General features: G+C 49.9%; 2 protein-coding genes and 1 non-coding gene across 3 annotated transcripts; 2 read left to right on the top strand and 1 right to left on the bottom strand.

Moving 5' to 3' along the window:
* The first annotated feature begins 23738 nt into the window (after positions 1-23738).
* DRD2 (dopamine receptor D2) lies at positions 23739-94415 on the top strand. The gene is made up of 8 exons (XM_045162998.1): positions 23739-24084; positions 81393-81708; positions 86773-86882; positions 87895-88031; positions 89206-89396; positions 90300-90386; positions 91939-92266; positions 93160-94415. The coding sequence occupies exons 2-8, from the start codon at positions 81424-81426 to the stop codon at positions 93351-93353; spliced, it is 1332 nt and encodes a 443-aa protein (XP_045018933.1). The 5' UTR covers positions 23739-24084; positions 81393-81423; the 3' UTR covers positions 93354-94415.
* Positions 94416-100714: 6299 nt separating this feature from the next.
* On the top strand, positions 100715-100788 carry TRNAR-CCU. The gene has a single exon. It is a non-coding gene; the product is annotated as a tRNA-Arg (tRNA).
* A 5046-nt stretch (positions 100789-105834) lies between these two features.
* On the bottom strand, positions 105835-119166 carry ANKK1 (ankyrin repeat and kinase domain containing 1). The gene is given in 14 exon segments (XM_006072497.3): positions 105835-106777; positions 106780-107037; positions 107040-107141; positions 108410-108438; positions 109086-109209; positions 110345-110365; positions 110368-110504; positions 111078-111122; positions 111366-111424; positions 111426-111518; positions 112948-113263; positions 118987-119017; positions 119020-119070; positions 119073-119166. Coding segments are annotated over 14 exon segments (2301 nt in total). The 3' UTR covers positions 105835-105836.
* Positions 119167-126876: the final 7710 nt, after the last annotated feature.

Consider the following 126876-nt stretch of genomic DNA (forward strand, 5'->3'; position numbering starts at 1 on the left):
TCATGTATCATATTTTAGATTCCACATATAAGTGATAACAATGATATTTGTCTTTCTCTGTCTGATTTACTTTACTTAATATGATAAACTCTAGGCGCATCCATGTTGCTGCAATTGGCATTATTTCATTCTTTTTTTATGGCTAATATTATATTCTATATATCTACTACATCTTCTTTACCCATTCTTCTGTCAATGGACATTTGGGTTGCTTCAAATACAAAAGTTGCTTGACTATTGTAAACAGTGCTTCCATGAACATTATTGGTCTGAAATCAACACCAAGACAGCTAAAAATGTTCATACTTTGTGACCCAGTAATTCCTTTCATAAGTATTTATCTTATAAAAATGTTTACAATGTAAAGGCAAGTAAACTTGCAAAATACTTGTATAAATGGGTGTGTGTATCTTTTTGAATTATAGTTTTACCTGAATATAAATATGAAACTAATTTTAATTTGTAGTAAACGTGAATCACTTATTTTTTCTCCAAGAAGAGTCAATAAACTGCAAGTACCTATTAAAACTCTTAAATAATAATAGTAATAATAAAAAGAAAACACCTTATTTCTATTCAGCTGAAGGATCTTGTTTAAAATTATAAATGAATGTCACATTTTATCAAAAGACATTCCCACAACTATTGGGATAGTCATATAGTTTTTCTCCTTATCCTATCAATAAGGTAAATGACCTTGGTTGATTTTTCTAATGCTGAACCAGCTTTGCATTTCAGCATTAAATCCAACTTACTCATGCTACATATCTTTCTACAAATCATTGGATTTGCCTTCTAAAATTTTTTTGAAAATTATTGCATCTATGTGCAAGAGTGAGATTTGCTTATAAGTTTCATTTCTTTTAATATTTCTGCCAGGTTTTGGTATCCAGGTTATGCTTATGTTGGAATGTATTTACTTTTTATTTCTCATGATCGCATAAAAATTCAGTTTTCAAGGTACACTTAAAACTTCCTGGACACTAGTTCCTTCAAAAGGTGGACCTATTCCACAAATTTCTGATAGACTCAGAAACTTGGAGTTTTATATTCAGAAATGTATATTTACTAATTCAATTTCTTTATTGCTTACCCAGAATTTTTCAGTACTCCTCCATAATTTAATTGACCTTTATTAATGGAAATGCTAATCACTTTGAGTTTTCACTATCACAAAGGATACTACAATGAACACACTTGTACAAGTATTTTGCAAGTTTCTGTGTTTTTACAGTGTACACATTTTAATAAGATAAATTCTTATAAGAGGAATTTCTGGGTCACAAAGTCTGAACACTTTTAGCTGTCTTGGTGTTGAGTTCAGACCGTTTCTTTCCTGGAGGAGCAGCGCTGGAGACAGCAACACCCTCTGTATTAGTTATTTATTGTGGATAACAAACGACTGCAAAACCTGATGGTTTAAAACAATTATAGACAATGATTATCCTCACAGTTTCTATGATCCAGAGGTTGGGAGTGGGTTAGCTGAGTGGTTCTGACATGAGATGGTCATCAAGATGTCAGCCAGGATTGCAACATATGAGGGCTTGTTGGAGGCTGGAGCACTACTTTCCAGACGGCTCCCTCATGTAGCTGAAGGTTGGTGCCAGTCCTCACCGGGTGGCCTCAGTTTCTTCCCCAGTATGGCCTCATCACACGGTTCTTGAGTATCACCATATGGCAGTCGAGTTCCCCAGAAGAAGCTGTCCCAGAGGGAGAGGCAGAGATACACACACACACACACGCAGAAGGAGAGGTGGGGTGGGAGCAGCAATAGCTTTTGAGCAAACTTTGCAAATCACACATCATCACTTCTGCTCTAGTCCTTAGAAACGCATCATGGACTGTAGCCCACATTGAAAGGATGGGGAATTAGACTCCACCTTTTGAAGGAATAAGTGTCAAAGAAGCTGTAAGTGTGTTTTGAAACCATCACAGCCTCTCTTACGCCTAGTTGAAGTAGATCGATCTCCTTGCATGAACCTTCAGAAATGTGTTTCGTTTCAATGCGACTTCAGCCATTGAAGTCTCCAAGGCAAATGGCATCAGCTGGTGAGAGTGTAAAATTGGAGCTGTAAGCTGTCAAGCACCTGCTGCCCTTAGTGTCCAGTGTCTTTAGTGTCCTGGCTACTATCCAGCCTCAAGATTTATGTCTTAATTATGTAAATAGAGCAATTATCCCATCAGGGGCTCTGGTAAGCTAATTTCTAAACAAGAAATCAATGCCACTGAAGTCAGGCTTAATGAATCCCAAGGCACCCAACACTCTGACTGTAACCACAATATTGGGGATCTTATTTCAATAGATGATGCAAGAGAGCTTGGAGGGATGAGGGCCCTTCTCGCCATGACCAATGCACTGAGACCCTATCCAAGCTTCCTTTTCTCATGGATATTGGGACCTGGAACCAACCCCTGGTCTTCCTCTCCCATCCCATGGCCACCTCTGCACATACCCAATCAGAGCTGAGGCTCTGGGAAGTGACCATGTAGATGATTAAACAGTGCCAGTGTGCAGGGAGAGGCTCCAAGCAGAGCATTAGCTCAGCTGGATGTGACATTTACGTTGAATCAGAGAGAGAGGGTTTCGATGGGACCCGTTTCTCCCCAACTCTCTGCCTTGCATGAGATATTTGATTGCCCCTGACAATGGACAAGACCAGACAGAGAGGCCTCCTGACCCTAAAGATCCCTGGAAGCACAAGAGTACCTACTCTCCTTTTCCAACCCTTTGTCCTCCCCTACTTCCAAATCACAGGGCTCTGGGCTCTGTCTCTCTTGCTTTAAGTAGCAACTTTCCAAACTGCCTTGTCTCACCCTCAGCTTTTATCCAGTGCTGCTACAAGGAATAGCCACGTGCAATCTGGTTCTGCAATTATTAAAAAAATACTGTTGAGGACCCTGACTTGAACATCTGTAACAGATGATGGGGGGAGGGTGTTGTCTTCTGTCTCAGAATTGTGAACAATGTCCAAGCCAAAGCAGCTGACAAGAAGCATGGAAGAACTCCTCATTCTATACAATGCTGCCCAGGGACTTCCCAGTTGGCCCGGTGGCTAAGACCTTCCCATGCAGGGAATGCGGGTTCGATCCCAAATGTGGATCAGGGAGCTAAGATGCCACATACCTCGCAGCCAAAAAAAAAAAAAAAAACAAAACAAAACAGAAAGAAGCAAATTGTAACAAATTCCATAAAGAGTTTAAAAATGGTCCACATCAAAAAACAATCTTAAAGAGCACTGCCCAAGAGCAGAACCCGTGCATCCTGACAATAACAATGTAGTTTAAATACAGGCTGCAGAATCAGCCTGCCCCCTTCCAGCCACTCTCCATCCTGACCCTTGTCCCTCCACTCTTGTTTATATGAAAAGAGGGTCAGGGAATGTGGGGAGATGGCATCAGAGCTACCAGACTTAAGGTGCTCCTGGTGAGAGGCGATTCCGTTTTCTCCCCATGGGAAGACACAGGTGATAACAGAGACCGCTGGCTACTTCTGGTCCAGAAGTTTCTGTAAGGTTTCTGTGGAGGTGGCCCATGCCAGCAGAGGGAGAAGGGACTGCAGAGGACCTGGGAAGGAAGAACTAGAGGAATCCACATCCCAGTTCCCCTTGCCCTTGGAGAGTATAAAGGAAGTCCACAGTCTTCGCTGCGGTTCCACCTACAGGAGCATGAAATGAGGGGAGTCAGGAGCTATGACAAGTGAGGAGAGCCTGCATCCAGAGGAGGCTGGGGACCATAACCCAGGTTGAAGGAGGACTCTGCCATCTCCACTGCGAGTGAGTCCTCCTATGAGAAGAAACGCAGGTCGAGTTGAGCATTTCTCCAAAACACGCGCCCCTCAGGCTTTCCACGTAGAATCCGCCAGCCTCACAGGGATCAGACTGAACCAGGCCAAGGTTGAAGACGCCTCCTCCCCAGCACTGGCCCTCAACTGTGCTGAGACATCTCCTGCCTCCCCATCCCTTCTTCCTGCCTCTAAACCTAGAAAGCAAGACCCAGGAGCAGGAGGAACAGCAGAGAGGAAAGAAGACACAACACTGCTCATTCCTCTGGGTCCTTGGAGCCATGATCTTCCTGGGCTTTGAGGGGGAGGAAGAGCTTTGAATCAGATGCAAATGAGCAGTTTTAATCTGGACTGAGTTTTTAATAACTGAAAGTGACAGGAACATCCACTTTCTGCCCAAAATTTCATTAAGTGATGAGGAAAAGGGATTTGACAGAACACACAGAAGACAGTGACTGGAAAAAATTAACTTTTGTGTTTACACCTTACTGAGTTGAGACCCTTCAATAACCCACGGCACATCATTCCAGTCAGTGCTCCTTAAATAAAGCCCTGTGGAGGGAAATTATTTTCAGAATTTTTTGCAAGGCTCTCCAGCCCATGAGGAAATGAACACACGTGCACGCTATGGGAGTTAAGGTAACCTTGGAAGGTCTTTGAGGAGGACAGTTTGGAAATGTATATCATAAGCCTTGGAAAGTGCATACCTTTGACCCAGCAGCTTTATTCTTAGGAATATAGTTATTTATTCAACAGAGTTTCACAGAGTCCCAATTATGTGCCAAGCACTGTTCAGGTACATTGAACAAGACAAGGCATGGTCCCTATTCTACGGACCTTACAATTTACTGAAGGGGAGACAGAGAAACAGGATATTACAGTATAGCCTGAATGATGCTCTAGCAGAATGAAGGGCAGGTGACGGTGGCCACGATGGGAGGGATGTCTGATCCTGGTGATAATGGAGACGGCAGGGTGACAGGGGAGGTTCATCTGAGGAAGTGATGTCCGAACAATGAGGAGGGTGAGCCAGGCATGGGATCACATGTGACGAGAGAATGCTCTAGCCCGGAAGAGTACATACAAGGTCACAAAGGCAGAGAGAGCATGGCATGCTTCAGGAACCTAAGGAAGTTTGGTTTGGCCAGAAAGAGAAGCAGAGCGAGAATATGAAAGTGAGGAAGGATGCAAAGGGAGGCAAGGGATCCTAAGGAAATAATTGAGGGTGCAAACGAAAACTCAACACAGCATCAGTGATGGTTATACAGCTGAAGCCCGAAGACACCTTAGATGTCAAATAATAGGTTCTCAGTAATACCAGAACTACAGAACACTTTGTAGCAGAGCTACAAAGGATGCTGTGGAAGAATAATTGACACAGAAAGTGTTCAGTGCTATATTGGCAAATAAAAATTAAGGATATACAATTGTATGTATAGTATGGTCTTATTTTTATGTTTAAAATTATACAAAGATTCTCGGGGAGGGGGGCGGGGAAGAAACGTAAGTTTTTAACACTAATCTGGGTGCTCGGGTCATACGTAAATTTCATTCCTTCCTTTTTGCTCAGCTGTAGCTGTTACCGTAGTTTATCTGTGTGCAGGTACTGCCGTGGTAACGAAGCACTGAAAGTTACAAGACACAAAATCACTGAAATGTAAGCTGAAACAATCAGGTGCCAGGAAAATCTTGGTCTTCCTGTTAAGCATGAATAAATTATTCAAAATTGAGAAGGGGAAGTTGGTGTAAGAGCAATTGACATGGGATATTAATTTTAACATTTATGGGCTTCAATCGACTCTGCAGGCACATTCAGACTGCCTACCCCCATGCATGTTGCCATGTCCAGCCTCACGCAGGAGTGGCAGGGCCTCCAGGCAGCAACCACCAATTCTGGCTTCTTGGTCCTTGAATAACAAAACTACGTTCTCTAGTTTCATTCAGATGCTTCCTTTAATTTTTTTTGAGGCAGCTTTGTTGAGGCATAATTTATATACCAAAAAACCCCACACTTATTCAATGGATGCAATTTGATGAGTTTGGACTTATGCATACACTTCAATCAAAGTAATAGACATGTATCACCTCCAAAAGTTTCCTGGTGCCTCTTTGTGATTTGTTTGTGTGCCTGTGTGTTAATAACACTTAACATGGATTCCACCTTCTTAAAATTTTAAGTGCACAAGACATCATTGTTCACTATATGCTCTATGTTGTGTAATGAATCTCTGGAATGAATTCATCTTGTATACTTGAAACTCTAACCCCCCTGAAAGATTTGCAAGCATGCAAATAGTGAATTCAAATTCACTATGAATTCCCGTGAACGCAATTGGATCATGTAGCTTTGTCTAAGGAATAAGCATCTTTTGCTGCTCTTACCAGGGTGGCCCACTTTGGTACCCGCATACACACACACATCTAGCAATTATGAATAAATATGGAGATTTGTACAGTCCAGGGTAGAGGAGCTTGTGGCGTGCTTTCTCCCATTGAAGAACAATTCTTTGTTAGTCATCATGATTCCTTTTTTCCGTGGATGCTTGTAGTCAGAGACCATGTGCTGCTTGGTTATTAGGTGAAAAGGAGCTACTGAGAGTCAGCACTTTGAGTCCAGTCTGGCCCTTGTATGTGGCGTTGCTCCAGCTCTGTGGTCCCTCTGGCTCAAGCGACCAGTCTCCTCTCCGTCCATTGAAAGAAGCATGCTTTCCCCTTCCCCATTCCTGTGTTCACATTGGTCCTTTCACCAAAGATTCCTTCTCTCTACCACTTACAGCCTAGCCAAATGCCACCTGAGCGGTCACAAGCAACTTGAGTCTCACCTGTGGGTCAGCCTCCCGGATGCCACACTTTACGTGTACCTGGAGTCTACATTCTTCGTGGAAAGAGCATAGATTTTACCACTAGAAGCCCTAAGATCCAATTGTGACTTCACTACATACTAGTTCAGTGATCTTGGGAGGTTTACTTAACCTTTGAGAAATTCAATTTTTCACAGAAATGTCACAAAGATTACAAGATAATTTAAGTCCCTTAAATTACCAAACGCTACATGTGTTCAACAAGCATTTATTGAGCACCAATTATGCGACCAAAATTAAACTAGACATTACACAAATGCCCGTTTTGTTATAAGACTCAATAATCAATAATAGTCTCCCAGGGAATCTAGAAAATAATATTGTGCTTTGTGCTTTTTGTGTTTCACCTGTGAATATCTTATTAACTGTTTTGTATTTTTTAAGTTAACTATTTGGTGTTATGAAATAGTTATCAAATTCCTACTGTGAGCCCAGTGGGAATAAGATGGTGAACAAGAACCCGTCCTGCTGCAGTGACTTGAGTACAAAGATGAACTTTGGAAGGCTCTAAGGAAGGAGGTACTTTGGCTACCTGATGCGAGGAGTTGACTCATTGGAAAAGACTCTGATGCTGGGAGGGATTGGGGGCAGGAGGAGACGGGGATGACAGAGGATGAGATGGCTGGATGGCATCACTGACTCGATGGACGTGAGTCTGAGTGAACTCCGGGAGTTGGTGATGGAGAGGGAGGCCTGGCGTGCTGCGATTCATGGGGTTGCAAAGAGTCGGACACGACTGAGTGACTGAACTGAACCGAACTGAAGGAAGGCAGTGATTTGATGCGACTGAAGCGACTTAGCAGCAGCAGCATATCTTCAAAAACATAGTTTTATCCACTTTAGTTGGAATTTTCTTCTCTTCATTGCCTGGCTAAGTCTTAATGTTCGTTGTTTCTCAAATTTGATGTCACCTACTCTAAGGATGACTTCCCTGGTGGCTTAGACGGTAAAGCGTCTGTCTACAATGGGGGAGATCCGGGTTCGATCGCTGGGTTGGGAAGAGCCCCTGGAGAAGGAAATGGCAACCCATTCCAGTACTACTGCCTGGAAAATCCTGTGGACAGAGGAGCCTGGTAGGCTACAGTCCATGGGGTCACAAAGACTCGGACATGACTGAGCGACTTCACTTCACTTCACTTCACTTCACTTTGCTCTAAGGATGGGCCTCCTAGGTGGCGCTAGTGATAAAGAACCTGCCTGCCAGTGCAGGAGACATAAGAGACTGGGGTTCTATTCCTGGATGGGGAAGATCCCCTGGAGGAGGGCATGGCAACCCACTCCAGGATTCTTGCCTGGAGAATCCCACTGACAGAGGAGCCTGGTGGGCTACAGTCCGTGGAATCACACAGAGTCGGACACGACTGAGTGACTTAGCACATACACTCCAAGAATACTTCTCTGATCTCCCATCCTGGGTTTGTGCCCTCCCACGTGTACTTTTTGTTTAAATGTAAGTATAGTTGATGAACACTGATATGTTAATTTCTGAGGTAGAGCAAAGTGGCATATATATATATATATATATATATATACACACACATTCTTTTTTAAAATATTCTTTTCCATTATGGTTTATCATAGGATATTGAATATAGTTCTCTATGCTATACAGTAGGACTTTGTTGTTTATCCATTCTAGACATAAAAACTTACATCTAACCCTGATCTCCCAGTCCATCCCTCCCCCAACCCCTTCCCCTTGGCCAGCACTAATCTGTTCTCTATGTTTCTGATTCTGTTTCATAGGTAGGTTCATGTGTGTCATATTTTAGAGTCCACATATAAGTGATATCACATGGTGTTTGTCTTTCTCACTTTCTTCACTTAGTATGATAATTGATAATCTCTAGTTGCATCCATGATTCTACAAGTGGCATTATTTCATTCTTTTTTTTATGGCTGAGTAATATTCTATTGTATATATGTGTCACATCTTCTTTATCAATTCATCTCTTGATGGACATTTAGGCTGCTTCCCTGTCTTGGCTATTGTAAATAGTGCTGCTATGAACATAGGGGTACATGTATTTTTTAAATTTTGGTTTTGTCTGGATGTATGTCCAGGATTGGGATTGCTGGATCACATGATAAGCCTATTTTTAGTTTTCTGAGGAAACTCCATACTGTTTTCCACAGTGGTTGCATCAACTTACATTCCTACTAAAAGTGTAGGAGGGTTCCCTTTTCTTCACACCCTCTCCAGCATTTGTTATTTGTAGACTTTTTCATGATGGCCATTCTGACTAGTGTGAGGTGACATTCATTGTAGTTTTGATTTGCCATGTGCACTCTTTATGTCTCCATACAGCTCTCAGCACACTGTCTAGTAATTATTTGGTTACCTGTCTAGGTAGGCCTAGACCATGAGCTCCATAGGCCGACAGAGGTCCTGTGTGTCTTTTAATATTTGCATTTTCAATATCCAGCCAGAGCACAGAATACATGTTTGGTAAACACTGCTGAAAAAATAGTGATCCTGGTGAGAGCAGTTTCAGGGAAGTAGTGGAGCAAAGTCAGACAGCAGCAAGATGAAGCAAGAATGAGGGTCGATGAGAAGAGATACTTCTTTTGAAAATCTTACTTGAGAAGAATATGAGTGAGCAAGGCAATAGCTAGAAAAACACACGGGGAGATGGAGGGCATGTTTTGCAAAATGGAAGAGACTTAGACACATTTAAATACAGATGGAGACTGTTTGAAAGGAGATTCAGATACCAGAGGCTGTATTAGTCAATACTACTAATGCAATAATGCTGAGTAACAAGCGAGCCCCAGTCCCAGCCATTCATGGTGAGAATGAACATTTAATTGACTCGCCTGTGTGGCTGCAGGCTCTGCACTTTGTTGCAGGTCTGACAGAGGATGAGATGGTTGGATGGCGTCACCAATGCAATGGACATGAGTTTGAGTAGGTTCCAGGAGTTGGTGATGGACAGGGAAGCCTGGCGTGCTGCAGTCCTTGGGGTCACAAAGAGTCAGACACAACTGAGTGACTGAATTGAACTGAACTGAGTTGGAGGAGAGGTTGTGAGGCAGGTTGTCTCCAGGGAACCTGGAGAAGATACAGGTGGAGCGGGGAGGGACACGGGAAGGCAGGGTCTGACACGGAAGCAAAGGCACAGTTTGCGAAAGCTGCATCAGGGAGCTCGAAGGATGTCATTCCCGGCTCCTGACAGAGACATCTATGGGTGGTGGAAGAAAGAGCAATTCCTCATTGAGAAGCCTGCAGGGGAAACAGCATTTCAAAGAGGTTCCAGTTAAGCTAGAATGAGAAGAACCATTCAGTTGAAGAGTCTGAGGGAATGGGAAAGTCTTTACTGAAAAGTTGGTTCTACGGGAGACCATGGGATCTGGCATTGTGGTGGAGGAAGCCCAAGGCAGTGGGAGAGGACAGAGACATCAGAGGAAAGAGCATGGATGTGAGGCATGGTGGGGTCAGTGTGGGAAAGAAGGTCCCGGGTATTTCTGGAAAGAAGGAATCCAAAGCCAGGGAGTTAGTTCCTGGTACTCTCTCTCATCATGTGGGGCAAACAACAGGTGTCCTCGGGGATGATGCAGCCCTAACCCACTAGAAAAGTACCAGGTGCTTGAGAGACACTTAATAGAATGAATACACATCCAGAGAAAATACTGGATCCATGAGCCACCTTCTCCTCTGCCGGAAAGGGCGAGGGCTCTCACTTTGTCACAAACAGGGAAAAGTCAGCAGCCTGCTGTGCTGAAGGAACCTGACCCCTGCAGCTCCCAAACTTGGGAATTTCCTGTCCAGAAATTTCAAAACCTTTGATTATGGGTTTTGATTTCTCATTCACTTTATGGGGTTTACCTTAGCAATTAAATTGCATGTGTTATTTACCAGGTCATCTTCTCCAGTTGAGATGATAATGAGCTTCTGTGTTCTGCCAGATATGTATCAGCCTCTCTATGAAAAAGAGCTTAATGAAACACTCAGGACAGGTAATCACATTAATAAGGGGGAGCCCCTGGGGAGGATTTGAGATGTCTAACAATAAAGTGGAGGGTAACGGGACTTCATGGTAAACAGTACAGACAGTCACAGACCCAGTGGCCCTGGAGGAGAGTCTGGGCCAGCTGGGAAGACTGGATGCGTCTTCTCTTGGCAGATCATGCAAACAGGACGCTGGTACAACAATGTGGGCAGCAGGTCTGGACAGAATGAAGGCCAATGACAGCGTCTACTGCTGCTAAAGTCTGTCAAATGCCTACGGTGTATAAGGTATTGTGCCAGGGGCTCTAAAAGCATTATGCCAAGTCAGACTTGCTGAAAGCTTCTAAGTACTACACAAAGCTATATTTTCCTGACAAAGCAACTGAGGCCCAAGGGATGCAGTGACTTGCCTGAGGTCATATGGCAGATAAGTAGCAAAGCTGAGAGAAAAACAAATATGTATTAATGGATACATGTGGAGTCTAGAAAACTGGTACAGATGAACCTATTTCTAGGGCAGGAATAGAGACACAGACACAGAGACTAGACTTGTGGATAAGGGGTGGGGAAGGAGGGGCTGGATGAACGGGGAGGGTAGCACTGAAATATATATATACTCAGTCAGTTCAGCTCAGTCGCTCAGTTGTGTCAGACTCTTTGTGATCCCATGGACCGCAGCATGCCAGGCTTCCCTGTCCATCACCAACTCCCGGAGCTTGCTCAAACCCATGTCCATCGAGTCAGTGAAGCCATCCAACCATCTCATCCTCTGTCGTCCCCTTCTCCTCCCGCCTTCAATCTTTCCCAGCATCAGGGTCTTTTCTAATGAGTCAGTTCTTTGCATCAGGTGGCCAAAGTATTGGAGCTTCAGCTTCAGCATCAGTCCTTCCAATGAATATTCATTTGCTTTAGGATGGACTGATTGGATCTCCTTGCAGTCCAAGGGACTCTCAAGAGTCATATACTACCATGTGTAAAATAGATAACTAGCGGGATATAGCTGCTGTATAGCACAGGGAGCTCAATTTGGTGCTTTATGATGACCTAGATAAAGGGATGGGGGTAGAGGGGAGGTACAAGAGGGAGAGGATACATGTATACATACAGCTGATTCACTTCGCTGCACAGCAGACACTAACACAATATTATAAAGATACTATACCCTAATTTAATAAAGAAAAGAAAAAAAAAGTAATAAAGCTGAAATTTGAATTCTGGTTGAGAGTCCGCCATGAGGCAGGAGAGCAATGTAAAGCAGAGAGGTTCTGGTTCCGACAGTGCCTGCCCCTAAGCCCGAGTGGCTGCCACAAAAATGGCTTTGGCCAAAGGCGGCAAATATGTGACATATGTACTGCCTGTCACTCCCTCCGGTTCTCCCCGCGCCAGACATCTCTAATTTATCATGATACTCTCTCCCACGGAGCACAGATGTGGCCTTGTAATCCTTCTCACCACAGCACTCCAGGCAGTGACTAAGTCAATCAGAACTGACAGGTGAGATGAAATCTCTTTGCCATCCCTGGTGTAGATGCTCCATGAAAACACAAGGGACCAAGCACTGGGGCGTGGAGTTCGAGGGACCCAGCTTTGAATCCTGGTTCTCCCTCTTTGAATAGTCCCAGAGCCCACCTTGCCATCTGTGACATCCGAGGGCTGTGGGGATTCAACATCAATGTAGGAAGCACAGAGCCTGCAGCAGAGTAAGCCCCAGGGAGGTGTCGTTTCCTTTTTCTGTAAACAACGACCAATGCATTCAGATTTGGATAGGAGGCAAGGATATGTTTTCAGATCCATAGAAAATTCCCTGGAGGACACAGGCAGTGAGAGAATAGCCTGGATCCCAGGGAAGGCACGGAGACAGTCAAGGTCCCAGGGTGAGGACCCATAGTGATGAGAGTGACTGAGGTGCTCAAGAGCAGTCTCTCCAGGTTTGGAGAAAGGCTGCCAGGGATCAGAGAGGCAAGGAAGCTACCAACTGAGGACCGACTCGGACCTCATTCTCTTCTGATTTCTTTCCAAAGATCCCAGAGTACAGTGGGCCTTCATGCAGTCCATGCAGTTCAGCTCCAGGGCACACCACAGATGGAGAAGGCTAGAAGCAGGCTTTTAAGCTTTTCCCTTCTCCAGGAGATCTTCCCAACCTAGGGATCGAACCCAGGTCTCCCACATTGCAGGCAGATTCTTTACCAGCTGAGCCACAGGGGAAGCCTGAGAATACTGGATGGGTAGCCTATCTCTTCTCCAGCGGATCTTCCCAACCCAGTAATTGAACCAGGATCTCCTGCATTGTAGGTGGATTCTTTACCAACTGAGCTATCAGGGAAGCCAGAAAGCAGGCTAGGAAGGGCAAATTCTGACATCTCCAACATGGAGACTCTTTTTTTTTTTGTCTTTAAAAATGTTTTATGTGGACCATTTTTAAAGTCTTTATTGAAGTTGTTACAATATTGCCTCTGTTGTTTATGTTCTGCTTTTTTGGCCATGAGGCATGTGGGATCTTAGCATTCTGACCAGGGATGGAACCCTTACCCCCTGCACTGGAAAGTGAAGTCTTACCCACCGGACCACTAGGGAAATCCCTGGAGATGGTTTTAAATTGAGAACTTGATCACTGCTCTGTGGTTCCTTCATTTCCTGGTTTGAGTTTAGCCAATCTATTACCCTGTGGCTAGCAAAGAACCATCCGGTCAAAGGAGAAGGAAGCCAAGGTAGCAGTAAAGCCCACCTGCTGTTGAAAGAGCAGGCCCCAGAAAACAGAGCCCTGCAGGCCTAGAAGGCTGGCCAGTCTGGCAGGTGGGTGTCTGGAGGACTGGGGAACAAGCGGCAGGGCACAGGGGGTCCACGTGGAGGCTCACAGATGGTCCACGCAGCTGGTTAGGCACAGCTATGAGGATGCTCACGCTGGCTTGAGACCTCAGCAGATAAACTCAGCTCAACATTAACTGAGTCATTTTCTCTATTTCTGGCCCCATGGTAGGCACTGAGAAACTAAAGATGGGTGAAATAATGCTTCCTAGTAATTCCAATATAATGGGAAGTGTGATTAGGTAGCGGTACACACGGTGCTCTGGGGGCCCCACTGGGGACCTGCTGAAGAGAAGGATGCCTGGGGACAGAAAAGCATTCCACCAGAGGGAAGAGTCTGAGCAAACACCTGCAGACGTGAAAGCCTGCGGCACGGTTGGGCACTGCTGCAGAGGAAAGTGGGAGAGGAGGAGGGGCGAGAGGTGTGGCTGCAGGCTGCCGGGAGGCAGGAGAGGCTGTACAGCACGTTGGGAGCAGACGTGGAGGACCACGCTCCCTCGGACCCGACGGGCAGCCCTTGAAGGGCTAAGCAGAGGGGCAAGGTGGTTACATCTGCCATGGGAGGGCTCTCTCTGGACCGTGGGCCAAAGTTGGATCTAGGGGTAAGTTAGGAGGCAGAGAGAGCAGTGAGGAGGTAGTTACAATGGTCCAGATGGGAGGGGACCAAAGCCTGAGCTAGACAAGTGTGCCAGCGAGAACTGGTCCCGCAGACCCCATCAGAGTTCAGCTACCAGCCCTGCGCCCACCGTACCTGCTGTGGTGGTGGGAACCCTCCCTCAAAGGACTGAAAGTATCGCTGCTGCTGCCTTCTTCTTGCAGGTGGCTTTCCCCAGCTGTCTGAGGGAGCAGCAATCTCCCCTAAACCATCCTTAGGATTATCATGGTCCCCAACAAATTATATTGCCTATACATAATTTAGGGACTATTTATGAGGCTAAGGGAAACCTGAGCGGTTCTCAGGTTTCTAGCCTGAGTGGCAAAGAGGGAAGCCAATGCCCTCTAGGAAGGCTTGATGGATGCTACTGGGAGCTAGGCAGGGTGCGGAAAGATGAGGAAGGATCCCACCCACTCACTGGAGAAGATACTCCCCAGGAGAGTCACAAGAGAGAATGGCAAGCCTGTGAAAGCAGACAGGTTTCCTCCATAATTCCTACTAAGTCAGTGGCCATCACTAAAAAACAGCAAATCCCATGTAAAGAGCCCTTCCTATGGGTCAAACATTCTTTCTCAGGAAGCTCCCACATACAGGATCACATCTAATTTTCACAAAACTTTTAAAAATAAATTATTGTATCCATTTTACAGATAATAAACTATGACTCATTCAAAGCCGCAGAGCTAGGCAGAAGCATACAACTTTGGGGGCCCTTCATGGGTGTGGTCATCTCAGTGCAGACCCCTGTAGCGAGTGTGTGATGAGAACTGGGGGAGGGAGAATCAGACAGGAAAGCTGGTTGCTTGGCTCTGTGGGAAGGTCAGGACACGGGCAAGGGAGTTCTGCTCCTAGAACCCAAGCAGACCAGGGGCTCAGTCGGGCCTGGGAGACTGGTGCAGTGTCTTCTTTCTGTACTAGCTCTTTGCGGAGGAGAAGGGGCTACACCCCAAACAGGAATATGTCACACAACAAAAAGGGTCAGGTATGTCTTTGGTCTCATCATCCTCCTCACCTTTCTCCTTCTCTCTCTGCTACCTCTCACCTCTCCCTACAGTTCCCTCCCCCATTCTTCCCTTGTCTCCTTCGCTGGGACTTCAGAGTCAAGTCAACACCCAATGACCCTCTCGAAAGCCCTGATAATTAAACCCACTTGTCCAGCAACCATCTGTCCACACTCTGGGCATCTGGACCTCTCTCCTTAGCCCCCAGCTCTCCCCATTTCTACCCCCATCAAAGCTTCCACATCCCCAGAGACTCTCGGCTACAAAGTTAGGAAGCAATGAAATAAAACAACTCATAGTAAATTGGGTACAACAGACAACTCTCCTTTAAGCCCTCAGGGGTGTCTGTTCATTAAGCCAAATGGATGACTAATTGGGGAGATTTCTCTTGATAAATATTACTGAGAGTCTGCTCGGTGCTGGGGGATGGAGCGAGGGATGCAGGGGAGCCAGGGGATTTCACTGTTTAGTCAAGAAGTAAGACAAGAACACAAATAATCATGCCATGAATGTCACAAAAAGGTGCATGAGTTTATTAAAACTGGGGAGGGGCATTATGTCTGGGTAGGGTGAGGGAGACGAGGAAAGGCCTGTGGAGCACAGCTATTTGAGCTAGGCTTTGCAAGACCAGTGGGAATCAGACATATAGATTGTGGCGGGGTGGTGGGGAGTGGTGTCAATCATTTCAGACAAAGAGAGCACTGTGGACACAGCCCTGGAGATGGGCCTGGAACATGACTCAGTGGGCAATTCTAGTGTGTGAGAAAGAGGCTTCTTCTTGAAAGTAGGCAGAGAAAGGGATTTCTTTAAGTCCCATCCCCTGGCTTGTTACTGCAATGGAAGGAAAGACCCAAGATCTAGGATCCCTCTTCCTCTCTCTTCCCATGATGACCCACCCAGTCAGCTCCCTTCCTCATTGTGGGGGAGGGCCAGGGGTTGTTTTGTCTCTGTCTAGTCTTTTTTTAAAAATATTTTTTCATTTATTTGGCTGCTCTAGGTCTTACTTGTGGCATGTGGGATATAGTTCCCTGACCAGGGATCAAAAAAAGGCCCCCTGCATTGGGAGTGTGGAGTCTAAGCAACTGGACCCCCAGGGAAGTTCCCTCTCTCCAGTCTTATCTAAGGGCTTGCCTTGAATTACCTCCCATCAACTCAGCTCCCGAATGACTCCACATCTGTGGACAATCTCACCTGCCATCAGACCTGCTGGAGCCCAGATGATAAACCTGGGGTCCCAATATGGAGCCTTAGAGCTGCACCCCAAGCTTTCCCAGTGGCTCCTTTCGCTCTCCCCATCAAGCTGACCCTCCCCAAATCTTTGATTTCTATTCAGTTCAGTCACTCAGTAGTGTTCAATTCTTTGCAACCCCATGGACTGCAGCATGCCAGGCTTCCCTGACCATCACCAGCTCCCAGAGCCTACTCAAACTCATGTCCATTGAGTTGGTGATGCCATCCAACCATCTCATCCTCTGTCCTCCTCTTCTCCTCCTGCCTTCAATCTTTCCCAGCATCAGGGTCTTTTCTAATGAGTCAGCTCTTCACATCAGGTGGCCAAAGTATTGGAGTTTCAGATTCAGCATCAGTCCTTTCAATGAATATTCATTTCCTTTAGGATGGACTGGTTGGATCTTCTTGCAGCCCAAAGGACTCTCAAGAGTCTTCTTCCATACCACAGTTCAAAAGCATCAATTCTTCAGAGCTCAGCTTTCTTTATAGTCCAACTCTCACATCCATACATGACTACTGGAAAAACCATAGCCTTGACTAGACGGACCTTTGTTGGCAAAGTAATGTCTCTGCTTTTTAATATGCTGTCTAGGTTTGTCATAGCTTTTCTTCCAAGGAGCAAGCATTTTTTAATTTCATGACTGCAGTCACCATCTGCAGTGATTTTGGAGCCCCCCAAAATAAAGTCTGTCACTGTTTCCACTGTTTCCCCATCTATTTGCCAGGAAGTGATGGGACCAGATGTCATGATCTTCGTTTTCTGAATGTTGAGCTTTAAGCCAACTTTTTCACTCTCCTCTTTCACTTTCATCAAGAGGCTCTTTAGTTCTTTTTCACTTTCTGCCATAAGGGTGGTGTCATCTGCATATCTGAGGTTATTGTTATTTCTCACAGTGATCTTGATTTCAGCTTGTGCTTCATCCGGCCTGGCATTTCGCATGGTGTGCTCTGCATGTAAGTTTCTGTAACTGCAATTATAGTCCCCCTCCGAGGGAGGACTCACTCCTCTGTAAGTTTACCCACTTATTCTTTAGTCGCTGTGTCTGACTCTATGCAACCCTAGGGACTGTAGCCTGCCAGGCTCCTCTGTCCATGGAATTTCCCAGGCAAGAATACTGGAATGGTTTGCCATTTCCTCCTCCAAATTACCATGCTCTACATGCCCAATAATGACATGTACAGAACTAAATGGATCCAATCAACTTTGCTCAACGTTTTGCTTCATTGCAGCATGAAAACTGATTCATATACACTGAGTATTAAACCTGTCCAGGCCTTGGCTCACATGTCTATAAAGAGAGGGGGCTGGATTAGACAGTGTTTCTTCACCTGGCTGGTGCTCAGAACCACTGGTTGAATTTTTAGAAATATTGGAACCCCTGTCCCCTGAATTCTGATCTGGTAGGTCTGATATTGGGCTCCCATACCTGTATTTCTCTCTTAGTTTCCCCAGCATTTCTATTGCATCTAACCCAAGGACTGATGTTTGGGAAGCTCTGGGGTACCACATCTCTGTGACTCTTCCTGACACTCACTGATTCATTCTCTGCAGAGGGGGTACCAGCAGAGATAAGACTGGAGAGAGGCAACGGACAGATGTGGCAGATTTAATCCATTTTAACAAGATTAGAATTTATCTCAAAGGCAAGGGAAAGACTTTGCAGGGTTTTCAGCAGGGGTGACATGATCAAATTTATGTTTTAGAAACAGCCTTCTTATGCAGCGTGGAAGACGGGCTGGAGGTGGGGGACCTGAGAAAAGGCTTTGGTAATAACTGTCTGAGATGCTCGCTGGTGGCAGCAAGGGCATGTCCAGAAAGTACAGCGGACAGAACTGGGTTGTCTCTTGTTTCCTTTGGATCTGGGATGCGGTGGGTCATCGCTGTTCGGCTCTGCAGTCTCCTTCCAAAACTGGAGAGCCCCTCACCGTGTGGTTCTCGGTCAGCTCAACGAGAGATAAGTGCCCCAGATTTTGACTAGGTGCTGATGATTCACAGAGGCAGAGACCACAAAGCATCCAGTCCAGAGGCCCCCCCAAGCGGCCACAACTTTCAGTTTCCAGAAGCAGCATGACAGTGTTGGGGAAGGCCGGAGTTAGATGCCGTCTGGTGCCCTGGGTTTCCCTGCAATAACTGAATTCTTCCTGGACCACAAGGTGGGCTTGATTTTAGTTACAGATCTAACATCATCAGGCTGTTTTGTTGCTGCCTGTTTTATAAGGCTGATGTTCTCCTCTCCCTCGTGATTCTGTGAGCCTTACAATATTTTCAGTGACTTCCTTTTTCGCTTAAACTGCCCAAGTTGTTTGTTTCTTGCATCTACGTTCCCTGATTGATACCCTGACTGCTTTGGATGCAGAAGGGCATAAGCAGCTGGGTAGGTCCTCAGACAAGGCAAGCGTGTAAAGGCTCAGGGCGTGAGAGGGAATCCCGAATGCTGCTGGTTGGCTTACAGACTATAAACACCTCTGCTTATGATTTGTTCACTGTGGATGAGGAAAGCTCGAATTGAGCTTTTCTTCACTATTAGAACTTTCTCTGAACTGTACCACTCCATTCAAAACCTGAGTGCTTGATTATGAGTTTGGGATTAACATATATACACTACTATATATAAAACAGATAACCAGCAAGGACCTACTGTATAGCACAATGGATTATACTCAATATCTTGAAATAACCTATAATGGAAGAGAATGTAAAAAAAGAATACATATATATATATGTACACGCACACATATAATTGAATCACTTTGGTGTTCATCTGGAACTAACACAACATTGTAAATCAACTGTATTTGATAGAAATTAAACAAACAAAGCTGAGTGTTTAAATGTGCAGACTGTCCGAAAACTATCACTCTCGTCCGTTCCTATGTTCTAGCAGGGGAAGCCCCTTAACTTTTCCAGTGCTCACCCCAAATCGTAATATTTTTGACATCATAGAGCTCCTGAAAGGTAGATGAATCACAGAAAGGGCTGAGGAAATCTAAGGCAGTACTGAGTGAACTTCCCTAAATACAACTTCCCAAGTTAGATATAAATTGACCACTTTCTAAATTCAGTCACTTTTCTACCTATTTAATATCTGGTAACTTCCAAGATGTTTTATTTTGTTTTCACATATATGGTGACTTCAGTGGCTACTGAAACACAAGATTTATAGTATACACACTATATACAGTAAAATATAGATAACATATAATTTACCGTCCATGATTTTTAAGTGTACAGTTTCCTGACATCAAGTACATTCATATTGTCACCACCATCCATCTCTAGAATAGCTTCATCTTCTGAAGCAGAAACTCTATCTTTTAAACACTAACTCCCTATTCACCACTCCCTCCAGCCCCTGGCAACTCGAAGTTCCTCCTTCTCTAGGTGCCTCACGTAAGTGGGATCATACTATTTGTCCTCTGTGACTGGCTTATTTCACTTATCTTAAAGTCCTAAGTTTCATCCATCTTCGAGCGTGTGACAGGATTTCCTGCCTCTTAAGACTGGATTAATACCCCCATTGTAAGTACATACTTTGTTTCATTTATCTGTTCATCTGTTGATAGACACTTGGGTTGCTCCTACCTTCTGGCTGTTGTGAATAACACTACTATGAACATGGGTGTACAAATAAGGCATGTATTTTTATGACCTCTGCCCATCAAGCATTAAGTAAATTTTTCATGTGAATAATTGCATTTTAATTTATCTGTTTTGTAACTCTGAAGTGTTGTATAATAGATGTTCTTAAAGTGGGTCACACCTGTATTCTTTACTGTTCCACAACAGGAGGATGCAAAGAGCATCTATAAATGTCCATTTCACACTGATGTGGAAAATCCCTGTGAGGAAATGAGTCTCTAAATGTGAACTGCACATGCAGACGTCAAAACTCTCAGGTAACTCTCTCTGCTCTCCTGTCCTGGTCAAGGAGTGTGCCCTGAACCTCGCCTTTTATAAAATCCTCTCCTTCCCACCCACCCCTCTCCTTCTCCACCCCAGCCCCCCGACCCCCTGCCCTGCCCTTCAGTCCCTTCACTAGACTATTCTGACATGGGGCTGTGGATCTCTCAGCAACATTGGTGACCAAGAACTCTCTCTCTCTCTAAGGTTTTCTGCACTTTGATAGAAATAATGAAGTCTAAAAAGGACAAGTGCATTTTCTTTGTGCCCCACACCTCCTCTGATGCAGAAAGACTGCCACCTTAGCGTTCTAAGAGTCATCTGCAACTGGGATAAGCGCAAAATGACAAAAGGGAAGAGGGCCAGAAAAGAAGCATTCCTAGAGCTTGAAAGTAACGACTCCATTTTCATCTGCGAGGTAGGTTAAGAAATCTGAAAAGTAGGTTGGGACACCACAAAGAGTTGTGTGCATTTCCGTCAGCGTTTCTCTGGTTGAAGTTTTCAGCGAGAACAGAAAACAGGCAAAACGTATTGATTGAGCACCAATATGCTGGTAGTCATTCCCACTTAATTTCCATGATAACGCTGCGATAGGATCAGCATCCCTGCTTCACAAACGAGGAAGCGAAGCGGGGGCTGGGAGACATTCAGAACTTCCCCGAGAGCGTGGAATGTGGCCACGAACTTGTGTGACTCCAGCAATGCAGCTCCCCTGGTCCAGCTTTGCTTCCAACCCCTCCAGTGAGGGTACAGCCCTTGTCTCTTGTGGAATGGTTTCCAGAAGGGGTCCTGTGACAGTCTGTGTATGTCTCTCTCTGTGGGTGCAGGGTTTGACAGAGGCCAGCAAGGGACTCTCCCTTCCAAGCCCCAGCCATGCCTCCTCCTCTGGCTCAGAAGCCATTCCTGGAGCACAGAAGGAGTTCTGGATTTTCCTTCCTGTTTGTTGGATGCATCCTTTGCTTCCTCGTTACCATGGGCCAGCAAAATTTCTACCTGCCTCAACCCATCCTCTGCCCCTAATACTCATTGCTAGACATTGCTTTACCATTTTCAAGGATAAAGAGTAGAAATAAAGGTATAGGTAGCACACCAGGAACTACTTCCTGACTCTGAGGTTCTGGAACATACGGAAACTCAAGGAGGCTCCTGTGGCCCCCTTACCAGGAAAGCTATAAGGAAAAGGGCCACCCTGCCTACTTGGACTGGGGACAGTTCTGCCTGGAAGGGAGGGGAGGCACCCCATGACCTCCAGAGGGCCCTGCCAGTCCAGGAAGCCTGAGTCTCCAGTACAGCCTCCCGCTTGGCCACAGATGTTCCCTGTCATCAATCATTCAGGGCATCTGTTTGCTGTGCCGCTTGTTTAAAGAGCGAGGCGTTTGCTAATTGAAAACTAAAAGATCCATCCGTCTCACTCAGAGCCAGCATGAAATCCACTCAGCCATGCAAGATCAGGGTGGAAAAGGCAGCACGGAGCTACCGCTAACGTATCTTCAGGTTGGCGCACCCCACGGAGGTCATCTCCTATTTCCTGAGCAAGCCTGGCTCCCCTCCTCACCTCGAAGCAGTCAGGGGCTGCCCATGCTACCGTTTATCTAATACTTCCCCATCTATTATCCCCAGTGTAGTCTAGAGAGAAAGGTATTTTTAGCCCCAGTTTATAGATGGGGGATCTGAGGCTTAGAGAGATTAAACTATTTATCCAAGGTCACACAACTGGTAGGTGACAGAAGCAGGACATCAATCCAGGTCTTCTGACTGGTCAGGAGAGGGGTGGCCTGTCCACTGAGTGACTGTGTCCCTCAGTCGATGTACAGGTGTTGAGCTGGGAGGCACCAATTGCTTCCTTAAGTGGATTTTAAACCTTGAGAAGAGTGATGTGAGGCTATGCAAGGCAGAACCCTGAGATTTCAACTATGTCTGCAATGTGTTATTGCTTTAAAAGCAAATATGGCAAAACGTTAGGATTCCTGATTGTTATAATATCTCCCCATCAAGCCTGCAGGGAGACAGGAATGGTCCAGATCCACGTAGAGTGCCAAAGGCATAGAGTAGGGGAAGAGACGCGTCACGCCCACTGACATCTCCTTCCGTTCCTCCAGTTTGCCTCCAGAGACGGTAGATGTGCTGGTCTGAGCCCCCCAGAGATGGGGGACTGATCCAGAGCTGGATCTCCATGGCATCTAGAAGGGATTCCATTTCTCTGTACCTCTGTTCTTTCTTGCAGAATGATAAGAGTGGGATTTAGATGAATGCTAATTTGTTTTTCCAGCTCTAACTTTTGATAACTGTCTGTGTCATTGAAGGAAATGCTGAGTCAAATTTAACCTTTAGGGCCTAGAGCCTCAAAGTCCTGGAGCAGCTTGATTCCAGCCACAATGGACTGACTCCCTGATAGGTCTAACTCTGTCCTTGCTGCTCCCCTCTGCCTGGAACACCGCCTTTCCCCAGGGAACTGGTATTTGCTTCAATGCCTAGCTCCTGTCAGGCTTCCCTTTTTGTTTGTTCCATAGCACCGGTTTAAGCTGCAGGCATGTTGGTTTAAACTGGCATGAGGTGAGAGCAGGAGCCTGGTTTCATTTCTCTTTGTGACCCTTGAATCTGACACAGAGCCTGGCAAAGGAAGGACAGTCAGTAACTACAGCTAACCCTTGAACACAGTTGGGGCTACGGGTGCTAACCTTCAAAAATCAGCATTTAATATACAGTCCACCCTCCTTACCCATCTTCTACATGAGTGGTCTGAACCAAACCCAGATAATGTAGGTGGTTTAGTCTCTAAGTCGTGACTGACTCTTGTGACCCCATGGACTGTAGCCCATCAGGCTCCTCTGTCCATGAGGTAGTGTATTATTTACTGTTGAAAAATATCTCATTTTTGACCTGTGATATTCAAGGGCCAGTTTCTTAAAGTAAAGGGAAGGGGGAAAGGTGAGGGCAAGGCGGTTCCTCTGCAGGCAAAGACCAGGGGCCGAGGAGCAGCAGCAGGGCAGCCCTCCACCATCTCCCTTCCTCTCACTCCAACCCCTTACTGCTTCTGGAATGAAAGGTGAGCTGGAATCTCTGGGCCTCCTCTTGAATTTTCTCAAGTCAGCTCCAAGCAGGCTTTCCCCTGAAAATGAGTTAAGCAACGAAACTTAGCACAGCTCTGTCCAGAGCTTTGAAGAGGTCCTGGATTTCTCCTTCTTCGATTCCCTGGATGGGAGGTGCCTCCCCCAACCCTCGTCCTCTGACTCCTCAAAGGAGGGAAGAGACAGGCGACGACACCTGTCCCTGCCGCCGGTCATTTACAAATTGTTACTTTGGGGGTGTGGTGGGACGGCTCAGTTCCTGCCTGGGCTCCATCTGCCTCAAAAGTTCAAGGATGGCGGCAATCTCCATCTGCTAGCGCCTCGGGTGTTGCGGGCACTGGAGGCTCGCTTACCAACGCGCAGGGGGAGGGGCGGGAGGGGCGGGACCTGTCCCAGGGGCGGGGTCTGTCCCAGGGGCGGGGCTCGAGGCGCCCCGTGGTCCAGGCGGCCCCGCCCCGCCCACCCGCGCTCTCCGCGCTGGAGCGCCGCGGAGCTGTCCAGCTTTTCAGTGCCGAAGCCGGCCGCCTGCCCGGTGCACCGCGCCGCCTCCGCGCCAGGTCTCTGCGCCGCTCGCCCGCCCAGCGCCCGGCCGGCCCCGCCCCACCCCGCCCCGCCGCGGCCCGTCCACTGCTCCCCGCGGGCCGAAGCCGGCCAAGCGGCTGCCCGCCGGGGCTCTGAACGGCGCGGCGGGGCCGGGAGCCAGGGACCCGCCGAGGAGAGCGGCGGCCCCGGACGGCTGCCGGAGGGGCGGCCGCGCGTGGATGCGGCGGGAGCCGGAAGCCTCGAGCAGCCGGCGCCGTCTCTGCCCCCGGGCGCCCTATGGCTTGAAGGTAAGCGCCAATAGGGTTCAGGACAGGCGGCCCAGGCCCAGGCAGGGTCAGTGGGAGAGGAGGAGGGAGCTCGAAGGGCGGCACGGCTGGGACCAGAAGTTTGTCCTGCCACTCTGGCGCTCATCTGCCCGGGGACCGACCTGCCCTGATCTTCCCGAACTCTCCGTCCGGCCGCTTCCCCGGGGGCGAAGGGAACATCGGCGGCTATCCCCTCTCCCACACTCTGGGCATCCTTCGCGCCGCCCGGGTGCGAATCCTCGCTCCGGACACGGGCGGGCAGTGCCGTGCAGCCTCCGGCGGAGCGCCGAGAGCGAGCCCCGCGGCCCGCGGCTTCGCAGGGCGGCCGGCTCCCAGACCATCTCGGGAGGTCACTTTTCGCCCGGCACCAAAGCTAGGGGCCCCCCGTGCGCGCGGCCAGAGTTCCGATCGCCTTGGAGGGAAAAGGATTGTTCTTGGCAACTCTGCATTTGTGCGACCTGGAGACTTCATTTTCTAAGGACCGAAGCCAGGGGTGAGGGAGAGGCTGGTTCTAACTAATTGCTCTCATGGCTAATATGCCTCTGTCCTTGGTTCTGAATTTACGTTCTTGGCCGTCTCTCCGTTTGCGATTCAGTTGAGGAAGCAGGTTGGGGTTTCAGACCCATCTCAACCTGGGAATGGGGGTGACGATAGGCGCAGAGGCAAAGAGTGACTCTTCTACTTTGGAATGGACCAAAAGCCCCGGTAGGGTGGTGTACAGAAACAAGAGGCAGCTGTAAGCGCCAGACAGAGCGCGTGTCCATCCCTGGCTGCCGCCCTTAGCCTATGAGCCGTTCCTCTTGAAGAGCAGAGGTAAGAGGGTGCCTGTGCGTCTACACAACAGGCTTCGCCATGGACACAGGTCACAGCACTGCGGCTCCGTAGGGACAGGTCCTTTCTCTCAGCCACAGGGAAGCTATCTGAGTGAATGAGTCATACTGTTCGCCCCCCTAGCACCCCATACTTTTTGTCCTGGGGGATCTTGAGGCTGGTGAGGTGCAAGACACTTTGTGGATCCCTCTCTAGTTCCTTCTTCAGATCCAACTATTTCTGGATTTTGACCAGGCTACAAACCTTTCAGGCTAATTCTTTCTCCTCCCCAGGACGGCATGAACAGTGATTCTTACCCCATTGGATGCAAATACTCTGCTTACCCCTGATTCATCCTGTGGCATAAGGACCACTTGAAAAAGAAATCATTTTGTTGTTTCATTTTTCTCCCTGTTGTTGCTATTTAATGAGGGTGGACAGAAAGAGAGGTTTGTGGTGCATGTGACCAATTGCAAGAGAGTTAGTGAGCTGATTCATTGTGTCCCAGTCCCCTGCCTTTGACTTGTCTGCTTAGTATTCAGGATTCCTGATATATTTGACTTGGAGGGGGCTGCTGATGCCATCTCTGAAATTAGACATCTGGTGGGGAAGACATTTGACAGGGTTAGACTGAGAGCCAAGTGAGGGCCACCATGGTTCCAGCCTTGGTCTCTTGAAGAACATTCTGAGTTCCTTCCATCTTACCTATACATCCTGGGGGAGGAAGGTGCCTGAAACATGGGAGATTCTGAATTATTACAGAGGTCTGGGACAGCATTTCTCTAAGAGCTGAATTTTGTTTTAATAAACTCTGTATCTGAATCACCAGAGAAGCTAGTTTAAAATGCATGATTTTGTTTCTTATCTGAAGAACTGCCGAATGAGAGTCTCAAGCAGAGGCCCAGGAATGTATATTTTAACAATATTTCTGGGTGATTCATATGTACACTGGGTTAAGAAATCATCTCTCATACAAGTTATTACTTCCTTAACAGGAGAGAACATGATTAAGGTCTTGAGTCAACACCCTTGCCTTCTGCAGTTACACGTGTTAAATTCTTCGGATGTGGGACTGTGGATGAACCAACCTCCTGGTTCAGTCCCTTTGCTGTGATAGAGGATGCAGCCCAGTCTCCTCCCACAGAATCTGCCTGGGCTTCCCTTTTTTTCTAAAACAGATTTTTGGTCTCTCTAAGAATCACCAATATGGTTTTACGTTGACCTGTAAATACTGAGTCTCCTCTGGGGGCCAACCCAGTGTGTTTTCCCTCCCCTCCCCTTCTAGGGGAATCATCGTCTTTCAGTATGCTTATGCCGTGATCTGCTAACCCAACTGCTCCTGAAATGCCAAGGAGTGATTAGTTCAGCTTAGTAGCACATCATGTTCCCCAAGGCTGGTAGCCACGTGTGCCCTATTGGCAGTGACATATTGACTGCATCGATTTGGTTCTTGTGCTCTATAAAAGCTGGGAAGCTTGTAGGGGCGAATAAGGCCAGTGATAAGGCTTGTGGGCTAGTCACTTTTTTTTCTTCACCTGCAAGGTTGAATTATTTGTCTAGAATGTGCAGTGATGTAGGAGAATCTGAACTTGAGAGAAAGCCTGTTTTTTCCCTCCTACCAGTGGAAACAAAGGGAGCTCAGGATCTCATAAGAATTTGGCTTCACACGTACTTTGGGCTGCCCTGCTGAAGCTAGACTGGTCTAAGGCCCCTGTTCTCTGTATAAACATGTATCAGGGGAAAGGCCTGTGGACTCGGTCTGGAGGGAGCTGTCTCCATCTTCCCTGCACGTGGAAGTTGTGTTTCAGTGTTGAGGAAGAAGCTATGAAGATAGCACAGGTGATGTGTGTGGTGGGGGTGGGGGGCAGAGGGTGATGAGACTCTTGAGCCAACCCTTCCCCTTCCAGTGACTCACACGTTCTGACCTGCCACCCTTTATTTCTCCCTCCCATGTGGCGTAATATCCAGGAATCTCCAACAGTGAAGGTTGAGGAGGGGAGAGGAGAATCAAAGTTGATTTATAATGCTGGGACCCCAAGCCATATCTCCAGCATCTCCTAGAATCAGGTTGTGTATCACACGTCACAGCAGCCTAAGATATGAGGGCTTGAAAAGAACAGGATGACTGCCCAGTCGGTTCCATTTCCCCTCAGACATAGTTACCAGGACTTTAAAATCCTTAGATTATTTGGACTTCCTCAGAAGTCATTCTGGATGTTCCTGACTCCAAACACAGCAGCTTTTTCTTTAGTCTGGAAATATGGTTTCTGTCTTCTGTTAGGAAAGTTCTCCAAAAATTGAGTGGTGCAGACTTATAGAAAGAACTTACGGTTGCTGGGAGGAAGGGATAGTTATGGAATTTGGGATGGACATGTACACACTGCTGTATTTAAAATAGATAACCAACAAAGAGCTAATGTATAGCACAGGGAACTCTGCTCAATGTTATGTGGCAGCCTGGATGGGAGGGGAACTGGGGGGAGAATGGATGCATGTATATATGTGGCTGAGTCCCTTCAGCTGTCCACCTGAAACTGAAGCTATTGCAACATTGTTAATCAGCTACACCCCAATACAAAATTAAAAGTTAAAAAAAATAAAATAAAGTAGGAGACCAACTTTAAGCATATAGCCTGTAAATAAATTTCGTTAAAAAAAAAGAGTGGTGTAAACTTTGCAGTTCCAGTGTACCAGGATTGAGCTTGGCAATCAAAGCTTCTCTGTCTTATCAGGAGCTCTGCTAGCAGGAGAGCATCCTGCATCTAGGAAGTACTTGGAAACCACAGGCAGCAGGAAGGGCTCGACTTCCCAGTAGGCATCCTCCCCTGTGTGCGGCCTCTCACTTAGATGACACCCAGTGTCATATTCCTTCCTTTCACCCCCCATTAGGGCCTCTTATGGCCCTGGGAAGACTCCAGCATTTGCTTTGGAATTCTGTATGAGCTCTCCAGGTTACTAAATAGAGCCACTAAGCAAGTTGCTTATTTACCAGTTCTGGGTGGTAGACTGATATTATCTCCAGTCTATTTAATTATTGCAGCAGTGTTGGAATCTGATGTTAATATACCGCTGCCTCTAACCTGTCCCCATCACCAATGTAATGGAAGATTTCTTTCTTGTTGTTATTTTTTTAAACAATAGAATCATATTATCTAAATGCATAGGCTTGGAAAATAGCTTGATTATAGTGTCAGTACATGTGGGTGGAGGAGAAAAACTCCACGATTCAGCCACTTGGTTTGTTCGTGTTTGGGTCCAGAGAAAGGAGAGAAATTTGCCCTTCCGGTCTTGTACATTTCCCCTCTTCTTCTCCCTTTCAATCTGATGAATGAGGTAAATCAACCCCCTTGGCAGGTGTGAAGCCCCCTGGGAGGGTGCAGCCTCCTCTTTCCCTAGGAGACCTGGGAATGTGTCTCTAAGGGAGCAGAGGCCCCTGCTGGCTTCAGAGAACAGGAAGGAGCCAGAGATGATGCCCTTGGGCCTGGGGACTCCCCTATCCCAGGGATGGAAAAGGCTATGTCCACGCAGGGTCCCAAACTCAGAGCCCTGGAAGCCATGGGGGCCTCTGAGAGTGTGGGCCCAGTGTCATGGATGTGGGAGCTGAGGAGAAGTGAACTCCTGAGGGCCCTTGGAAGCAGTTGATGTTCAGTATGCGTGTGTAAGGCATCAGTGTGGCACAGATGGGTGATTTGACATAATCTGATGGCACCTGCGAGGATTTGCACGTTTTCTAGGAACAGACAGGGGAAATTCTTTACTGTCTCCAGTGATGGGGGAGGGAAAGAAGGGAGGACCCCTGGCTTTCCCTGGAGCCCTCTGAGTGATATCAGCGTGTTCCCAGACATAGGATGGTTAAGTGAAGTCAGATAGACTCGGCCCTAAGGGACCTTGTCGATAAGCCCGCAGTCAGCCCAGGCAGACCCAGCTTCCAGGGTGCTGAGGCTCAGCACACAGAATGGCAGCCACAGTCCCCAAGGACATTCCCCTGCAGATGTCTGGGAGCCAAAGTGAGTCGTGGGGCCCGTGCATTTGTCACTGGGCTCCTTCAGAACGTGCCTCATTTGCACCCCCACGTTGCTGTTATTGTTTAGAGTCTAAGTGGCCCAGCAGGGGAAAGGCATTAGAAATGAAATTATTTTTGTTACATGCTGTATAATTGCCTCCTCTCCTTTCTATTACCCCAGGCAGCAACATCACTAGCAATTCCCCGGGAACCTTTGGTCTGGGAAAGTGGCTTACTCACAGGCTTCCTTAGAAGGGCTGCTCTGAACAAGTGACCCCACTCACCAGTCCCTCTGTCGCTGACCTAATCATCATAACAGCCATCATTTGTCACGCATTTGCTCTGTGCAGGACCCTGTGCTGCACACGTGACATTTTTATTTCAACTCCCATTCTTATGACAACTCTAGGAAACAGGCACTATTATTATCCCCATTTTACAGAAGAAGTGTGGACTTAGAGAGGTAGATAGCTTGCACAAGGTCATGGCTAATAAGGGGATTCAAAGCCAGACCATCTGATGCTAAAACAGTGCTTCTCTCTGACCTATGTAAGTGGCATACAGAATGAGGGAAGAGAATATGGATAAGAAGGCATTTTCTTTGATAAACTGAAGTGACTGTGACCTTTGCATATGAAGGCAGGAAAGGAGGAGATAGCAGAGGGGAAAGAAAGGATGAAATAACTTCTTGGGATTCTGAAAGCCGAGGACCATCTAGGAAGTAGTTTGGCAACTGGATCTAGGAGTTTTTTGGATGAAATGCACTGGGAATGAACCTCAGCAAGTGCTGGGGGCAGAGGTGGGGGAGGTGGGAGCAGGAGGAGGCCTGGGAGTGGAGGAGCAGGAGTGTATGGACTGATACAAGCTTTCCTGAAAAACAATGATAATATCACCTCCTGTGTCACACCTCTCCAGGGCGAACTGAACTGTCCAAACGGTAAAACCCAGACTTCTTCCAACCTTTAGGCCTTTGGTGTTGCTTTCTTATTATCACGGGGTGAAAACTTGTTACATCTCCAAGACTAAACTCCTAGATTTTCCAGAGGCAGCGGGGGAGTGGGGTGGGGGAGTAGCATGGCCTGGGACCCTGCACAGATGCAGGAGTAACTCATGGGAGCTTGGTTGGCGGTCAGTGCTTTTCTGTTGGACAGAGGCAGTAGAGGCCCAGTAGCCCTGAGCAGGATGCTTGACCACATTGATTTCTTCAGGAATAAAATCAAGGGGTTGAAATTCAGCAGCACAGAAGGCTCCACTGAAGTGATGAGATCATGGTGTTCACTCTGTAATGAGCTGGAAGACTTCTAGACCATTGTGTTGAATCTCCCCATGAATTCTGTGAATGATACTCACCAGCATTTGTTCTCTTTTTTAAAGCCTTTAAAAACAGTATAGTGTGGTGGTTACAGCTGTGGGCTCTGGGGTAAGCCTGCCAGAATTCGAATCCTGACTCTAAATACTGAACTGAACTGATGTTACCTTAAACAAGTTGGTTAACCTCTATCATCTTGAGTTTCTCATCTGTAAGTGGGTATATTAATACTGACTTCATTGGGTTGTGGTGATTGATTAAGGCATTTAGATGTAAGACATTTGGGTGTCCCTGACAAAAAGAAACACTCTATAAATGTTAACTCCAATGACTGTTAGTTATTAAGAAACTTCAGGAGGAACATTTTCAGCTGTTTTTCTTCTGCACGAATTCAGCCTCTGATTTTACATGTCTGAAATTAAGCATGTTTTTAGAACTTTCACAGAATTCAAGCTTACATTTCTTTCTTCCATTCTATTTATCTGCACCACAATTCTTTGGCACTTGCCTGTCGAAAGCTCTTACTCATCTTGAGCGAGAGGGGTTCAAGTTGCTTGTCATCCCTTTGAATTAGGTTCCGCTGAGCTCCCATCTTACCACGCACAAGCCAGGAGGAGGCGTTGGTCTTCGTGGTGATGCTTTGGCACAGCCTCAGTTTTCTTCCTGGCTTCTCAGGCCCTTCATCTGCCTCCTCCTCCTCCTCTGATTGAAGTCTTCTTGATTGTCATTGTCATATGGTGTGGGGCACTCTGGCACAGACCACTTTTTATTAAACATGAAAAACAAAGAGAATATATTGTGCCCAAGGACAAGGAGATTTTTCTTTTTCTAAGATCTCCGAAGCTGGTGGAAATGCACACTGTCCATCTTTTGGAGTCATTAATGGCAGTGAAAGGAGAAGGCGATGGCACCCCACTCCAGTACTCTTGCCTGGAAAATCCCATGGACGGAGGAGCCTGGTGGGCCGCAGTCCATGGGGTCGCTAAGAGTCAGACACAGCTGAGCGACTTCACTTTCACTTTTCACTTTCATGCATTGGAGAAGGAAATGACAACCCATTCCATTTCTTGCCTAGAGAATCCCAGGGACGGGGGAGCCTGGTGGGCTGCCATCTATGGGGTCGCACAGAGTCGGACACGACTGACGCGACTTAGCAGCAGCAGCAATGGCAGTGAAAGGTTGTTGCTGAATCACACAAGACGGCGGGATTCTTGGCCTCCAGAGGAGAAGAATTCAATCCGAGGCCAGAGACGAGGCTTGATCGCTCAGAGCTTTTGTGTAATAAAGTTTTATTAAAGTATAAAGGAGATAGAGAAAGCTTCTGACATAGACATCAGAAGGGGGTAGAAAGAGTACCTGCTTGCTAGTGTTAGCAATGGAGGTATATACTCTCCAATGAATCCAAAGAATGTCTGGAGGTTGTAAAGACCTCACCAGACCTACTCCCATAATTTACATTTTAAGACAACAGGATTAGCCAGAAGGTTTAATCCAGAGACTGTCCTCAGGCAGGATACATTATTGTTATATAAATCTAAGGAATGTAGAGGAAAAAAAGTTTGTCCTTTCTTCCTCCTTGGAATTCCAGACCCCTCTCTCTTTGGGGACCCCTAGACTTCTTATCAACCTGCCTAGGAAATGACTCTCTCAGCAGGAGCAAATGCTACCCATTTTTTTTTAGATGAAGTATGGGACCTGCCTGAGAGAGGAGGATGGAACACGATAGCTGCGGCCTTAAGAGTCTCCAGTCATGAAAGAAACATCCTCTTTGGGGCTTTTTCTTTTCTCATGAAGCCTTCCTTGGGCAGGACTCTTTTCTTAATTGACACATATACTTCTGGCCAATTAGAAAGCCTTACTGTTTGTTTAACCACGGTAGGAGATTTCTGAGGCCACACTGATATTCTGTTCCCTGATCGTCTTCCTTAGGCCATGTGGTCGCTCCTTTCTTACACTCTGGGCTCCCTCTCCTCTTTCATTTATTAATGGCAGGATCAACAAGAGAAATGTGTTGGCAAGCATAAGCCAGCATCCAGGGTCCCAGATGGAAGAAGTCAGGCACCCTAAAATGGATCCATGTTTCCATACATTGCCTTGAGCACTGTGTACAGCGGAAGGCCTGGAGTTGCTGTTGATGACTCGTGGCACCAACTCTGCCCTCTGGCCAGTCATCTCTGGCGAGCCAAAGGCGGTGGGTGGAGATGATGACCACTTTCCATAGACCTATGCAGCTGCCACACATTCTGCATTCTTCCTGAGTTTCATTCTGTGGTAACCAGCCTCCAAGATGACCCTCAATACTCCCTGCTTTCTGGTATTCATGTTATTTTGTAATCTTCTCTAACATTAAGTAGGGCAGACCTGTGTAGCAATAGAATAATACATCAATGACAGATTGTGACTTCTGAGGATAGATCATAAAAGATATAATGATTTCCACCTTCTTCTGCTTTGGATCACTCATTCTAGGGAAAGTTGGCTGCCATGTCATCAGGATGTTCAAGCAGCTCTATGGAAGGGTCTGCATGGTAAGGGACTGAAGCCTCCTGCTAACAGCCACATGAATGAACCATCTTGGAAGCCCATCTTCCCTCCCCAGACAAGCCTTCAAATGACCATGGCCATTGCCAAGGTCTTAACCACAAGCTTTTGAAAGACCCTGAGCCAGAACCACCTGACTGAGCTGCCTGAATTCCTGACCCACAAGAGCTATGAGATAATAAATTTTTGTTGTTTTAAATTGTTATTATACCTAGTAGAAAACTAATACACGCTCTGAAATTATTCAGACTTTTCTTCTACAATGACACGGAGTCTCTTTGCTCAGTTGTGTCCAACTCTTTGTGACCCCATGAACTGTAGCCCGCCAGACTCCTCTGTCCATGGGGTTCTCCAGGCAAGAATACTGGAGTGGGTTGCCATTTCCTTCTTCAGGGGATCTACCCAACCCAGGGATCGAACCCAGGTCTCCCACATTGCAGGTGAATTCTTTACCTTCTGAGTCACCAGGAAAGCCCTTTAAATTGCTAGGATTTGGAATAATTTATTATTCGTAGTAGGAAACTATTGGAAATTATTCAAACTTGGAAATTATTCACACTTGGAAATTATTCAAACTTTTCTTATACAATGACATGGAGTCTCTTCATTTTCCATGTATAAAGATGGATTCCTCTTATTGGATTAAAACTGCCTCTGTGAGTTTTAAGGTGTGCTCTCTGGTTTGTTATTTTAGGATTCTAAATCACTCATGCTTCACACATTGTGGTCATGAACTTCTCAGCCACCATCTTCCCAAGACCAGGTTGCTGATTTCTGTATTCTGCCTTCCTGTACCCAGTCTTGCAAGAATGTCTTCTGATGTGGCAGCCATTCAACATACATTTCACTTTTCATTCTTTCATTGAGCAAAAATCATTGAGAAGCTACTATATACTAGGTACTCATTTTGGTTGCAAATACACCAATGAAGAAACAAAGATCCCTGCCCACATTTTGGTGGGAGGAGAAAAATGATAAACAATAAGTATAAAGAGTGAATTCATAAATGTGTTAGAAGGCAATAAGTACTTGGAAAAAGACAAAATTAATTAGGGTTAGGTGATGTGGAGTGCTGAAGGGTGGGAGGAAAGGAAGGTTTGCATTATTAAATAGGTGATCAGGATGGACGTCATTGAGAAAGTGACATGTGAAAAATGACAAAGGACGTAGGAAAGTGAACTACGTATATATCAGAAGGAAGAGCATTCAAGGCAGAGGGATTCTACAGTCTACATGAATTTTTAAGCATTTTAAGTAATTGTCTTATTCCCTAAAGAGCAACGGTAATGATAAGCTGCATTTGGAACTCCATTTTCATTTTTAAAACCCATGAGACAATAGTAATCTCTCTCATTTGTAACTCACTTTCACATATTGTTGTTATTCAGTCACTAAGTCACGTCTAGCTCTTTGTGACTGCATGGATTTCAGCATGCCAAGCTTTCCTGTCCTTCAGTACCTCCCAAAGCTTGCTCAAATTCATGTCCATTGAGCTGGTGATGCTATCTAATCATCTCATCCTCTGCCACCCTCTTCTCCTTTTGCCTTCAATCTTTCCTAGCATCAGGATCATTTCTAATCAGTTGGCTCTTCGTATCAGGTGGCCAAAGTATTGAAGCTTCAGCTTCAGCATCAGTCCTTCCAATGAATATTCAGGGTTGCTTTCCTTTATAATTGACTGGTTTAATCTCCTTGCAGTCCAAGAGATTCTCAAGAGTCTTCTCCAGCACCACTTTCACAGAAATTAACCTTATGGATCTTTGCAAACCACTGAGATAGCTATTATGACCTCCATTTTGCAGATATGAACACTGAAGCTCAGAGAGGTTAAGTGAAACTTGCTCAGACTTGCACAGCTAGCGGGTATTGGGGGTACTGCTTTCAGTTCAGTTCAGTCATCAGTTGTGTCCGACTCATTGCAACCCATGGACTGCAGCACACCAGGCTTTCCTGTCCTTCACCATCTCCTGGAGCTTGCTGAAACTCATGTCCACTGAGTTGGTGATGCCATCCAACCATCTCATCCTCTGTCCTCTCCTTCTCCTTCTGCCTTCAATCTTTCCCAGCATCAGGGTCTTTTCTAGTGACTCCACCCTTCGCATTAGGTGGCCAAAGTACTGGAGCTTCAGCTTTAGCATCAGTCTTTCCAATGCATGTTCAGCAGTGATTTCCTTTAAGATTGACTGGTTTGATCTCCTTGCAGTCCAAGGGACTCTCCAACACCCCAATTCAAAAGCATCCATTCTTTGGTGCTCAGCTTTCTGTCTGGTCCAACTCTCACATTCATGCATGACTACTGGAAAAACCATAGTTTTGACTAGATGGACCTTTGTTGGCAAAGTAGTGTCTCTATTTTTTGTAGAGCTTTTCTTCCAAGGACCAAGTGTCTTTTAATAGCTTTTCTTCCAAGGACCAAGTGTCTTTTAATTTCATGGCTGCAGTCACCATCTGTAGTGATTTTTGACCCAGGAAAATAAAGTCTGTCATTGTTTCCATTGTTTCCCCATCTATTTGCCATGAAGTGATGGGAATGGATGCCATGATCTTAGTTTTCTGAATGCTGAGTTTTAAGTCAGCTTTTTCATGCTCTTCTTTCACTTTCATCAAGAGACTCTTCAGTTCGTCTTCACTTTCTGCCATAAGGGTGGTATCATCTGCATATCTGAGGTTATTGATATTTCTCCCTGCAGTCTTGATTCCAGCTTGTGCTTCATCCAGCCTGGCATTTCACATGATGTGCTCTGCATGTAAGTTAAATAAGCATGGTAACAATACACAGCCTTGAAATACTCCCTTCCCAATTTGGAACCAGTCATTGTTCCATGTCTGGTTCTAAATGTTGCTTCTTGACCTGCATACAGATTTCTCAGGAGGCAGGTGTTCCCATCTCTTGAAGAATTTCCACAGTTTGTTGTGATCCACACAGTCAAAGGCTTTAGCATAGTCAGTGAAGCACAAGTAGATGTTTTTCTGGAATTCTCTTGCTTTTTTTAATGATCCAATGGATGTTGGCAATTTGATCTCTGGTTCCTCTGCCTTTTCTAAAACCAGCTTGAACAACTGAAAGTTCTTGGTTCATGTACTGTTGAAGCCTAGCTTGGAGAATTCTGAGCATTACTTTACTAGCGTGTGAGATGAGTGCAACTGTGCAGTAGTTTGAACATTCTTTGGCATTGCCTTTCTTTGGGATTGGAATGAAAACCGACCTTTTCCAGTCCTGTGGCCACTGCTGAGTTTTCCAAATTTGCTGGCATATTGAATGTAGCACTTTCACAGCATCATCTTTTAGGATTTTAAACAGCTCAACTGGAATTCTATCACCTCCACTAGCTTTGTTCATAGTGATGCTTTTAAGGCCCACCTGACTTCACATTCCAGGATGTCTGGCTCTAGGCGAGTGATCACACCATCATGGTTATCTGGTTCATGAAGATTTTTTCTGTATAGTTCTGTGTATTCTTGCCACCTCTTCTTAATATCTTCTGCTTCTGTTAGGTCCATACCATTTCTGTCCTTTATCGAGCCCATCTTTGCATGAAATGTTCCCTTGGTATCTCTAATTTTCTTGAAGAGATCTCTAGTCTTTCCCATTCTATTGTTTTCCTCTATTTCTTTGCTTTGATCACTTAGGAAGCCTTTCTTATCTCTCCTTGCTATTCTTTGGAAATTTTCATTCACATGAGTATATCTTTCCTTTTCTCTTTTGCCTTTAGCTTCTCTTCTTTTCTCAGCTCTTTGTAAGGCTTCCTCAGACAACCATTTTGCCTTTTTGCATTTCTTTTACTTGCGGATGGTATTGATCACAACTTCCCATACAACGCCATGAACCTCTGTCCATAGTCCTTCAGGCACTCTATCAGATCTAATCCCTTGAATCTATTTGTCACTTCCACTGTATAATCATCAAGGATTTGATTTAGGTCATACTTGAATGGTCTATAGTTTTCCCTACTTTCTGTAATTTAAGTCTGAATTTGGCAATAAGGAGTTCATGATCTGAGCCACAGTCAGCTCCCAGTCTTGTTTTTGCTGACTGTATACAGGTTCTCCATCTTTGGCTGCAAAGAATATAATCAGTCTGATTTCGGTATTGACCATCTGGTGATGTCCATGTGTAGAATTGTCTCTTGTGTTGTTGGAAGAGGGTGTTTGCTATGACCCGTGTGTTCTTTTGGCAAAACTCTGTTAGCCTTTGCCCTGCTTCATTTTGTACTCCAAGGCCAAGCTTGCCTGTTACTCCAGCTATCTCTTGACTTCCTACTTTTGCATTCCAGTCCCCTATCATGAAAAGGACATCTTTTTTTGGTGTTAGTTCTACAAGGTCTTGTAGGTCATCATAGAACCGTTCATCTTGAGCTTCTTCAGCATTAGTGGTTGGGGTATAGACTGGATTACTGTGATATTGAATGGTTTGCCTTGGAAGCAAACGGATCATCCTATCATTTTTGAGATTGCATCCAAGTACTGCATTTCATTTCGGACTCTTTTGTTGACTATGAGAGCTACTTCATTTCTTCTAAGGGATTTTTGCCCATAGTAGTAGATATAATGGTCATGTGAATTAAATTCACCCATTCCAGTCCATTTTAGTTCACTGATTCCTAAAATGTCAGTGTTCACTCTTGCCATCTCCTGTTTGACCACTTCCAATTTGCCTTGATTCATGGACCTAACATTCCAGGTTCCTATGCAATATTGTTCTTTACAGCATTGTACTTTACTTCCATCACCAGTCACATCCCCAACTGGCTGTTATTTTCGCTTTGGCTCCGTCTTTTCATTCCTTCTGGAGTTATTTCTCCACTCTTCTCCAGTAGCATATTGGTTACCTCCCAACCTGGGGAGTTCGTCTTCCAGTGTTGTATCTTTTTGCTTTTTCATACTGTTCATGGGGCTCTCAAGGCAAGACTACTGAAGTGGTTTGCCATTCCCTTCTCCAGCGGACCATGTCAGAACTCTCCACCATGACCTGTCAGTCTTGGGTGGCCCTACACGGCATGGCTCATAGTTTCACTGAGTTAGACAAGGCTGTGATCCATGGGATCAGTTTGGTTAGTTTTCTGTGATTGTGGTTTTCATTCTGTCTGCCCTCTGATGGATGAGAATAAGAGGCTTGTGGAGCTTCCTGATGGGAGGAACTAACTGTGGGGGAATCTGGGACTTGTTCTGATGGGCTAGGCCATGCTCAGTAAACCTTTAATCCAATTTTCTGTTGATGTGTTCCCTCCCTGTTGTTTGGCCTAAGGCCAAGCTATGACAGGGGTAATTGTGGTAAAGGCAACCTCCTTCAAAAGGACTTATGCCCGCACTGTCGTGTTCAGTGCCCCTGACCCACACCTCCTCCTCCGTCAGAGTGTCCTGGACACACACAGCCAAGTCTGGCTCAGTCCCTTGTGAGGACACTGTGCCTTTCTCCTGGGTCCTTGTGTGCAAAAGGTTTTGTTGTGTCCTCCAAGTCTGTTTCCCTAGTCCTGTGGCAGTTCTGTAATCAAATCCCACTGGCCTCCAAAGTCCAATTCCCTGGAGGTTCTCAGTCCCTTTGCCGGATCCCCAGGTTGGGAAATCTGTTGTGGGTCCTAGAACTTTCTTAACAGTGTGAGATTTCTTTGGCATAATTGTTCTGCAGTTTGTAGGTCATGTGCTTGGCGGCTCTATGTTGGGGCTGATGGCGACCTCCTCCAGGAGGGCTTATGCCACACACTGCGTGTCCCAGGTCTGCTGCAGGCAGAACCTCTGTCCCCGTGGCAGGCCGCTGCTGACCTGTGCCTCTGCAGGAGACACCCAAACACTTAAAGGCAGGTCTGGCTCAGTCTCTGTGGGGTCTCTGGATCCTGGTGCACACAAGGTTTTGTGTGAGCCGTCCGAGCGTCTCTGGCGGGTATGGGTTTCATTCTAAATGTGATTTTGCCCCTCCTACCATCTTGTTGGAGCTTCTCCTTTGCCCTTGGATGTGGGGTATCTTTTTTTGGTGGGATCCAACATATATCCTGTTGATGGTTGTTTAGCAGCAGGGTTGCAATTTTGGAATTCTCACAGGGGAAGATGAATGCACATCCTTCTACTCTGATGACAATTCTTGTGCTCCTTTCTTATATTGCCATCTTAATGTTCAATGCTGATCTCTCAGTGATGCATTTCTGGTCTTCCCCACCTGACTGAGATCTCCTTGAAACAGAGAGTCTGTCTCAAATTTCTCCTGAAGCTATGATAAACGAAAATGATGTTAAGCATTTGTTAGTCACTTAAATTTGTGAGTGAGGGAGTTGGGTGAGTGACAGTTTACCTCCCTATGGCCACACTTACTTGAAACCCAGCAAGGATGTCTGCTGTATCTGGGGAATCCGCTACAGGTGGAGGGGTTCAGCAAGATGCTTCATCCCTCTTTCATCATCAGCACTCTCTGGGTACCTTCATCAGGGAGCACCTTATAGTTTGGCTAGAAAATCTTCACAGTTGTGGGCATGGAAGTAGGGGTTATTGAATAGTTGGAGCCTGCTTCTATCAGTCACCTATGCAGAGGAGAAGGTATTGGGTGAACCGTCAAGGAAACACATACAGATGTGTTGGTCCAGATCAGCCTGGCAGCCTGAAAACAAACAGGATGGAACACTCCTTGGGAGTGATCTTTGGGGCTTTAGGTGGTTTGTTCTGAAGCCGGAATTTAGAGTACAGAGATGCATTACCTAAGACCCTTATTTATTAAGTAATAATAGTTTAAATCTATCTCCTAAAATCACTTCTAAAAAATGAGATACCTACTCCCTGCCCATCTAACTATTCAACAAAATGATTCAGAAGTTAAACTTGGAAGCCAGACTGATGCAGGCTCAGACTTGTGTTCTGCCAGAAACCTCAATCAAATTACTATAACCCCTTTGAGATCAGCATTTTTCTTTCATAGACTAGGGATGACCATGACACTCACTTCGTAAGGTTTTATAGGAAGTGAATGAATCATGCATATAAAGTACTTAGCCTAATGCCTGACATGTGGCAAATTTTTAGTAAACATTCACTATCATTATTCCATCATAATGAGTAGGAAGCATTTAAATGTCCACAGGATCCTTCCCCATCTCCTAGTTTTATCCTCTGTCTTCTGGAGGGAAGAAGGATGTCATTGCAGATGAGGAAATTAGACAAGTTGGGATTTGACTCATAGAGCATTAATCTGGGAAGGACCCACTGTCACACGGCAAGAGAGCAGAGCAGAGCAGGACTAGGATTCACCTCTGCCCCCCAGGGCATTTTCTGCCATATCCCGCTGTCACCAACCTCAGGTTAGAGCGTGGAGTATTCAAGGGACTCAAAGAAACTAAGGGCTGAAGAATGGAGTTTGAGCTGGGCACAGTAGATCCCCTGGAGGAGGGAATGGCTACCCACTACAGTATTCTTGCCTGGAGAATTCCATGGACCAGGCTACAGTCCATGGGGTCACAAAGAGAATGGACGTGACTTGGCAACCCACCCCAGTGTTCTTGCCTGGAGAATCCCAGGGACAGGGGAGCCTGGTGGGCTGCCATCTATAGGGTCGCAGAGAGTCGGACACAACTGAAGTGACTTAGCAGCAGCAGCAGCAGCAGAGGGACTAACACAACAGTCCCAGGTGAGGCCAGAGGCAGGGGCAGGGGCCAAACTAGGAACCCTGAGGCTTTTGTGAAGAAGACTGGACTCCATCCTGAGGGCAACAAGAAGTCATCTTATCCTGAGGGCATCAAGAAATTTTAGGCAGTAGAATAATTCAATTGATTTCATTTGCATTAAAATAAAAATCGCAGAGGCTGCCCAGTGGGAGACCTGATGGTAGAGAAGGAAGTTGGAAGCAGAGTGGTGAGGAGGGTTTCCAGTTGTCTGGGACAGTCGTGCTGGAGGCTGGTGGGCAGTGGAGATGGGAAGACGGGTGATTTGAAAAATTATTTAAAATTCAATAGAACTTGTGATGATTGATGGCCCAAGGAAGATGAAAGCAAGGGAGAAGGCAAGGATGATTTAAGGACAAAGAAGCAAGGAAATTAAGGATATTTGTAAAAGTGTCTGACAGAGAAGGCAATGGCACCCCACTCCAGTACTCTTGTCTGGAAAATCCCATGGACGGAAGAGCCTGATAGGCTGCAGTCCATGGGGTCGCTAAGAGTCGGATACGACTGAGCGACTTCACTTTCACTTTTCACTTGCATGCATTGGAGAAGGAAATGGCAACCCACTCCATTTCTTGCCTAGAGAATCCCAGGGACGGGGGAGCCTGGTGGGCTGCCGTCTATGGGGTCGCACAGAGTCGGACACGACTGAAGTGACTTAGCAGCAGCAGCAGCCATAAAAGTGTCTGAATGTTGGGCTAGAAATCTGATTCAGCTAGAAAGGAAAGTAAAGACAATCTATGGATATTAAAGAGGAATTAGAATCGGTGGACTGATGGTATGAATGAGGTCAAAGACCCGCTATACTTGGAGTAATTGATCGACTGAACTGGGATGCAGAGAGAGAGAACGAGATGTGGTCACAGAGGAAGAGAACAAAGTGTCTGACTTCAGAGAGGAGCAGTCCTGGCGGATGACAAGGTCCAGGACGCAATCATGAAAACAGGTGAACTGAAGTGGAGCGTGTACTGGAGATGGGGGGTCAAGGAGCTGAGAGGCCAAGGTACTTGGAGCCGACTCCACCCAGTCAGTGGCAGGACATGGGCTGGAGTGGAAGACGTTGAGCTACATGCCAGTCGTCAGTGAAGCAGGGGATGTGACTGGGAATCTGTGGGTGACCCTGACAGAGAGGGATGGAGGGGTCATAGAGAGGTGGCAGGTTCCTCAAGAGAACAGGGTCTTATGAGAGGGTGGGTGAGGTGGTCATGAGTCACAGGGAAGGAATGCGGGGGAAGAAGTGCCCTGGTGGAGGCTAGGAGGGGAGGAGCCCCCTCCTGGACCCACTACACACCTTTCCACACCTCAACACGCCAGATTTCTCCTTGCTCCCTCACTTGCTCATGAACTCATTAGGTTACATTCTTCTCTTTGTCTAAAGAGAGTGGAAGAGAAAGATGAGAAGAGGAAAAAAAAGGGTAGTGTGATGGTATAAAGCTTTGAATTAGAGAGGTGAAAGGGTTGGAGATTACAAGGAAGAGGAACAAAAAGGACCGGTGGACACTCGATCCTCTGCGCTCTCTGTCCCACACTCAGCCCCTGAGTATGTTGTTTTCTCTGCCTGAATGCTCCAGCCCCTGACCTGAAAGGCTAACTCCTAGTCCGCCTTTAAACTGAGCAGAGGCACCACCTCTTCCAGGCAGTCTTCAGTGATTTCCCCTATACTGTTCCAGCAGCCTGGGCTAGGACCCTCCTTTATATTACCATAGGAAGAAGTGTAAGATTTATCATGGTGTACTGTAATTGCCTGTTTACTTGTCCATTTCCCCACTAGATAATAAATTCCTCAAAGGCAAAAATGCAGTCCTTACTTTTCCAAGCTTAGGTACCAGCTTCACTGAATTCCACATGGCAAGACTGTGATCAGGGGAATTCCCCCGCACCCCATGTACATACAATAATAAGATAGGAGGACATGCTGTCTTCTGCTCATCCTTAAGTTCCCCCACATTATTAAGGCAGGCTAGAATGTTCCTCCAGCAAGAGATTTAGACAGGAGAGCCCCCAGCGTGTCAAGGCTGTAAATAACCTTAGGAACCTCAAATAACTCTTCACGCGTGGATGAAAAAATTGTGCCCAGAGAGGTACTGAGTGATGCATCCAGAGTGTTGTTGCAGGAAGGGGGACCCCCTTCCAAGGCCCGAAAGTGGGCTCTTGTCTAACACTTGGAAATGAATTGTCTGAGGAGAAACACATGCTGACAAAGCAAGAGACTATTGGGAAGGGACCCAGGAGAACTGCTCTGCCACGTGGCTCGCAGTCTCGGATTTTATGGTGATGGGATTAGTTTCCGGGTTTTCTTTGACCAATCATCTGACTCAGAATCCTTCCTGGTGGCACATGCATTGCTCAGCCAAGATGGATGCCAGCGAGAAGGATTCTGGGAGGTGGTCGGACACGTGGTGTCTCCTTTTGACCTTCCCTGAACTCTTCTGGTCGATGGTGACTTACTAGTTCCATGTTCCTTACTAGGATTTCCTGTTGTAAAATAAGTCACGCAAATGGTTTCTATGGTGCCTGGCCAGGGTGGATGGTTTCAGTCAGAGTGCTTCCCCTAAGTCTCAGGGCTGCTACGCCCAGACCAAACCCAGATCCCAGACCTGCCGGTGACCGACCCATTTCCCACTGCACCAAGCCTGTGTCCTGTACTGTGCTTGATAGACAGAGATGGTGTTTGCCACACAGTTTGGCCTCAGGTAGCCGCTGCAAAAGTTTCCTCAATGTAACCAAGCTCCAAAAATCATCCCTTTGTCCTTTCTTCCTGTTTCTAGGTCCAGAATTGTTGAGTCGATGACCCTTATTACTCAGATCTGCTCTGTTGCCTGGAAAATACAGATAAGTGAAACGAAGTAGGACAAGTGAGCACTTCACGTATTTTGAGGGGCTTACAGCTTTGAGTGATGGGCTTGCCTTAATGGCTATTAATGTTCCCCTTTTCTCATAAAGAAGAAGACTGCTGGCAAGCTGGTGCTCACTCTATATAGCGTATGACGTGCGAAGGCCTTTAAATGCTATGTTATTGTCATTCACAATAACATAATAAGGTACACTGGTCACTCCTTGGTCGTCAGTCAGATCTTAGGGCTGAGCAGCAGGGAAAGAACAGGAGAAGGAGGAGTTTCCAGGCCCTACCTTGAGCATATGCTTGGTGGTTGGTAGGATATCAGTAAACAATTGTTGTGTGAGTGAATGAAGACTGTTCTCATGCAGAGCAGACTGAGATTTGCTCAAAATTGATCTGATTCATCATATCTTGAAGAAGCTGGATAAAACCCAGGAAACCTTGGCTGGAAAAGTCAAACGTCTGCTGTCTTCATTTCTAATTACTTTTGCTTGGCTCCCAAGTGTGATAAGAAAAGAATGTGAAAAGAGATGGGTGCAAACCTCTGTGGATTCCCTGAGCTCCAAGGCATCAAGAAACCTGAAATCAAGGTGCCAGCAAGGCTGTGTTCCCTCTGAAGGCTCTAGGCTCTCTTTACCTCTTGCAGCTTCTCATGGCTCCTGGCTTCCTTGGCTTGTGGCAGCGTAACTCCAATCTCTGCCCCCATCTGCATATCGTCTTTGTCTCCCTGTGTCTGTCTGTCTGCTCTTCTCTTAGAAGGGTACCAGCTTTTGGATTTAGGACCCACCCTAATCCCATATGATCCTTTCTAGATCCTTAACTAATTATCTTTCCAAAGACTTATTTGCAAGTAAGGTCAGATGCTGAAGTTCTGGATGGACATGAATTTGGGGAACACTGTTCAACCCATTACCAGAAGCTTTCTGCCTCCCTCCTTCCTGGTCCCTAGAGACATCCTTTGCTTCCTCCCAGCAGGACCACTTCCCTTCCAGACACCTGTTCTTAGAACAGCTGCTTTCTTATCTGATTGAAACCTCATCTCCTGAGTTAGAAAGCAAATGAGGACAAGAAAGAAAGCAATTAGTAAGACTGGGACTTCAGGATTAAAAGGGATCCACTGACTTGCTGCCTAGGTGGTTAGTAAGGGGGAGGCTAGGGGAAAAGTTTAAGGGGTGAGAGGAGAAGGAAGGGGGGGTCCCTCAAATGTTTCAGAAAGGAGAAGGGTTGTGGGGACCTGAATTCCTGCAGCAATTTAGCTGAGGCCCCATGAGGGTGGTGGTGGTTGTTTAGTTGCTAAACTGTGTCCGATTCTGTGACCCCATGGACTACAGCACTCCAGGCTTCCCATCCTCCATTATCTCTCAGACTCTGCTCAAGTTCATGTCCATTGAGTCGGTGATGCCATCTAACCATTTTATCTTCTGCCGCTCTCTTCTCCTTTTGCCTTTTTCACCATGATGCTGGTGGCTGGGTGCAAATACTAAGTGCCTGATGTAGTTGGAAGGAGCACAGAGATGGGGAGTTGCTCACTCAACTTTGGTCTTACAGACATTTACTAAATGTCTCCTGTGTGCCCAGGTCCTCAGTCTAACACACTCATTTCAGTGAAAACACTGAGGTTACAGGGGGCCAAGGGAATCATCCAAGGTCTCTTAGGGGCAGAGTCAGGACCAAAAGCCAAGTCTTCTAACTCAGTACCTTGTACCTTATACAAAGCATTGTTCTTCTCTCATATGCTCCAGTCTGCCACAGAATCTCTGGACTCCACCAGGGAATAGTAATAATAGTAGCAACCTGAGTGTATGGACAGGGCTTGATCATGTGCAGGGTGTGTCTCTGGAGGTCATTTACTACTGCTTCTTGAGGCAGGGGGACTGGAGGCAACAGTGCGGAGAGCTGGGCTCCTGCCCCGGAGCTCAGCTTTACTGGGAGTAGAGGAAGGGAGGAATGAGATCCCCCTGGAGAGAAGAAGGGCTGGGACCACACTCAGAGGCTAGCAGACTCTGCATTATAAACCACAGACCCGAGGGAACCCCATTGTCAAGTTTATCCAGCTGGCCAGTCCTCCAGAACCTGGGAGATGCCGAAGGTGCTAGGGAGCCTTCTGGGCCCTTAGTGTGGATTACATGCCTGCAAATAAGGAACCCACAGCCTTGCAGATTCACCTCCTTGGAGTCCTGCCTTAGAAGCCAGCATGGCAGCTGCTTATAGTGCTTCCCAGTGGGCCTACTTCCCTCTGAACCTTCCCTCCTGGACTTTTCAGTCTGGATGCTGGTCTATAATGACCTGGTCCATAGTAGATGTTCAGTGATTCTGTGTTAAGTGAGTGAATCTCTTCACTGTGATAGGCATGTGTGCATGTGTGTGTGTGTGTGCATGTGTGTGTGTGTGTGTGTGTGTGGTGGGGGAGGGTGGGAGTGGAGGGTGGGGCTGGCTATAATCAGGGAAGGAGCTGCCCTGAGCCCCGCTTTGGGATTTGAAGTCTTAGAGGTTCAGCCTGAGGCCTGGCTTGGGACCTGTACCAGCATCCTGAGCACCAGAATGCCAGGGCCTCCCAGCTTCTCTGGTTTCCTGAGCAGTTACCTGCTCACCATAGTATCTCTCTACTCTGTCTCCATGGCAATGTCATCGCCCAGGGGTCCATGGTCCTGCTGGGGGGAGAGGTGGAAAAGGGCAAGGGCAGGAGGCCGTGTGTGTCCACGTGCCTCTTCTGAGCAGTGAGACTCCAACAGGCAAGGGAGGGGCCCCCATCCAGGCTGGCAGTGAGGAGGGCCTCATGGCAGTGCCCCTGGACAGTTCAGAAAAGGAGCCTGGAGCTCTGGAGCAGCAGGTGGAGGGGGCTTTTGGAGGCTCAAGGATCTCTTTGGATTCCTGCAGGGTCCTCAGCTACCAGCACTTGCTGCTTGGGCCCTGGGAGCAACTGGATAAACTTAGGGTAATGGTCAAAACGTGCAACTTGTCTGAAGACAGATCGGATGGTGCTTCTCAGCATATCCTCTGAGTTTCAGTCTACTGGAAAACCTAACAATATGGACACAAAAAGCAAAGACACACAAGGCCGAGTTGGACTCCAGCATGTTTCTGTCAGGTTATGGTGCTGCCCTTTGGAGCCCACTGCCCAGTTGCTCGGTGATCCCATATGGCAGTCTGCTCATTTGCTTTCTGTTTATGCAACCAAGAAGCACATGGGCCTTTTTAGGGGTATAGGGAGTCAGGAGTCTTCAGTTATAGTCGCAGAAAGCATTATTCTGACATTTGTGAAGACAGCAGGGGAGACTTGATTCAGGACTGTGGTCATAGGTGTCAAGATGATCACAAGACAGGCTGGAGGGCTGCCTCAACGCCAAATACACAAAGACAGCGGTTGGTGGTGGGGGGTGGATTACAATCAGTGGGTAGAATGGGACTAAGGGTGGGGAGTCGGGGGCAGTGGATGGAAAATTGCTAAGCAGAGACATCAGGGAGAGGGGAATTCTTGCTGAAGGCAAAGCCAATGTGATCAGGTGCCAGGGGTGAGGAATTCTCTCTAAACCGACAGCAGGATTCTTGCTAAAACTGGGCTGGGCCAAGACAGGTCCCAAGGACAAAGTCTAGTAGAAAAAATTCTCCGTGGAGCCTGAGTAAAGCTTGATCAACCCTAGCCTGTGGCCTAGGGATATTTAACCTCCTTTGTCCTCTGATTCCTATTTCTGAAGATGGGATTGGATTGGATGAGGTCTCTTCCAGTGCAAACAGACCATGGCCAGCTGCTCTAATCCTGTCTCCCTTCACCCAGAGCGGCATTTGAGAGCCACAAACATTGCTTTGAAACACATCTACTATTTAGGTGTTAATTTTATAATCAGATGCCTTCTTACCAATGGTAGTATTCAAATTACAAGTGAATAATATCCACCAGTTTAAAATCCTGACTTTGCTACATATGCTACGTATCTCATACACATCGTCTTTAATCCTCGTGACAGCCCTTGAAAGATAGGAACCATGATCCTCATTTTACAGATGAGAGAACTGCGTTTCAGAGATATTAAGTGAATTTTGTATTCAAGGCCTCACAGATGTTAGGCAATGAAGCTGTATTGAGCACAGTTCTGGCTGGTATGGCTGCCCCCATGCTGCCCCTGGGCCACCTTAAGTTCTCCCATGTGCTTGGTTTATTTCCTTCACTTATATTACAGTACCTGCCACAATGTATTATAATGACTCACCTCCCCAACTTCACCCCTGTAAATCAGGGCAACTTCCTGTCCTTGGTGTTTAGTGGACCCTCATGAATGATGCAGAGTGAATATATGAATGAAGGAGGATGTGTATTCCAAAAATTTGGAACTTGGGGAAATTGGAGAATGTATGTATATATATTCTATAGTGTTATGCACAATAATGGAAATTCAATGAATTCTAATTCATATGCACACACACACACACATGCACACAGACACATACCCATAAGTAATCAGTGTTTGCTTGTGGTGGTATTCACACGGCCTAAGTTGTGATGGACCAGCATATTTTTTTTTTCCAGATCACAAATGATACATGTCCTTTCAAATAAATTAGTTCATTAATCGTGGCTGACACACTTGGAGGAAGAGTAAGCCTGCCCGCCAGTGCAAGGGTGACCCCCGTGGCCTCTCCATCAAAATCCACCCAGAGCTGTCTCTCCACATGGCAAGAACATCGAGACGCAGTACACACAACCTTTTTCTCATTTTTTTTCCTAGTGATATTTGTAGGCCTACACCTGGCATTCTGTGTCACCCATGTGGGCCAGAGATTACAAATACAAGAGAGTCAAGTCATGAAATGAGGAAATTGAAGAGAGAAGCATTTATCAAAATATGAAGGAAGCCTGGAAAACAATCATATAATTTGAAAAATTACATTTGTGTGTTTATATATAAAAATTACTAAATACTCAGGTTAGTTACAATTAACCAGCTGAGCTATTGCCTCGGGCTGTTGTTTTTCTAATTACAGGTCTCCTCTGTGTCACCAGCAAGCTAGGAGCCCCAGGGGAGCTAAGAAAGTCTCATGCTGTCCTTTTAACCTCTTTTAGAAAGTCTTGCTCCCTTATTCCCAAACCCCCAGCCTGGCCGCATCTAGGAAAGTGCAGGTCTTCGGAGCCCCTCCCCAGATGATCCTGGCAGGGTCCTGCCCCATGTCCAGTGGGCAGCCCTGGGAACCAATGGTTCCTGGCAAGTCTAGCTTCCAGGGCCGAGCAGTAATTGGCCCAGGCTCTGTTGAGCAGGGCCAAGATGACAAAGCCCATCAGCTGCTTAGAAGTGCTACCTGCAGAGGGACCAGGCTGAGCATCAAACCAGCCGCCTGGAAAGTTGCCACTTGGATGGCGCACATAATTTCCAAATTAGATATTTCTGAAGCTTGGATTTTGTGGTGCAGACACGCTCAGAGGTGGCTCTGGCTGAAGCTGCAGAAAGCAAACAAATGGAAATCTTACACAGAAAGCGATTTCATTCACAGTCCACACGCTCAGGTTTCCCTCTCCCTCCACCTTTTTCATTAAGATGCAAATAGAGCTATTGTTGCCAGGAAGTCCCGCTGCTCTTGTCCTGGTCCTGGGGGCGGTGGTGACGGCGAGAGATTCCAGCTCTGGTTCCTGAGGACCCAGTTACCCAGTTACAGGGGCCTGGAGGAGGGAAAGGCTTCCCTGGTGGTTCAGGCAGTAAAGAATCCGCCTGCAATGCAGAAGGCTGAGGTTTGATCCTTGGGTCGGGAAGATCCCCTGGAGAAGGGAATGGCAACCCAATGCTATATTCTTGCCTGGGAAATCCCTTGGACGAGGAGGAGCCTGGCGGGCGCCAGTCCAGAAGAGGGAAAGGAGATGTTGGAGTTAGCGAAGCTGGAGCTGGCTAAGAGCCATTTCTACCGCACAACTTTGGTTTAGTGGAAGCAGAAGTACTATCAGCCCTATAGATTAATCCTCAAGTCCCCTGCCTAGAATGATACAGACACAGACCACCAAGAAGTCCTGTATGAGAGTGCAGGGTCACTGTTCCTGTTGCTGAGAGCTGTCCTTCTTGCTGTTTACATATAACTCTCTCTGATAGAAAGGATGGATATTCATTGAACAAAGCAACACACTGTACGAGGCTTATATCCTTTAATCCACTGAGGGAGGAGATACCATCTCCATTCTACAGATGTGTCTGCTGAGCCTCAGAGAGGTGGCGTGACTGATCCAAGGAACAGGCACAATCAGGATTCAAAAGCAGCTCCATGCGACCTTTCCCACAGCTCCCCTGCACTGGCCCGCCTCTCCTACACACACGTGAGCTTTGAGAAGGAGCATGCTGTCTCTTTATCACCCCCACAGGGCCTAGCAAAGTGCTTTGCATCCAGTAGGCTGCTGCTGCTGCTAAGTCACTTCAGTCGTGTCCGACTCTGTAAGACCCCACAGACGGCAGCCCACCAGGCTGCCCCGTCCCTGGGATTCTCCAGGCAACAACACTGGAGTGGGTTGCCATTTCCTTCTCCAATGCATGAAAGTGAAAAGTGAAAGTGAAGTCGCTCAGTCGTGTCTGACTCTAGCGACCCCATGGACTGCAGCCCACCAGGCTCCTCCATCCACGGGATTTTCTAGGCAAGAATACTGGAGTGGGGTGCCATCGCCTTCTCTATCCAGTAGGCACAGATGCATATTTCTTAAAATGAATGCATACCTTTTTAGAGTTCTTCTGAAACTACTGAAACTTGTAGAATTCTTCTAAAACCGCTGAAACTCAGTTAACTACTGAGACTTGGGCAAGTTACAGACATTTTGTGTCTCCGATTCCTCCCGGGAGTATCTTAGATGACAGTCACCTCCAGAGCTGGTGGATATTGGATTGTCTGAGGTCCGTCTCTCAGCACAGTGGCTCTGGAGATGAAGTCTGCCTCTCAGACGATGCACCGGAAGACTCATGGTAAGCCCCATGGTGCGTTCATACTTTTTCGGGGGAGGTGAATTCCATTCTGAATCACTATTAATTTCTTTTTTTTTTTTTAATTTATTTGACTGAGCTGGGTCTTGGTTGTGGCATGTGAACTCTCAGTGGTAGCATATGAGATCTAGTTCCCTGATGGAACTAAATCCAGCTGGGGCTCCCAGCATTAGGAGCATGGAGTCTTAGCCACTGGACCACCAGGGAAGTCCCTTAATTTCTTTTTCTTTTCTTTTCTTATAGTGGTAAAAATAAACCCATGTAACATAAAATTCACCATCTTAACTTTTTTAAATTGATTTTTATTGGATTGTAGTTGCTTTACAATATTGTGTAAGTTTCTAGTCTATAGCAAAGTGAATCAGCCATGCATATACACATGTGCCCTCTTTCTTTGGATTTCCTTCCCACTTAGGTCACCATAGAGCACCAAGTAGGGTTCCCTGAGCTGTACAGTAGGTTCTCATTAGTTATCTATTTTATACACTGTATCAATAGTGTATAGATGTCAATCCCAATCTCCCAATTCATCCCACCATCCCCCCTTGATCTCCATAGGTTTGCTCTCTGTGTCTATGACTCTATTTCTGTTTTGCAAATAAGATTAACTTCCCAGGTGGCACTAGTGGTAAAGGACCCATCTGCCAAAGCAGGAGACTTAAGAGATGCCAGTTCTATCCCACGCACAGAGGAGCCTGGTGGGCTACGGTCCATGGGGTTGCAAAAGAGCCAGACATGACTTAGTGACTAAAACAAAAACAACGACTAGTGAGGTTGAACATCTTTTCATAGGTTCATTCATTCTTGGTGGAACTGAACAAGAATCTTCACAGTGGATAATAAAAAGGCAGATATCACAGGGCTCCTTGGCCTGGGTCCAGGGAGCCCTACTTGTACAAGGAGACTGAAGAGAGGGTGAAGCTCTTCTGCTCTGTCCTTCAGCCAGGACAAGGTGCTAATCGGCTGTTGATCGAGCCCACAAGGGCCTGACAGGGGAGGAGAGCAGTTGTAATTTGCAAAGAGAAAAGCCAGGGCTTTAGAATGAGAGCAGTTCAAGTCCTAAGTCTGCTTTCTGTGGCCTGTGTGATCCGCAGCAAATTACTTAACCTCTCTGAACCTTAATGTCTTCATCTTAAAATAGATTATTGTGGGAGATCCATGTGGTTTTGTGTGGTTAATGTTTTGACAATGAGCTTTCCAAGAGAAAATAATGCTCTGATTTGTAGCATTTGCAGATTTTGTTATATAAGTACTCAGACTGTGGCTAATTTCAAGCCACCAACTTGGTGTCTTTGGACGCAGTGGGGAGGAGGGATCCGCAGACTGGCTCCAGCACATCACTGGTCCTCCCATGAGATGCCTCGCCCAGGATTTGGCAAGTGTCAGGGTCTCAACAAAGTTCCCTTCCTCACTGCCTTCCACTGTAGGGACTCTGTGTGACTTGAGAAAGAATTCTTGGGTTTATTTAACATGTTTATTCAACTATGTATCCGTATGTATTGAGCTCCTATTATGTACAAAACCCTGTCCTTGGAGCAGAGTATAAGCTCAGGAAGAACAGGCAGGAGGTCTGCTTTGAGCCTGTTATTGTCAGAGACTCCAGGGTGGCTAGGAGATCCTCCCATAGACCGTCATCTCTCTCATGTAGTATTTTAACCACCTTTGTGCTTATCTTTCCCGCCAAGCTGTGATCTCCTTGAAGACAATGACTGTGTGTTTGTTTGGTATCCACGCTGTCTGGCACCTTGAAGGTCTCCAACAAGTATTTGTCAGGTGATTTCTGAAACTTAAAAGCTGTCTAAGGAGGAGATGAAGCTAATGCATCTGAAACATTCAGAGAGTAACACAAGAGCCATATTTACAAAACTTTCAATTTGATAAGCATCCTTGTGCTTCAAAGCATTTTCAGTTCAAACAGTTAATACCCATTGAATGCTTGGGTATGTCAGGTATCAACAGTAATTCAGTGTTATCTCATTTAATGTTTGCAACAACCCAGTGGGATTGGCGCTGTTATTACTATTATCCCCATTTCATATGAGTAAACTGAATAACAGCCATTAAATATTTGTTTGGGAATGGACCTTTTGGCCAACCCAATGGATTTCCCAATGGTTTTGATTATATGTGTAGTGCCAGGATGTGCACCTCAAACTCGATCATGACTGCCCCAAGAAGTGGAGAAAGGGGTTATGTTGTTATTTCTATCAATACTGCAAAATCTCTCCTCCATAAAGGTGAGAAAACAGGCTTCAAGAGGAAGAGAGAGTTTAAGTGACTTGTCCAAAGTCACACAGCTCACAGGCTGTGGAACCAGGATTAAGGCCTAGGCTTTCTAACAGGATAATAAAGTACAATGTGAGGGGATGTACAGAACAAATGCTGTGTCAGAGAAACGTGGCACCACTGGATGTCAAGTGGTCAGGGAAGCTTCCAGAAGACACTGGGCTTGAGCTGGAGGTGGACCTGGATCCGCAGATGTCATCCTTCTGTCCTCAAACACGGACACACACACACACACACACAGCCCAGTGGCCCTGACCCCTGGCCTCCAATGTGGAAAGCGAGGAGATAGCGTTCAGACAAGCTCACCCCATCTCATGGAGACTGCACAGGAGATGTGCCCAGCAGCAGCTGCTGTTTCTCCCATGTGGATGTTAGTTATTTGTATAAAGGATCCACCAGCCCCTAGGTTGCTTAGACGGCATTGACCTTTCTCATGGCCTTCATCTCTGACTCCAGGAGAGGCTGTCATGCTTCCAATCACTTAGAAAGTGCCTGTCTCCTACACATAACCTAGAGTCAGCCCCTCTGACTTTGAGGGCAGCGGTGCAGCCACAAGGGCAGAGCCTGAAGCCATGAATCACTGCTTAAGGGGGCAGTGTGGACGGCATCCTCCAGGCAGGCAGAGTGTGAACCGCGCTCTGGGCTTCTGGGCAGGAAGCCAGATGAGGGAGAGAGAAATGAGACAGTGAAGTTCACTGCTCCATCCCCAGATGCTGGAATCCCTGTCAGTGCTTAATTTGTGAGTCATGCTGCTGCTGCTGCTAAGTCACTTCAGTCGTGTCCAACTCTGTGCAACCCCATAGACGGCAGCCCACCAGGCTCCCCCGTCCCTGGGATTCTCCAGGCAAGAATGCTGGAGTGGGTTGCCATTTCCTTCCCCAATGCATGAAAGTGAAAAGTGAAAGTGGAGTCACTCAGTCTGACTCTTAGCTACCCCATGGACTGCAGCCTATCACGCTCCTCCGTTCATGGGATTTTCTAGGCAAGAGTACTGGAGTGGGGTGCCATTGCCTTCTCCATTGTGAGTCATATGAACTGTTAAATAATTTTCAAAAGGTTAAAAACATATTAATCAAACAATTACATGTCAACAATTTATTTACCTTATTAATGAAGCAACCAGTGAAATGACAAAGCTAGGTTCAAAAGAGGATAAAGGAAGAAAAAAAATCAGTGAAAGAAAGGAAGCAAGCTGGAATAAGATTGCTAAATTTGATAAAGAACATGAATGTCTTATAGGGCAATAAAATCATAGAATCTGGGACTATCTTCTCTACTGGATGGAAGACATTTGTATATTACCAGTTTCTCTGTTAATATCTATCTTACAGGGTTGGCCCCTAATGGATAGTGAACAGCAAATAAACAAAGGACATGCCCCTCCAGTGGCCTTGTTGCCTTATTTCCACGTTTTCTTAACAGCTCAAAGGAACCCAGCTGGTCCTGTGCTCCTCGGGATTCTGCCAGTTGCTGAATATGTTTAGTTCACATATGCATTCCCAGACTGGGGACAGAAGCACAGCACGGGTTCGGGGACCCATCGGACCTATTGGGAGAAGCATTGAGCTCAAAGACCCACTGATCACCTGTCCTCCCTAAGCTCCTATGAGGACTGGTGGATGACAGTGATGTTTGGGTTTCCTGGCATTGGTGCCTGTTCACAGCCAGAGTGCAGTATATGCAGAGCTCCGAGAGACAGCGGCTTCCGTTCCAGACCGCCCCAATAAAGCAAGTATCTCAGTAAAGTGAATCACATGAATTTTTTGGATTCCCAGCGCATACAAAAGTTATGTTTACACTATACTGTAGTTTATATGTCCCCAAAGTACATACCTTTATTAAAAAATACTCTATTGCTCAAAAATGCTAACCATGGCCTGACAATGTAGGGTTGCCACAAACCTTCAAATTTGTAAAAATGTAACATCTTTGAAGTGCAATAAAACAGGGTAGGCTGCAGTCCCAGAAAAGTCAGATTATTTCCTTTTCTCCAGTGCATGGTCACCCTGGTAACAGACTAAAAACCCTTTTGGGGAAGGCTGGGAGAAAGATTAACTATTAATTTTTCACCATGTAGTAAGGATCTTCCTCCAGGGGCCCTGGCCTCCCCTTCGTTCAAGGGATTCTGGGTAAATGAATTGGGTCTGGGAATTGACTGAAGGGTGATGACTCCCTTTTTTGATTATTCAAGTTAGACTTCTGTTCACTTGATCTAGAACTCTTCCACTTAAACACATCAGGTAAGCATTTAGAAGACGACCATTCACGTCTCTTCTGGGAACACCACGGTCAACCACCTGGTTCAACAGGTCCCTGTGAGTCAGACTTTTCTGACTGCTTCTTTGACTCTGCTGTCCATTGGGGCCTGGAGACAACGTGGGCTCTGTGGAAAGAGCCCATGAGAAAGAATAAGATGTGAATTCTAGTTCTGCCTTTGCTGCTAACTAGCTGGGTGATGTTGGGCAAACTAATAAGCCTCTCTGAGTCATCTTCCTTAACCTTTAAAAAGGGAGTGTTAACCCTGCCCTGCTGGGAAAGAAGGCTGTTGTGGAACCTTTGAAAAATATAACCATGTCTTTATTATTATTTTTTAATTGGAGTATGGTTGATTTACAATGTTGTGTTAGTTTCAAGGGTACAACAAAGTGATCCAGTTAAACACAGTGTCTTTAGACTGTGGCTACCTGTGTCATTTTGGTGATTTAGATGGTGTGAGTGGAGGATGCAAGCTGCATCTGGTCTGTCAAAGTGCTTTGGCTCAAATGATGTGATGAATGTGTTGCCAGCATTTTTAAAATAAGGGGATTTCAACTAAACGTCTCAATTCGGTTGTTTTTGAAGCAGTGGAAGTTCTGGCACATTCTTGTATGAGGGTGATAGACTGTAAGGTATCCTTTAAGAGCTGCTCTTTCCAGTTTACCTGCCCTGCCCGCTATTGCACTCCCGAGGACTGAGTTTATGGAGGGAGACCGCAGGTGCCTGGTATGATGCTGGGAAAAGATGCTTACCAAATGCAAACGCTGGGTTAACAGTTCAGTGTGACAAGTACCACACAGGGGTCGGTGCCAGTCTGAGTTGGAGCTAAGGAAGACATCAGTTCTCCAGGATCGGGATGGACCTCTGCTTGCTAAACACCACCCTTAGACTCCTTCCTGGTTTTCAGCCATCTTGCTCTGACTTTGGGGCTGATTTTCACTTCTCTGGTCATCTCTCTAGTTCCAGTTCTTAGAAGACCCATCTGACTTGTCTGAGCTGATTCACTTGCCAGATACTAAGGCTAGATCTGTTCTCTTTCAACTATGACTCCAGCTTGAAATCTTGGCTTTGAACTCCCCGTTGCTATCCCCCTGGCAAATGCCATCTTGTTGGGAACAGCTCCAGGTCACCCTGCTACTCTGCCAGTGGAGCGTTTACTAATTCAGCACCTTTTCCTGGGCATCTGCTATGGCTGTGCCCCGTGGGAGAAGCCCTGCACTCTTCCCCCTGCCCTTGGCTGCAGTGACCTGTACTGGCGGGGGCAACAGCCGCCTCTCACAGCTCAGGGCATGGCACACACTTGCCTCATCTGAGCCTCGTGAATTCTGAGTTCTTGCCATCTGGCCTGCCCACCTTCCCACCTGCCCAAGGCATCTTGGGCACCCCCTCCCCAGGGATCTAGGCTGCTTCTCAGCCTTATAATGGAAGCTAGTTAAGAATGTCTCCTTGTCTGAGCCTCATGTCACTGCTCTGAGGGAGTCGGGGTGCCGAGTCCAGTGGTCAGGGAAGGTCGCCTTTAGGAGATGGGCTTTGCCCTTGAAGGGTCCATGGGATGTGGAGAGTGGGGCAGCAGGTGGATAAACGGCAGCTTTCAGAGTTGAGGGAACGGGGAGGGTGAGGCGAGAGGAGGATGGAAAAGCACAGATCAGCTCCAACTTGAGTCTCCTTCCCACAGCAGAGCAGCAGGTTTCATTTAGGGAGGTCAAAAATAGAAGGATCTAGCCTGTCTCCTTTGGGGGAAGTGGTTGGTTGAAGGTATTTTGAGAGAGATGGTGACGGCAGCCAAAAGCTGTGGCTTGAAGAGGTGATCTCAGGAGAACTTGCAGGCAGTCTGGAGGTGAGGCTGGAGGTGGGGTTCAGGGAAGAGACTCTGGGTTCCGGCTCCTCCATCATGTTGCCTCCATCTGCTCGTGGCCTTTGGGCCTGATCTCACTCCACAGGCCACACTTGGCTCAGCTCCTTGAGGGCGGCTGAAGAGTGCTGCCTGCTCCTTGTTGCCCCTTCCCACCTCAGGAGGACCCGAGTGAAGTCTGATCTGTCATTTACCAGCCTCTCTGGGAAGTGGGATGGGGCTTGAGGGAGGCACCAGGCAGATTGCATTGCCCTTGCCCTTGGGTGGGGCAGTCAGGGCCCCAGGCCCCTCTGCTTTGGCCCTTCCCAGCTTCCTTCTTTCTTGGCTGGACTGGGCCTGGGAGAGGTGATTAATACTGCTGCCAGGAAGTACCACGTGGCAATTACTGAGACACCAGCTCCTTCCAAGGGGGAAATATTGTGGCAGGAACTCCTGGGCTTATTAGAGTGGGGAGCAGCTCTGGGAGTGTGCCAGGAGTCCCTGTGTTTCCAGGAATAAGCAGAACAGGGAGTGTGGTCTCCAGCCACAGCTCCTCTGGGCAACGGTGGCCAGCCAGTTGCCTCCATGGCTAGTTTGCCCCACTGCTCTGGGTTCCTCTCTGGGCATGAGTGCTCTGCTGGCCCGTGGACCCTAGATCTCATCAGGACTTTCAGAAGGGTGTCAGAAGAAGGCTGAGCCTTCCTGTCTCAGAGCTCATTATCCCTGTGACTCACCCAGCTCTGTTTCCGGGCCCCATCTCACTGAGTGATGGTGACTTCTTGCCTGAAGTTCTTCTGAGCGTGTTCTATTGCTGGCCGCCTCTTGGAGACCTCTTGGGGTCCTTTATGGGGTCTTGCCCTCATCACGACCACAGACATCTGCTTTAGTGGGCAGTAACTGTAGCAGACAGTGGTCCCCAGACTGATGAGGTGAACGGGGAACTGCCTAGGCCCTCTGATTACCCGCCTTCCACCCCGAGCCCTCAGCCCTGGCTGGGCTGGAGCTTGCATGATGGCAGGTGGGAGGACACTGAGGGGAAAGAGTCTTGGAGCTGCTCTAGGGTGGCCACATGTCCCTGTTAGAAAAGAAAACTCAGGATCGGAGGTCACACGCCTGGAGATGCAGGGCACAGCTGGCCTCCTGTGTCCATTCTTCCGTCTTGTCCCCAGCTATTTACCCAGCTCCGGAGCTCTGCCTGGGTGCCAGGTGATGATAGCAGCATGGCTGGCTGACCTGTGTGTTCTCGGAACGCTGAGAAAGCTGCATCTTTTCTCTTTTTTTCCCCCCAGAGTGTGATAGGGGAGCCTTGAAAAGTGGTAAAGTTTTCTTTGTCTTGTTCTCAAAGCCACTTTCATCAGCCAGGCCAGGCCTCCTGTGCAACAGGGATGCAAATTCAACAGGAAACCTGAGAGAGTGGGCCAGGAAAGGTGCAGGAGTGGGAGATGATTTTACCATCATTAAAAACAGCCTCTCAAAGCCATACACTTGCCAGCGCAGAGCAGTGGGCACAAACACAGGACAGAGGAATGAAACATTCCTGAGCGGGGAGTGGGTCTCCGGCCCTCGGCCCACACCGCTCCCGGTCCAGGCCCCGGGTGTGGGGGAAAGGCTGCTATCTTTGGAGGCTGGAGCAGAGTTTGGACTTCCAAGGGCTGTGACACGCTACCGGGTCCGTCCCGGCGGGCTCTGAGGGCTTCTGCACAGATCTGTGTCAGCTCAGCATTCTCGGCTTTCTAGCTCTGCTGCGGTCCAGGCTGCCACGGGATCACAGGAGGCCAGTCGGGGTTCTGCGACCCCAGCCCGTCAGCACGGGCGGCAGGCGTGCAGGCAGAGGGGACCGTGTGGATGGTCCCGTGAAGCTTCTCCCACTTCGGAACACGGAGAGCACGGCTCACTGTACTGACAGCATCCGCTTCATCTGCTGCAGACACCCACTTCCTAAGTGGTGCCCCCATGAAGGCACGGCTCCCCGGGCTTCCTTCGGTTTTGGTTGTGCTTTATCAACCAGTGTCCTGAGGCCACAGGGACCTGGCTTTGGTTATGGCAGAAGTGTGGGTTTTGCGGGAGAACAAGGGACCTGGCTGAGAACCCCAGATCTGTCATTTACCAGCTGGGTGATCAGGAAGTTTCTGGGGGGAATGACAGGCGAGAACCGTGTGTGCGTGTGTGCTAAGCCACTTCATTCGTGTCTGACTCCGAGACCCCATGCTCTGTAGCCCGCCAGGCCCCTCTGTCCATGGGATTCTCCAGGCAAGAGTACTGGAGTGGGTTGCCGCGCCCTCCTGCAGGGGATCTTCCCAACCCAGGGATGGAACCTCACCTCTTAGTCGCCTGCATCGGCAGGTGTGTTTTTTATCTAGCACCACCAGCAGCACCTTATTCCGGGAGAAATGGCATTCTGCTTTCTGTCTTCACACATCGGCATGATAAATGCTACCCGATTCTTCTTTTCACGATGACTTGCCTAAACCTATGTTGTGAAATGGGGTTGTTGTACTGACTCTGGGGGACTGCTGTGAGGCTGAGTGGTGAGACTGGTAAAACCTCTGAGTGTCTTGCTTTCCAAGCACTTGGTAGGGGCTTCACAGCCCAGTGGACAAGAGGGACTCTGCTACTAGACACATGCAGGCTTCACTGCCCCACCGTGCTAAGTTGTAACTCCCTTAGACTCCCCTGTAATGAAAGGATTAATAGGATTTACTTCTTAAGGTGGTTTTAAGAATTAGGAAAAAGGAGTGTAAAGTATGCAACACAGTGTTGAGTACACAGTTAACAATCAAGAAACAGTAGCTGCTATTACTATGAGAACCCATTTTCTCTAGCACTTTCAGCAGTCCCATTTCTGACCCTCAATGACTCAGGGGTAGACAATGGTTTTCTCAGCAGAAATGATTATAAAAAACACTTGGACGGCGAGGATGCCTGGGTAATTAAGGGTGGGATCCGTGGACCTCAGGCTCAGAGAGCAGTTCCAGGGGGAACTGGAGCTAAGACTGTCCATTTGCTTCCCGTGCGTGAAGCAGGGTCCATGTGTCCCAGCAGGAGCAATCCAGGAAGCTCCAGGAGGAGGAACGGAGGACAGGCAGAGAGAAAAACTTCCTGAATCAGGACAGTGGGCAACTCACTGGAACTCACAGACTGAGGCCCCTGGAAAGGCACCGGAGCCTTGGCTGGGAAGCGCCTCCAAGCCAGGCGACTCTGAGCGTCTCTGTATCCAGCACGGGCTCTGGGGACGGGCTGACCTTGAGTAGAGACCTGCTTCCACCGCCTTCCAGCTGGGACTGTGCATACATCGTTGACCCTCTCTGGGCCTCAGTCTCCTGAAAAATGGGGGCATTATGAGAATTAAAGGAGCGCAAATAAGGAATATTGCTATGTCCAGAACACATTAGGGGATCAAAATGACTGGTACGGATCAATTGGCAGATAGTAATATTAATTTGCCTCTTTCTCCTTCACCTCCTGCCCTTGCACCGGAAGCTTGACGCCTATGTGACTCTCTGTCTGTGCTGCATCCAAGGAGAAATGGATGGGGAACCTCCTCTTTGCTTAGGAGGAGTTCTGACCTCCTGTCTGCTGGTGGGAGCTATGGCCATGCCCTTTCAGCCAGACACCTGGGTACTGGAGATGCCACCCACCTGACCATGCAACACTCCACACCTGGATGCCTGTTTTTGGTTGATATAATTTTAGACTTTCTGAAGAGTTGCATAAGTAGTACAGAGAGTTCTCTTCTACTTTCCATCTAGCTTCCCCTAATGTTAGCATCCTATCTAGCCACAGCACAATGATCAAAACTAAGAAAGTAAAGTTTGCTCAGTGCTATAATTAAATGGCAGGCTCCACGTGGCACAGCAGTAAAGAATCCACCTGCCAGTGCAGGAGATGCATGAGATGTGAATTTGTTCCTGGTTTGGGAAGATTCCCCTGGAGAAAGAAATGGCAACTCATTCCAGTCTTCTTGCCTGGTTAATCCCATGGACAGAGGAGCCTGGTGGGCCACAGTCCATGGGGTTGCAAAGAGTCGGACACGACTGAGCGGCTAACACTATTACTACTAGTACCCATTTATGATTAAAAAAAAAACCTCTTCAGAAAATGGGCATAGAGGGACTCTACCTCAACATTATAAAGGCCATATACAAGAAACCTACAGCTCGCGTCATACTCAATGGTGAAAAGCTGAAGGCATTTCCTCTAAGATCAGGAACAAGACAAGGATGTCCATTCTCACCACCTTACACAGTAGAAGCCCTCTTGCCCAGCATGGTTGATCGACCAATTGAAAAATTTCATTAAAGAGAAGATACATTAAAAATGATAGTTCAGACATTTCACTGTACCTTAGAATATTTATGTCCATTAATTTACCAGACTTTTGGTATATATTTTGAGCTTTTTCTTTGAGTATGAATCCACCTACTAGAGTTTTGCCTCATCTTATTTGCATTATATCCCCATAACCCTTTAGCTACAACTTCCAGTATTTTTACTTTTATTTTTAAAAGCAGAGCAAAGATTTAAACTTATGAAAGAATATAAATGTAGACTCCTGGATTTCAGAATTTTTTGCATTATCTTATTCACACAGAGCTAGTCAGTATTTTTTTAAAGCAATTTTTCTTTATCAAAAAATGTCCCCAGTCCATTCAAATGAGTTTTTATGGAATCAGTATTTTAATTTGGTATTCATGCTTTATTGTTTATTAAACAGTGAACTAGATTAATGGCAATTGGAAGAAAAACTAGCATGGGTGGATTTGGGAACAGATGTGATGGGAAAGCAGACAGCTCCCCAGGTGTGCAGGGAGAGTAGCAGAGCGTGGGTTCCTACAGTGGACGTGCTGTGTGCCATGGGTACCAGTCAGCATCTTTTCCTGAGTGAGAACTAATTCAATGGGCCAGCAGTGTGGAGGGTCTTGGAGAGCTTTCAAAGTATATGATCTTTCTGGCCCTCCTCCCATCAGGAGGTGGAATCCACGCCCTTCCTCTTGGAGCTTGGGGGGCCTTTGTGACTGCCCTGATGGGTAGAATGCAGTGGAAGTGGTGCTGCATGAGGTCCAAGGCAGCATTTGGAAAGTCTCTGAGGTGTTTGCAGGCTTCCCATAGGACAGTCCCTCAAGGAGGGAGAGAAGAGAAATGCCCTAGAAGCCCCAGCTGCTTGAATCTTCCTAGCTCCAGCACCAGACCTGTAAGTGAAGAAAACTTTGAGACGACCCACATCCAGCCACTTTCTGACAGTAATTGCGTGAGAGACCCTGAAGGGGAACTGACCCATGGACTCACCAGCTTCGTTAGTAACTAATGACATCATTACTGATTTTCTTAAATGAGCCTGTTTGTTTATTTATTTCTGGCTGTGCTGAGTCTTCCTTGCTGTGCAGGCCTTTCTCTAGTTGCTACGAGCGGGAGCTGCTCTAGAGTTGTGGTGCTCGGGCTTCCCATTATGGTGGCTTCTCTTGCTGCAGAGCATAGGCTCTAGGGCTCCCAGGCTTCTGGAATTCAGTGGTTGTGGCCCCTGGACTCTAGACCTCAGGCTCAGTAGTTGTGGCACATGGGCTTAGTTGTTCCTCTGCATGTGGGATCATCCCAAACTAGGGATCGAACCTGTGACTCCTGCACTGCCAGGTGGATTCCTTACCCCGGAGCCATCAGGGCACCTCTGTCAATACTGTTTTTAAGCCACTATTTTGGAGTGGTTTGTTAGACAGTGAGGACCAAAGGCCTTTCACTGTGAATCCTTTATACATTTTGAACTTTGAATCACATCGATGTATTTCTTATTTTTTAAATAAAACTAAATAAAAGTAAAATTATCCACCCCTCTCAGATAAAGCACACGATCTTTCATCTTAATTTCATTGTTACTTGTGGGGCTCCCACTTCATGGCTAGCATGTCCCAGATGCTGGAGGTACAAAAGAGGAATAAGTTATAGACCTTGCCTTGAAAGAGCACAGGAGATGAGAAGACATAGACTTGCAGATTTTGATACCACAGATGCCAAAAAGAATAAAAAAAAATCCTATTTGTGAAATGGAAGAGGAATAAACAAGTAACCCTCTCTTGAAGCAGATCATGGAAGGCTTCTTGGAGGAGGTGGCATCAGAGACCACAGGTGAGAATGGAGTTTGAAGAAGCAGGGATCACTGAGCATCATCCTCTCAAGGAACTCAAGATGGTAGTGTTCTCTGGCAAGGATGCAGATGGTACCAGATGTTCATTGTCATTAGCATCCTCCCTGGAGGGGACAGGACCCCTGGGCCTCCCCTCCAACAACTAAACCCTGGTGTATTTGTTAGAATTAACAGATAAGGGAGGAGGGTAGGGCGACAGAACCAGTCTTCCCTTGGGGAAGCCCAGCACTTCACAGAGTGAAGAAGGCAGCAGAGATACCTTGCGGGCACCTCTTCTAGCTCAGTAGCGGCCTGGCTATCATGCTGGTACATGAGGCAAACTGCAGACCTCGGTTTGCCACATGCCGGGAAGATGGAATGTTTTGTCTCAGCCTGTGATATGCACCCCGTTTGCCGTAGAGATTACCGCTTCCTGGGCCGCAAGTGTAATTAGATGATCAATCATAGAAAGTCTAAAGCCAAGGCAGACTTGGGGGAGAGAGATTTGTTTTACGGTGTCAGTTCGAATATCAGCTGGGCAGAAAGGGCCCCAAGAGAGGCTGTGCTTCAGACACAAGGGCCTCCAGCAAGAGCGCAGAAGCCTTCAGGCAGAGCGAGGAGTGGTAGGAAAATTTCAGCTTTGTCCAAATAGCACTGGTGTTTCCTAAAGCCTCCCCAGCCCTGAGGGTTCCCATCTTCCTGCAGCCACCAGGCTTAAGGGTGAGGATCAGGTGGGGAGATCCTAGAGTACTGTTCAGACCAGTCTGTACAGTTCAGCAATGTCTCTGCAACTCAGTTACCCTGGATACTGTTATAAAACAGGGGCTGCAAACTTAAATGTATGTGCGGCCTGGAAAGAAACGTAACCTGAGTGACACCAGCTGGGTGCAGGGTTGTAAGGCTTGATGAAGGGATTTCCCTGATGGTCCAGTGGCTAAGACTCCATGCTCCCAACGCAGGGGGCCCGGATTCGATCCCTGTTGAGGGAACTAGAACCCACATGCCCAAACTAAAGAGTCTGTGTGCGGCAACAAAGACCGGGCACAGCCAAATAAATAAATGAGATTGGTGGGCACTGTGCCCAGCTCGTTGGAATGGGGACGGAGGGGGAGGAGGGGAGCTCTGCCAAAGCCTTGGGGCCTGGCCCCTTGCAAACTGGGATGAGTGGGGAGAATGCAGGGGGCGAGGAGCAGAGAGTAGGGATGTAGCTCCTGCCGCCCCATCCATCCTTAGAGTGCAGAGACAGTCTCTTCCCCAAGGCTGGCCCCTCCTCTGGCTGGGCATGGCCACTGCTTTCTTTAGTTAGTGCGTACTCCGTGTAAAGGGGGCCGCCTCTTTTGACCCCAGCTTGTTGTTCCCTTGTGAGAATGCTGACCCAGTGTTTCCAAAATCTGGTGATTCTTTTGATGGGAACCTGTATTTTCATGTGACATCTGCAAAGTTTAAATATTGGACACAAGTTGCAATCTTTCAACAATGCAATGTAAGCCCAACAAAACCTATCTGCAAACCAAATGTGGCCCAAGGCTGCCAGTTGGCAACTTCTGGTATGAAAAGGTTAGCTAGCCAGTACTGGGTCTCTGTTGCTGGGCTGGCAGAAACATAACCAAGGAGTCGGCAAACTTGTGACTAGAAAGGATTTTACCAGCCTGCCATCGCCAACCTTCACTTTTCCCATACAACAAAATAGATGGATCCTGTGTTCTGGCATGTTCTGGTGTGTTCTGGACTTTTTGTTGGGCTAATGAGCTGTCTCCTTCCTTTCAGAGAGGACGATGGTTTGGCTGTTAGGGACAGGAAGTGGGGGTGGACACCTACTTTAATGACAGACAGAACCACTGCTGAACTCCTATTCTATGCCAGTCACCGTGTGAAATGCCAACCACATGCATTCATTTAATCTGCACAGCAGCCCTGTGAGTTTAGATACTATTTCCATGTTAAGATGAAGAAACAGGCACAGAGAGTAACTCACCCAACGTCACCCAACCGCAGTGGCTTATGCACACAGGTGTATCTGCCTACAAGACCCAGGCTCCTTATACCAGGGGGTGAGTCTGGGTCTAGAGCGAGGAGTGAGGTCTGTGGCACCAAGCCCTAGAGGCACCCAGGAGACAGCTGCCTTTATTTCCCTGCAGACAGGCTTCCATCTTGAGTGTGTCCAGAGTTGTACTTCACCAGGCTCTTAGGGCTCAGGCTGGAGCCCACAGGAGGCCCTCGGACCCTTCACAGCCTTCTAAAGAGGGAAGATGCAGTCCAGGCCATACCTGTATTTCCTCGGAGTCCTGGGTGCCTTTCGGCAACTGGACGTTCTGGCATGATCTGGCCGGGGCTTATGGCATGTGGCTCATTTGGAGGAAGAGAGCCAACTCTGTTTCTTGGATACCCAGCAGGTTAGACTTCTTGGACAGTGATTTTGTGTGTGACAGAATGAGGGTTGTGGGGAGAAGCTGAGGTGCCTTGGCATCAGTGGGTTATTTTCACGAACTTGGCAGCTCCAGCTAATCCCCGAGGAGAACTTCCCCTCCCTTCTGCCACAGCCATCAGAGCTCGGGGACCTGTCACAGCCTCATGACTGCTAATTCATCTTCACTTAGTGCATCAAAAGGCTGGCAGATTTATCAAATAGGGTGGGTGCACGGGAAGTTTGATTGGCGACGTTGTGTTGTTTGCCCTGTTGGGCTGAGAAAACTTAGCTGCTCTGTGTCCCAGGAGTCCTAAGACAAGACCGAAAGTATTTGTGTTCCGCCTCAGATACTCTCAGGATCAGAAGCTAGAGTGAGAACTCCAGCCAGAGGTGTTTCCTTAGTGACTTCCCCGAGGGGCACCTTCTCCGTGTGTCTCTCCTTCCCTCCCTTCCTCTGTCTCCTGACTCCATAGGTGGGTTCCCAGCTGAGCAGGGTTTCTGGTCACATCCCTCATCCTTTGTGGCAGAGCAGCTCTGCCCCCTGGGAATCCTCTATCTCACACATCCCTCCTGGACCCGGGTTATTGGCTTCTGCTGTTGTCTCCAGCCTTGGCCTTGTCAGGCTGCTGAGCAGCAAAGCCAGAAATTCAGCCCTTTCCTTGGACTCCTGGGGAAGAATGTGTGTGTGTGTACGCGCGCGTGCTCAGTTGTGGCCCACTCTTTGATACCCCATGGACTGTAGCCCGCCAGGCTCCTCTGTCCACGGAATTTAGAACAGAAAAGCCTCCCCTAAAAGTTGTTTCAAGGAGCAGCATCACACAAAGAAACCCAACACACCCTATGGCCCCAGGCTGTTCCCTGAACAGATGTTCAGGACACAGTCCATGAGCATGTAACCTGCGATGTACAAGCCTTCATCAATATCCAGGGGAAAGTGAGAGCAGAATGTCAGGCTTAGAGAGCAACACTTATAAAGAAAGGATTATTTCCAGGGTGAACGGGCTGAGTGGGGACTGGATGTGTAGATATATAGACTGGATGCATAGACAACTGAGCAGGCACGCACACATGTCATCTATACATCCAGGATCTATACTCCTGGATGCCTGCTGTTGCTTATCTCTGCTGACATATCTCTAGGGGAGATGAGCGTACACAAGAAACTGGATAAACTCGGGTTAGACTGAGGAGACATACAGAGCCTCCAGAGTCTCTTTAGCTGACTTAATAGCTTTGAAGATGCAGCTGATGATGACGATCATAGAGGCCATGGTGGTAGCTAATACCTGCTATTTATTGAGCCCTTTGTAGGAGCCACGGAGGCCATGTAAGGTCAAGCTGGGGGCCAATCTAGGGGCCTTAATGGCAATCCTGGCAATGAAAACCACCAGCTTCGTGAACTCGGGTGAGTTTTTTTCACTTTTCTGGGTCTTAGTTTTTTGATCTGTAAAATAAAGGAACTATATTAGATAAGATTTCTTTGACAAACAAAATTCAATATTCTACACTTTTTCCCCGTCAAGAGAAGAGGAACAACTGAATGTCTCCTCTGGGCTAGAGACTGTGCTAAGGGCTTGATGTATCTCATTTAACCTTCAAAATAACCCCCCAGGGAAGGTGGTCTCACCGTGTTTTAGAGCTGCACTATTGCTGTGAACGCCCACCAGGGCTACCGACATGCATTAACTCTTCGCAAGCTGGTATCCTTCTCAATAGGGGCTTCCCAGGTGGTGCAGTGGTGCAGAATCCACCTGCTAAGGCAGGAGACTCAGGAGACCCGGGTTCGATCCTTGGGTCAGGAAGACCGCTAGGAGAGGGAAATGGCAACCCGCTCCAGTATTCTTCCCTGGAAAAGCCTATGGACAGAGGACCCTGGTGGGCTACTGACCATGGAATTGCAGAGAGTGTGTCCCATGACTGAACGACTGAGCAGGCACGCACGCATGTCCTTCTCAGTAGATGCTAAGGATATACATGGGTTTAAGACAACCTCTGCCCTGCAGGCTTCACAGACCCATTGCAGAGACTGAACAGACACTGAAGCCAGGAAGTACCAAAGAACATGTACAACAGCGAGGGAATCGTATCAGCCCCCAACTCTCTAGTGGGGATGTCTGTGGGATCAATTTACAGATGACAAATGGAGGTCTAGGTTGACGTGCTAATAGTTAGCTAACATTTTATAGGACTTTAGACTTTGTAGGACACTTTGAAATATAACAATTTACATGATTATTTCAGGTATGACTGCTCTCGTTAAATTATCTATTATTAAATTGAGAATTAGGGAAGTAGCTCATCTAAGGGAACTGGATTATTCTTCTGCCTGTCAGACTCCTGCAGGTGGATGAAATAATCCAGTGCTGATGGTGGACTCTCAGAGTCCCTAAGGTCTCACTGGATGCCTGGCCCACCTCTGCCTTAGAGAGTTGAGACATCCCATAGCTGTTTTATCCATAGTATTTATCAGGAAGGTTCCTGGCCAACTAGAGTTTTTCCTTGAAGTCAAGGTGGCTGCAGATCCACGTGGGACATCCTGAGAAGATCGTAACCAAGGTCACCTGCCAGGTGTCCCCAACATCTCATGGCTTTTAGCTCAGGGCTGGTTGCTGCTGCTGCTGCTAAGTCGCTTCAGTCGTGTCTGACTCTTCGCGACCCCATGGACTGCAGCCCGCCAGGCTCCTCCATCCATGGGACTTTCCAGGCAAGAACACTGGAGTGGGGTGCCATTGCCTTCTCCGACAGGGCTGGTTGGTGGGACAACACCATCCCTCCAGAGTGTTCAGAGGATTGGGGGCCATGGAGAAGTAGGAGGTCTCTTTCTCTCAAGGGCACTCATCGCAGCGTGGGTCTTTTGCTAGTGGTACTGGTGGGCACTGACAGCAACAACGCTGCCCTGCGGGCCCTAAAACAGGGTGAGACCCCCTTCCTCATGGCTTATTTTGAAGCTTAAACAAGATTCATTGAGCCTTTAACATAGTCTTTGGCCCAGAGGAGACCCTTTTGCTGGGACCTGGCAGAGTTCCACACCCCCTACCCCTGCCCCCAACAGTGATACTAGTTTCTGATTATTGAGCCTCTTCTTGACCCCTTCATTTTGCATTTTCTACATTAATTTTACAACCACTCCAATGAGGAGGGATTTATTGTCCCCATTTTACAGATAAGAAAACCGAGGCCCAGAGCTATGACATTGTCAAGGCCACAGTGCTCGCAGATATTGGAAATGAGACTGAAACCCAGGTCTATCTGTTTGATTAAAAACAACCAAGCCATCCTTCAATCCTCAGGATAGAAGGAAGCCCCTCCTCTTTCTTCTCAGGTCATCAGTGCTTAAAAAAACCTTAATGTTGAGGACAGGGATGGGGGACGGTAACACAGTACCAGTGGGCACACAGCTCACCATCAAGGCTCTGTGCCTATCACCGACACTGCCCTGAACTGAACACAACTGAAGTGACTTAGCAGCAGCAGCAGCACCAACCAGCCCTGAGCTAAAAGCCATGAGATGTTGGGGACACCTGGCAGGTGACCTTGGTTACGATCGTCTCAGGGTGTCCTTCTCAGGGTCTACTGCTGTCCCATGGGAGAGGAAGGTGAGGCTCTATTTGAGACCCCCAGCCTTTTGCTGCAGCAGGAAAACTGCCCCCCACTGCCTTCTGTGACTGTGTGGTGCGCCCCTCCCCTGAGTGAGGTGCCAGCAGCCCGGGGCGGGGCTGGGGGAGTGGAAGGGGGCACTGGAGGCCTGGACCCGCAGTGCCCCACCCCATGGAAGGAAAGGAAACACAGGAAGGACAGGAGGAAGGCGGGCTGACCTGGTCCAGAGGGATGAGCCTGGAGGCAGTCGACGCTCTTCCTTGCCGTGCAGAATCCAGCGTGTCTGTCCTCCTCTGCCTCACTTGGTCTAGGCAGCCTAATGCTCTGGAGACCTCTAGAGTGCTGTTTTCTGGAAAGCATCTGGTTGCCTAAGGGCAGTCAGGACTCTGAGGAAACATGGGTGAGGCTGGGACTGCACCTTCCCTCTTGGTAAGGCTGAGAGGGCTCTGAGGGGCTCCTGTGGGCTTCAGTCTGAGCCCTAATAGCCTGGTGAAGTTATTGACCCAGACTCATCCGCTGGTATAAGGAGCAGAGCCTTGGTCCTGTAGGCAGATACACCTGTGTGCATAACGCACTGCACTTGGGTGAACTTGGGCGAATTACCCTCTCTGTGCCTGTTACTTGGTCTGCAACATGGAAATAGTATCTAATCTCATAGAGCTGCTGTGCGGGTTAAATGAATGCATGTGGTTGGTGCTTCACACGGTGACTGGCATAGAATAGGAGTTCAGTAGTGGCTATGTTTGTCATTAAAGTGGGTGTCCACTCTTACCTCCTGTCCCTACCAGCAGAGCCATTGTCCTCTGTGAAAAGGAGATAGCCCATTAGATGAAGGAGAGGTCCCAGAGCTCCTGTGTCCTGGACAGGGCACAGCAGTGATGGGGGCAAGGAGACGGTCTATCGGGCCCCCTACTCCCGGCAAGAAAGGAAGTCAGCATTTATAATAAGGGAGCAGGATGGGAAGGCTGGTTTATAGCCAGGTTGTTTAGGGGGGAGAGTGGGTGATGAGAGCTAAAGAGAAAGTTAGATTTTTAAAAAACAGTTATAGAATATTGTAAACATGCACACAATTAGAAAGAATAATATAATGAACCTCAATGTATCCATCACCCAGCTTTAACCATAATCAGCTTACAGTGGATTTTGTTTCATCTGTTCCATCTCATCAGATAAATCCCAGGCATCATATCATTTCAACTGTAAGGATCTCAAGTGTTTCTCTAAAAGATAAGGGCTCTAAAGCGATGAGCTGGAATGCCATTGCCACAGCTAAAACTTGTTATCAGTAACTCCTTCATATCATCCAAAATGTACTCTTTAAATATTCAGTTGTCTCATGAGTGTCACAAAAAGTTGGTTTCTTTTGAATCAAGATTCCAGTAAGGTCCACACGTTGCAATTGGCTGATAGGCGTTTAAGTTTCTGTTATTATGAAGGCTCTCTCCCCACCCCCAGCTTTTTCTATTGTGTCCTTGCAATTTAATTTTGGAAGAAACCATACCATTTGTTCTGGTTCATTTTCCACAATCTGGATTTTGCTGATTGCATTCCTGTGGTGAAGTTTTACCCTCCATTCGTCTTTGAGATACGGACACCAAACAGCTATTTGCCTGGGAGTCCTGAAGTTATAGCTTGCTTGCCACCACACCCAACCCCCCCACCCCCATTCAGAAAGGGCTTTATCCTTTGTGGGAAAGAACTGTCCCTGGTGTCCCCTGAGCCCCTGCTGGGGCTGAAGGATGGAGGGAGTCGGGAGAGGGGCTTCCAGGAGGTCCCCAGCACATGACGGATGTGGGCTTTTATTTGGACTGGCCGCTGTCTCTGTTTTTACGAACAGGGACGCCTTTTCATAAAGCAGAACAATTTTCTACCAGATAGCGAGGATTGTTTTTCATCCTTCTAGAGCAATAAGGTTCAGGATTTGTCTCCCTCTTGACTTTCAAGAGCGTGTTTTTTCAATTCTTTCCTGAAATTAAAGTAAAGGTCAAGGAGGCTGGTCTGAGGCCCGGTCGTCCTTCCTCTCCAGCTCCTGCTGGTGAGTTCGGCAGCTAAGTGGGGTTCTGCCCCCTGGACTCGGGTGACCCAGCCCGGCCCCGGGGGTGAATTGAGCTCCACTTCCCAATTCTTTTCTTCATGGGGGAAGCTTGAGGAAGAAGAGGAAGGAAAACGGAAAACAGAGCCAGCCTGTGGACTGCCTTCTGACTTTAGACTTCCTGAGCAGCTTCTGGAGGTTTCGTCCCCACAGGGTCGGGACCCAGAACCCCACAACCTCTGCCCGGCTTCCCGCCTGCCCTTCTGCACGTGAGCTCCCCCAGGGATCAGCACTGCTGAGCGCTGAGAAGTTTTTTCATCAAAAGGCAGAGCAGGCAGAGAACGGTGCCGCCGCCCCCCACTCCCCACCCTCTCCCCACACTGAGTCACTCCAGCTAACAGTTAATTAATTTGTGACACTTTGACAGTTTGTGAGGAGACTTTTTTTTTTTTACGGAGCCATCAAAATCCACAGAGACGGGGTTGTCAGGCAGAGATCCGTTCCCGCGTGTACCCTTCTCTCTTCTGCTAGACACAGGGACCCTGGCCCAGCCCCCAGGAGACCTGAGGCGAGGCCACGACGCCCTCTCCCAGCACTTCAGACCCAGGGACACGCGGCCAGGCCCAGGGACGCTGGCCGCCTTGGGGAGAAGAGGAACCTCAGAGGGGAGGAGGCTGGTTGCGTTCTGCTCTGGTCTCCTGCTTTTACTCAGAGGCCCCCTTCCCCAGCTGTGGCAGCTGTGGGTGCCTCTCCCTGGCACCCCCCCACCCACTGCAGTTCCTCGGATGGGCTGGCCCTCAGCCGCGCCCTGCGTGCCCTGGGAAGGCTTTAGAGCTTCCGGCTGGTGCTCAGGGAGGAGCTGACTCCGGGCTACCGCCTTGGCCGGCTGTGACTTCACACCCACAGGGGGCGCTCGTCTGGTGCTGCCGCCAAACCCTGGGTCCCCAGGCCTTCCGGTAGACCAGAAGCCCTCCCCTCTAGCCTCTGTGTTCCCCTTCTACAGAATTCGAGTTATCTCTCTACCCACCTCCAGACACACCTACACTCACCTTCATGGGGTGTTCTCTTTTTTCTTTCAATGCTTCTTAACCTTGTATGACCATGGATGGCCTACATGGATGACTCCCCAACCATCTGGACATTTAACCCCAGCTACCTTGTGACTGGGACCCAGGGGGCCAGGGAGAGATCTCAAAGGAGGCTCCTGGGTACCCCTTTAGGAGAATCCAGGGGAGAAACAACAACCAGGGTAGAGAAAGACCAAGGGGCTGACTCCTTCACACCGGAGTGAAGCGCTACCTCCCACGGATGCCTCTCAGACGTTTAAGGCGGACCTGCCGTAGCCAGGCGCCGTGTTGGGAGGCGAGAAAGCCACGCTGAGTCGAGACAGGTGTGAGTCGTACACTGGTGAAACCCACACTTTGGCAAAAACAGACACCAAATAAATAATCAGACAAGTAACAGCTTAATTTTACCTGTGATAATGCCACCAAGGAGCATGTGCGCCAGGAGAGCTTGAAGTAACAGGACGGCTCTGTGCTGGAGCATCAGGGAGCCTTTCTGGGGAGGGGCTGCCCTGAAGGGTGAGAAGAACGAGGACCTGAGCCAGGAAGGGGTCCTGAGCCTGGGTGGGAGGGCTGAGCTGGGAAGGACAGGAGACACTGCAAGTTCAGTCTGAGGCTCTGGTGAACTCATGTTGAGTGAGCGAGTGTCCCAGGGTAGCTTCTGTTGGCTCTGAGGTGGGAGATGATGCCTGACCATGTGTAATTCCAGGGCAGAGTGGGACCTGCTCACCAACTTTAGAGGTGGGGTAACTGAAGGCCCTCAAAGGCCCACCCTCCTGGCTCCAGCTGGGTGAGACCAGACACAGTGGGACAGCAGGGATGGGAGGGCCTCCCCCAAGCTGTTGCACACACTCTAAGGAGCCCTGGGCAGTTCTCCCCACAGATAAGCAGTCTAAGTTCTGCTGCCGAGCTGCCCTGTGGGACTCTGGGTTGGGCCAGGGAAGCTTGAACACTTGGAGGAGCACTAGGGGGTGGGGTCAGTGTGGCTTCCCCTCCCCCTAGGCCACCGCAGATGGGTTTACCCACTAAACTTTTACCCAAACAAGGTTCCTTGTTTGTTATTGTTCAGTTGCTCTGTCACATCTAACTCTTGGCGGCTGCATGGACTGCAGCACACCAAGCTTCCTTGTCCTTCACTATCTCCTGGAGTTTGCTCAAACTCATGTCCATTGAGTTGATGATGCCATCCAACCATCTCGTCCTCTGTTGCCCCCCTTCTCCTCCTGCCCTCAATCTTTCCCAGCAGCAGAGTTTTTTCCAATGAGTCAGTTCTTCACATCAGGTGGCCAAAGTATTCAGTTTCAGCATCAGTCCTTCCAATGAATATTCAGGGTTGATTTCCTTTAGGATTGACTGGTTTGATCTCCTTGCAGTCCAAGGGACTCTGAACAGTCTTCTCCAGCACCACCATTCAAAAGCATCGATTCTTTGGGGCTCAGCCTTCTTAATGGCTCCTTATAGCAGTCCAGATCTGTCCCCCCACAAGCAGCACTGAGTTTCTGGGAGGAGGGAGGCAGCCACGTGGGCAGCCATGGAGAGAACCTAGGAATTTCTGGGAGCTGGACCTTGTCTGAGCCCCAGAGGGTCCCTCTCCAACAACTGCAGAAAAGCAACTGGGATTGTCTTCCAGCTGCTGCTGCCTGACAGACTCGCAGCCTCACCACCCAGCTCCCCTGTGCGTGTGGGCCTGGGATGCTGGGAAAGATGCTCAAGGCCAGGAGAGGCTGAGCCCCGGAGCAGCATTCATTCACCCATTGCACCAGCCCCACAACTCAGTCTCCGCTATTCTCCTCCCCAGTATGCCTCCATCTCCACTCCTCCTGCCCTCCCCCATTCCAAAGACTCTTCCCCACCAACCCACACCCTCCCCCAGCTCAGCAGCCTCTCTGCTCCTTAGCCTTTCCAGGTAAGACGGGAATGCACCTGTCAATGCTCCATGCCAGCCTTCCCAAGATCAGGGCGTGGAAGACTCTCAAGGCTGCCTGTCCTTGGGCCCTGGGCACCCCCTTCCCTGTGGAGGCTGCTCTCCAGGGTCAGTAAGTGAGGCCTTGTTCAGGGACTCTTCTTTTTCCTTTGGAGAAAGAAGGAATGGAGTTGGGGTGGGAGCTTCTCCCCCTCTTCCCCTCCCACCCTTCCTTCCCAGAGCTGCCTGAGGAGCTGGAGAAGTGCCCACCCCAAGTCACAGCCTGGACTCGGTCTGGAGGCGCAGAGGGTGACCTGAGTCACTGGGGTTGTGGGGAGGAGACCCCTTACCACTCACTCCCAGTTCCCACCCAGCGCCAGCAAGCTGCTTTTGAGATGCAAATGCGAAGCGCCTCCCGCCCCCCTTCTTTTTCATTGAAATGCTTCAAGTCTCAGAAAAGAGGGAAAAATGATGTGTTTAAGACAGCAGTGTCTCACCCGCCATCGAGCCCGGTAAGGAATTGTTAAATTTTAATTAGACAATTTGACTCCTTCAAATGCCAACCTCCCAGGGGAGGACGCAGCCGGGAAACAGGTTGCCGAGCGTTCCTCACCCCTTCCTCCCAGCCCGTGCCCTGGAGTTTCGCTGGTGGATGGAATCCAAACCAGAGATCAGGATCCTTGCCCCTCTCCTCCCCGACGCCTCCAGCTCTCCTCCAGGGTCCCAGGCACCCTAGCAGACTGACCCTGTTGCCCTCACCCTGCCGGGCTAAGGACCAGAGCGACCACTGCCTCTCCGTCCTTCCTGAGAGGAAAATACCAGGCTGAGGCATCAGCCTCGGACTGTGGAGCTTCAGAGGAGTTTTCCCTCTTCCGACAGACCTGTTAGAAGCTGTTTCTGTTTACAGGCTGGAAAGTGACCTGTAGCTCAGCCCTCCTCCCAGCTGCCCTGTCTGCCCATTTCCCACCCCTGGGCAGGGCGGGTCTGAGCCTGGTGGGCTGCTGGCCTGGGCCCTCTCAGTGGGCCAGTTCATCCCCAGGTGGCTGTCTGGGCTCATAGAGCACTTCTCAGCTTGAGAGCTAGCATATTTTCAAATTAGAGCACACACACAAAATGCTAACGGTCAGAAAGCAGGTAGTGTAATGGCAGAGGCCCTGGGGGCTGGACAAGCCCAGGTCCACAGTCCACTTGCCCTGATTGCCCCATGCAGCTCCATCCTCCTAGACATCTCCTGAGGAAGCTCTGCGTCGGAGACTCTGAAGACAGCAGGTATCACACCAGGCTGGAGTCAGACTGGCCGTTAGGGAGAACTTGACAGAGGGGTCCTGCCTGCCAACGCAGGAGACATAAGAGACGCAGGTTTGATCCCTGGGTTGAGAAGATCCCCTGGAGTAGGAAATGGCAACCCACTCTAGTATTCTTGCCCAGAGAATCCCATGGACAGAGGAGGCTACAATGCATGGGGTCGCAGAGAGTCAGACACAACTGAAGCGACATCGCATGCATGCACGATGGTGGGGTGCTGACCACCAGCGTGGATGATTCTGGAAGATCTTTCAGTAGGTCTTTGGCCTTCTACTAGGGGTGGGGCAGTGAGTCCTGAAGACACACGAGGCCCGGGTGAGCTCCAGCACTCTGACGGCCAGAGGCTTGCAGGCACCCACACAGATGGGTCTCCCCTCGCCCCTGGCTCCCTCCACTTCCCCCCACACTAAGGCAGTTAAGGAAGAAGAGCCCAGGTGATGCCAGAGCACACCTGGAAGCCTCTGCTAGTGAGGCTGGGGGTCAGGGCATGGTTGCCCCACCCTGTGGTTGCCCCACCCTGCAATTGCCCCTCTGCTGGTGAGGCTGGGGGTCAGGAGCAGTGGTTGCCCCACTCTGCTGCCCAGGTGAGGATGGTACTTAGGGGAAGAGGCCATGAGTGAGGCCTGGTATCTGCATGTGTCTTTGTCAGCTCGTTTGGGCTGCCTTCATAAAACACCCAGACTGGGGGGCTTCAACGCGAGAAATTACTTTTCTCATGGTTCTGGAGGCTGGGAATCTGGGACCAGGGGGCTAGGGTGGTCAGGCTGTGCTAAGAGCTCCTTTCCTGGCTGGTAGAGGGCTGCTCCTCACTGTGTGCTCACATGGCAGGGCGAAAGAGAGGTCAAGCTCTCTGGTGTTTTTCCTTATAAGGGCAGCCACCCCTACCCTCAAGCTTTCTTGTTGGCTCAGAGCCTGAGAAAGAATCTTGGCTAAGACTCTGCCTGCAATGCAGGAGACCCGGGTTCAATCCCTGGGTCGGGAAGATCCCTGGAGGAGGGCTTAGCAACCCACTCCAATATTTTTGCTGGGAAATCCCATGGACAGTGGAACCTGGCAGACTACAGTCCATGGGATCGCAAAGAGTCAGACATGACTGAGCGACTAACACACACATCCCTACCCTTATGAGGACCCTTACCCCCGTGACCTTCTCATGACCAAAGGCCTCATCTCCAAATAGGATCACACTGAGGGTTAGGACTTCATATGAGTTTTGTATGAACGCAGTTCAGTCCATTGCAGCAGGCTCAGATCATCCATCCCTCTCCCAGGAGACAGAACCAGATAGTTAACCCCACCAAGAGCTTAGAAGCGGCCATGACCATGCATGTGTTTGGAGTTCACTGAGTGACATTGATTGGGGACTGCAACTTGGAGCTTTTATGCATGTGGCAGGAGCCACCTGGGAGGAAGACGGAGGTGGCATGTGGAGGCTGGTGAGCAAGTTGATCATAGTCTCATAATCCCAAATCAAAATGCTTGTTCTGACAAAAAAAATTTTTTTTCAATAATTTGAGATCTTACTTATCTGAGGTCTTTTAACTGTAAAAATAATTCTCCTTGGGTTATACAAAAAGCCTAACTCTTTTTTAAAAAAGAGCAAGAAATGTGGACCATCCTGGCATATCCAGGGAGCCAGCTTTGTGTGGTATTTCCCACCTATAGGAGCCCCTGATCTCACCTGGCTGGTCTCACCTGGCTTCTCCAGATCCAGGGCCAGACCAGACTTACCTAGAGCTCTCCTCTCCCCCAACAGGCACAGGCTCTGACACAGATGAAGTTTGAGGGGCAGGGCAGGGGCAGGAATTGGAGGGGTGCCTCTGGAGTGAGAAAGACCACAGCCTGGCTTCTCCTTTGTTCTATCTTCTGACGGATGCCCCTGGAAGCCCTGGGCAAAAGGAAAAGAGGAAGGGCTGGGGCTGGAGCTGGAGCAGGGGGAGCCTGGGGACCAGCAGGTTTTCTTAGAAAATTCCTCCTGAGAAAATGCCAGCAGAGAAATGCCTGCAGGTCACTGTTTTATGCATTCTAAGATGCGGATCCTCTCCGACATTTTAAAGTCTCTGAAGTCATAATGCCTTTTACAATCAATGCCATCTAAGAGCTGTATTGGAGTTTGATGGCATTTCTTCTTTCCGAGTGGAACATAAGACAACGGTGCACTTTACTTTTAATTCTGTCTTAAAACCTAGGAAATATGGCAGTCTCCAGTGAGGAGCAAGCGGCCTGGGAGAGCTGGTCCTTCCAGGCCAGCTGCTACCCCATCCCAAGGGTCTTTCAGATTTATCCAGCAACCACAGTCTGGGAATACACTTTACCTTTTCTTTCCTTCACTCCTTCCCAAGGGCTCAACTGCTGCATCTCAGAATTTTCTCCTCGTCTAGTGCCCACTTTCCAAGGATGAGTGGCCATGTCACAGGAGGAGCCCAGCAGGTCCTCTGACCTTGATGGGCTGCATTTGGACAGCGCCTGTCACTTCATCTCTTGGGGGTCTTAGACTTGTTGTCTGATTGCTTGTTTCTTTGGATTATTTTGCTTGGTTTGTTTTCTCAAAGGTTTGATTTTTCCATGAGGGTTTACCTGTGCTGGCCACATATGCATCACCCTACTCAATCCTCACAACAAAAACTGCTGTCCCTATTTTGCAGATGGGAAAACTGAGGCTTAGGAAAGCCAAAAAATATGGCCAAGATGCCTGAGTTAGGAGAGCTACAGTTGGTAGTTAACCCAGGTGTTCTGGTCTCCAGCTCCTATGTTATAGCAGTGTCTCTCGTGCCAATAAACCCCACCTGTGGGGGTGGATTTGCTGATGTCCAGATCCCAGATCAGTCTGAGAGCCAGCCAGGCAGCCCCTGTGGTTAAGAGATGTCAGCCCCGCCCCGATTAGGAAGGTTGCTGAGGACACAGAAGAAGCTGGAGCTCACTCTGAGCACTGATTAGCAGGGTCTACAGGTAATTAGGCATGTTCCATACTTTCCATTTTTTTCTACAATGTAATTATGTTACATTTGTATCAGCAGAAAGCTACAAGAACAATTAAGAATAAATGTTCAATTTGAAAATTAAATGCATGAGGCCTTTCCAGCCTTTGGCAAGACTTACTCTGTGGAGTAACCAGCACCAAAGGGGAGTAAGTGTTACCCCCAGCCACCACCCCTGCCCCCCATTGCACCCATCAGTATTCACATTTGCCATCAAAATTGCACCCATAATGTACGTCTCAGTTGAAGTTCTCCCCTCTCCAGGAAGCCTTCTGTGAACACTCCAGCTGTGCCCACACACACATGCTCCCTGGGGCCTGAGCATCACTGTATCCCCAATAGATCTGCATGTTGCCCTCCTCCTCTGTCTGCCTTCTGGAGACCAGAGTGTAACACCCATGATATTCTTGGGTTGCATCTCCCCTGTGTCACTTGTTGATCTGATGGGTTACATTTCAAGTGTGGAGGGTTTTCTTCCCAGTTGGACTCACCCTTTGATTCAGTTCTGCAAACATCTGTTAAACACTTACTGTCTGCCAGTCATATCATTAAGAGTCAGAAGGGAAAAGCAAGATAGTATGCTTTTTGTTTATCCCACGAATAAGATGAGGCATGAGCAAGATATGGTGTAACCCTGGAGATGCTTATACACACACAAATGAACCAAACAGACACATGAATGGAGAATGTTCCAGAACAGAACCATGAGGCAATGCCTTGGGAGCCCCCAGGAAGGAGGGAGATGGTCCAACCAGGAGAACTTGGGACAGATTCCAGGACAGGAGGATTCTGGGAGGGGCTTGCTTTGAAAGACATGTAGGACTAGCCAGTAGGGGCAAGGGAAAGAAGTTTTCCAGGTACTTTTCTGATTCGTAGAGTGAGGATGAGAACTACAAGCCTTAGAGGTTATTTTGAGGGTAAATGAGATAATATATCTAAAAAAGAAAAAAACTTGGCAAACGATCACATCCTTTGCAGGTAGATGAAGCTGTCATCATATGTAGGGTCAGAATCGTGCTGCAGAAATGAAAGTCTGGTTGGGCATGGAGAATGGGTGGGATGGGAGGGACAGGGGGCTGAGAGTCCCCAGCAGATGCCGCCAGTTCTACAGAGGAAGGAACCAAAGAGGTGGGAGCAGGGCAGAGGCGCAGTCAGGATCGTGGGGGAAGGGAGTGTGTCTCTGACTTCTCAGGCCCCTGACAGTGCTCGGCACAGTGCTTTCTGCCCGGCAAGCTCGATAGATGCTGATGGAGTAAATGAACGGTGGGAGCAGCCCCTGCTGCCTGATCAATACAGACATGCAGGTTTCCTGCTGTGGCCTCCAAATGGGAAGAGGAGCCAGTGGGCTTTGCAGAGGGCAGCTTCCACGTGACACAGTGCTTTGCTCCCTTGGAACTGGAAGACTTGTTGCAAGGGTGGCATTCCATGTCACTCCTCATGGAATTAGGCATTTTGCTTTCCTCTAAGAGGCTCCGGAGTGGCAGTGCTGGGTTGGACATCATCTACACTCCTCTGCTGAGAGCTGGCAGAGCAGATGTGTTAGCGAGGTGAAGATGGGCAGACCCTTCTCTGGGGCTCCCCTCTGACACGTCGAGGCTGGTGTGCCCTCCTCCCTGATTTGGATATAGTACCATGTTCAGATCGATTGGAATAAACTGCTGGATTTCAAACCCATTCGGGTAGCAAAACCACCTGGAAGTTGTGGAGCTCTGTATGGAATGCCTTGAAGTACTGTTCATTTAGTTCCATTGTGTGAAATAGGAACACTTTTGTTGGCAAGAGAGCCAACTGTATTATGTGTGCATTATGTTTCAATCACAACCAAAACACAGGCTGTCAAGCTCATCCATGCCTGCTGCCTCTGAGCCCCTCCGCTTTCTTTTTTCAGGAAGAAGCATCTCCAAGCCTCTCAGAGCCCAATACAGAAATCTGAAGTTATCCTCGTCTCCTTCTTTCCCGGCTTGACTACCCCCACTCCCACCCCACATCTATCCAGTGATCAAATTCCATGAAATCGACAGGTTAGCTACTGACTCTGAACATGTCTCTCCGTGTTCATCCCCGCACCACCATTCAGAGGACCACCATCTCTTATCTGAATTGCAGGCACAACCTCACTTCCTGCTAACATCCCCGCTGGCTGCACAGTCCGCAACTTTTCCTAAAAACGAATCCAATGGAGTCATTCCTCTGTACCTGGACTTTCAGGGACTCCAAGCTTATAAGACCCATTCTGCCCCATGAACAGCCCTCTGGTTTAATTTTCCCCAGCTTCTCCATCATGCTTTACAGTTTTAGCCAAACAGAATTGATTGCTATTTGGGACCACATTGTGTTCCCTCTGGCTGAGACATAGCCCCTGGACTCAGTTGCCTGGCTCACTCCTCTGTCTACTTCATCTCCAATGACGCCTCCCTCAGGAAGTCTTTTCCCTCTGAGATGAGATGCCCATTTCTCAGGGCTCTCAATGCACAAAGGCACTCACCAGCTCTTCCTGGGGTCCCTGCAGCCTCCCAGCTGGTGACCTGCCTCTCCACTTAGCAGCACCCTTCTATTCTCTGCACGGCAGTCAGCCTCTTCTCTCTGAAAGGCAAATCTCATCATGTGGCTCCTGCTGCCCTTGAGGTCAAGTCTAAACTCCTGGAGTGATTTTTAAAACCTTCTAGGATCAAGCCCATTGCAGCCTCCAGTTCAACTCACTCCAAACTCTCTGCACTCCAGCTGCCCCAGATCCCCCGCTATCCCTCTCACATGGCACCCACTCTCCACCTCCATCATTTGCTTACCTGCTTCCTATGTCTGGACCCTTCCCCTGGCTCCCAACTGTTTACCTGGCGACACCCTGCAGGTGTCTGTTGAACATCACTTCCTCAGGAAAGCCTTCTTTGAATCCCTAAACTAGGTTGTGTCTCTCTCCTCATTCCATTTTCTAACGCCCACCACTCAGACATTTAATTGCTTGGTTAATTGGCTATTGTTCCTTGTATATTTTTTTCCTGCCTGTTTCTGGCATTATACAGAACAATGTTCAATAAGCAATTACAGAATCAAGAGGGAATGAATGCATATTTCTGTTCTTACCACTAGAAGCTAGATCTCCTCGTGGATTTGTGTGGGGCAAGGGATATGCTTAATTGTTTGTTGAATAAGTAGGTGAATAAATGATCAGCTCTTTTCAAGCTCATTGATTTTATTATACTTTAAAAAATGGTACCTTCTCATTTGTTTTACCATCAGCAAGAACCTGCTAGCAGAAGAATGGCAGCAGGCTGCAAAATTTCAAGAAAATTTGGGGATGCAAACTTAAAATCCTGAGGCTGGAGAATTCTCTTGTAACCTCCAGTGGTGGGTGTTAGCCCCGAGCCTCCCATGGGTAACAGCATGCTTTGGGAGGTCCTCCTGCTCACTCCCTGTGTCTGTTTCTCCTGGCCAGAGCCTGGCCACCCAGTGGCCCTGCTGCCCCCATGGATCCGCTGAACCTGTCCTGGTATGATGATGATCCAGAGAGCCGGAACTGGAGCCGGCCCTTCAATGGGTCCGAAGGGAAGGCTGACAGGCCCCACTACAACTACTATGCCATGCTGCTCACCCTGCTCATCTTCGTCATCGTCTTTGGCAACGTGCTGGTGTGCATGGCTGTGTCCCGCGAGAAGGCGCTGCAGACCACCACCAACTACCTGATCGTCAGCCTCGCTGTGGCTGACCTCCTGGTGGCCACGCTGGTCATGCCCTGGGTGGTCTACCTGGAGGTAGGTCTAGGCCCCCGCAGTGCTCTGGCACCTCCCCTGGAGACGCTCCTCACTGGTTCCCATTCAGTGAGGAGTCCAGGCTCCTCACTGGTACCCCTCAAGACTGTGCCTTCTCAGGAAGGCCCTCTCTCCACTCTGGGCTCAGTCTCACAAAAATGGGTGGATTGTCTCCTTAACAGTCCTGACTACGGGTTATAAGGCGCTTACTAAGTAAATGCCAGGGGCTTCTCAGGTGGTGCTAGGGGTAAACAACCTGCCTGCCAGTGCAGAAGATGTAAGCGATGCAGGTTCGATCCTTGGGTCGGGAAGATCCCCTGGAGAAGGGAATGGCACCCCACTCCTGTCTTCTTGCCTGGGGAATCCCATGCACAGAGCAGCCTGGCGGGCTGCAGTCCATGGGGTTGCACAGAGTTGGACATAACCGAAGCATGCATGTGCTAAGTGTCAGGCCTTGTGTTAGTCCTTCAAAGACAGCATCTTCCCACTGAGTCCTCACATCTTCTAGATGGTGAGCTGGATGGTCAGAGAAGTTAGGTGACTTCTCCAGCTTCACACGGTGACTGGAGCCGGGGCCCCAGTGTCGGTTCATTAGGTCTCGTGGAGAATGCGAGTCATTGATGAGGATCCCTGAGGACGGCAGAGGCTTGTGCTCCCAGGCCTGACGTCTTCACCCCTCTCCCCCTGACTTCAGAATGGGGGCTGCAGCTCCACACTCTCCTCTCTGCCTCCCCACCCCACCGTGTGTCTGGGACCTCGAGGTTGAGGTGTCTGTCAACTGCACCCCAGCTCCTTTCTTCAGGAAGGACCATGCAGTGACCCACTGCAAGGCTGGGGACAGAGCCCACCCAGCCTGAAGCCCCCACTGTGGGCCAGGAGCTACCAGGCTCTTTACAGACCCACTCTTAGCAAATACTCCTGCTGCTCCTGAGTTGATACCATTCTTCGCACTTTAAGGAAGGGGAAACAGAAGCTGTGAGAAGTTGCCTGTCTGTATCCAGATCACGCAGCAAAGGGAGAAACCTCTGGGATTCCCAAAGTGGGGACCCGCCTCCAGGAGGACACACTCTAGAGGTGACAGGTAGATGAGGGGGGGACTAGGGGCCTGGAGTGGGCACAGGCTGGGTGCTCTTGTCTCTTCCTAGGGTTCTGGGGTGCTGTCTGGCTACATGGGAAACTGGACAGGTGTTCAGACACCAAGGTCACTAAGATCTCTGTGTTGTGACCTTCCTGACCTGGATGCGAGGGGAAATTACCTGTGTTGTAGAGGCAAGCCCCTGCCTGGGAGGGAAAGGCTTCCACCTTGCAAAGAAAACAAGAAACTGTTGTTGGTTGAGGTTGAGCGGAGGAGACATCAGGAGAAGAAGCAGAGGCGGGGAGGGGAGCTTGGTCCCTCTGTCTCCATGTCCCCAGGGCCTCCTGTTATCAGGACCACAGGGAGCTCTGGGCCAGCACTCCCCTGGTTTCCTCTGGCATGACCCAGACAGGTTGTAGCTTTCAAAGTGACTGGACTGTTAAGAGAGAACCAGCAAGAAACAAACAATAGAAACAACACAAGCTAAAAACACACAGGTACCAGGGGCCAGGCATCTGGTTCCTCCATGATGGCATGTTCACGGGGACCCTGAGCCTCGATCGGGCCCACGTCCTTTCTGAGGGCCTCCCCCTCCGGAATGCCTTTTTGTTTCTTGGGGCTATTCCCCTCCTGCTCCCTTGTAAAGGGGGTTCCCAGGCCACAGACAAGTAGGAAAAAAATGATGGGTGTCTGGCCAAGCAAGCGACTTCTCTGTGCTTGGTCTTCTCATCTACAGAATGAAGATCATCACAGTACTTACATCGTAAGCATTGTTTGAGAATCACGTGGGTTAATATATGAAGAGTGGTTAGAATGGCAGCAGGCACATAGTAAGCAGCGTGTGAGAGTAGCCATGCAACGGTGATGAAGATGAAGGTGACGATAGATCATTACCCCCCTCCACACACACACTGAAGGACCCTCCCCGTATCCAGGCAAAGAGACGCCCTCTTCCAGAGGAAGGCATGCTCTACCTAGGGCTCTGGGTGTGGGTTCTGGGGCTTTCAGACCCACCACCCCTACCTAGACCCTCTAAGGCAGGACCCAACGTGTGTGTTAGGGCACCTAGGAATCTTTAAGTCCTTCACATGGATATTTTAAACATTATCTGTTCACATTATTTTAAAGGTGAAGTTCAGTCTTTCAGGGGAGAGAGGAGAGTGGTAGTTCAGACAGCAGTACTCAAACTCTTCCATCAAAACAAGAGCTGGACAGTGGGCCTTGCTTGCATGACATCATCTCAGCTACTTATTGTCCCTAGAGAGTGTGGAGTCTCACCCTATGCCAATATCCTGTTAAAGCATCCTCTCAGCCTATACTGTGTTCTCTCTAGGAGATGCCCTGGTTGTCCAGAATTTTCCATCCGGTTCCATTTCCAGGGATGTTAAATCCTCTGATAACATCAGCCGGCACCCGGCTAGGTGGGACTGGGTGTGCATCCTTTATTCTTCTCAGAATAAGGAAAGCACGCTGGTTTTGGGGTGAGAGGACCCAGTTCTGGTCTTGACCCTACCACTTTGCATCTGGAGAAGCTGAGAGAAGAGAGCCAGTTGCCAGCCCGTGCTGTTTTGGCCTCACAGTCCTTTGAAGGGAGGGTTTGCTGGGTGCATTTTCCAGAAGCGCAGATGTAACAGACTCAGATCACAGTCACTGACTTAGTCAACAGCCACGAGCATCCTTGGGGCTGGGGTCTGAGGCCCCGGCAGGGCCATTACAGTGGAGTCTGATGGAGATGACAAAGCCCGTTCTGTAGATCCCAGCCTCATGTGAGCAAGGATGTTGATGAACGTTGTCAAAGGTTCCAAGGAAACAGCCCTGGAGTGGGGCTAGCAGTTATAATCGCTCCTTTCCCACTTTATGCTTATCTAGTGCTTGTGCTTAGTCAGCCGTGTCCGACTCTGACCACACAGATTGTAGCCCACTAAGCTCCTCTATCCATGGAATTTTCCAGGCAAGAATACCATAGGAGTGGGTTGCCATTTCCTCCTCCAGGGGATCTTCCTGCTCCAGGAATCAAACCCGAGTCTCTTGCCTCTCCTGCATTGGTAGGCAGATATTTTACCACTGACGCCACCTGGAAAGCCCTGTTTATCTAAGGACTTTTTACGTAATTGTCTCCTCTTCTGACAAACTAGATGGTCCCTTCCAAGGCAGCTCAGGAGAGAGCATAGGATGTGCTGCCCCAAAAAACTTGCTTCAAATCCCAGCCCTGCTGCACATGATCTGGGTGTACTCCAGAGCTTCACCCCTCATCCAGGAGTGGGCGTAAGCAGCGCCCTCTTGTATGAGCTTTCAGTTCAGTTCAGTTCAGTTGCTCAGTCGTGTCCAACTCCATGAGCTTTAAGTTACAATAAATGAGGTAAAGTGCTCGCAGCAGATGTTCTATAAACAGTGGCTACTGACACACTTTCTTGAGCCTTTGATTCAGAAGCCCCAACCTGCGTTCTAGAGCAGCTGTTCCTGGGACCTTGCAGGAAGCCCCCCTCCCACTTCTTCTGTGCTCCGGGAAACCCTTTAGGGACAGGGGTTGAGAGCTCCCTAAAGACTTTGTCAGGATTGTTCACCGCTGTGCCCCAGAGCCTAGGACAGGGCTGGACACATAATAAGATGCTCAGTAAGTGTCTATTAGAAGTAAGGAAGGCAGGGAAGAGGGAAGGAAGTGAGGAGGATGGAGGAGATGACCCTGATATCTCAGATCTAGGTTGCCAGGTGGGTGAGAGCAGCTTGGAAATACTGGTCCTACCCTAGGAGGATGTCAAGGTGGGGCACAGAGCCAGGTGTGCCTGGGACCCTCCCAGGGGTGCCTTAAAGGTAGACTCTGTTGATGCCAGGGAAGCTCCTCCTATCCCACACCCCCAACCCTGGCCGCGTGGCTGCCTGGCCAGCGCTTAGATACCCTTGCCTCACGTGAGCCCCAGAGATGGCAGTGCCACACAAGAGGCTTCCTGTCTTCCAGGAAAAGCTACAGTTCCCTCCATGCACTGCCCATCACTGTCCTTATGCCAGCAATTGGCTTTATGCTTGTGAGCAGCTAAGAGGGCAGCACCGAGAATGAGCTTTGTAACTAGCCCTGCTGTGCCCCACAGAGTGGCTACTGCTCTGCTCCCATCACCAGGACCGGCTTTCCTGCTCCTCTTTCTCCAGTAGGTAGTGGCCCAAGTTGTATCTCCCTGTCTTGACTCTTGTCCCCAGGGATGGGGCTTCTCCAAGCTTCCACAGCTGCCAGGGTGGCCTGCTAAGTGAGCGTGTGTGTCTGTATGTGTAAAGGGGAGTTGTGGGGTGGGGGTGTGCATGTGGGGTATGCGTGTGTGTGTCAGGGGAAAGAAGGGTGTGAAATGCTTGTGTCGTAAGCTGGACTCATGGTTCTGCACTGAACCAGGGATGACTTATTACACATCTCCAGCCCATTCTGTTCTTCCTAAAGCTTCCCCCTCTTTCATTCTCCAAGTGCAGCAAGGAGTAGAAATGTCTTCACTGTTTCATAATCATCATTGCTCTTCACAGACACTTACTGAGTCCCAGCTCTGTGTCATACCCCATGCTAGGCACTGAAGGAGCAGCCCAGTCCGCCACCCCGAGATACCTGGGCCAGGGCGAGTCCAGAAACTGAGCTGGAAGGCCTCGGGCGAGTCCCCACCCTTTTCTGGGGTAGTTTCCCTATTGGTAACATGAGAGTCGTAAGGTATTCACACAAAGGTTTTACAGATGAAGGTTCAAAGCTGAAGCACTTGTATAATTTCATCATCTTTCTTCTCCCAAACTTCTTGGCACAGAGTGAGTGGCCTTATGTGTCTAGGAGGAGAGGTGACCCGGGCAAGGACCTCATTGACCCACGAGCACAACTCCCCATGGCTGCCCCTTTTCTCCCCAGGCTGGAGACCCATCACTGAGACCCATCAGACCTCAGCTGAGCCCATCACCCCAGGAGACCAAGCTCTGGTGCATGGGCCAGTATCCTCTGCTGTCCACACACTATGTTGCTTTGTCTCCAGGTGGTGGGCGAGTGGAGATTCAGCAGGATTCACTGTGACATCTTCGTCACCCTGGACGTCATGATGTGCACAGCCAGCATCCTGAACCTGTGTGCCATCAGCATCGACAGGTGAGCCCAGCCAGGGTGGGAGAGGCGACCCAGACCATCCACCTTGCGGGCTGCCCTGCCTCTCCTGCAGGGTCAGGCTCTATCCATGATGCTGTATGGCTGGCTGTGTGCCTGAGTCCACGTGTTTGTATGCATGTGTGTGTGCATATGTGTCTGGCTGGGAGAGGACAGACCCCATAAAGGGAGGTGTCTGTGGACAATAATGCGACCAAGCATCCCTGGACAGAGATCAGCATAGAAGAGAAAGCACTTGACGTGACTGCAGGAGGTCCTATCTCTTCTTACTTACATGACCTTGGGCAGATTGTCGATGTTCTTAGAACCCGAGTTTCATTGTCTAGAAACCAAGACGATGACACCTGCCCATGTGTGACTCTACCGTCAGTTGAGCGTTTTCTGTCCTGCACAGGGCACCTGGCCAAGGGGACTCAGGCTGAGCTCACTTTGCTAAGTTCTACATTTGGAGCCTTTTACTAATTTGCACACACAAGTCATATGGGCTTCCAGAAGCCCTGGCTCTCTGCCCTTAACAGAATTCTTGGAAGATGAATGGAGCTGATGTCTGAGACGTGCTGAGCAGAACCATGTGTGCCATCATAAACAATTACCGTTGTTATTCTTTTCTGCTGAATGAGACCTAATCCTTGCTTTATGGGGCCCAGGTAGCAATCCATCAGTAAACACGTCTACCCTCCATGGGCCCAGCACAGGTGCAGCAGGTCCAGTTCCAAAGATGCAAAGACCCAGGCCATGGCCCCTCATGAAACCTAAAATCCAAGCAGGGAGACTGGAGTGGCAGACACAGTCTAGGATTGAATGGTAGCCTGTCAGTCATTAAGCACTTGATGAGCATCACCAACTTCCTTGCTAAGTCCAGGACAGGAAAGGGTTGATTTAGGGTAAAGAGGAGGGGGACCAATTTTCCATCCTCCCAAAGTGGGGTGTCTCTGTGGAGTGAGGAGTCCCTTGGCCTGTGCCCCAGACTCAGGGGCCACACCCCGCGCCCTTGCAGGTACACAGCCGTGGCCATGCCCATGCTCTACAACACACGTTACAGCTCCAAGCGCCGAGTCACGGTCATGATCGCCATCGTCTGGGTCCTGTCCTTTACCATCTCCTGCCCGATGCTCTTCGGACTCAACAACACAGGTGAGTCCTGCCTCTGTCCCCCTGGGGCTCAGCTGGCCCCTGAGGGAGCTGAACCCTGGCATGGACATGGGTGGTGGCCCACCAAGAGCCTGTTCACCACCTTAGACTGAAGCCAGGCTGAGTCTCCTGGGTCAGGGTGACTCAGGTCTCCTGGATTGTTCCTGGTAAGGTCAGAGAGGAAAAATGGCTTGGAGCACAATGGTGTCGGGTGAAGAATGGGGATAATGTGTCAGGAGGATGCCTGGTGATTTTCAACTTTATTAAGTTGGAGCCAATCAGACAGCCTGGCAGACTGCATGTCTGTGCCTGTCTGCGTGTGTGCACCCAGGGTGGGAGGCTGCTGGGCCTCCATCACCCCTGATAATGAAGCTTCAGCCCCAAGGACTGGCCAAACTCAGGCTAGGCCTGAGCCACCTGGAGCAGAAAAGGTAGAAGAAAATAAGAGGCTAGCCCCTTGTGACCGGGTCCTGTGTGAGGCAGTCAGGAGCATCTTAGAGAAGGCACAGCTGCCATGTGGGAGCCTCTGGGGGCTCATAATGCCTCACATAATGCCTTGCACATAATGCCAGCGTGCCTTTGGAGACCATTACTGGACAGGACACAGGAAGACTCAAAAGCATGTGGTTCAAAATCTAAGAGTCATGGGAATTTCAAGAAGCAGGAATGGGGCTATACATGCTTGAATTAATCTGGAAAGGCCTGGGAGACAGCACAGTCATCTGCTGCATCTGACAGGAAACGTGGAAAGCCAGTGGAACACAGGTTGGGTTCAGCAAAGAGGACCAAGTGGTCTTGTTCCTAAAATTAAAATGTGTCAGATTTCCCCCCGCAACACACAGGAAAAGCTAAAATAATAAGCTACTTTTTAAAAATTGTTTTCTCCCATTATTTTTTCCAAAAAAAACGTGGCTCCACTTGTGGGCTCATGGATGACAAAACCAATGACGAAGCAACGAGGGGTTATTAATGGAAACACTTGGAAGCAGCTTTTTGTTCATGGTTGTTTTTAATACTCTGATTTGCGTGTTTACATCTAAGGCTTCCAGGCCACCTTAGGCATCGAGCAGTACTCTCTGTAAACATTGCTCCTTGGCAGCAGGCAGGTACTGTGGCCCCAGGTGGGGGGGCCTCGCTGACGCGCCCACCCCAGGGGCTTTCCTTCTTCCCTCCCCAGACCAGAACGAGTGCATCATCGCCAACCCCGCCTTCGTGGTCTACTCCTCCATCGTCTCCTTCTACGTGCCCTTCATCGTCACCCTGCTGGTCTACATCAAGATCTACATCGTCCTCCGCAGGCGGCGCAAGCGCGTCAACACCAAGCGCAGCAGCCGGGCTTTCCGGGCCAACCTGAAGGCCCCGCTCAAGGTCCCGAGACCCCCCTCCCCCAATGTCTCTGCCTCACCGTGACCCGGGGGGCGGGGCGGGCTGGGGTCCAGGCTGAAGGAGCCAGGAGGAGGGCAGATTTCAGAGCTGGGACCTCAGTGGGCAACTTGAGTCTCCAGGACGGGGAGGTGGGGAGGGGGTGGAGAGTACCTAGGAGGAAACCTTTGTCTGAGCGCAGCAGTTCTTGCACCCGGCTTGCTCCTCTCCTTTGCTTTCCTTCCTCTTCCTTCGCTCACTCTAGCCTTCCATCTCCCTTTCCGTCTCTCTGACACCTTCATCCCATCTTCTTTCTTTTCTGTGCTCCGTCCTCTTCTGCTCAATTCTCCTTCTGCTCACCTGCTCTCACCTGCTTCCCTCCTCTGCCCCCTTTGCATTTCCACCCTTGTATCTTGTGACTTCTTCCTCCCCTCCCTCCCCACTCAACCCTTCCAGAGGAAGATGGTATGTAGGCACAGAAGGAATAAGAGCTTGGGGCTTAGACACATCATGTTCAAATCCTGGCACTGCTGCTTTTTTGCTGAGTGACCTTGGGCAAGTTGCTTAACCTCTCTGAGCCTCCGTCTTCTCATTTGTTAAGTGTGAATAAGAATAAAGATCTCACAGGGTGGTCTTGAGGATTTAGCGTGAGAGGGACTGGGCATGCCCGGTGGGGTGCCAGATCCTTAGCAGGTGCCACTTAGAAGTCAGAGTCCTGTTGTCCCTCCTCCTGCCCACCTCATCACGTCACAGTACCGACCTTCAACCTTGCCTCAGTTGCCTGCTCAGGCCCCACCCTCCTAATCTCTGCCTTTCTTTGAGCTCCCATGCCCAGCCTGACTACCCTGCATTGGGTTTCTGTCCCCACCCCCCTCCCCATCATGACCCATGTGCTGGCTCACTCCACAGGGCAACTGTACTCACCCCGAGGACATGAAACTCTGCACCGTTATCATGAAGTCTAATGGGAGTTTCCCAGTGAACAGGCGGAGAGTGGTAAGTGTTCAGGTCAGGGACCCAGAGCCCCGTCTGTCTACCTCCAGGGAAACGACCTGCCATGATTCTCAGAGACCTCACCAGCTGGTCCGAGGGATGAGCCCCTCCCAGGACCCCCACTTTGCCTCAGCTGAGGCCAAGCTCACCACACACACTCATAAGTAGGCGTGGAGCAGGACAGCTCAATTAATTCTACAGGGCACAAAGAATTACCCTTAGTGTAAGGAGGTGGATGGGAGAAAGTGCTTGGCCATATAACAATAATATTAATGGCTATGACCATTAATTGAACACCTACCATCTTTCTATTTTCTCATCAAATCCTCACAGCGACCCTGAGAGGTAAGTCTTATTGATTTTATGGATCTTCATTTTACAGAAGAGGAAACAGAGGCTCAGAGAGGTTAGGTAACTCACCCAAGGCTAAACAGTTAGCGAGAGAATGAATAGCTGAGCCCAGACCTAAGTGACTCTCTGAAACCCATGCCCATGTTCTTTTTATTTGCACATACCGCCTGACAGGCAGGTTTGGGGGCTGGAAGCTGGGAGCTCGTGGCAGGAGGGAGAGAGCAGAGCACTCGGGGCTCACAGTACAGTGCAGCCTGTAATTAGAGCCCAGAAACCCACAGTCCCCAGCAGATCCCAGGCTTTGCCCAGGGATAGTAGCACCAGGGTCCAAGCAGCAGATGTCCCTTCCCCCAGCATGAGCAGAGGATGGGGCCAGGGAACACACGGAGACCTGTACACCGAGTCCAGGTCAGGTGTCTTCAGCAAGCAGGGCCCCCACTTGTCATCTGAGCAGTTGACGATCACCAGCAAAGGCAGGACTCCACGGAACGACTTGAGGGCAAGGATCAAGGCACAGTGAGGCTGCATTTCAGAAGCTCAGACTGAGACCCCAAAGCCTGGAATAAGGGGGCATGGGGAAGGACCTGGGGAGCTGTGAAGACCTGAGGTCAGGGCCCTCCAGATCAGCCCAGCAGGGAAGATGTGGGGATAGAGGGGTTCGCCCTCCGGCACGTCCAGCAGTCTAGCAGGAGTGAAGCTCACCTGTGAGTGCTGGTACAAGTGCCGGGGTAAGAAGAACAGGGTGCCCTCTCTGTGGTTAGAACATGAGCTCCTGGAGAGGCAGGCACTAAATGTCAATCACTAACTTACTCTCAGCATCCAGCTTGGCTCCTGGCACTCAGCTTGGCACTCAGCAAGTGTTGCTCAGCTCCTGGAAGAGAAGTGCCTGGGTATGAAGCCCCCACAGAGTGGTGGTGAGATCACTGAGGCTGCTTGAGGATTGCTCCAGGAAGGGGCTGGGGGTGACCTGGCAGGCGGAGGCTGCCGTGGGCCCTGGGTCCTGTACCCAAAACAGCCCTTGCCTCCCAGTGACCATCCCCCTTGCCTCTCTGGCAGAGGGACCCTGGGATGCTTGCAGGGGTCTCCAGAGGAGATAAGGGAGCCTGGGTGAAGCCAGGTGAGGCCAGGGAGGCCAAGGCGAGGCTGGGTGGCCGAGGGCTGAGAGCTTGCCTGGCTCCACCCAGTGCTCTCTGCCTCTGTGCAGGACGCTGCCCGCCGAGCCCAGGAGCTAGAGATGGAGATGCTCTCCAGCACCAGCCCACCTGAGAGGACCCGATACAGCCCCATCCCCCCCAGCCACCACCAGCTGACCCTCCCCGACCCATCCCACCACGGCCTGCATAGCACACCCGACAGCCCCGCAAAGCCAGAGAAGAACGGGCATGCCAAAGACCACCCCAAGATTGCCAAGATCTTTGAGATCCAGTCCATGCCCAATGGCAAAACCCGGACCTCTCTCAAGACCATGAGCCGCAGGAAGCTCTCCCAGCAGAAGGAGAAGAAGGCCACCCAGATGCTCGCCATTGTTCTCGGTGAGTCGGCCCTGGCCCCTGGCCGCAGCCCGGCCCTGCCCAACCCCAGCAGGGCGACGGACCCAGCAATGTAGGCCCCCTTACCTGCCATCGCTCCCTAACCAGGGCTGGTAGGTCATAGGACTGGCACTTTTCAGGCACAGGTCAAACCCAATGACATACCTGACTAGGTAGATGCTATAATTATGCTCATTTTAAAGATGGGGAAATTGAGGTTCAGAGAGCTTGTGTCACTTGATCAAAGAGGATGCGTGATTTAAACTCAGGCAGCATTCTTGCCTGGAGAATCCCATGGACAGAAGAGCCTGGAGGGCTACAGTCCACAGGGTTGCAGAGTCGGGACACCAGTGAAGCAACTTAGCACACATGCAAACACGTGCTGTTTCTAGAATCTGAACTTGACCAGTGTACCATGGTGGCTCTGAGAACCTAGTGACCCTGAGCAAGTCACTTCTCTCAGTCTCCTTGTTAGCAGAGTACACTACCTCTCAGGGTTGTTGTGGTCATCAAGTGATGCACGGTGGTGAAAGCATTTTACAACTTCAAGTCAGTACCCTGCACTGTTGTTAATGCTGCTATTGTTGAGGAATCAGGAAGTTTACTTGCCTCAACCAAGACCCAGTGGAACCAACGCTGTGAACAATTAAAGGGGCAGTGAGGAACCCTCCCCCCAACCCCCTACTCCCACAACCTCCCCCCTAACCGCCCCCTCGACCGAGATAAATGAGGGTGAACGAGACAAGGCTTTTGGGCGTGCGCACTGGTGCCTGGGCGGGGCTGCAGCAAGCGATCCGGGTCCAGGTCCCCCTGCCCCTCCCCCACCCCGTGCGCCCTCGGGCCCCGCCCTTCCCGGCCCCCGCGCAGGGCCCCCTGACCGCCGCCCTCACCCGCAGGCGTGTTCATCATCTGCTGGCTGCCCTTCTTCATCACCCACATCCTGAACATACACTGTGACTGCAACATCCCGCCCGTGCTGTACAGCGCCTTCACGTGGCTGGGCTACGTCAACAGCGCCGTGAACCCCATCATCTACACCACCTTCAACATCGAGTTCCGCAAGGCCTTCCTGAAGATCCTACACTGCTGACCCTGCTGCCTACCTGCACAGCAGCCCGCCTCTCCCCTTCCCTGCCCCGCGGCCCCGCCTGGGGCCCCGGGAGCCGCGGGCAAGCGCGGCGCAGGGCAGCCTGGGCCATGTCCTCGCCCGCAGGCCCTGCAGTGTTAGCTTGGCTCCTGCCCCGCACCATCCGCGCACCTTGGAGCAGCGGGGGGGGGGGGGGGGCAGCGCTGGAGAGCGAGGCGCCACGGGTGGACCCCCGGGCTCAGGGGCAGCTCACGGGGGCCTCCGCCCACTCCCAGACCCTCTCTCTTTGGCACCAAAGACGGAGCTGCCTTCTCCGACCTTTCTCTGGGGCTCTGGGGCTCTGCGGCTGCGGGGCCAGTATCCAGGCTCAGAGGCCTGGTTTTCACAGGCCGTGCCGGCGCGGGCGGTGGGGAGGAGTGGACAGTCACAGCCACCCAGGGCCTACACCTGAGAAGCCAGAGCTCTGGCCACGGCCCCAGGCAGTGTCAGGCCTGGGAGACCCGCGTACACCCCAGGTCTGGATGGACCCCAGAGAAGCAGAAGCCCAAACTCCTCACCCCTTCTCCCACCTGGCCTGGCAGGAGCCGCTCAGTTATCCACAGCAGTGGTCCTGATCCACCCGCTCACCAGGAGGTTTCCATGCCCCTGAGATGGAGGATCCCGGGTCTCCAAGGGCCTGGGGCGTGGGTGGGGGTGGGGGTCCTGTGTGGACAGGACTCCCCCACCCCAAGCCCACTTTGCTGACGGACATGGGTACAGGCCTTCTCTTAGCAAATGCTGGGCCAGTGGGGGTTCTGGCAGAGAAGGCGGGCTCGTCACGTCTGGGGCTGGGGTTGGAGGTGTCTGGGGTCCTTGGCAGGGGGCCTGCCACCCTCTGCCACAAACCACTGTCCTTTTCTCTTCCTCTCACCTTTTCGCAGTCCTGTCCCCTTTCTCTGTTGCCTCTGCCTTAGAGGAGCCCACGGCTGAGCAGCTGCTGAGGGGAGAGGGGAAGCCTCTCCTCAGGCCCCACACTCTGTAACATCACTACACATGCTCCACACTAATAAAACTTTGACAAGAGTCCCCTCGAGGCTCCCTTGGGCGGGGGGCGCAATGTCCCCTCAGTCCTCCACATCGCGTGCGGCCAGGGCTCTGCGTGTGCGGGGCTGTGAGATGGAGAGACCCCAGGGTGGGGGGGGGGGGGCCCTGACACTGTCAGAGGGACAGGACTGGGTGCTGGTGGGGAGGGGGGAGGAGCACAGGGGCTGTGCCGGGAGGACCAGGAGAAGAGGCACATGCCTGTGTGTGTCCCACTTATCCCAGCCCCTCCTTCCCAGTGGATCTGAGCGCTCAGTGCTGATGTGGGGTGGCCCTGAGCTTCAACTGTTGGCCAGGATGGCATGCAGAACATTTCCAGTGGGAATCATGTGGCATCCCCAGGGCTCCCTAATCACCAGAGCCACAGGGCAAGCCAGGCTGCCCCCTGCCCTTCGCCTCCTCTTTCCAGGTCCGAGCACCTCCGCAGGCCCAGGCTTCAGCCCTGCTCACCCACCAGGGCAGACGAGGCTTCTGGAAACAGTGGCCTTCGAGGTGCAGCCCTGCCCGGGTCCGTATCCGCCCCTTGCCCTGTCTGGTATCAGGACCCACTTACTGCGCGACGTGGCCTCGTGTCCTCCTGCCTCCTGGCCTCCAGACCGGTCACAGCTCCGAGCCTTCTGGGGCCACGACTCGGCACTGACACAACAACAGAAGTTTGGCTTTTTTAAAAATGAAATATAAAATCAAGCCGGTGAAGGAGGAATATTCTTACCACCTTGAGAATAACAGCAGTGGTAATAAACAGGGTGCTGGCTCCCACGGGCTCAGGCTCCTGGGAGCTGTCAGGGCGTAATTTGCATGCTAAATACAATATTTTTAGCACCAAAAGTTTGGAGCACTTGACTTGCCCTGAACACTTAATTATGGACTTTGATCTTCTCCCTGAACCTGAACATAGTGCTAAGCCCTGGGAGAGGCTCCTGTCCCCAGAACACCCGATGCCAGAAGATGGGCAGAGCAGGCTGCGAGTCTAGCTCAGGGGAGGGGCTAGCTCAGCTTGATAACCCAGCTACCCCCTCTTGGGAAAGGCATTAGGCCCCCAAGGAGGCTAGCACCCCCAGGGACCTCTCAGCTCTTACACAGCCCGGAGTCCAGGCACATGCACGAGGGCACGTGCATGCACACACATGTGTGCAGACACATGCGCACACACACATGCACACACAGAGTCTATAAATGATCTTGACCTGGAACGGGAGCTTAAAGACTCCTGTTAGCATTAGAAATCTTAGGGGGTCACACAGGGTAGAAGAGACGACAAAAGGATGGAGAGAGAAAGAGAGGAAGAGAGAGGAGGGAGGGAGGGAGGGAGGAAAGAGGAAGGGAGGGAAGGTAGCCCGAGAGCAGGTTGGGAAGAGCACTGACAGGAGAAGAGGGGAAGAGGGCAGGCAGGGGTGGGAGGCGGGGCAGGGAAAGCTGCCCACAGCTGTCACGAAGCTTCGCGTCTTTGTGCCAGACAGCAGATTGACAGCTGGAGTGGGCAGGGGGAGGGCTGGGCTCCACCTCCTCCCCCCCCTCAGTGCTTCGGGGGCAAAGGGATGGCGGGGGACCCAGGGACACCAAGGTGGAAGGGGGTGGCCCAGGCTCTGGCTGTCTCCCCAGAGGGCCCAACAGCCCACGTTTGCCCCGATCAGCGAGGGCAGAAGGGAGCCCCAGGCTGGGCATAGCAGCCCTCTGATTTTCTCTTTCCTGTCCATTCTCCTGTGTTTCTGCCTCCATGCCCGTCTTTGTCTGTAGAATGCCTTTTAATCAAAGGATCATTGATCTGCCTTTATGGAACACGGAGTCTGCACCCCAGGCGCCCTCCACCAGCATGCAGCCAGGAAGCACCACTTAAGGGAGGAGCCTTCCTGGTCAGGCACGGTGGGGCGCCGTGCAGCCATCCTCTCAGATGTCTGCTTGTGGCTGCAAGTCTCCAAAGCTTAGGTCCCTTATTCATCCCCTGCTGGGCTCTGGAGAGGTTCCAGGTGGCCGCAGGCTCAGGAGATGTCCCAGGAATTGAGAAGGCAGTAGTGCAGGATAAACTGCATCCATTCATCCATCCATCCACCCAGCATGGTCTTACTGGGTGAATATTCACTGAGCAACTGTTTATGGTACTCCAGACCCTAAGCGAAGCGCTAGGAATGAGCAGTGAAGAAGGGGGTTACCATCCCTGCTTTTCTGGAGTTCACAATCCAGTGGACGTCAGGCGTTAGCCCAATACTCACACGACAGTGGTGAAAGCTCTGGGCAGAGTCCTGGCTGCAAGCGGCGACCATTGTCACGGGCACACGATGCCCAGCCCCGTGGCGCTCTTTACCTAGGTGACGAGGGTGACTCAGGAGGTAGCAGCCCCAGCGTGGCTTGACCCGGGAGCAAATAGGTAGGGACCTGGGGAGGGCAGGAAGTCTGATGGCAGAGGACTTCCTCGATGGTGGGGCAGAGGCCCCTGGAAGCGACTGCACGTTCTGCTCCGGGTGGGCTCAGAACAGGCAGTCAGCTGCCTGCACCCAGGGGCTTTGAGGACTGGCATGCTTTGGGGGTCTTGCCAGGGTGCCCACCTGTCTTGGTTGCCTTCCCACATCACCCCTATCCTGGGGAGGTGTGGCCCAGCCTGTGCCCCCCTGCCTCTCTGCCCTCCTGGGCCCAGGACCCAGGCTGTGTCCGTGGTGTTAGCAGACACCTCTGCCTCCCATGCCATCCTGTCCTCCTTGTGACCCCTGGTGGTCAGCCCATATGACCCCCCCCATTACAGAGGAGAGACCTTTCAAGTAGGGATGGTGGTTGTCAGGTGTCAAGGCTGGCTTTTGAGCCCAGGCCTTACAAATATGCATCTGATGTTATTCATCCAGCCCCTTCCCTGACCAGCCCTGAGTAAAGTTAGGAGAGGGCACTGTAGTCAGGAAAAAAATTTTTTTTAACAGGAGAGAGAGAAAGAAAACCATTTGGGACCAGATTTTTAGGATGTGGCCCGTAGGGTGACTGTGAATAGAACAATGACCATTTGGGCAGCTGGACCACATGAGTATATGCTGGGGGTGGGCGTGCAGGTTAGGAGGAGTGGGTTTTAGTAGATTTTCAGTAGCAGTAGGCAGGAGTCTGGGCATCCACGTGACTGAAGGTCCCCTCCGGCCAACCAGGCATCCCTCCCTTCCTCTGGTTCTGGGGGCATCAAGGGAAATAGGAAGCTGGTGGGGAGAGAGTAGACCCTCTTTGCAGAGGAAGACCACGCTGGCTTAGTGGATCTCTGGGGGGCGGAGAGAAGGGGCACTTGGCTACCAAGTGCTTCCCACTCCCTCTCCCATCTCAGCTCGGCTCCTTGGCAAACAAAGCAGGGTGAGCGCTGCAGGGCACAGCCCCCGGCCTGCAGGGCGTCTGGAAAGGACTTTTACGTGGTTGGAGCCATGCAGCTCCAAGTCCACAGAAAATGCTGTGTGCCCACCACACTCAATTGTGCTTTCTGCCATCTTCACCCGGGGCTCTGTCTGGAGATGTGTGTGTGAGGCTGGAGAGAGGAAGGCAGCCCCCCACACCCCCCAACCCCCCGGATCCTCAGGGTCAGAAGCTGGGAGTCAGGTGCTGAGGAGGAAGGCAGGAGCTGCGGGGAGGGAGGTGGTACCACCTGGGACATGGGAGAGGCAGAGGGCTTCTTTCCTAGGGCTTTCCTGACCAGGTTCAACTGCAAACACTTCCTATTGGCCCCATGAGTATAGTCTGTGGAGGTCAGGCTCCAAGCTGCATCCAGGACGCGGAAGGGATGGCGTGGGCAAGAGAGAAAGGAAATTGCCTGGAGGAGATGAGTTTTGTGGTCTAGTTCTTCCCACAGCAGGTGCTGCTCTGGGTTACAGAGCCAAAAAGCCCACAGCAGGGACACCCCTGCCCGGGCCATTCTTAGCCTCGTGTCCAAATCACTTCCCCCACCCCATCCTGCACCCTCTGCAGTTCTCTCTCTCTCTCTTTTTTTTTTTTTTGGATGCAGTTCTCTCTTCATCCTTGAAGCAGGTTGAGCCCTCATGCTGTGCCTCTGCGCACTGGAACATCAGCCCTGGACCCTTCCCTCTCCTGGTAGATGCAGGCATGGCCGCCTTACTCTGCTGACATGGAAGCCCTTGTACGTCTCCTGGGGCCTCGCAGATGTGTGTCAGGGGGCATGACCCACTGATGGGGCTTGCCCTGCCCTCCAGCTGGCCTGACACTACTTTAGGTGTGTTGCAAGAGGTCTCAGGGTCACAGCCCACCCCAAGGTACTGAAGGAGAGCCACCCTTTCCTCCTCTGGATGGACTGGCAAAGAAAAATAGTCACCTCCTTCCAAGAGCATCCTTGACAAAAGACTGCAGAAGGCTGGGTTGTTGGTGACCTCTTCCAAGAGAAAAGTTCCTGACTCTGCAGAAACTCTGGAGAAACTGCAGGAAAATAATCTGTTGAGTGCTTACTAACAGATCTGCCCTTTGACCACAGGGCATCTGATTATTATCACAAGCCAGTTAGATAAGCAGCAGATAAGCTGTCAGATGATGCAGCCAAGTCTAAGAAAGTTTCAGCAGCCTAAGGGCACAGGCTGGTGTGATCCCCTGGAGGAGGGCATGGCAACCCACTGTAGTATTCTTGCCTGGGAAATCCCATGGACAGAGGAGCCTGGCGGGCTACAGTCCATAGGGTCACAAAGAGTCAGGTATGACTGAGTGATTAACACACACACAAAATCATACGGTAGTGGATGGCCCAGCTTCAAAGCCCACACTACCCAGCCCCCAACACCTTCCCTCCCTACCTCAGCCCTGCCTGGCAGCTACCGCCATCCCTTAAGTTACAGTAACAGCCCTGCTGCCTGTATCTGATCCAGCAGGCATGGATGGAGTGTGGAGGAAGGACCAGGTATTAATAGAATGTGGAAATAAGCAGATGCAGTGATGGGCTCACATCCAGGAAGGAACCTCGCTTGTAGGGAGCATTGGGACAGGGTGACTGTCTCCAGCCAGGCAATCGGAGAAGTCTTCGAGGGCAGGGACAGGTGAGTTGGGTCTTGAAAGATGATCAGTAGGCCTCTGACCCACCCTGGGAGGAGAAGGGCCCGGGACCATGAAGGGAAGGGGTGTGGATGGCAGGACCAGCTGGAGCGCTGGAGGCACACGGGCCTGGGGGTGCTGGAGCCCCCGCTGGAGTTGTGTTCTCTGGGTGCTGATGGGGGTGAGAAGGTGGTGAATGGCCTTGAACAGAGGACCAGAGCTGCTGTTCCTGTGCTCAGGGAGCCCCGAGGCCCCTCTGGTGTTCTACCCCCTGGCTATACCGCCCCCCGCCACTCCCCACCACAGGCTGGAGACCAGCCCTGTCTTCTGTCCAGCCCATCATTCTTTCATGGGGCTCCACCCTTCCTGGTTGGCTTTGATAGGACAGTCTCCCAGGCCCCTCATGTCCTTGATACTTCTAGGGTGTCTTTTCAGCCCCAGGCTTTTTCCGTTGGTCCCTGGGGGAACCCCGTGACTGCGGTATGAGGTTACACAGGTGCCGCACCTGGGGACTGGTTCCCACAGTCGGTCTGGACTTCCTCCCTGCCTTTAACTTCTGTTAATACAGCTTGCCAACCCCTCTGCTCATTCTGGGCTCCTAGCCCCACAACCAGGAGAAGCCCCCTGAGGGACCACTATTCCCAGCACAGGAGGCCTCCCAGGCAGAACAAACCATCAGCATCTCTGGGACAGCTAGACAGGTAGTGCCATCTCCCAGGCAGGGCTTCCTTGATAGCTCAGTTGGTAAAGAATCTGCCTGCAATGCAAGAGACCCTGTTTCAATTCCTGGGTCAGGAAGACTCCCTGGAGCAGGGATAGGCTACCCATTCCAGTATTCTTGGGCTTCCCTGGTGGCTCAGCTGGTAAAGAATCCATCTGTAGTGCAGGAGACCTGGGTTCGATCCCTGGGTTGGGAAGATCCCCTGGAGAAGGGAAAGGCTACCCATTCCCGTATTCTGGCCTGGAGAATTCCACAGACTGTGTAGTCCATGGGGTCGCAAAGAGTCGGACACAACTGAGTGACTTTCACTTTTCATCTCCCAGGGCTCTCCTTGGTGGGTGGGATGTATTGGCTTAAGCAGTGGTGTTGAGGCTTGTCTAGATAGACGGTAGTGAGCAAGTGAACAAAATCATGATGAGAAAAAGGTGGGACCAGAATGATGGAGGAAAAGAAAGTGAAGGGAGTCCCTGTACAGACTGGTGATGCGCATCATCTCATTTCATCCTCTCAACAACAGGTGTTACAAAGAGGGAGGTGGCACTCAGAATCTAGGTAAAGAATCCACCCCAGGGACTCCCTTGATGGTCCAGTGGCTAAGACTCTGTGCTCCTAATGCAGAGGGCCCGGGTTCAATCCCTGGTCAGGGAACTAGATCCCACATGCTGCAACTAAGATCCAGTGTAGTCAAATAAATATTAAAAAAAAAGAGAGAGAGAGAGAGAATCCACCACAGCTCTGCCAGACTCCAGGGCCCCTCACAGGAGGACTCCCTTCTCCATCACCCCTTTCCTCCTCCTACATGTGGTGAGGGGTCTTTGGAAGGCATGGTTTGTTCTGATGGTATCCTCCTTCTCGGTAGAGTGACCGCAGCTCCCAACTCCCCCGCACGCTGAGTCCAAGCTCTGGAATTAGGAAGGGTGTCAAGGTCTCCCGGTGAAGTGCCCACCCTCTCGCCCACCATCTGCTCTTCCGCTGGGCTGTCCACACCCACAAACAGGTCCGTTGCTCTTTCACATTCCCCAGCCTCTGGGGTCCCCACCCCTTCCAGCTAGTCCAGACCTTGCCCCTTGTCTGCTATGTCCTTGTCGTCCTCCAACATCCCAGCTCCCGGAAAGCCCTTCCTGGTGAGCTTAGTAACTGATTGGATGCTGGGGGGCGAGGGGAGAGAGAGAGGAGGGTAGACCCCCCTGTCTGTGCACAAGCCACCTGTGGCTGCTCAAATTTAACAGATTGAAATTAAAAATCAGATCCCTCAGTTGCATCAGCCACATTTCAAGTGCTCAGCAGCACGTGGAGTTAGTGGCAGATACAGATTATTTCTGTTCTCCTGGAAAGTTCTGTTGGACAGTGCTGGTCTAGAAAGACTCCTAGATTGGCTGGGGTCCCCACAACTAAATGACTCAATGGCACATCCATCTAATGGACATGAGTTTGAGTAAACTTTGGGAGATAGTGAAGGGCGGGGAAGCCTGACGTGCTGCAGTCTACGGGTCGAAAAGAGTCAGACACGACTCAGTGACTGAACGACAACTAGGTGAGGGACAAGGGCAAGGAGCAGGGCTTGTGGGGGTTCTGTTTGGGACACTGAGTTTAAGGGTCTGTAGGACCCCCGCGTGGAAACGTCCGGTAGGAAATCAAAGGTTCCTATCCTCCTCCCCAGTCTCCCCTAAACAGGTTTGAAATTCAACTGAGATCCTCTCCTTGGGAATGTCAAGGGCCTTAGTAAAATGCAATTCTAAAAATCCCTAGGAAACCTCTCGAAGGCATCTGTGCTGAAATGGCACTCAGGGTAGAAGCTGTGTGTGTCTGTAGGGTCTGTGTCTGTCTGGCTTGGGATGGCTTGGGAAGGGAGAAGAAGGTGCTAGTAAGCAATGAGAAGTCTGTGTTGGCTGGAGCTGGCCTGACACTGAGAACTCCATTAGAGTAGAGAAAGCCAGGGTCTGGGGAATCACCGTTTAGACCCTGGGATCATCAGAGCTGAAATGAATCCTAGGGATAGTCCTGTTTGCATCTCTGTGGGATCCTCAGCATTTATGGGACAATAGGTGCAAAAACAAAAAAAAAATCATTTACTTTTTCTAACTTGGTTCTTCAAAGTCTCCCCTCAGACTCTTCCCCATAGGATAAGCCAGATGCTATTGCCCTTCTGTGGTTCTCTCTTGACTATTGATCTGAACTCACTTGGCTTTGAACATGAAGCCCCACACCCTTTCTCTGGCTCGTGCAGAATTCTAGGCGTGGAGCTAAACTTAGACCTCAGGGTGTGAGGAGAAACAAACAGTGTCATGTCCCCTCTTTCCCTCTTCTTGCTCCAGCATGTTCTAGAAGAGGCACAACTCCCAGGGGCATTTGGAACTTCAAGTTTTGCCCAAGGAGGATGGGCAGGAAGCCAGCAGGGAGCAGGCGGATGGAACAGTCCACTGAGTGCAACCCTGTCCCGGTCCCCAGGGTCCCCACTTTTCCAACCAGGAGAGTAAAAGACCACTATCCTGGGCTGCTGGCCAGTGACGGTCTTCACGGTGATGCTAAGGGCACGGAGAGAAGAACCACAGGACGCCCCCTGGTGGTTATCCTCAGCCTTGGCTGTTCTCCAGCTGATACCAGGATCTGATACTGGGAGGGATTGGGGGCAGGAGGAGAAGGGGACGACAGCGGATGAGATGGCTGGGTGGCATCACTGACTTGATGGATGTGAGTCTGAGTGAACTCCGGGAGTTGGTGATGGACAGGGAGGCCTGGCGTGCTGCGATTCATGGGGTCGCAAAGAGTCGGACACGACTGAGCAACTGAACTGAACTGAACTGAAGGGCATAGCTCGGGCTTCCCTGGTGGCTCAGACGGTAAAGCATCTGCCCACAATGCGGGGGACCCAGATTCGATTCCTGGGTCGGGAAGATCCCCTGTAGAAGGAAATGGCAATCCACTTCAGCACTCTTGCCTGGAAAATCCCATGGACGGAGGAGCCTGATAGGCTACAGTCCATGGGGTCTCAAAAGAGTTGGACATGACTGAGCGACTCCCCTTTCAAGGGCGTAGCTCAGTCAGTAAAGAATCTGCCTGCAATGCAGCGTACCCGGGTTTGATTCCTGAGTGGGGAAGATCTTCATTGAGAATGAAATGGCAGCCCACTCCAGTATTCTCACCTGGAGAATCCCATAGACAGAGGTAGCCCTGGCAGGCTACAGTCCCTGGGATCCCAAGAGTTGACATGACTTAGCGACTAAACCACCACCACCCTGGTTTAGGTTTAACTGGTTTAGGGTGGGGTCAGTGCTGGTTTAACTGCTCAAGGGTGGGGCCAGGTTTTTTTAAAAAAACTCTTACATTCCTCCTCATCCTGCACACCTCACCTAGGAGGTCCTAATATGCAGGCTTGATTTATAACCTGTGTTCCAGGGCACAAGCCCTTTCAAAGCAGCTCCCAGGGCTCTCTGCGGTAGACCGTGGTCTGTGTGGGGGGAAGTGTCCAGGGCCCGTGAGGCTGGTACCACGATCCAGAGACCACAGCGTAGGAGACACATTGCTGCCAGCTTTGCTAGAAAGGACCCCTGCACTCGGCATGTACGTGGGACCAACAGGTGTCCTCTGCTCCACCCCTGGAGCAGAGGCTGCAGCAGCCCACGAGGGGGGCACGCAAAGGCAGGCCTGGGGCTGTAGCTCGTTAGGGGTTGTGAAACCACGTAACTCAGATCAGGACTTAAACCAACCAGGCCCACTTACATTCCACAGACAGAGTGTGGCTCATCTCTGAAGGTGAGAACGGCCTCAAAATATGGCATGGTTAGTTTTAAGGGCTGGGTAATATCATAGGCTAATGAGTAGGAGGAGTATTCCAACTATTTGGGGAAGAAATTGGGGGGAGTGATTTCCAGGAACTGGGGGGAGTGATTTCCAGGAATTGGGCCACCACCTGCTCTTTGATGGTTGGCCTCAGAACGTCAGGGTACGTCAGGTGGGTATGTCACTGAGCTTGCTGATGTGTTACCGTAAGCCTATATTGAGGCTCAAGGTCTAGTGGAAGTTGGCTCTTCCGCCATCTTGGACCCATTTGGTTTCAATGTCGATGGCGTGTCCTCAGGTTTTGTCATTCTTTTAAATGTTGTGCCCGGCACTCTCCCCTCCCGTTTCATTTGGGGTGGAAGATGTTCTCTTCTCTGACAATTGCAAACATCCTTGAGTTGGAGGGGGCTTCCCTGGTAGCTCAGACAGTAAAGAGCATGCCTGTAATGCAGGAGCCCTGGGTTCCATCCCTGGGTCAGGAAGATCCCCTGGAGAAGGAAATGGCAACCCGCTCCAGTATTCTTGCCTGGAAAAATCCCATGGACGGAGGAGCCTGGGGGGCTACAGTCCATGGGGTATCAAAGAGCCAGACACAACTGAATGACTAAGACTTTTTGAGTTGGAGGGGCTGCTCCGGCATCATGAAGAGGGAGAAAGGAGCTGGATAGGACCCCTAGGGCGCCCCTACCCCCACCCACAGTCCTGCCCCACCCCCTCCCAACAGTGGGCCAGCCCTAGCAGAGCCAGAGAGGAAACAGAAGCCACCGGCTGCGAGCCTAGGCTGGGTCACACAAGGCTAGTGTGAGCAGTCCCAGCCCTGCTCCAACCAGCAGACCAGGCCAGGCAGCTGACTGGGCAGGACCGAGCTCCCTGAGCCGCTTCCCAGGAGGAAGTCCCTGCACTGAGCCCAGAGAATTGCACGTCGGCCCCCGGGTGACATCACCACCCCCACCCCACCAGGTGACATCACCACCCCACCCCTCAGATGACATCACCACCCCGCCCCCAGGTGACATCACCACCCCTCCACTTCCCAACATCTGCGCTCTGCCTCCTCTCCGGTGGGAACTCACACATACACATCATACACTCAACACACATGGGCACACACACACACCCCCCCCGTACTAACACTACTGGCCCCCATATCAACCTGGCCCCATAGCTCAGTCCACCTCTTGGGAGTTACTCAGAAACACAGCTTTATTGAAGTCAGATTCGAAACTCGGTCATCTAACTGGACAGAGTGAGGGCGAGGCTGGGGGGACAGGGACCAACGTCCCATGTAGGATCACTCATGAGAAGCTCCCGTCCCCCACAGGAGACTGTACAGCAGACCTGGCCGCTGGGACCAGGGCCGCCAGGGAGGTGGTCAGGGCAGCAACAGGGGGCTGGCTAGGGCTCTCAACTGGAAGTGGACATTTCCTCTGAACTTTTAGCATCTGCCCTTCTACAAACACATGCGTCTGTCTCTCCTGACCCTGCCCCAGTCACACAGACATGAGCTGGGAGGGAGCGCTTCCCTCTTCTCCGTGCCTCCCTCCTTCTTCAGAGAAAGTTCCAGGATGCAAGGGCTCCTGCGAGTTTGGGGGCAAGTGATTAAAGGTGGAAGGAATCTGGGAATAGAGGGAGCTCACTGTGCGGGCTTGAGTCCGGATGCAGTGAGGAGCAGGCTGAGAGTCTGCTTGAGATACACATGGAGGAGGGGCTGACAGGAGGTCTCCAGTCAGGGGCCCCTTCCACGGCTACAATCTCAGCATATGTCTCCCTGCCCCTCCACCACCCAGGGGACCAGGTTCCTGTCTCCTCTCAAGATCAGAGGGACAGGTGGCAAGCACAGGGAAGGGGCCCTGCCAGAAGCCCAGGTTCACTTCCAGTAGCCTCTACTCCTTACAGGAAAGGAGACCCCAGGTGGTCTAAACTTCTGTTTGGGCTCCTGGCTCAGATCTGCCCAGAATGGCCAGTGAGGGCTCCCTGCCCTCTGGGAAGGCGACGATGTCCTGCTTCTGGCTCTGGAGGGCCAGCTGCAGGGGTGTGCAGCTGACGCTGTCCTGGATGTCCAGCTGGGCGCCAGCCTTGACTGGCACTTTGAGGATGGCCATGTTTCCCTTCAGGGTGGTCAGGTGGGCAGGGGTCCAGCCCACCTTATTTCAGGCATGGATGTCCGCACGGTGCTCCAGGAGGTGGATGACGCTCAGGAAGGACCCCCTCTGGACCGCCAGGTGAAGGGGTGTCCAGCCTGACTGCTCAGCAGCACTGGGGTCAGCCCCACATTTCAGCAGGGTGGACACCACCACCTCCGCCTTGTGGCAGGCAGCCAGGTGCAGGGGGGTCCAGTTCATGCCTCCAGGAACCCCCATATCTGCCTGGCTCTCAGCCAGCAGGTGGATGATCTCCAGGTGGCTCTTGTAGGCTGCTAGATGCAGGGGTGTCCAGCCCTGCTGGGTCGGCAGCTCCAGGCTGGCCCCATACCTGAGCAGCATCTTGCAGATAAGGTACTTGCCCCTGGCAGGCGTGGTGGGCAGTGGGCTGTAGCTGCTCTGGTCGAGGGCATCAGGGGCCGCCCAACTTTTTAACAGATGTTGGGTGGCCCTCACTTTGCCTCTCTCCACTGCCAGGTGCAGTGGCCTCCTCAGGTTTCTCTGCCGAGCATCCAACTCCGCCCCCTGGGCTGTCGGCAGCTTGACCAGGCTGACGTGGCCAAAGTAGGCGGCCACGTGGAGAGGGGTCTTGCCCTCAGCCTCTCGCAGGTTGGGGTCAGCTTGATGGGAGACCAGAAGCCGGGCCACATTCTCAGGGTTGATCTGTGCAGCCAGGTGGAGTGGGGTCCACCCCTCGTGCTCCTGGGCATCAGGTGGGCCCCCTGGTCCAGGAGCAGATGGGTGGAGTGGTCGTCCCCATTCTGGGCTGCAAAGCGCAAGGGGGCCCAGCTGTCCTCATCTGCCAGGTTGGTGTCGGTGCCGTGCTCCAGGAGCGGGGCACAGAGGTCGGCCTGCTGGTCCTGGGCAGCGATAAGGAGGGGTGGGTAGCCACAGGCTGTATGGCAGTCCACGTCCACCTCGTGGGCCAGCAGCAGCCTCACTCCCTCCAGGTAGCCCCAGGCCAGCAGGAAGTGGAGGGGGTGACCTTGTTCTCATAGATGCACACCTGCTCATCGCTAGGGACCAGGCTCTCACTGTCTGAGAGATGCAGGACCCGCTTCAAATAGTCTCCTGAGTCTGCTGGGAGGAAGACGAGATTGAGAAAAGGACCTCTGACTTTGTCCAGGGGTCATCTCAGTCATTCCCCTATCTCCTGGAAGTACCATCCAGGAACAGAGTTTCCTGGATGGGGTGAGTGCAGGTCCTTTCCCTAGATCCCAGATCTCTACTCAGGCTCCACCACCCTAGACAGCAGCTGAGTCTGGCAGTTCTTCCTGTAAGGATGAGGCAGAAAGAGGTCAGTCCGGAAGCAAACCCTGACTCCACCCCTTAGCACCACGTGCTCTCTGCCTCTTTGAGCCTAGGGGTCCTGATCCCTAAGGAGGACACAAACAATGCCCACCTCGTGCTACCATCTTGAAGACAAATCCTGTAGGTACGAACTTCTGGAGACGTGCCTGGCACAAAGTAAATAAATGCAAATTGAAGATAAATTTGTGGTGGCGCTCTGTGAACTCCTCCCGAGGTGCTCAGGGACCCATTTCTTCCTGCTTTACCCAGTGGTGTATTAGAATTAAAAGCAACAATTTCCAAAACGAAAAAAAAAAAACAAAAACCCACAAACAAATGAAAATCACTGCTCAGACCAAACCACAAGAGATTCTGAGTCAATTATTCTAGGGTGGCTCAGGCATCGGGTACTCTTTCATTCCCTCAAGAAATTCCATTATGCCATCAGGATTGAAAACTGATGTTCCCTTTTCCGGGCCAGGGAGGGAGGAGTCCAGCCTCAAAAGAACACAGTCCTGAAGGGGAAGCAGAGCCAGGCTCCCCATGGGCACGGGCTTCTCTGGAACTCAGGGCCGGGTGCCCAGAGAGGGAACACAGACTCCAGGCCTGGAGAGAAGGGTAGGCCAGGGAGGATGGCAGAGGATATGGTTTGAGTCCCCTTTCTCCTCCGCTGTGTGTTCTGGGGTTCCAGCTGAGACCTGTCTGGACTCACCGCTGTCTGTTCAGTTCAGTCGCTCAGTCGTGTCTGACTCTTTGTGACCCCATGAATTGCAGCTCACCAGGCCTCCCTGTCCATCACCAACTCCCTGAGTTTATCCAAACCCATGTCCGTTGAGTCGGTGATGCCATCCAACCATCTCATCCTCTGTCGTCCCCTTCTCCTCCTGCCCTCAATCTTTCCCAGCATCAGGGTCTTTTCAAATGAGTCAGCTCTTTGCATCAGGTGGCCAAAGTATTGAAGCTTCAGCTTCAGCATCAGTCCTTCCAATGAACACTCAGGACTGATCTCCTTTAGGATGGACTGGTTGGATCTCCTTGCAGTCCAAGGGATTCTCAAGAGTCTGTTAGCTCCTGGCAGATCTCCTCACTGACCTGGGGAACCGGAAGACAGGGGGCAGATCAGATGAGAGCCGGGAGGTTCTGGTCCATGTCGGCCTCGCCTCCTCCCTTCGCCTCTGAGGACTCTCCTCCCACCCTGCGCCAGGAGACTCCTCCTCTCTCATGCCCGCCACCAGCTGTGTCTAGGGGAAGACCCTGAGCTGGGGACGCCCTGCCCAAGAAAGAGTGGCCCAGGGCCTCGGCTGCCCCCTGGGCCACAGGGAAGGCAGGGTGGTGGCCCTGTGGGTTCAGCCCGGAACCCCGCACTAGCTCATGGCTGGTTCCCAGGTGAGGAGGGTAAGGACAGCGGATCAGGGATGATGCTGACGGACAGGGCGGGAAGACAGGGAAGAGCCGCGGGCGCCTTCTGCAGGACGGGCCCTGTTTAACCCCACATGCGTCAGGGAGGGCATGTCCTTCTCAGGGGTTCAGGGCCGCGGCCACCACCAGCGCTCAGAGCACCCTCTAGCAAATTAGGAAAAGGTATCCCTGAGTGTCTGTGTGGCTTGGCCAGCAGAGCATGCACTGAGTCTGGTCCCCGTCTGCCCCTCAGCCAGGCAGCCTCGTGGGGCGCGCACATATGCGCGCATTCTCAGTGCCCGCCAGAGACGAGGCCCTGACCTCGCACGTCCGCACCTCCCCTGGCCGGCCTGCTGCCCGCTCCCCCGGCAGGACGCTTTCCCGGCCAAGGCCTCGCTCTCACGGTGGGCCACTGGACTCTGGAGCAGCGAAAGCAGCATGTCTGTCTCCGCTATGATGTCTGCTCCAAGAAACAGTAGTGTCGTGTAGTGTTAGACACTCAGTCGTGTCCGACTCTTTGCAACCCCAGGGACTGAAGCCCGCCAGGCTCCTCTGTCCATGGGATTCTCCAGGCAAGAATACCGGAGTGGGTTGCCATTTCCTTCTTCAGAGGATCTTCCCAACCCAGGGATTGAACCCCGGTCTTCTGCGTTGCAGGCAGATTGTTTACTATCTGAGCTACGGGGAAGTCCCCAAGAAACAGAGACACAGCAAAAGAGGCCGCCGGTTGGCCAGCAGTTCTTCCCCATTTTAAATGTTTTTCCCTCTACCTCCTCCCCAAACCCAGCCCTGGCCTCAAGGGCACCCACACTTGAGCATCAGGAAGCAGGCAAGTTGGGACTCTGCCTTGGAGGGGTGTGTGTGTGTGCATGCACGCGCCTGAGCATTGCTTCAGTCATGTCTGACTCTTTGAGACTCTATGGACTATAGCCCACCAGGATCCTCTGTCCACGGGATTCTCCAGGCAAGAATATTGGAGTGGGTTTCCATGTCCTCCTCCAGGAGATCTTCCTGGCCCAGGGATCAAACCCACGTCTCATATGTCTCCTGCATTGGCAGGCAAGTTCTTTACCACTAATGCCACCTGGGAAGCCCTTTGAGGGTAGACCTTTTCCATAAAATACAAGGGCAAGACTAGGTAATCTCTAAGATGCTCACACTTACACACAAGTGTGTGTTTACATCATCCCTAGAGGAGTGGATGATTGCAACATCTATCCATGCCTGTGAGCTTATGGTCTGGGAACATTTTACAAATGAGGACACTGCAGCCTGAGAGGACCCAGGCCAAGAGATTCAGAAGCAGCAGAGCCAGGCCCAGTTAGCTTCTGGCAATGAGGGTTTTCTAATTTACCTCCCACAGGGTACACATTAAGCCAAAGAGACCAGACCACAGTCCTCAGCTGCCCCTGGCTGCTCCCTCAGCTGCCTCTGCCATCCCCCCACCTCCCACCACACTATGGAGCAGACTCTGCCCTAGTGCCATGCAGGGCTCTCCCTGCAAGTCTTGGGAGTGGCTTGGGGCCTTGGTCATCTCTCCTGGCCCGTGGGCACCCCAGCTCTCCAATCCTCGTCTAGGTCAGTCTGGTGAGAACCTGGAAAGCAGGGCCTCTTCTGGGCTCCCGGTCCCAGCAGAGCCTCATCAGTTCCACCATCTGCTGGGACTCAGCCAACCACTCATCTGAGACAGGCTGCAGGGAGGGCCGCCTGCCTGTGGCCACTTGGATGATGATGGTCATGATGCTGAAGCCTGTGAGAGGAGGCCCAGACTGTGTGGGCGAGGGAAGGCAGAGGGGCTGGGCGGGAGGTTGGGGCTCTGCCCATGCACACAGCAGGGGCTCCATAAATGCACAGTGCGTTAATACCTAGATTGCAGACTGACTTGAGGCTTAGATTTGAGCAGCTGGGTCTCTGGACCAGCTCCAGATGCTCCCAGGCCAGGACTGGCCGTGGCCTCTCACTGTGGGCCTTTGCTGTCCAAAGGCAGCCGGACTGACTGGCAGGCCTAGTTACAGGCTTTGATTTTGAACTTTGCTGGATTATCCAAGTTCCCTGACAGTCTGTTTACCTGACACCGTGGCAGGGCTGGGGGTGGGAGAGATAGGAAAGAATATTTTGAAACAAAGGAATCAGAGGCAGAAAGCATGGTCTGGGCTGAAGTTTGCCCTTTCTTCCACCGACGTGTGAGCCCTAGAAACAGGGGGAGGAAGGTAGGAGGGTGAAGTCCCCAACATAAACCTGCACCTGCCCCGCCCCCTCCAACCCCCAGCCTCTCACAGTCCCTTCCAGGTCCCCATTTGACGGTGCCACTGCCGCCTGCTATCTGGATAGGGCTTCTTCTGAGCGAGCATCTCCCAGATCACGATCCCAAAGCTGCAGGCAGGGCAAGTGTGCCCTGAGTGACTTCCTCTATCCAGCCAGAGGGGCCCCGTGGACCACAAAATCCCAGGCAAAGCCTCTCTGGCCGGAGTCCCGCTGCACCCCTCCTACTCCCCCAACATGGGCAGGGCAGGGCCAGACATCACCCCTGTCCTGCCCTCTGCGCCTTGGGGTCCAGGCAGTGTGGTGACAAGCTGCTTGCTGGGTATGTGGCCTGGAGCCCCGCCTCTAGCCCACCTGTACATGTTGTATTTGGGCCCTGGGCCCTTGTTACTCTCCAGGAACATCTCAGGGGGGGGAGTAGCTGAGGGTGCCCTGCAGAGCTGACCTCTTGATGCACTACATCTGGGTCAACTGTTCCATCCTCTTGGACAGGCCAAAGTCTGAAACCTGGAAGGAAGCCCAGGGTGGGGATGGAAGGGCAATACGGTTTTGCCTCCAGAAAGCTGCCTGAGTTCCTCATCCCTCCCGCCTTCCTCATTTCCAGTGTTGTGTAGCCACTGAGAGCACAGGCTCTCTCCCATAGCTACCATGGACGACAGGATGACCTCGGACAAGTTACCTTCTCAGAGCCTTCATTTCCTCATCTATAAAATGGGAATAATATCAGAACTTAACTCGTAGTACTGTTATGAGCATTGAATGAGGAAATATACAAAAAGCACTTAAAACAGTGCCTGGTGCACAGTAAGTACTTGGTAGGTGTGGCCATTACCCAAAGGACCCGAGGATAAAGTTGCTGCCTTTGGTGAGCTTCTGTTCATCCCACTTCCATGGGCCCTGAAGCACTGACACCATGTATATTTATCCCACACTCTGCTTCCATCCATCGATTCATTCATATACCAATTGCCAACTCACTGAATTCCAACTAGGCTGGGTATTGAGAATCAGGCAGCAGATAAGAAAGATGAAACCGGGACTTCCCTGGTGGTCCAGGGGTTGAGAATCTACCTTCCAATGCATGGGACGTGAACTTAATCTCTGGTTGGGGAACCAAGATCCCACATGCTGTGGGGAATCTAAGCCCACGAGCTGCAGCTGCTGAGCCTGTGTGCTCTAGCGGTCCTCGAGGAGAAGCCCGCATCCCACAACTATAGAAAGCCCCCCGGGCCACAACAAAGAGCCCACAAACCACAGTGAAGACACAATGTGGCCAGAGAAACCCATTTCTTCTATGAAAGATGAACCCCCCACACCCATTACTCTCCTAAGTGGTTATTCAAACAGGGAGTAGAGTTACTAATGAAACAGTTTCATAAATGACTATATACTTACAATTGGGGTTAGCAATGTGAAGAGACAGACACAGTGAGGCTGTATAACAGAGGCATGTGGGAGTGGATCAAGGAAAACTTCCCTGAGGAGGTGTTATTTAAGCTGAGAGCTGAAAGATGAGTAGGCCTTTGCTAGACAAGGAGGGACTGGGGGAACGCTGTTCTTGACAGTGGAAACAGAATATGCAAAAGTTCCAAGGCAGAAATCAAAGTGTAACATGTCTTAGGAACTGAAAAACAACAAAAAAAGGTCATCATGACCCTTCTTAAAAACATTTCATTTACACACATCCTTACTTGAATCAAAGAATGGGATAGAGATGATTCTGTCCACATTAGAAATGGAAGACTGAGGTCCAAAGAGGGTTATTGCAGGCATCCTGATATGCAGTTTCATGCACCAAATTTCACTATGCATCCATCTGTTTTAGGTGTGATCCCTGCCTTTAGTATTTGTCCATGAAGGGAGCTGCTTAGAACTCTTTGACAGGCCAACCAGGCAGTAGATAATCCAGCTTACGTGGAGAAGACTGTGGACTGACAGGGGACAGATGGGTCCTCCCCTTGATATACAAGCGGCTGTTCAGGAGGATGTTGCCTGGCTTGAGGTCCGGATGGAGCAGTGGTGGCTTAATGCTGCGGAGGAAGTTCACGGCCAGGCTGGTCTCATGGATGGTGCGGACCTTGAGCTGCCAGCCAAGGCTGTGAGTGGGAAGCATCTTCTCCAGGGAGCCGTTGGCCATGAACTCCATCACAACACCCAGGGGCTGCCTGCAAACCCCACAGATGGACACGACGTGCTGAAACTTGATCTTCTCCATTTTGGCTGCTGCTTCAATGAGGCAGTTCACATCAGAGCTATGGAGAAAGGGGAGCGAAATATGGAAGCTGGTGACCTTTAATTACAAGAGGAACTAGGACACACAAACTAGGCTTGAGGCCAGGCTGCACAGACGCAGAGACCCCCTTAGGGGCTTGCGAGGTGGTGGGGGAGGACAGAGAGATGCGAAAGGATGCTCTGATTAGGGTCCAGCAACAAAACAGGAAGTGAAGGAGGCTGTCAATTTAGAAGTCAGCCCATTCTACAGAAGCAGCCACAAAAAGCCTGCTCTTTATTCTGGCTACCTATATATGTCTATCTCCCACAGGAGACCACAAGCCCATGGAGGACCAAACATACCTTCTGCGTCTGTTTTAAAATATTTATTGAGGTACCAGCTCACGCCAATCAAAACGACCATCATTAAAAATGTGTACAAATAGCAAATGCTGGAGAGGATGTGGAAAAAAGAGAACCCTCCTGTACTGTTGGTGGGAGTGTAAGTTGGTGCAGCCACTGGGGAAAGCAGTATGGAGGTTCCTCAAAAAGCTAAAAACTACCAAACAATCCGGCAATCCCACTCCTGGGCATATATTCAGACAAAATTATAACTCAGATACCTGCACCCCTATGTTCATATCAGCACTATCCACAATAGGCAAGATATGGAAACAACGTAAACATCCATCAACAGATGAGTGGATAAAGAAGATGTGGTACGTATATACAGTGGAATACTACTCAGCCATAAACATGAGATAATGCCGTTTGCAGCAACCTGGATGCAGCTAGAGATTATCACACTAACTGAAGTCAGAAAGAGAAAGATAAATGATACCACTTATATGTGGAACCTAAAATATGATGAAAATGAACTTATCTATGAAACAGAAACAGAATCATGGACATGGAGAACAGACCAGTGGTTTCCAAGGGGAAGGGGGTTCAGAGAGGGATGGAGTGGAAGGCTGGGTTAGCAGATGTAAGCTTTTATATATAGAAACGATAGACAATAAGGTCCTACTATAGCACAGACAACTATATTCAATATCCTATGATAAACCATAATGGAAAAGAATATTTAGAAAAAGCATGTGTGTGTATATATATATATATATGTAACTGAGTCACTTTGCTTATAGCAGAAATTAACATGACATTGTAAATTAACCATACTTCAATAAAAATATGGAAGAATATAATTTATTGCCTTTTTTATTATGAAAGTAATATATATATATGTATATGTGTGCACACACGCATACCTTGTAGAATATCATGGGACTAGAAAAGAAAATTAGGGAATTCCCTGGTGGTCCCATGGTTAGCACTCAGCGCATTCACTGTGGGACCTAGGTTCAATCCCTGACTGGGGAACTAAGATCCCACAAGCCACATGGCATGCCCCCCTCCCCCCACCAATTAAATCATCAGTAACCCAACCTTCTAGAGTTGGCCTCTGTTAATAATTTACTATATTCTTTTACAATACATTGCAAGGAGCCTCTCTCCTCTTCTCCCTCCCTGGCCCTCTTTCCTCCTCCACTCTCCCTTGCCATCACATAGTGTGGGCTGTTTTTGACCTGCTTTTCCCTGTCAGGGTAGCGTGAGCATGTTCTGAATCATTATTCTCCTGAAGCGAGCTCTGTAATGGCTGTATGGGATTCCATTTTGGAGATGAACTATAATTATTCATCTTTGTACTCATCACAGCACACGGCCACGCATAGCACAAGGCATCTTTGCTGAATTGAAGTCAAGACTGAAGGGAAAGCCTTACAGAATAAGCATTTGCAAAACCTTTCGCTCTTTTCACTGTCCATGCCCACAGAACAGCAAATATGCAAATTGTTTTAGATTGTTTGGGGATGGTGGGGATGAAGATTAAGGAGAAATGACATTTTCTTTAAAAAGCAAAGTATTTGCAAAGCTGCAGTGGCATTGCAGTCAAAGGCTGCTGGAAATGTGTTCATAGGGCCTCCCTGGGAAGCCAGCCAGAGTTGCCTCACCTCCAGGAAAAGGCACCTGCTCCCCCCACACCCGCAACTGGACAGGTTGGCTGGTCCGGATTTAGGTCTTCTTGTCTTCCCTACTATTCAAGAGAGCTCCCCGCCCCTCCCCCAACCTCTGTAATGTATTTTTTTTAATCTGTCTCTTCTTGTCCTTTTGAGATCATAAGAATTGAGAAGACATCCATCACGAGGTGGAAAAATCACGGGATCTGGGGCTGCATTGCCTTGCTTTCCAATCCCAATTTCATCTCTGTATGACCTCGAACAAGCAAACTCTGGGTTTGAGCCTGTTAACTGTAAAATGGGAACAACAGGGACGTGCACAACTCCCCTTGACACCTAGACTGCTTGAGAGTGTTTTCGACACCTACTGTCTCTCTCTTTTCCTCCCCTCCCCCACCCTTTCATCTGGTTTCCGGTCCTAATATCTCACTGATCAGTTATTACTATAGCCTACAGGCAACTTTTTGTTCTTGGCGCGGGATTGGTCCCTCCTTTGCAGGTTCCTGTTCTGTTACTTGATCACTAACTAGACCCAGTCCCAGGGTCTCCAGGCAACCTCAGCATCTCCAGCTGGGTATTCACACTTAAAGTGTCTAAAACGGAACTCCCGATTCTCTCTTCAAACCCACTCCCCGCTCAGCCTTCTCCATCTCAGTGAATGGGCTCCATCCCTCTTCAAAGATCTTGATTATCCTGGACTCCTCTCTTCCTCTCCTTCCCACAAGCTGCTCCTCGGCACATGCCATCAGTGCTACCTTCAAAATACAGCGAGCATCTGGGGGAAGGGCGAAGGAATTAACTGGGAGTTTAGGATTGACATATACAGTACAGTGCATGTTTGCATGCTAATTCGCTTCATTCATGTCCAACTCTTCGCGACCCCATGGACTGTAACCCGCCAGGCTCCTCTGTCCATGGGATTCTCCAGGCAAGAACACTGGAGAGGGTTGCTGTGCCCTCCTCCAGGGGATCTTCTTGACCCAAGGATCAAACCTGTGTCTCTTACATCTCCTGCATTGGCAGGTAAGTTCTTTACCACTAGTGCCACCTGGGAAGCCCCATATACACACTGCTGCTGCTGCTGCTGCTAAGTCACTTCAGTCGGGTCCGACTCTGTGCGACCCCATAGACGACAGCCCACCAGGCTCCCCCGTCCCTGGGATTCTCCAGGCAAGAACACAGGAGTGGGTTGCCATTTCCTTCTCCAAAGCATGAAAGTGAAAAGTGAAGTCGCTCAGTCATGTCCGACTCTTAGCGACACCATGGACTGCAGCCTACCAGGCTCCTCCGTCCATGGGATTTTCCAGGCAAGAGTACTGGAGTGGGGTGCCATTGCCTTCTCCACATATACACACTACTACATTTAAAATAGTGGGCTTCCCAGGTGGAGATAGTGATTAAGAACCCTCCTGCCAATACAGGAGACCTAAAAGATGAAGGTTTGATCCCTGGGTCAGGAAGATTCCCTTGGAGGAATGCATGACTACTCACACCAGTATTCTTGCCTGGAGGATCTTGCATGGGCAGAAGAGCCAGCAGGCTATGGTCCATAAGGTCGCATCGAGTCAGACATGACTGAAGTGACTTAGCACACACAATGCACACACATTTAAAATAGATAACCAAAATACCCAAACATAAAACAGAGGCAATATTGTAACAAATTCTATAAAGATTTTTTAAATGGTCCACATCCAAAAAAATCTTAAAAAAAAAAAAAAGATAACCAAGGAAGACCTGTTGTATAGCTCAGAGAACTCTGCTCAATATTCATATCTGCAATAATCTAAATGGAGAAAGAATTTGAGAAAGAAAAGATATATGCACGTGTATAAGTGAATCACTTTGCCACACACATGAAACTAACGCAACACTGTTAATCAACTGTGTGTGGTGTGTGTTTAGTCACTCAGTTGTGTCTGACTCGTTGTGACCCCGTAGACTGTAGCCCACCAGGCTCCTCTGTCCGTGGGATTCTCCAGGCAAAAATACTGGAGTGAGTTGCCATACCCTCCTTCAGCAATAAAACCCTACCCTGCTTTAATTTTTCGTCAGTTCAGTATAAGCTGGACTGCTCAAATGGCTTTGGTAGTTGTTTTTTAAAGGCATCTGGGTACAAACCCTAGGATATCGACCCACGCAAAGAGCAGAAGCGTTCCTGTGACATTCTGCTTATCCATTTGTTATAAGCGTTATAACAAATGTATAAGCAAAAACAGAATTATAAGCATTGTTAGATTTTCATGTAGGTCTCCTGCAGCTCCTGCTTTGGCAGGTGGATTCTTTACCACTGAGTCATCATGGAAGCATATCTGTTGCATTCATCATTATATTCATTATATCTTAGGGTCCAGCACAGCACCTGGCACATAATAGGTGAGCAATAAATATTCATCAAGAGGACAAATGAATGAAAAGATGGAAGGAGGATCCAGTGAAGTCATACTCATAAAACTCCTAGGAGAGCACTCCACAGGTGGCAGGTGCTAATTACTATAAATAAATCTCTTAGTCCTTTGGGATTGGGAAGGGACTTGAGATGGGGGTTACTGTCAATGTCTCCTGAGTAGTCTTATCAATGCCATCTGTTTCCTCTTGCTCTTTGCTTCAAAGGCTGTAAATGATCTGGACAGATTCTAGAATGATCTGACTCTACTCCCAAGCCAGGATGTTGAGGGAGTTAGATGGGTGACTCTGGGACTGTCTCACTTTGCCCTTATTCGTTAAGCAGGAAGGGGTCTGGGAACTAGAAAGGAACTTGGCTGTGTGGGATGCGAGGCTGTGTCTTGGGAGCTTGCGTAGTGACCATAGAGAATGTCCAGAAAAGATGCCACACTGTCCCCCACACCCCCAAGGACCTCCAGTTGATATCCCAGGAGCCTTGGGAGGAGGACACGGTGATCATCTCAGACTTCACATCCCAAAGTGTCTCCTTCACGGCTGCGCCAGGGGCCCGTGCACAGCCAAGTACTGGCCAGTCTGGTAGGAATGGGGCTAGAGCTGCATCTCAGAGGGAAGGCAGAGATGGCTGGACGCACTGCGGGAGAGGTAGCACTAGGGAAAAGGAGGTCTTCCAGGGAGAGGCCATGGGACTTGGGAGGAGCCGGAGAGAAAAACGGCAGAGACTGTAGCATGTCAGGCTTGGGCAACTGGCAGTGCCAGTGTGAGAGCTGGTAGATGAGTGGGCTGGGCAGGTTCTCAGGCCAGTAGGCTGGCAGCCTCCACCTTCCAAGCCCCCTCCAGCCTGCACTGGCAGAGGGGATAAGGCACTTCCCCCCAGGTCACGGAGCATCACTGAGCCAAGCGCCACAGCTCCTCAGCAAACCCAGCCCTGCCTGCCTGCCCTGTGAGTTCAGGGGTGGGTAGGAGGGCGGCAGAGGGCCACCCAGAGCCGACACCCCGAAGGAAGTTGAGGCTGGAAAACAGGAGGCCAGACCCGATCGGGAGGTCGGATTGAACAAAGGCATCTTGCCGGTAGCTCCTGCTCACTTTTGACCTCCGTGGATTTCAACAAACAGGTCTGGGTCCACAGACAGAGCCGAGCGCATTTCAGAGACGATGGAAAGAGGCAGGCTGTGCCTCGGGGAGGTCAGGCCACTCGACAGAGTTTCCAGAGGCGGAAAGGACCATGCTCAGTCTCAGACCGGCTGCCTGGTCCTCGCTCCCCGGGCCTCAGTTTCCCCTTCCCTAAAGGAATTGAAAGCCTGGCCAAAGGAGCGGGGTGGGGCGGGCAGGCAGGCGGGGGCCTGGGGGCCTCGGGCGGGAGGCCAGGGAGCTCTCCACGGCACACTCGGTCCGCCGGCGCTGCTGCGGAGCCTGGGACAGCCGGCGAAGCCGCCGCTCGCCCCTCGGCGCCGGTCGGCCTCGAAGTCGTCGCGGGTGAAGGCGGGGAGGCCGCCCGGCCGCCGCTCCCCGCGCGCGGCCATGGCGTCGGCGCGGCCCGTGCTCTTGGCGCCCCGCGCGCTCTGGGCCGGGCTGCTCCCTGCGCCGCGGGTCTCTGAGGGGGCCGCTGGGCAGGCGGCGGCCCTCCCTCCTGCCCGCTCTGGAGTGAGGAGACACCGGCCCTGCCCTGTGAAGGCTGAGGAAACCCATCCGAGCCCTGAGGCCCCGGCAGCGATGGCAGCCCAGTCAAGGAAGGGGGCTCCCTCCCCGCGCAGCACCCTCCCCGCGCAGCACCCTCCCCGCGCAGCACCCTGAGAGGCCCTGCCCCGCCCCGGCATCCCGCCCTCAAACACGTCCTCAGTCTCGGCCTGTGGTGTTTTTTTTTTTCCCCCTCCCCCAGCTCGAGCCTGGGCAGGGGCTGCAAGAGGAAGGCATCCTGAAGTTGGAAGAGGAGTCTGGACTGGACCATTCGGTCCTCTTTGATGTAGACCTAACTCTGTGCGGTAGTTGATTCATTCATTTATGCAACTCATATATGTCCTGAAAGAAAGAAAGAAAGTGAAGTCGTTTAGCCATGTCCGACTCTTTGCGACTCCATGGACTGTAACCTATGAGGCTCCTCCTTCCATGGGATTTTCCAGGCAAGAGTACTGGAGTGGGTTGCCATTTCCTTCTCCAGGGGGTCTTCCCAACCCAGGGATCGAACCTGGGTCTCCCGCATCGCAGGCAGACACTCGGTATGTCCCGAGGGTTTATAAAAAGTTCAGGGCTGTGCTGGGGGTCTCCATTGTAGAGTGTGGGGACCTGGAACCCACCCCTTCATAACAAATACGGAGTAAAAAAGTTGTAACGGAGATTTTCTGGTCTGAATCTGTTGGCCTGACTGACTTAGTGCTCCCTTTGTTATGGTTGACTTTTTGTTAGTCAGTCTCTGCATGCAAAAGGCCACCCAACGGGGTCAGGACCCTTGGGGTGAGGGACTGGAGCTCTGTCAAGGGAGTTCCCCTTCTTGGCATGACTTTTGGCCCCAGCCTCAGAAGGATGAGCACCAGGGCTGGAGTTGATCACCCTGGGGAGGTGAATTCTTTGGTCCAGTTCTGGGGGTGGCTTGTTGCTGGGTGGGGGTGGGGGTCAGAGGTGAGGCTCAGGGAGCATGTGGAGCATACTGGGGTCCCCGTCTGCTGGGAGGAGGGGCAACCTAGGAGCCGAGGACCTCAGAGCAGCGTGGGGCTGTGGAGGAACCAGGCCAAGGGCTCAGTGCAGAGACTTGGGGCAGGCAAGGGAGAAAATGCACCTGCAGAGGCCAACGTGGCTGCTGGTGGGGAGGGGAAGCTGTCCTGGGGGGAGTCAGCCAAGGGCAGGGCCAGGGGTTGGCCCAGGGAAGCACATCTGGGTGGACTCCCCTTCCTTTCTCCTAACTCCCTACTTGCTTCCTCCTTCCCTGCATCCACCGTGGGAGGTCCCTTGGTCCCTCTGGGGATAAAGTGAGGATAGAGGATACCTGGTGCTGAGCCTGGAGTAGGGGTGGGGGGTGCCTCTAGGTCTTCGGTCCATGGGCTTGCCCTCTCACCTGCGAGACCCCGAGAGCAGGGAAAATTATAAGTGCTTAAACAGGTGGCTCTCCCAGGGCCATTCCAGAGCAGGTGGTGCTAAAGGAACTGTCGCAGGGCAGTGCAGGGTAGGTCACTTCTCACCTGCAACAGGGCAGGTGAGCCAGAGTCCACAGGGAACCTCCAAGAGTGACCATCCTCAAGTTTGAGGAGCCCACCTACCACAGGAGGACATGCTTGCCTTTGAGTCCATCCTTGACGCCTTCCAGACTCCTGGGGAACAGCGTGGGCGTGATAGGTGAGTAGGAACCCCAGGCTGGAGCTGGGGCACTTGCTCTTCCCATAACAATTGACCTGCCTGTCCCACCCAGGGTGAATTCTGGTGGGCAGAATGGAGAACTGAAGGTTGGCCTGGAGATTGTGCCACTATTGAGCCTTAACTTTGTCGCAGGATCAGTAGCTCTTTTATCTCCTGTGCATACTTTATAGATATGATCTTGTTTAAATCCACAACAACATTATAAGGTTTAATATCTCCATATTTGTGAGGGATGAGAAGACTAAGCTTAAAGACAGTAAATAGTGAATGGCCACATAGCTAGTAAGTGGGAGCTGAGATTCAGTTCTGGGTCTGTTTGGTCCCTGTGGAAAGGGCTGGGCATAATGGAGCCCTTAAAGGATATGGCAGAAAAGGGGCAATGAGTGTCATGCTCTCTGGAAGAGGGTGGAAGTGATGGAAACTACTTCTAGAACAGGAGATGCACCCTAATTACAATGTCAGAGGGAGGCCCTGGCTTGCTTTGGCAGGAGTGAGACAGCCCGATGGAACTTACTGTCCCTGGAGCAGCCGTGCCTGCTCTTAACAAATCTCAGACCCTCCCCTAGGAAAGCCCGAATATGACAGAGGACATTACTATCGGAAGATCAGGAGACCAAGGAGATGCTTCTCACCTTCTGCTGGGTGAGTGAGCATGGAGGTGGGGAAAGTTGCCCACTGGACCTAAGGAAGGATGACTCTCTGACCTTCAACATGATCTGTCTGGGCCATTGGATGACATGCCAGGGTCGAATGGCCTGAATCAGTTAAGGAAGTTCTCCTTAACTGATCAGTTAAGGATCAGTTATACTTGAAGTGGCTCTCCAGGGAGAGCAAGAAACCAGAAGCTGCCACTGGCCCTCTGCAGGGACAGGAATCACAGGAATGCTTGAGCATCGTCCCTGTGGGAGAAGACACCCAGGGCTCAAGGCAGACTGCCAGGGTCCTGAATTAAACTCATCTCCTGTTCTTTACGGGGTGGGTAGAAGGACAGGAAGGACCCAGGAGGTGTTGACCTATCTGTTGAAACAGCCAAGCTGAGGGATCAGGCACCCCTGCTTCTGAAGAATCTGGCAAAATAGATATGCACATGTACCTCATCCCTGGGGGTTCAGTGGTAGAGAATCTGCCCTCAGTATTGCAGAGGCATGTTTGATCCCTGGGTTGGGCATCCCTGGTTTGATCCCTGCCTTCCCTAGAGAAGGGAATGGCAACCCACTCCATTATTCTTGCCTGGAGAATTCCATGGACAGAGAAGCCTGGCGGGCTACAGTCCATGGGGTTGCAAAGAATAGGACGTGACTAACACTTTCATTTTTCACAAAATAGATCTGTTCTTCCAGTTGGGCTTCCTTTATCTCTGTAAAGTGAGTGAGGACAAAAGCCTAGTAGTCTTTGGAAAAACTCTGAGAGAAGTAAGGGGAAGGGTCCTTCTTGAATGCAAAGTCACAGTGGCACAGAGATCCTGGATCTGTCATTAATAGGTGGGCTGATGCTTCGGGTTTTGGGAAAACCCAAAGTCAATTTAGAGATTGCTGATTTTTTCCCCAGTGGTCTGAGTGCAGAAGCTCCTAGGTCCTGCCTGCCTGGGAGGTCCACAACCAGTGGGTAGAGAGCAGAGAGCTGGAGAGGAAAGCTCCATCTTCACTGCCCTTGACCCATGAAAGGAAATGGGTGTGATGAATGGAAATGAGCTAGGTAGAATAGTCTGACCATGGTCCAGTCCCACCAGAAAGAGCAAGAAGTATGTTCTAACCATAGGAATTTTGCTCCAAGATGCTCTCAGTTCTTCTTATTGACTCTCTCAGTATATTTTATTTTAGATCAGGGATGAAATTTTTCTGGACTCAGAATTATTAAATGAGTCAACATTTAATGTGTGTGTGTGTGATTGTTCTAGGGGAGTGGGGGGCTACCATCCCCAGACGAGTGAAGTGAGCTGGAGGTGCAGTTCTGCAATACTCTGGAAGATGCTGAAATCCGATGTGAGCCTTTCCCCAGACTGGAGTGACAAGCTCTTTGCATGCAGGGAAGTTCCCCAGTCGGTCCCCATTCTGTGCCCTGCAACGTGTCACAGGACACCTGGACCGGTTCAGGCAGGCTCCAACCTCTGGTAGCCCGTGACCTGAGGTGAGGGCAGGGTTGGTCAAGATGAAGGAATGTGTTCAGGAAACTGGGATGTCTGCTCAGGAAAAAGATTCTCCCAGAGAGAAGGGGTGGAATGAGGCAGTGGCAACAGGGCTTAAATGTAGGAGCACATGAATCAGGAAGTGTGTGTGCATCTATGTCGCATCGGTCGTGTCCAACTCTCTGTGACCTTATGGACTGTAGCCCTCTAGGCTTGGTCCATGGGATCCTCCAGGAAAGAATACTGGAGTGGGTTGTCATGCTCTCCTCTAGGGGATCTTCCCAATACAGAGTTGGAACCCTCCTCTCCTATGTCTCCTGCAGGTGGTTCTTTACCACTAGCGCCACCTGGGAAGCCCATGAGTCAGGAAGACCTGCATTCAAACCATAAATTTTTCCTCCCACCTATCAGCAGTTGGGTCCTGGTCACATTACCAAATCTCTCTAGGTTCCTCCATCTGTGAAATGGGATGACAACATATACTCATTTTATATTTTATATTTATATGCAGTTATATATATTTATGGAGAAGGCAATGGCACCCCACTCCAGTACTCTTGCCTGGAAAATCCCATGGACGGAGGAGCCTGGTAGGCTGCAGTCCATGGGGTCGCTAGGAGTTGGACATGACTGAGCGATTTCACTTTGACTTTTCACTTTCATGCATTGGAGGAGGAAATGGCAACCCACTCCAGTGGTCTTGCCTGGAGAATCCCATGGACAGAGGAGCCTGGTGGGCTGCTGTCTATGGGGTCGCACAGAGTCAGACACGACTGAAGCGACTTAGCAGCAGCATATATATTTATATTATTTATATTTATATTATTATATTATACTCAATATAATACTCATTTCAGAAGGTTGCTATAAGGATTAAGCTTTAAATACACACCTAAATGAACACCCATAGGCAAAAAATGAACTAACCTAAATCTCACATTATCCAATAGTTAACTCAAAATGGATCATTGAGATAGGCAGGCACCTGGGACTCTTTGGTGCAGTGTTTACACTTGGAGAAACGTCTCCTAAAGCAACAAAATACAAAGAAAGGGACTTAAAATAAGTGCAAACATTTTGTAGTTGGTGCAAATTATGAAGAGATTAAAAAAAGACCAAAAGCCCAAATACCCCCTTCTAAGGTGTGGAGAGCAAAAGCAGGATACTATGTGGGATTCCCACACAGGGCACCACCAAGGGGGCAGGCAGACCACCTGAGCCACCTTCTGGTCCAACCCATGGATTCACCCCTACCCTGGAGAGCAAGCAAGGGAAACTGGTACTTGTTTTCACTCCTTGGTGCTATAGGAAGAGTCTCAAGAAAGCCTTGCCTGAATTCCTCATCTGGCCTCATCAATTTCATTTGATTAAAGTGTTGAAGAATCCAGGTCAGTAACACATTGACTTAACTATAAAATGTAAAACTATGAAACTTTTAGTAAAAGAAAGAAAATAGATGAAAATCTTCTGAACCTAGGGTTAGGCAAAAAGTTCTTAGGATAAACAGCAAAAGCAGAATCCACAAAGGGAAAAATGGAGAAATTGAACTTATTCAAAATTAAATGCCTTCCCTGTGTGAAAGATTCTGTGGTGAGGATGACAAGTCAAGATGCAGATGAAGACAAAATATTTGCAAACCACATATTTTACAAAGTGCTAGCTTTTTAGAATATATACGGAATTTTCCAAACTCAACAGTAAAAAAAAAAGGCTATCCAATTAGAAAATGGAAATAAGACATGAACAGAGGTTCGTGACATTGTACAGGAGACAGGGATCAAGACCATCCCTGTGGAAAAGAAATGCAAAAAAGCAAAATGGCTGTCTGGGGAGGCCTTACAAATAGCTGTGAAAAGAAGAGAAGTGAAAAGCAAAGGAGCAAAGGAAAGATATAAGCATCTGAATGCAGAATTCCAAAGAATAGCAAGAAGAGATAAGAAAGCCTTCTTCAGCGATGGGCAACGTGTTTATTATGGTTTCATAATAAAATAAATTTTTAAAAATAAGCAGTATTTTAAAGACTTGAAATAAACAGTATTTCTTTGTTGTATTATAAAAAAACAACAACAACAAAGAAATAGAGGAAAACAACAGAATAGGAAAGACTAGAGATCTCTTCAAGAAAATTAGAGATACCAAGGGAACATTTCATGCAAAGATGGGCTCGATAAAGGACAGAAATGGTATGGACCTAACAGAAGCAGAAGATATTAAGAAGAGATGGCTAGAATACACAGAAGAACCATACAAAAAAGATCTTCATGACCTAGATAATCATGATGGTGTGATCACTGACCTAGAGCCAGACATCCTGGAATGTGAAGTCAGGTGGGCCTTAGAAAGCATCACTACGAACAAAGCTAGTGGAGGTGATGGAATTCCAGTTGAGGTATTTCAAATCCTGAAAGATGATGCTGTGAAAGTGCTGCACTCAATGTGCCAGAAAATTTGGAAAACTGAGCAGTGGCCACAGGACTGGAAAAGGTCAGTTTTCATTCCAATCCCAAAGAAAGGCAATGCCAAAGAATGCTCAAACTACTGCACAATTGCACTCATCTCACACGTTAGTCAAGTAATGCTCAAAATTCTCCAAGCCAGGCTTCAGCAATATGTGAACCGTGAACTTCCTGATGTTCAAGCTGGTTTTAGAAAAGGCAGAGGAACCAGAGATCAAATTGCCAACATCTGCTGGATCATGGAAAAAGCAAGAGAGTTCCAGAAAAACATTTATTTCTGCTTTATTGACTATGTCAAAGCCTTTGACTGTGTGGATCACAATAAACTGTGGAAAATTCTGAAAGAGATGGGAATACCAGACCACCTGACCTGCTCTTGAGAAATCTGTATGCAGGTCACGGAGCAACAGTTAGAACTGGACATGGAACAACAGACTGGTTCCAAATAGGAAAAGGAGTACGTCAAGGCTGTATATTGTCACCATGCTTATTTAACTTATATGCAGAGTACATCATGAGAAATGCTAGGCTGGAAGAAGCACAAGCTGGGATCAAGATGGCCGGGAGAACTATCAATAACCTCAGATATGCAGATGATACCACCCTTATGGCAGAAAGTGAAGAGGAACTAAAAGGCCTCTTGATGAAAGTGAAAGTGGAGAGTGAAAAAGTTGGCTTAAAGCTCAACATTCAGAAAATGAAGATCATAGCATCTGGTCCCATCACTTCATGGGAAATAGATGGGGAAACAGTGTCAGACTTTATGTTTTTGGGCTCCAAAATCACTGCAGATGGTGACTGCAGCCATGAAATTAAAAGACGCTTACTCCTTGGAAGGAAAGTTATGACCAACCTAGATAGCATATTCAAAAGCAGAGACATTACTTTGCCAACAGAGGTTCGTCTAGTCAAGGCTATGGTTTTTCCTGTGGTCATATATGGATGTGAGAGTTGGACTGTGAAGAAGGCTGAGCGCCGAAGAATTGATGCTTTTGAACTGTGGTGTTGGAGAAGACTCTTGAGAGTCCGTTGGACTGCAAGGAGATCCAACCAGTCCATTCTGAAGTAGATCAGCCCTGGGATTTCTTTGGAAGGAATGATGCTAAAGCTGAAACTCCAGTACTTTGGCCACCTCATGCGAAGAGTTGACTCATTGGAAAAGACTCTGATGCTGGGAGGGATTGGGGGTAGGAGGAGAAGGGGACAACAGAGGATGAGATGGCTGGATGGCATCACTGACTTGATGGATGTGAGTCTGGGTGAACTCCGGGAGTTGGTGATGGACAGGGAGGCCTGGTGTGCTG

Source organism: Bubalus bubalis, chromosome 16, assembly GCF_019923935.1.
Source record: "Bubalus bubalis isolate 160015118507 breed Murrah chromosome 16, NDDB_SH_1, whole genome shotgun sequence".
NCBI lineage: Eukaryota > Metazoa > Chordata > Mammalia > Artiodactyla > Bovidae > Bubalus > Bubalus bubalis.

Coding starts and splice junctions, on each gene's coding strand:
- DRD2 (XM_045162998.1), top strand. CDS start 81,424: ATGGATCCGCTGAACCTGTCCTGGTATGATGATGATCCAGAGAGCCGG. Junction 86,883..87,894: donor TGTGCCATCAGCATCGACAG/GTGAGCCCAGCC, acceptor GCGCCCTTGCAG/GTACACAGCCGTGGCCATGC. Junction 89,397..90,299: donor ACCTGAAGGCCCCGCTCAAG/GTCCCGAGACCC, acceptor CTCACTCCACAG/GGCAACTGTACTCACCCCGA.